Raw genomic sequence first — 143,220 nt, forward strand, 5'->3', positions numbered from 1 at the left:
CTTAAAAGTCACACTCTCAGAGCTGAGCATGGTGGCCACTCAGGAGGCTAAGGAAGGAGGATCAAAAGTTTAAGACAAGCCTGGGCACTTTATCAAGACCCCATCTCAAAATAAAAAACAAAAATAGGGATGTAGCTCAGGGGTAGAGCCCTTGCCTAGAATGCACAAGAACCTGGGTTCAATCCTCAGTACCACAAAGAAAAAAAGTCACTCTCAGCCTCCCACTCTACAAGATTGAAATATTTCTTGCTGCAAACCCACAATTAAGAAGTCAGAAGACAGGCTGGATGTGGTAGCACACGTCTGTAATCCCAGCAGCTCAGGAGGCAGAGGCAGCAGGATCACTAGTTGAAAGCCAGCCTCAGCAATTTAGCCAGGCACTAAGCAACTCAGGGAGACTCTGTCTCAAATAAACTACAAAACAGGGCTGGGTATGCGGTCAGTGGTTGAGTGCCCCTGAGTTCAATCCCCCATGAAAGAAAGAAAGAAAGAAAGAAAGAAAGAAAGAAAGAAAGAAAGAAAGAAAGACAGGAAGGAAAGAAGGAAGGAGGGAAGGAAGGAAGGAAGGAAGGAAGGAAGGAAGGAAGGAAGGAAGGAACAAACGAACGAACGAATGAATATGTTCATCTACAACAACAAAACAAAAAAAAAGAGGAAGAAGTTAGAAGATGCGCTGGGCTGTGGCTCAGTGGTGGAGTGCTTACCTAACATGTGTGATGCATTGAGTTCAAACTTCAGCACCACATATAAATAAATAAATAAATAAAGGTAGCAGGCTCGGTGGCACACACCTGTAATTACAGTGGCTCGGGAGGCTGAGGCAGGAGGATCATGTGTTCAGAGCCAGCCTCAGCAAAAGCGAGGTGCTAAACTACTCAGTGAGACCCTGTCTCTAAATACAAAATGGGGCTGGGGGTATGGCTCAGTGGTCAAGTGCTCCTGAGTTCAGTTCCTGGAGAAAGAAAGAAAAAAGAAAAGAAAAACGAGGAGAGAGAGAGAGAGAGAGAGAGAGAGAGAGAGAGAGAGAGAGAGAGAGAGAGAGAAAGGAAGAAAGAAAGGTGCTCTGTTTATTTACAACTAAAAAAAGTCAGAAGACTTCTCATCTTGGGCCAATTTCTGGGTCTCATCTGATCCTTTTGGGGGATGTGTCAGTAGCGTCTCCAGCACTGGCCAACACTTCTGCTACCTCATTTGGTCATGCACAGGGGGATAAACTTTTAGATAAGTAACAAATCCTCAGGACATAAGTAAGAAGAACCCAAGTCCCACTTTTTTCCTTAGTTCTGAATCTTGCTGGCTGATATCTGAGGAAGCGCACAGGGGTCCCTGAAGCCGTGATGGAAGCTGGGTGAGAAAGGGTCACAGGACTCTTATAAGTAGGTGGCCTCCAGGCCCCTGAGGAAGCCAGACATGAGTCTTACCAGGCCCTGGCCCAGTGAGGAAGCTGCTGGAGGCACCTGCTCATCCAAAGAAACCCTGAAGTCTGTGGTCAGCTAGGGACATTCAAACCCCCAAGAACGAGGGCAGGTGTCGTCTTTCCCACTAGGGAAATTACCATCTCCATCCTCTCCCATGACTGTGGCTGCACCTCCAGGGATGCTCCTGCCACCAGGAAGACGGGGAGCAGCACAGCCACAGTGCAGCCACACCCAGCTTCCACTGAGGTGGGGTAAGAAGTGAGGCCATCCCAAGTCTTGATTCCCGTGGAGCCACCTGACATGGTGTGGGCATTCTCTTCTACACAAGACGCTTCACAGAAGCTAGGTGGCCTACCCTTCAGAAGCAACCCTTGAAATTCCTTCCTTTCATGGGTGCAGGATTGGGGAAGCTGAGCCTGAGCCCCAGGCTGTGCCATCTTTCTCTACCTTCTCTCATCTCCACTTTCCTTCTACAAAGTACCAGTGCTCCTGCATCTCATGTCTCATAAGCTTGGGGAACAAGGAAAGATGTGAAAGTCACCCCACAATTGATTATAAAAACTCTAGTCACACTTACATGTGTCAGGCTGGTGAGGTGGCTCAGTAGTAAAGCACTTGCCTAGCCTGCATGAAGCCCTGGGTTCAATCCCCAGAACTACATAAAAAAATAAATAAAACAGGGCTGGGGCTCAGTGGTAGCACACTTGCCAGGCATGTGTGAGGTATTGGGTTCGATTCTCAGAACAGCGTGTAAATAAACAAAATAAATATCTATCAACAACTAAAAATAAATAAATAAATAAACCAAACAAAAAGATTTTAAAAATATGACTCACATGTAACAAAATCCTTTCTGCTTTGAGATTAAAAGAACAGAAGGGATGATCCGACAGTGGGGCCCCAGGTGAAAACATACCTCCATAAGTTCCCTTCAAACCAGGTGAAATGGCCTCGTTGCTGAGGTTTTTAAACCCAGCGGCCCAGGAATCACCCCGGCCCTAGTCAGATCTCCAGTCCCGGGAACCTGGGTTTTGTGCTTCCTGGTGATTTCCCACTTGCATTTCCTGGCTGACTACCACTGAGAGGTTTCTGGATCAACCCCAACAAAGCAGGTCCCTGGCTGGCACACCACCTGACTTGTGGGTAGGGGACCTGAAACAGAGTGGGTGGGTGCTGTTATCTCTGGCCAACCCTGTGTCTTCATGTGTCTACTGTCTCAGGGACCGTGAAGGGATGGAAGCAGACACACCTTCCCTCCTAGAAAGGGTCATCTATTAAGTGTTTCATGCCCGAATCCCGGGTCACCTTCACCCTCACCCACCCCAGCAGTCTCCTGGGGTCACCTTGCTTCAGGCCCTCCAAAGAGTTCACAGCACTTTGACTCGCTTCTCAGTGTGGGAGCCCCGCCCCCCATCACTGTGGTGTGTCCACCACCGGAGGCCGGTCTAGAGGAGCCCAGCCTACAGTGAGTCCAGAGCAGGCTGGGGCGTAGACCTGTTGAGCTCGGGGTTGGGGAGAGTGGGGTGTCTTCCAGAACGTCTCCATCAGGAATGAGTCTCTTGGCCTGGGCCTGGATCGCCTGGGTCAGCGCCCCACCCTCAGTCCTGCCCTGGCCCCAGTTCCCTGAGCCCCTCCCTCTCCCACACGGCCCGCTGGGCTCAAGTTCCCCTTCGGGTCCCCCACTCTGGCCTCCCTCCCACACTTGTGCAGCGTCCCGGTCCTCCCTCCCCAGAGCGCTGGTCCTCTGGCACCCGGCGCCGCCTCCCTGCGCACCCGCGGCTCCACCTGCGACGGCCGGTGGGGGCGGGGCCGCCGGGATGACGCGGCATGCGGACGGCGCGGACCCGCCCCGCGCTTGGCGGTGCCCGGCGGCGGTGATGGAAACCCGACGCTCCCGCGGGCTTCGATGATGGGCGGCCATCGCCCGGGCTGGCGGCGGCGGCGGCGGCTGCAGCGCGACGGCCCCCGGAGCGCGCGGGACTGGCGGCGCGGCGGGAGCCCTGGGAGCTGTCCCTGGAGGAGGTGCTGAAGGTGTATAAGCAGCCCATCAAAGAGGAGCAGGCGTGGGCCGTGTGCTTCCAGGCCTGCCGCGGCCTGCCAGGCGCGCCCGGCGGCCAGCGCCGCATCCACGACACTGGGGACATCCTGCTGCACCAGGACGGCTTGGTCGGCGCACGGCAGGAGCCGGGTGAGCGCAGCGGGCGTCCGGGTTGTGGCCCGCGGCTGCCGGAGGCGGCCGGGACGCGCCGGCGGCTCACTGGGTGGTTCCCTGGTGAAAGGGACCGCGACCTCCTTGGCGCCCACTGCGCCGTCCTGCTGCTGGATCCGACTCCTCCTTCCTGACTGGCTGCTGGACCTGGAGGCCCCCTGCCCTCTGGATCTGGAACCTCCGCTGGGCCAGGCACTGCCCTCCTGGCCTTTCCAGACCTGGGGACCCCTCATCGTCCCCTTCTCGTCCTCCCGTCTCTCATGGCATCAAGGCCAGCTGCTCTGTGGCGGGGCACGCTTTCCTTGGCTGAGAAGGGGCTTTGGCCAGATTGCTAGTACCTGGGGTGAAGTCGGGAAGCAGGCATTATGCCATTCTTGTTCCCTGCTCTCCCCTGGGCCACTCCTCCTGGCTTTGGGTTCTGCAGCCCTCAGTATATGGCTCATGCAAGGCTTTGTGGGTACAAAGAGTCCTTGCTGCTCTCTAGTGACACGGAGAGGACACAGAATGTCCCCAGGCTAGCTCTTTCATGGAGGTTGGGGGAGGGGCTTGCCTCCTGGGAATCTGTGCGGAATACACACCAGTTTCCTGGGTTTAATTGAGAGGGAGCAAGGAGAGTGTAAAATCTGCTTTTTTTTTTTATCCAAAAGAACCAACAACTTAGCCCCTGAAATATGTTTGAGGTCTGTTGAAAGTGGTGCGTTTAGCTGGTTATGTACTTTCCCCTTTAAGTTGTTTTCCTCTCTGGAGAATGGAAGGTTTGTATATGGCGCATAGGATGATATTACCCCAAAGCTGAAACCCTTTTGTGAGCACAAAGGCAGGCTGTGTGCACTGGTTGGAGCCTGACCTCCCTCCAGTCCTCAGCTATGGCCTTGCACTTGCTCTGGAGCAGGCTTCTGTGGAAGACGGGGCAGGAGCAGGGCAAAGCCCAGCAGAGGCAGCAGACAGTGACTGCCTTTTACAGTGGGGAGGGGCCTGCTGTGTCCCCCCCAGGAGCCTGCAGCTTTCTCCCTCAGCTTCCTCTTCCTTCCAACCCCTGCCTGTGACACTTGCAAGTTGAATTTTGCACAAAAAGCATTGATACATTGATTTGATGGGTGGAAATAGTAAGCACCGACATCATGGTATTATTCCCACTTTACTCTCAGGTCAGCTGAGGCCCAGGCCTCAGAAAGTCCAAAATCACTCAGAAAGGGGCAGAATTTGAACTCTGCACTCATGCTCTGAACCACTGTGCTGCCATGTCTTTCAAAGACTGGGCAGAGGGGCAGGTGCACAGTGACCTGCTCTCACCTGGAGTCTGCATACTCACAGAGCTTTTCTCCTGAGGCTCTGTCCTCCTTATAAGATGCTCCCTGGGCCTACCCCAGCCCTGGAGATAAGTGATACCCTAGGGTCTGGCTCCCAGCTCTGCAGAGCAGGACAGGACTGCAGGGAGTGTATAGTCTAGCCTCTGATTTTTAAGGATGGGAAAACCCAAGCAGAGTGGGAGTGGTGAGTTGTTGCCCACAACCATAGCAGCTATCCCTGGGGTTTCCTGGTGTCTCCCTGAACTGTGGGCAAGCCAAGCTGGGCTTCCTATTGGTTCTGTCCCAAATATCAGAGGGCCATGCTTGGGATGTGGGTCATCTGTTTCTCTCTCTCCCCCAGGATTCTATGTGCTGCTGATTCCCAGTCATTGCCCATGTGGCAGTCATCACAGATCTAGTGGCACTTCCTGACTGAGGAGTCAAAGCTCAGTACAGGCCTGTGCATTGAAGAGCCTTATCTCTGTTTGAACAGGGTCTCTGGTCTGGTTTCTGTTCATAAACATTCCTCACAATGGTGATGGCTTATGACTTCTGTCTGCCTTTATTTTATTTTTGGTACTGGGGATTGAATCCATGGACACTTAGCCACTGATCCACATCCTCAGCCCTTTTTTGTATTCTATTTTGAGGCAGAATCTCACTGAGTTGTATAGGGCCTTGCTAAGTTGCTGAAGCTGGCTTTGAACTCGCAATTCTGCTGCCTCAGCCTCCTGAGCCACTGGGATTACAGGCATGTGCCACTGCGCCTGGCTGCCTCTCTCTTTTTTTTTTTTTAAGTGGAAGAATGGGAAATGTGTTAGCATGTGGAGTTATTTTTAAGAGGCCATTATTAAAACCTCAAGATCGGGAAAGGATTATTTTTTAAAATGGACTCAGGAAACTCCATCAGGTGAAGCTCTGTGGAGCCGTTCCGTACACAGCACAGCCAGTGGTCAGGTGGCCTGCAGCGCTCTCAGTGGATCCACCTCCTGCCGTCCCAGGGTGGCTTGCCCCACGGGAAGGTGCTCTGCAAAGTGGGACTTGGGCATCGGCCCCTGGAGCATCCAGCTTCGGGCCCAGCTTTCTTCCAGGAAGATGCCCAGGAGACAGTGGAGGCTGGTGCTAGGTGCCCCTGGGGTGAGGGGAGCCATGGCTGCCTCCTCTCCCTTTACTTCCTGCCTTGCACTCACACTCACTTACACAAATATATTTTTATTCGTTTTTATTGGCCCACTTTTCTTTTTGGTGATGGGGTTCAAATCCAGGGTCTCTTGCATGGTAAGTCCAAACTCCACCCTGGAGCTCCATCCCCAGCTCTTGCCTTTTGATGCTCCACCTTTTCAGTCAGGCCCCACTCTTTATACTTGGGGTGGACTGTGGGTCTGAGCCTGGCTATCCCCAGGGTTCTCTGGAGCAGTTGCTAGTTCTTCGTTCTTGAGTGGATACAAGGCCTTCCCTTTTTATGTTGTAGCCCCAGGTTCCTAACACAAAGGCCATTAAAAGGCATTTGTCCAGGCCTGCCAGCGGCTCAGGAGGCTGAGGCAGGAGAATCATGGGTTCAAAGCCATCCTCAGCAAAAACGAGGTGCTGCTAAGCAACTCAGTGAGACCCTGTCTCTAAATAAAATACAAAATAGGGCTGAGATGTGGCTCAGTGGCCAAGTGTCCCTGAATTCAATTCCCAGTACCCCGTAAAATAAAAAATAAATTTATAAAAAGGCACCTGCCCAGAACTGGACCACAGTGTCCACAGGGCTGACTTGTCTTTCACTCTCTCCCCCAGCAGTGCTCAAGAGCAGGCTCTGGCCTCAGGGGGTCCGCTGCACCTGGGCCCACAAGTCACAGCCAGGGGTGCTGCTGCTGCATGTTTGAGCTGGCCTCTGTGCCAGCCACAGACACTTCGCTGTGTGTCTCCTGGCCCAGCGTGCTCCTGCCAGGTGCTGAAATGGGACCCTTTGCTATTGAGGAGTGTGGTTGGACTTTGGGATCAGGAAGCGCACAGCTGGCTCTCTCTGCTGCTGGAGGTCCCTGAGTTCCACCAGTGGCCAGAAGAGTCTGTTGAGGTCATCTTCTTTTCACCATCCCCCCTGCCCAGATGTGTGCAGATGAGCTTTGAGTGGTCTTGCCTTGGCTGGTGTCCTTAGTTATGCTGGGGAGAAGCTGGAGCTGGTCAGAAAGGTCAGATTCTGCTTCCAGAGAGAATTCCCCTTCCCAAGTCTCCTGGCTGTCAGAACATTCCTGGTGGTTCTTATAGCTGGGTCCTTGCCAGCCCTGGCCATGGCTGGAGGTACCTGTCACAGCTATGCCACCTGCCTGGCTATTGCAGGTGCTCTTGCAGCTGTGCTCTTTGCCCTTGAGGGCCACTTAGTCCAGTCATGGTGAAGGGTGACAGAGGCCACCCAGGAGGGTGGGAGCTTTCCTTCCTCACCATGATGGGAGCAAACCTTGAGAGGTGCTTGTAGGATAGGTGCTGAGGTGTTGGGGTCACTCCTCCTGGGAGAGCTATGTTGTTAAGAGCCTCTTCCGCAGCCGAGAAACCCAAAGTCACAGGAAAACAGCCACCTGAGTTGACAGTTGTGGGTGTGATGATGGCCTGTGCCTTAGAGGTGTGTGACTGACCATCTTGGGGGTGCCAGTGGAGGCCTGTGCTGCTGCGCTGCACATTTCTTGATGGTCAGCGCCTGTCCCTGAGCTTTGCTTTCTGGAAGAGGGCTGCCAGACAGTCACTGTGAGGTGTGTGTGGGGGTGAGCAAGGTGTATTTGCAGACAGATTTCTGTAATCCATCTTCTGAGCAAGCCTCACCTTGCAGGACGATCACCTTCTGTGTGTGTGACCTCTCTGACGCTGCCCATGCCAGGCTGGCCCTCCCATAAATCCTGGACACGGGCGGCCCAGGTGCCTGTCCTAGCTGGTACCACCCAACCTGTGCTGTGACTTTGGAAAGGGCTCCACATGTCCAGGAGCCTGGGGGGCCCCATGTCACGTGTGAGGTTAAGCTTGCTGTCGCCTTCCAGCCGCATCCTCCACATGCTCACCAGCTGCCTGCCTGGCATCCACGGGGGGTTTCTCTGCCCCACATGGGACAGAGCTGACTCTAGTGCAGCACCAGGAATTTTGGGGCACTGGATGGTCCGGCCCTGGCATGAGGCCTGGTTAAACCCTGTGGACAGGCTGCCAGGGTTTAACTCTGACCCTTCAGAGCGATGCAAAAGCCCGGTTAAGAGGGAGGAGAGGGGCCTGGAAGTGGTGTCTGCTCGCCGGGCAGACAAGCACAAGGGGCCCGGGCAGCGGGAGGAAGCTCCCAGCCACTGTTTCGGCTTCTGTCCTCTCCCAGGGAATCCCACTTTCCCCCTGTGCATCTGCCTTGGTTCGTCTCCAGGGACTGAGGGGTGAGCAGAAAGGAGAGTGTGGGCATCTGTGGCTTCAGGACAGATCTCCACGACCTTCCGGCTCGAGGTGACACAAACCCATTTTCTTCTGTCTTAAGAGGGTATAGATACAGAATAGCCTTTTCCTTAGGTTAGCTGTTGGCTGTCCTGCCTACGTCTGCCACCTGTGTCCCCTGGCCATGCCACGCAGAAGTCAGGGGGCCTGCAGGTGTGTACGCTCCCAATTCCACCCTCACATCTGGGTGTCATGTCGCTCTCCATTTTTTCTTCTTTTATTGTTTTCCTATTTTTAAAAATTATTTTTTGGGACAGGGTATTGCTGAATGGCCTAGGTGTGCCTGGGACTTGTGATCTTCTTGCCTCAGCCTCCTGAGTGGCTGGGACTAAGGTGTGTGCTATGGCGCCTGGCTCATTCTTGATTCATTTCCAGGAAATTGTTGTATACACATCAATCTACTTCCCCTAAATACTTCAGCTTGTGTGCTGTTACCAGAGCTTAGCGTTTGTTTGTAATTCTTTCTTTTGATGTGAAATTTACATATGATGGAACATGAACCCTGGCACACCTTCCTCGATAAGTCTCTGCACCCCACCCTCTGCTGTCAGGCCCCACTACGCCTGTTGAACAGTCAGAACCACCCCAGTGGTCAGAACCACCCTGTGCTGGTCCCTCCCACGGATTCCACTTCAGTAGATCTTTGCAGGGGCCCAGGAATGTTCCAAGTGGTTCTAGAATCCACATTCCATCCGAGGTTCTCGAATCCCCTGACTTGGGTCTCCTCTCAGATCCTTGCCCAGTGGACTGAGGGGAGACCCTGGGGAGCATGTGGAGAATCGTGCTGATCTCAGCCCAAGGATTGGCAGAAGTGACCCAGAAGGAGGGACACACCTGTATCCCTTTGACCCAAAGAGCTCTATGTTTGCTGAACAAACAGAGCTTGCGACTTCTGAACCTGCCTGTGGGCATCCTCCAGCTCCTGAAGGCTGATGCTCCACAGAGGGCCCAACTGGGTCTTGCAGTTAGAGTCTTGACTGTGGAACAATCTTTTGTGGAGAGCCTGAAATCACCGACACTGGGTGTGTTTCACTCACCCTGACCATGGGGGGTGGTGTCTCCCTGTGAGAGGGGACCGAGGTGGTGGAGACCCTGGGCTTCTGGGAGCACACAGGGTGTTTGGGTCCAAAGTCTGCTGGCTCTGGGCTCCACCCCACCTCTGAGACAGGGCAGCACTGCACGTTGAGTGGCACCCTTTTGCATGATTTGATTTCTTGACTCTGTAGTGCGTCCACAAGACCCAAATTCAGAACTTGCAGAGAGAGTAGCATCCCAGAGCCCTGTGTTATGGTCCCCACCTACTGGCCTCTTAGCCACAGTGTAAAGTTTCATGCACACCAGCACACGGGTTCTGCTCTGAAACCTAGAGCTGCCCTCTGCCCTCCCACTCCACTCCAGGATGCCCTGTTCCTGTGTGTGTGCGCGTGTGTGTGTGTGTGTATGTATTTCCAGTGTCTTGTGGTAAGAAGGTGCTACAGTGAGTGGCAGTTGGCATCATGCCGTGTGGCAAGGCTTCGGGAAGCAGACCTGCTACCTTGGAAGGCCGGGACCGTGGTTTTGAGAGACTTTGGTGGTGGCCTTCCTGGGTTGCGGCCAGTTCTCCTGTCTACCAGGCTCACATACGCTGTGTTTCTGCAGCCTGCTGTGGCCACACGACACTCTGGGCAGGCTGTCCTGACTCCAGGCCCTGCCACAGCGCAGTAGGTGCTCTGCAAACCCTTCCACCTCGGGAAGCTTCTCTGCCTCTGTTGCTGCACCTCTCTGAGGTGACACTGTTAGACGTAGGTGTCACCTCTGTCCTGCAGGTGAGAAAGTGAGGTCCGAGGGAGGACACCCAGAGCCTGAGGGCCACAGATTGGCCAGGATCTGACATCTCCAGTCCTCCCAGGGCAGACGGGGCTGAGGTGCAGGTACCTCCTCTCACCTGCCACGCAGGGCTGTGCGCTTCCTCTGGAGGCTGCTGGGGGCAGCTGCGAAGGTCCTCTGGGCACCTCTCCTCCAGGTGCAGTCTGTCCTTCCACCACAGGAACAGTGTTCAGAGGAGTGCCGAGCGCTTCAGTTCTCCTCACTTGCCATTCCACGCAAGAGAATCTGGAGTGGGTTTCCTTTCCCTGGCGAGGGTGTCCTTCCCGCAGGAGGAGGTGGCTGAGTGGTCCCGCCCCCTGCAGGGATCAGAGAGTGGTGGTGGGAGCCTGTGTCTGGCTCCATCTCCCCTCTGGAGGTCTCACCATAGACACGTGATCTCCTGGGTCCCGCTGCCTCCCTCTGCTTCTGTCTACTCCAGTGAGAGCAGCTCCGGGCAGTCGTACCTGGACTGTTGGGTGGGTGGGTCAGGAGTGTGCTTGGCTTCGCGGGGACCCAGCTCTGCAGTTTATTAGCTGGGTGGACTCTGGCAGATCTCTGAGTCTGCTGAGCCCCAGTTTCCTCACCACAGAGGGGGATTCCTGGCACCACCCCCTCCAACTTGCTGGAGTTTTGTGACCACCTCGTGGAGGCCCCAGCTCGGCCTCCCCGAGAGATCTCCTTCACCCCCATCTCAGCAGGCCGAGCCTGCTCATCAAACCCTGGAGAGTTCCTAAGTCCTTGCAACTGCAAACAATTAAGATTCACAGACACTTTAATGTTGGCATGATTTTTTTGTTGTTGTTGTTTTTGCTAATATATGAACTATTTGAGCCAGCAACACAAGCATTGAAAGCATTTCCACAGAGAGCTGGCTGCAGAGCTAGACTGTGTGTGCCATCAGTGTGCAGAGAGCTGGGAAGGGCTGGCCACCCTTCTCGGTCAGCCCCTCCTGCCCTTCCCAACCAGCAGCATGACCCAGGCACTGGCCTCCAGGAAACACCTTGGTCCTGGGTCTGATGCTTCTACCTCCCCACTACTTGGACCAGCTGTGGCTGCCAGCTTCCCTGACTGCCCAGCAGGCAGGACGCTGGCCCAGGACAAGAGCCTGTGGCCTGCTGCACACTGCTGGCCTCTCCTGACCTCACCGATGCTGGCCTGGACTGTTCCCATTACTGCAGTGGGTGGCAGTCTCCTTTATCTTGGGCCATCCTCCTGGCTCTTGATGGCATTTTGAAAGTGTTTGCGGCATTAGCAGGTTCGTGCGGAGACCGTCCTGAGGTCTGTCTTCCCACGTCTCGCCTCTTTCTAGTAGGAGTGAAGGCGGTGAAGCTCCCATGCCCACTCGAGTGCCCCTGCACGTCGTATGTGTGGGTAGGTTTCTGCATCTCATTCCGTGGCATCCTTGGAACCTGGGGGGCTGGGGGCTTGGTCAGCAACTGGTGGTCCAGATTCTGGGGTTCCCTGCCTTGCTCTGGCACTATCTCCCCGCCACTAGCTGTGATACCTTGGAGCACAGGAGGTCATCTCTGAGCCTCTATCTCTTCATCTGTGAATGGGTGCCTGAGCTGCTCACTTCCTGGGTTGGATTCGGCATTCATGGATGAGCACCTGCAAAATGCCACTCACTACCTGCCGCCACTCAGCATCACACTGAGCCTGTACGTGGGCCTCAGATCCAGGAGTCGCAGTCCGAGGTGGACATTCCCAGCTAGGCAAAGCCTGTCAGCTCCTCTGAGCCCAAGTCTCTTCCGACAGTGTAACTTGGAGGCAGGCCACCTCAGTTCCCAACGTCACAGCTTCTCACTTCAGACCGCGGCTTCTTGCCTGCAGCCACCACCTACCTGAGCTGCTCCCTCCTTTCCCTCTGTCTCCAAGCAGGCCTGGACCCCAGACCCTGGACCCACTCACCAGCACTGCTGACCACTCTTCTGAGCAGGCACTGGGGAGCACTGGGGTCTGCCTTCTCTAGTGCAGAATGGGACAGTCACTCTTGGCACCTAGGTGTCCTTCCCAGAGCTGGCTCCTGAAGGGCCTTGCAAGTGACCTGGTGGCTCAGCTGGCAATGAACTTTCTGGGGTTCCTTGGGAGAGTGGGGGATTACTGTATTTTCCTACAGGGAAATGGGCGGGGGGTGGGGCATCCCACCTTCCCGTGGGCTCAGCTGGCCATTTCAGTCTGTGGGCTCCTGGGGTCATGGTGAGCTGAGGCAGGGGCAGCAGCCTGTCCTTGGGTCCTGGGGTGGCTGGGGGAACCTGACTCGCTATCTTTTCTTGCAGAGCCCATGACCACGATGGTGTCCCCAGCCAGCTCAGAAGCTCAGGTACTGAAAACAGTTTTAAAGACGACTTGATCCTGTGAGAGTGAACCTGCGTTGCATAATGGACACTCTCACCGTATTAAGTCCTGTAGCTGTTCGTCGAGGCAGGACAGCGCAGCACCCAGAGGGCCTCACTGGGCCTGGGAGGAAGCTGTGCACAGAGGACAGGCAGTGAGGGCCCAGCAGGGTGTCAAGGGCTCTGGGGCAGGAGCAAGGGAGGAGTTGCTACTGACCCAGAGGGAAGTAGGTGATGACCTCTGCCTGGTTGGCCTCACAGGCACAATGCTGGGGGCTGGGTGTGAGTTTCAGGAGCAAACAGGAAAACCAGCCAAGGACACAAGCCAAGGAATTCCCACTCAGCCCACATCTCCAACCCCTTCCTCCTCCTCCCACCTGCCCTGGGATCACGTCCTGGATTTGGTTCTTCTCTGTGTCTTTAAACCACTGCTCTAATATAACACCTGTTTTACAGTGAACACAGTGGCACACTCAGGGGAGGTGGGCACAGACCAGAAGAGCATATACCATCTGTTGTTGAGAACCCAGAAACTAGCAGTGTGTCTCACCTCCCATAGTCCCTCACCTTGGAATACTGCCATTCAAGTAGCACATCGCCGAGTTTATTTACCAGCTCTGTACTTGTCCTACATAGAGATTCCTCAAACAATTGTGTGTTTCCAAGACTCCTCTGCATTGCCCTGTGGTGGTTAGTCATCCATTTTCATGGCTGCATAATATTTTGGATAGTTTCTTTTTCCCAAGTGCAGTGCTCCTGGGTGGCAGCTGGCCCCTGCTGTGCAGAGTTCCCAAGTAGTCTATTACTTGAAAACTTTCCAAAGTTTTTTTTTTTTTTAAAGAGAGAGTGAGAGAGGAGAGAGAGAGAGAGAGAGAGAGAGAGAGAGAGAGAGAGAGAGAATTTTTTTTAATATTTATTTTTTAGTTCTCGGCGGACACAACATCTTTGTTGGTATGTGGTGCTGAGGATCGAACACGGGCCGCATGCATGCCAGACAAGCGCGCTACCGCTTGAGCCACATCCCCAGCCCACTTTCCAAAGTTTTAAAAAGATTTATAAAGAGGAGCTAGGGCCATAGCTCAGTGGTGGAGCGCTTGCCTAGCATGTGTGAGGCACTGGGTTTGATCCTCAGCACCACATTAAAATAAAGGTATTGGGTCCATCTACAACTAAAAATTTATAAATATTCACAACAACGGTGTATGGGAACAGTCCAGTCAGGACTGTTGTTCTCAGAGGCCCCAGGTGCACTTCAGAGTGAGTAGCCTCAGCAGGGGAGCTGCCTGCACCTCGTCTCGACTGGGGCTACTCAGGCTGCACGAGGTGCCCACAGGACCCCTGCAGCTTCTGACCACCCCCAGGCTGCTGAGCCTGTCCAGTGCTGGAATGCCGGCAGGGCTAGAGGTTCTGAGCCTGGCCAACTGCCTAGACTTTTCCTTATGGGGAACGAGCATTCTTGACTTCCAGAGAGTTCCGATGACTGGAGGCACAGAAGACCTTTCACTGACGCAGCTGTCAGATAAGACTTGACTGCAGTTGGCACTTTCCCCAGAGTGGCACTAGCTCAGGCCAGGAGGAAGAGGGGGCTCTCCTCCTGTGCCCTCAGTCTGTCCTCCTGTCCATGGGGTGGGCGGTCTGCATGAGAAAGACCGTCAGAGCCAGCCTGGAGCTCGAGGCAGACGGAGTAGGAGTGAGATGCCCTTCACACCTCCTCGCTCATTCTTGGCCCATACCCAAAGGCCAAAAGGTTCACCAGGAATTCGAGGGGACTGTAACTCCTGCCTGCCCCATCACCGTGGCACCCAGGAGGGGCCCTGAGGCCCTGCTGGAGCCCCCCTGACCCCAGGTTTCGCCTGCCTGGGCCGGGTTCAGGCTGGCACCTGTCAGGTGTGACCCTCTGCTAGAGTTTTGTGGCTGTGGCTGTTGCTCTAGAGTCTAGGGTGTGGCTCGGAGCTGTGTCCCTGATGTTCGTCTGCAGAAGGCACAGACATGCTGAGGTGGCCTCCAGGGGGCCACCCTTTGCCCCACTGCCACCATGGACTCCTGCTGGCCCTCTGCCTGGCACTGGGTTGGCCACCTGTTCTTGCTTGGCATGGTGCAGGCCCTGGCTCTCCAGGCTCCCAGAGGTGGGCACACAGGAAGCTAGAGGCCCTGAAGCAGGTGACCCAGAAGGTTCCCGGAGAAGGCAGTGGCCTCCTTGTGAGGGACAAGGCTGAGGACTCTACACAGCAGACCCAGGCCTGGCCAAGCAAAGGCCCAGCTCTTTGCAAGCTGTGCCCAGGCAACCTGACCTCTCTGTGCCTCTCTCCCCAAACTGCAAGATGAGAGATGGTGTCGGTGGGTTGTCCACAGCCAAGCAGAAGAGTGACACCAGGCTCAGCCCAGGTTCCGACTAGGAGAGTGTCTTTGCGTAAATGCATCCTTTTGATCCATGTCATAAAAGAAAAGCATGAAAGTCCGTTAGCACTAAGAGCAATGCCCAGCAGATCACAGGGAGGTCGTATGCTGGGGTTGAGCCCAGACCTGCGCAGGCTAGGGAGTTCGAGCCACCGAACTGTACCCCGCCCTTTTCATTTCATTGTGAGACAGGGGTCTAACTAAGTTGCCCAGGCTGGCCTTGAACTTGTGAGCCTCCTGCCTCAGCCTCCTAGCTGCTGGGATTCAAACATGTGCACCGAGCCTGGCTAAACATTGGTCTTCTGTGGATGCGTCAGGCTGGCAAGGGGTGATGGCCATGCCTAGTCGGGGATCAGAAGTCTCCTCCTTCACTCTTCTCAAGGAGGCAGATGCTGGCCTCAATTATGGGACTCTTGCCATCTTCTGAACATGGAACTGGGATGATTTGCCAGTCCTCCCCACCCACCCCAAATCACTGGTGGGCCAGATATCTGCAAAGTCAGTACCTCTGAAGATCCTGTGCAGGTCACCAGGAGATGTCACAGAGAAGATCATCTTTGGAGAAAGGTCTGAGGAGTCACCAGAGGGAAGGGGGAGCTAGACTTGGGACCATGGGTTTCTTCACTTACCTGATGGAAGAGTTTCAGCAGGAGTCAGACAGGGACTCCCTGGGGAAGTGATGCGTCCAGGGGAGAAGGTGGGCCACCTTGAGGCTGAGGCTGGGGTGGCCCTGCTGTCCACTGCATTCTTCAGAGCTGTGGCCTGTCACAGTGCTGGGAGCACACCCAGCCCTCCAAGGGAGCCTGTGGGCCAGGGCGAGGGGAGGAGAGAGGGTAAGCCAGGGATGAAAGTCAGAGCCAGGCCGGGAGACACGAGAGTTCACTCGTCAGAGCTGACAGATAACGGCCATCTCGATGGGGGAGGGCAAACGGGCTGGGGTCCTGGGACTTTCAGGGGGAAGGCTTGGGAACCAGAGCCGGGTGGGCCTGATGAGGGTTGGCATGAGGGTTGGTGTGAGGAGTGGTGAGCCTTTCTCAGGAAGGTCCTGGGGCAGGAAAGCAAAACTGTTCTCTTAAAATGGCGGCCGTCACTGAGGATGGCCTTCCAGATGCTGAGCAAGGACCTTGTGCACGGCAGGGCAGTCCCCGTGCAGAGGTGTCAGGACCGGCTCCCCCTCCACAGACCTCTGGTCCCAAGGCCCCTAAAGGCAGACTGTGGAAACAGGGTTCCCTGCCGAGAGGCGCTGAGCCCAGAGGCCTCCACCAAGAGACCTCACGGATTTTAAAAATGAGCTTAAAAAACAAACAAACAAACAAACAACAAACACTTCCTGTGGGCAGGGGTGTAGCCGAGGTGGAGTGCTGGCCTAGCATGCTGGAGGCCTGGGTTCAGACCCAGTGCCACAAACCAAACCAAACCAACAGGTGAAGAACTCGGAGAGCCTCAAGCTTATCCAAAGCAGGCAGAACAGCCCGGGGTGCCTGGTTCACTGGGCGCCACGGCACTGGGTCCCACCCACCCTGCCTGGTGATCCCCTCGTCTCACCCACCACCCACTCCAGTGTGATGACTTTTTAGGTCAGACTTCACCATGTCTGGCTTGGGGTCAGCCAGCTTTCGGCCTCTGAGACTCAAGTACCTGGAAAGGTTCATCTTGGCTCACAGTGTCCAAGTTTCTGTCCATGGCAGTTGGCCCTGTGGCTTTGGGCCGGTGTGGCTCAGGACTTCATGGCGGGAGCACAGGGCAGAGGAGGGAAGGGCTGGGCTGCACTCTCCCTCCGAGGGCACACTCCAGCAGAAGACCTTGCAGTGGAACCTCTGGAAGGTCCACCCCTCTCAGTGGCACCCCAGTGAGGATGCCTGTAGGGAGCCCCTGACCCTCTGCATCTGATCAGGCTCAGCTCCCCGAGGCTCCTGGAAGGGACGGTGTGTCCTGAAGGCTCTCTGCCGATCCTTTCCCTTGGATCAGCACATGGGACTGCGTGTTGGTTCCTCTTTGCTGTGTGGTAGCATTCCCTGTGAGTGTCCCGAGTGCGGTCTCACTCTCAGCTGGAGAACGTTCCAGTGGCCGCGCTCGGGACCCATCAGTTCAGCACCTGGAGAGAGCTGCTGAGGCACTGGTCCCACGTCTGTTGGATTGCGAGGGGCCAAGCTGTTCTGCAAAGTGGTGTGCCGCGGGCAGTCCCTTCAGTCACGCACCTCACCGTGTTGTACCTGGTGTATCCCCTCAGTGGGCCGTTAGCTCCTCCCTCCTGGCCTCTTACTGGGCCTGGCCACTCCCCGCCTGTGAAGGGGCTGGCAGCCTGCCCAGCTCTGGGGCGCCCTGCACTGTTCCCTGCCGCCTGCCGCCTGCGCCAACCCCTCTTTGTCCTGCAGATGGTGCAGTCGCTGGGCTTTGCCATCTACCGCGCACTGGACTGGGGCCTGGACGAGAGCGAGGAGCGCGAGCTCAGCCCACAGCTGGAGCGGCTCATCAACCTCATGGCCAACAGCGACTGTGAGGACAGCGGCTGTGGGGCAGCGGACAAGGGCTACGGGGGTCCAGAGGAGGAGGAGGAGGTTGCAGACGGTGGCCCCCGGGCCCTGCGCACCTTCTCCCAGGCCATGCAGCTGTGCGCGGTGCGGCTGACTGACCCTCGGGGCGCGCAGGCCCACTACCAGGCTGTGTGCCGCGCACTCTTTGTGGAGACGCTGGAGCTCCAGGCCTTCCTAGCCAGGGTGCGGGAGGCCAAGAAGGTGAGCTTGGGAACACAGTGCTGAAGGTGGGGCCTGCGGATGGCCAGACCCGAAGGGGATCTGGGGGGTGACTAGTGGGTACCTTGCCCCTCGGTGGGAGTGCCCCAGCTGCTCTGGGCTGTGTGCTGAAGCCTCATACATTTTGGCCAGGTTTTTGGAGAAGGGAACCAAGGCCTAGGGAGGCAGCAACTGGCTCCTAGCCTCTGCCCGAGCCTCCTTCCTGCTGCCTTAAGCCAGCTGTCATGATTCTGTGAGGGAGTCCTGCTTGCTGCCCCCACTTGCTCCCCAGGTCCCAGTTTCTTCTGAAGACAATGCCAATGGCAGTCCCTTCCCACCTCTCAGAACCACACAGATCCTTCAAGTGGGGTGGGTGGGCAGTTCCGTGGGGGTACCTGTGGGTATGTGCTGTGCCTGGCCTTGCTCTCCAGGTACCTCTCTAAGTTTGGGCCCATTTTGCAGGTGGGCAGATGTAGGCTCTGGGAGGCTGGATCCTTGCCAGGAGCTGCAGAGCCAGTATAGGGCAGGGCTGGTCTCCCTGGGCTCCCAAGCCACAGTTCTCCTCTGGGGCTGTCCTGATCCCCCTGGACCTCAGGGATGGTGTGCAGTCTGCTCTCCCAGCTCCCAGCTCCCAGCCCCTCCTGGAGGAGTTGGTGCTGTTCAAAGGGAGCTGATGGGTTTGTTTGGCAGTGTCCTAAGTGCAGGGACCCTGGGCCCATCAGCTTTCCACAGAGGAGAGAGGGGTACCTGGAGAGGTCAGAGAGATTGGCTGCACTCCTTTGCTTAGGTGTTGGAAGGTAGTTTGGGAGTTAACTGGTATGGTCCCTGACTCCACCCTCACCTTTTTGGGTGCTCTTTCCTTCTAATACAGAGGGGTTCTTGGCAGCTTCACTGACCCTTGGGTCCTAAGAAAAGGCTGGAGCTGCCAGCCTCCCCTGCAGCTCTCACATGCCGAGATGGGGAGGTTACCAGCCCATGGCCTGTTCCTGTGGTCATCCCACCTTCTCTCCAGCTCTTCCTTGACATCCTAGGGGTGTTCTCCCGACTCCACAGACAGTTGGTGGTCCTGATGCTTTCCTCCTTCCTTGAACTTAGCCTGTGTCTTGTTGCTCAGTTTCTCACCCAGACAGCAAGGCTCCTGTTTCAGCAGGAACACACAACTCTGGACGTCAAGCCATTGGCCTGAAGTTCAGGGAACTGGTGGTAGGGGGCACAGAGACAGGTCCCTCGGTGGGGTGCAGCTGTGCTAGTCTAGGTGGGCATTTTGGAGAGAAGCAGCCTGCTCAGGATGGGAGAGCCACCCTCCTGCCCTGTGCCACTGGGCTGGCAAGGTCCCACCTGGGGACTGCTGTTAGAATGGCATGCCTTGTGCTTCTCTGAGCTGGCAGTAATTCTTATAGTGTCTCAGAGCCATTTGGCAAGTATTTTGGGGTGCAGCCAGGGTAACCGGTTCTGTCTTGGTCAAGAGTGGCTGTGGACTGAAGGGCAGATGCTTCTTCAGGACAGGGGAGTCAGAGCAGTCAGGCTGCCACTGAGATGCAGGGCAACCGAGGCAGCTAGTCCAGCAGCCTTCCCTAAATTCTCAGCCCAGAACAGTCACCTGACAGTCCCTAATGCCAGGATGTTTCCTGGCCCTCACCATGATGTTGGCATTTTTCCTGGTTTGGGAATGATCCCCCCCCCGTACCTGCTGGCAACCACACTGGCCTGCACCCACCACCATCTGCTCAAACAGTTTGAGGACCTAGCCTGTGCCATGTTACGGCAGGTCCAGCTGCAGGTTCTGAGGTGCTGGGTTCCATGTGGCCTCCCGTGGGGATCGTGGTGGAGGAGCAGCTGTGAATGTCTCAGGAGAATGTGTGGGCCATAGCCGGCCAAGGTGCCCCTGAGGAGGTGTTGTGTGCACTGAGATCCGGGCTCCCACCCCTGCCACACCTCCCTGGGGTATGTGGATGAGATGGGAGGAGGTGCCACATGGGTACTAGATTCTCACCAGCCTCTACCCAGAAGGAGCCACCTAGAGCTGACGGACAGGTACCTGTCTGGTTCCGAGGTGGAGAGCGTGGTTCTCCCAGACATCTTCCCGAGCCCCACAGCCTGGGTCAGGGCTCCACAGGTCCCCTTTCAGCTGGTTAGCAGTAGCCGTGTGGTGAGGAAGCCCATGTCCCATGTCTGCCACCTTCCACCTTCTCTGGACTAACCAGATGTGTGGTCTCAGATGCTGCAGAAGCTGGGGGAGGATGAGCCTCAGGTGGAGAAGCCGCTGGCGGAGCTGGACAACCTGGGACACACAGACTGGGTAAGACAGGAGAGTCACCCCAGGGCTGTGCCGGGAGGCTGCACAGGCTGAGGGCCCTGTCTGTCTCTGGGGCAGGCCCGGCTGTGGGTCCAGCTCATGCGGGAGCTGCGCCATGGGGTAAAGCTCAAGAAGGTGCAGAAGCAAGAGTTCAACCCCCTGCCCACCGAGTTCCAGCTCACCCCCTTCGAGATGCTGATGCAGGACATCTGCACCAGGAACTACCAGCTGCGCAAGGTCATGGTGAGCGCCGAGCTCCTGCCCGCCTCTGCTGGGGGCCCTGGCTCCTTAGGCTGAACACTGAGCCCCTTACAGCACACAGATCATGAGTAAGGCAGGTGTGGCCCTCGGGCCCCATAGCTCAATGTTGTGTTGGGGACACAGTTTGACCAAGAAGATGGGGAATACGGAGATCGCCCTGGAGGCCTGGAACTGAGGCTGCAGGGCTATTCCACCTAAGGAGCACCCAGCAGCCCTGGCGTGGGCTGATGCCACTCTTGGAACTTTATGATTATCATTAATTTTACTGCTGAGCCACATCCCCAGCACCATTTATTTATTTATTTATTCATTCATTCATTCATTTATTTATTTTGAGAGTCCCACTAAGTTGCTTAGGGCCTCACTAAGTTGCAGGGCGGGCTTTGAACTTGTGATCCTCCTGCTTCAGCCTCCCTAGCTGCTGGAATTACAGGCGTGTACCACAGCTCCCAGCTACTCTTAGAATTTTAAATGAACAGGTTCATTCATTCCCGTGACAACCCTTTGAGGTGGGTACTAGCAAGCTCCTTTCTAGAAGAATCCAAGGTAGACAGAGATCAAATGGCTGGGCTTAGAGGTGTGAGTACTGGAGGTGGTAGCTGACTACCTGCCATGTACCTGTCCTAGAGACAGTTTGGTCGCAGGGAGCCGATGCCATCAGAGGCAGGTCAGAAATGAAGGCCAGGCTGTGTCAGGGGCTGAGTGAGCCCTCCCAGTCACCAGCAGACAACCCCTACAAACTCAGGTCAGCCCCGGTCTGAGCTGGGGCTTCTTTGCGGCAGGTCGATGAGGACATCCCTCCACCAGTGAAGAAGGATGCATATGAGCTTATCCTGGACTTTATCCTCTCCCGGCCTCCGCTGAAGCAAGTGCCCATGCTGTGCCTCCTACAGGGCGTTCCAGCCCTGGTGCTGTCCTGTGTCTCACTTGCAAGGGGTGCCTGAGCATACCTCTGCCGAACCATGGGGTGGGCTCTGCTCCCTGTCTCCTGGCTGGAAGGTTGGGCATGGGCCCCGGACCTCCATCCTTCTAGAAGGATGGTGCTGGTCACCTCCCCCAATGCCTGTGGCAGGCAGAGCTCTTTTGGGTAGTACTCCTTCCTGGAGAGCCAAGAGTTAGCGCCCTGTGTCCTGTGAACCTTGAGTATCTCCCCACTCCTGAGCGTCCCCTGTCACTGTCTAAGTCCCTCCTACCTCATGCTTCATCCTCTTTGCAGGTCTCAGAGAGAAGGCTGCGCCCCTTGCCACAGAAGCAGAGGACCCTGCATAAGAAGATCCTGGAAGAAATCAAGCAGGAGCGGAGGCTGCGCCCTGTGGGGGACCAGCGCTTGGGCACCCGTGGTGAGCAAGAGGAGGGGTGATGGGAGAAGAGACCCCAGGTGGCCCTGGATGAAGTCCCCCACTTCCCCTGGTGACTCCACAAATCAGGAGTCGGTGTCGGCTCCACGAGATCCTAGGTAGAGGACGTCCCAGTTTGTAGTCTGGCCTTGTGAAGTTCAAGGTGCCCTGACTTTACTCTGGGTTTTGACCTGACTTTGTACTTTTTGCTATGATAAATTTCAACAATTAGGCAGAAAACAAAATAAAACCGAAGTTTTGGGGTCTGGGAAAATCAGGCATTTATTCAGATGTCTGAGACCTGATCTTCCCGGTCAGAGTGGAGACCATCTGCAGTCCTTGTACTCTGTCTCTGAGGGGCTAGCCTGCACTGCGCCTCGGGTTGGGTGTCCAATTTGTTAGTGACTGACGAGCCCTCAGGCTTCCATTCTGTAAAGTAGGGAACTAAGCCAAACCCTGTCTACCAGGCTGGCCACACGGGTCCTGTGCGCCTCCTCCCCACTCACGTCCCACCTGCCTGGCCTCCTGCCTCCCAGGGTTCGGCTCTCTGCCCTGTATCCTCAGTGTCTGTTCTGGCGATGTCAAGTCCACTTCCTGCATCAACCTGTCCGTTCCCGATGCTGGGAGCAGTGTGCAGCACTCGCGACCCCGAGTCCTGCTCAAGGCACCCACCTTGGCTGAGATGGAGGAGATGACCACATCTGAGGACAGAGCCCACAGAGGCTCCTGAGGACCAGAGGGGGCCACAGTGCTCAGCTGGGTGGGGCATCCACTGCCAGGGCTACTGGCCAGTGGTGGCAGGGGGGCTTAGGGCCCTTATCCCATCTTGGCAGCTCAGAAGTAGCTTTGGGATGCTGAGACAGTGGCCTGGGACCAATTCTTCCCACAGCAAAAAAAAGCTGAGAATAGATGTGACCCATCATCTGGGGCCAGAAGGCTAATCAGTCCCTGGTTGATAAGAAAAGCTGTCACTCTGGCTGCCCTCTGACCACAGCCCTCCCCTTCCCAAGAGGACAGGAGATGACTCCTGTGGTGGTCCTCTTGGTGGGCTCAGCTTTCTCCTGTACAACTCTCCGGGACTTTCTAAAGACCTCAGGGGAGGGTTGGGTTTTTAAGGCACTTGCTATGAACTTTCTAGTAGATGGGAAGCCCAGCAGTGGGCAGAGGGCAGCCTAGGGTGTCTGTGGACCTCGTACCACCCCTGGGTCCGGTGCCTCAGTCGGGGATGGGCAGGGCACTGAGAGCATCGTGGCCAGGGCAGGGCTATCTGACGTGTCTGCAGGAAGAAGAGTCGCCCTGTGGGGAGGTGGCACTGAAACGGGACTGCTCTTTTTCGGAGCATGACCTGGCTCAGCTCTGGAATGAAATGGCCTCTGGCCTGCAGCCAGCTACACAGCCCCCAGGAGGGACGGAGCCACCCCAGCTCTGAGCAGGCAGCGTGCACACCTGGAAACCCAGCACTCGAGACCAGGGCAAGTGCTGCTCCCACCTCCTGCCTGACCTTCCCCTCAGATCTGCCCAGGGCAGCTCAGGCCCAGGCCGTCCTGAGCAGGCAGCTCCTGAGGGTACAGGAGCTGCTACTTGCAATAAGACCTTCAGTCTCCCACTGACACCCCCTTTCTCACTTGAGGACATTTTCATTTACTATAAAACATTTCCTCAAGAACTTGATTCTCCAGCCTCACTGTATCTCAAGGCAGCTGACACACAGCAGGGAAGCTGCCTGGCCAGACACCAGCCAGCTCACAGTCCTCTCTGTGGACAGAAGAGTCCCTCGTAGGCATGTGGGTCGTTCCACAGGTTCCTTTCCCGCTGGAGTACACAGAGCATCAGCTGGTGCTTGCGGCCAGGCAGGGTTAGTTCTTCTGAGAGCTGTCAGGTAGTGGGTTGTCAGCCCCCAGGGATGGCCGGCCTCTTGGTGGCCTGCATGGTCCCCTGAGCAGCCCTGCAGCCTTCTGGCCACTCTCGGGACAACCCATTGGTCCTGATGATTCCCTTTCCGGGTCGGAGGCTGGGCCAGGCCTTTCTACACCATGTGCTGCCCAGGTCTCTCTCTGGGCCAGCTGTCCCTTTTCCCCTGCCCTGGAGCCTCCAGCATACATGTGGGCAGGGGACCCTCCTGGTGTGTGCCTGCCAGTGCTCAGACTGCCTGCCGCTCCGCGGGGGCTTAATGCTGGCTTGTCATGGGGCTCAGTAGAAGGACCCTTCAGGGCATGGACCCTGGTACAGGTCCCCACACGGGGGACATGCTTTCTACTTGACTCAACTTGATCATCCTAGCCCACAGAGGCACACACCACCCCCTTCACCCACAGCCCTCCAACCAGCACTCCGCCAGGTGACCCTCACAGGCCTGTGTTCTTTCAGGTTCCTGTCCTGTGAGTGTCCAATCCCAGCCGGATCCCAGCTCCCCCCAGCTCAGCAGCCTGAGCTCAGCAGACAGACTTGAGGCTTCTGCACCAGACGCCAGGCACCTGTGGATGGTGAGTGATGGTCCTGTGGGGACCTCTTGAGTGAATCTTTATGATGTCTGAACACCAGCTGTTGCTAGGGAGACCCAGGCTCCATTCCTGGGGTCTGGCTGGGTCTGGCCTTGTCCCCGAAGCCTCGGGTTGTGCTGCTGGTGCTGTCTGGGACACTGGTCTTTGCTGCCCCCTGCTGGAGCACATTGGCACTGTGACCCCAAGAATAGAGTGTGTGAGTTGAGGCAGCTGTGAGCCCTAAAGGCTGCATCCTGGGCCTTCTGTGTAGCATACATGCTGAGAGATGAGACCCTAACCTGGCCAAGATTTCCCTGGTTCTCAGTCTATCAGCAGAGACCAAGTCTTATGCAGGGTGGTGCAGAGATTCTGCCTACCCCTGTCCTGAGGCCCCCGCCCCAGACCTGTCAACATATGATTCTATCAAGCGAGGTGACAGGAATGAACGGAGCTTCAGAGGCACTCAGGCAGGTGGAGGGGTGCTGGGTGTGGTTGGCAGCAAGACACCCCTCTGAGAATGGGTGTGGAAATGCTTTGAAAAGTGTTCTGTGTGAAAGGAAGGCAGTGCTGTTGATTTTAACTGGACGGTGACCCTTGTCCCTTTAGGGTTAGTTACTGTTCCTGCATTAACATTCCTTCTCAAGCTGCACAGGCCCGTAACCCCAGCCATGGGAGGCTGAGGCAGGAGGATTGCAAGTCAAAGCCAGTCTTAGCAACTTAGTGAGACCCTGTCTCAAAATAAAAAGTAAAAAGGGCTGGGGATGTGATTCCCTCAACTAGGGAGGCTAAGAGTGTGGGGTTCAATTCCTGGCACAAAAATTTTTTAAAATAAACAAACAAATAAATCAATAAACGGGTAGGCATGACTTAGCATGTGCAAGGCCCTGGGTTCGATCTCTAGTACCCTACTCCCCAAACAGTTATCCCCATTTGGCTTTTTAAAAATTAACATTTAGGGGCTGGGGTTGTGGCTCAGTGGTAGAGTACTTGTCTAGCACACATAAGGCACTGGGTTTGATCCTCAGTACCACAGAAAAATGAAATAAAGATTGTTTGTCTACCTACAACTAAAAAATGAATATTTAAAAAAAAATATGGGCTGGGTTGTGGCTCAGCGGTAGAGAGCTTGTCTAGCACATGTGAGGCCCTGGGTTCAATACTCAGCACCACATAAAAACAAATAAACAAAATAAAGGTATAAAAAATTAACATTTATTGTCAAGTGTGAGGGCTACACCTGTAATCCCAGGTGAGGCAGGAGGACCACAGTTCAAGGCCAGCCCAGATGAAGTGCATATACCTGTAATCCCATCAACTCAGAAGGCTGAGACAAGAGGGTCACAAATTCAAGGCCAGCCTCAGCAATTTAGTGAGGCTATAAGCATCTTAGCAAGACCTTGTCTCAAAGTAAAACATAAAAAGAGCTGGGGATGTGACTCAGTGGTTAAGCATATCTGGTTTCAATGCCATATACATATATATATATATATATATATATATATATATAAAGGCACAGTAGTGCATACCTGTAATCCCAGCAACTAGGGAGGCTAAGACAGGAGGATCGTGAGCTCAAAGCCATCCTCAGCAATGGTGAGGCACTAAGCAACTCAGTGAGACCCTGTCTCTAAATAAAATACAAAATAGGGCTGGGGATGTGGCTCAGTGGTCCAGTGCCCCTGAATTCAATCCCTGGTATCCCAACCAAAAGTAAAAATAAAAATTAAAAAAAGGGCTAGGATATAGTTCAGTGGTACAGCATTCCTGGGTTCAATCCCTAGTACGCCCCCACTCCAAAAAAAAAGAAAAAAATCAATATTTGTTATTCCTTAAAGCTTTTGAATGTCAGGGCCCTGGCTGTGTCTTCCAAGCTTGCAGTTGGGTTATCAGCAGGGGCTGCAGTGTCATTTGAAGGCTGTCTGGGGGCTGCAGGAGCTGCTGCCCAGACAGCTTCTCTCACGCTAGGGGTATGCCACTCAGAGCCTTGGGGACCACTGAACATCCTCACCACATGGTGGCTGCGTCCCCCAAGCAAGTGGACCAGGAGAGGGCCAGGTGAAAGCTGCAGTGTATTTGACAATCAGGTCTCAGCCATGCTTCCACTATTCATTGCACATGAGTCATCAAATCCAGCGTGTTCCCAAGGGGAGAAGAATTGAGAACCACTTCTGGGTCCAGGAATCAGAGACATGTTTTAAAATTCAGCTTTAACATTCTGGAAGTGCTTCTGAAAAGTTTGACTATCAAAATCAGAGGTGGTGGCTGCCAGGCTTGCTCTGGCACACACGGTGCCTCCCCTGCCTGCAGGCCATGGTTGACCTGACAGCAGAACTCCTGGCCATGGCAATGGGCACAGAGCCTGGACCCAAAGCCAGAGGCTCTAGGCCAAGTGGAGAAGAAAGCAGGGTCCAGATCCTCTCCCCTGCCACGAAGCCCCATACGGACGGCCTGCTGAAGACCCAGACAGGATGCCCTCCCAGCTCTGTCTCTGGCACTCACAGGCTGGGCCCTGGGAACACAGTTGGCCTTTGGAGCTCTGTGTGCCCAGCACCGGGCTATGGGCTTTATATATGTTCCCTCAAAGGAGCTGAAATCCACCCCATGGACAGAGGAGTGAAGCTCAGTGAGGTCCACAATGAGTTCCGTGCTGAGCACTGGGAGGTAGCACCAGGCTGACTCCGTGCCATGCTGGATGGACAGGGCACCTATTGCATGGTCAGTGGAGAGGAAAGGGAGCTCAGTTTGAAGACTTCCAAGGGGAGGAAGATTTGAAATGTACTCTGGCAGTCTTTTGGGGGGAGGGGGTACCTGGGGTTGAATTCAGGGGCACTGGACCACTGAGTCACATCCTCAGCCCTATTTTGTATTTTATTTAGAGATAGGGCTGATTTGCTTAGCGCCTCTCTCTGCCTGAGGCTGGCTTTGAACTTGCAATCCTCCTGCCTCAGCCTCCCAAGTCTCTGGGATGATAGGCGTGCACCACAGCCTGTCCTCTGGTGGTGTGGATCAGCCCAGGGTGTGTGTTTTCAGGCAGCTGGGGAGCTGGGGAGCACGGGCAGCCAAGGGTGGGGACCGGGAGCTGGAGAGCCAGCAGGGGAGTCTTGCTGCAGCAAAGCCTCCTCAGAGAAGGCGGGAGCTGTCTGACTTCAGAAAGCCACAGAGTGCTTGGCCCCAGGAAGGGATGCAGCTGGTGGGGCCCTGCTCTTGGGCTGCGTGAGCAGGACCCTCTGTGCAGGAGGTCCACCACCCCGTGGAGAGCCTGGCCCTGACTGTGGAGGAGGTGGTGGGTGTGCGTCGCGTGCTGGTGAAGGCCAAGATGGAGAAGTTCGCCCAGGACCAGGAGCTCTTCAGCAGCCTGAAGAGGGGGAAGGTAGGATCTCTCCTGATGGGAGGTCAGGGGCAGGCCAGTGTGGACAGGACCTTGGTGGGCCGTGAACACAGCTGAGCCCCAGCGTGCCTTCTTCCCTCACAGATCTGCTGCTGCTGCAGAGCCAAGTTCCCACTCTTCTCCTGGCCGCCCACCTGTCTCTTCTGCAAGAGGTGAGCCTTCAGTGCACCTGGCTACCAATTAACAAGGAGGAAGAGGAGTGGGCCTTCGGTGGGCAACCCACGTGATGGTGGGATATTCTGTCACCTGCCGTGGCTGTTGAGTCCTTGGGATTGGTCAGTGCCACTGAGGAGGTATTTTTCCTTTGCATCTGTTAGGGGTGGATTTGTGGGACTCAGCCTCCCCCCATGGATTCCCACAGTGGGCTTCCTGGGCAGAGCAGGCAGGGGCTTCAGTGGAAATAGGGACTTGTCTCTTGGGCATCGATTTCCTTCATGTGTTGTGGGAAGCTGCCTGGGCTCTTAGCCAGACACACAGGGGCCCTCTGGGCAGGAGTCTGCCCTTGACCTGCTTGTGGTGGCTCTGTTGGCAGGTGGGTTAGCCCTGGACCCTCCTGTTGGCCTAGGAACTCTGTGGGCTTTTCTTCTCAGTAGCAACGCCAGCCTTCCTGTAGACCTGCACGTATGTGCTGAAGCAGCATCTCCTTGGCTTCTTGAGGCCGGGAGGACACATGTGAGGGTCTCTCCTCCTCCCTCCGTGCTCCTCCCTGTGACTAAAGACCAGAAGATGGTAGTCTTGGGGAAAAGTAGGCTGAGGAATGGAATTTTGAGTTCTATTTAAATTAAACATAAATAGCCAAGGGGCTCTGACCTTCAACCCAGATGGGGTCACAGGCACCTTGCAGCTGGAACAAGATGGCGGAATGGGAAATGGTGGTTTCCAGGGTACTGTCAACACACAGGAAGCATCTAGGTGTGGGGTCTGAGCCAGGATCTCCTCAGGGCAGGAGGCAAGGCTTAGTGTGGAGGGAGGACTGGCAGCGGAGTCCTCAGGGCACAGCCGCATAGAAAGCCCCCAGAGAAGTCTCCTTGAGCCGCTGGAGGAGAGGTGCGAGGAGATGGCTAGGGACAAATCCATCCTAAGGCAGGCCCTGGCAGGCAGCCCCTGGGCCCATCTGCTCACCACTGGCTCTGTAAATAAAGCTAGTCGGAGCACACCCACAGCCATGCACTTACACATTTCTCATTTAGCCACATCTGAGATGTTCACTGTCTTGCCCTTTACAGAAGTGTCCGCTTACCTGTGTCCTAAAGATTCAGTGGAACAACCAGGCAGGGTGGCACATACTGTGATCCTAGTGAATGAAAATGGCTGGAGATGTTTCTCCATGGTAGAGCCCTGCTAGGCTCAATTCCCAGTACCACGTGGCAGGGGCACCTGCAGACTTAAAGGAAAGTGATAGGTACTCAGGGCCAAGTGTCATGTCGGTGTCCACTAGCTACCGCTGGAGTGCCATGATTTTGGAGCATGGGGTGGAAAGGCAGGCGGGTCTTGCCACACAGGTGTAGAGTAAGTCACTGGAGTCGGCATTTCTCCAGGCCTGACAGGTCATTATGGAAAGACCTGAAAGGACCAAACTGCTTCCAAGTTTCTTCATTGTTTCCCAGAACACAGCTGAAGAATGGGAATCGCCGAGTGCGGTGGTGCACACCTCTGATCCCAGCAACTGAGGCTGAGGCAGAAGGATCGCAAGTACCAGGACCATAAAGTAAATAAATAAATAAAAAGGAACAAAACATACGCCAGAAAAAAAAATGACTTGGTATCCAATCAGAGATTGCTAGGCAAACAAAAAATAAAAAAAAACAAAAAAAACAAAATTAATGATAACTGGGCTGGGGCTGTGGCTCAGCGGTAGCGTACTTGCCTGGCATGTGTGAGACACTGGGTTCGATTCTCAGTACCACATATAAAAAAGAAATAAAATGAAGATCTGTCAACAATTAAAATTTTTTTTAAATTAATGATAATGTATTGTTGAGTTTTTGGTACTAGGGATTGCACCCAGGGGCCCTTTACCTCTAAACCGCATCCCCAGCCCTTTTTATTTTTTTATTTTGAGACAGAGTCTTGCTAAGTTTCTTAGAGACTCACTAAGCTGATGAGGCTGGCCTCAAACTTGTGATGCTCCTACCTCAGCCTCCCGAGTTGCTGGAATTATAGGTGTACATCACTGTGTTTGGCTGTTATTATTTTTTAAATATTTTTTTAGTTGTTGATGGACCTTTATTTATTTATATATATATCAAACCCAGTGCCTCACACATGCTAGGCATGTGCTCTACCACTGAGCTACAATCCCAGCCCCTGTTATTATTTTTTAATATGGTGCTAGAGATGGAACCCAAGGGCTTGCACATGCTAGGCAAATGCTCCGATACTGAGCCAAGTCTGCAGCCCCAACCCAGGGGTTTGTTGATGGAAAAATCAATGTAGGACATTCATTCCAGAGGACATAGCCCATTGTTCTAAAAAATGAGTCTGGATGATTTCTCTCACTATGGAGAAGAGATGTTGGTGTATCTTTATAGAATAGCTTACACAGTACCTCACTTCCATTTGTAAATAATTTTGTTATTTGTGTATAAGAGTTTGGAGGATGAAGGCTGTATTGCTAACAGAGATCACCTCTGTGGGTGGGTAAATTGTAACACTGATGTTTGAATCTTCTATAAGAAAACCTTTCCATATAACATTGGGCATTGGACTACAAGCATGTTCAATGATGCTGGAAACTGAGCATCTCAGCAAGAGGCCTGTGCTTAGATGGTGCTTCTCAGTGAGGCAGGTCTGGCACACCCCAGTATGGATGCATGAAGACTACAGCCAGATGCACCAGGAGCAAACTGAGGGGCTGAGGGGCACTGGGTGGGAGACCAGGAGGAGGAGAAAAAGAGCCAGGAGTGAACCGTGAAAGCCCAGAGCCACCTGGCATCAGGCAGATTGCACGGATAGTTGCAGGGTCTGGGGTGGGACCCAGGGGCCTGGAGGCAGTTGTGCCTTCCTGGGTCTCTTCACTGCCTCTTCTGTTCTCTTCCAGAGCCGTCTGCACTTCCTGTAGCATGAAGGTGAGGATCTCCTAGGATCTGCAGGGTCTCTCCCAGCTGGGATGGGCATGGACCAGCGCTCCAGCCCCACAGGCACCTCACCATCACTTCCTCCAGGCAGACCCTGCCCTACACTTTCCAGGCCTGCTCGGCTTTTTAGGAAGCAGTGAGCACTCCATGTGAGGAGGTCGCCCCTCTTGAAGCCTCCTTCCTGGGAGTGCCTTCCCCCAGATCTGTCGTTGCATTTGTGGCCCGGTGACATGCAGCATGCATTCAGGTGAACAGACAGTGTCGCTCAGAATCGTGTCCATTGGCCTCAGCTTGGAAACAAGCCCACTGAGGAGGGCCTCTGCCCACCTGTTTTCACACCCTCCTCAAGTTTCACCCTCGACAGTACCAACTTCCTCCTCCCCGGTGTTGAACACCGATTGTGTCTAGGGCTCACATTGCACCCTTCCTGGTATAAAGGGGTACAGTTCCCACTCCTAAGAAGTCCTCTCTCATGGAGCAGAAGACACTGTTGGGGTATGACAGGAAGGAGGTCCTGTTGGGTATCGAGCCAAAGTGCCTGTGGGGCCTGCCACGCCTCCCTCTGTTGCAGATGAAGATGCCTTCTAAGAAGTGTGCACACATCCCTGTCTACACACTGGGTTTTGAGAGTCCTCAGAGGGCACCCACTGCCATAACCGTGAGGGCGCCAAGGAGAGACGTCTTCCAGTGTGTTCCCTGGCCTGGGTGCTGGTGTCTGTGGTGGTCAGGCTTCTGCAGGGACTTGGGAGCAGGAGCAGGGGTTGGCCTCACTTGTGTGAGGACGCCCCCTGGAGGTGTAGTTCAGATGGCTTTGGAGGGGTGGGGAGGCATAGTGGTGAGATGGAAACTGAGCTGGGGTGGTCAGGACCCAGAACTCCAGTTCCTGTCCAGAGCCCTTCTGGGATGCTTTTTGCTAGGCATTTTGCTTCCCCAGGACTCTGTGGGTTTGTGGTGGTGAAGGGGAGGGGCAGGCAGCAGGAGAGCCTAGGGGACTGCAGGGCCCCTAGGATGTGTGAGCCCTGCTGGCTCCCCAGCCTGACAGTCCTCTCTGGGTCCCCACCCGCCCCAGATCCCTGCAGGGGCCTCAGTGGCGAAGTGTGGAGGAGGACTTCCCCCACATCTACGCCCACGGCTGCACCCTGAAGGATGTCTGCAGTGACTGCACCAGCTTCGTGCGCTCCAGCTGCAAAAGTGTGGATGTTCTCAACGCCACGCCGCGTCGCAGCCGCCAGACTCAGTCCCTCTACGTCCCCAGCAACAGGACTCTTGACTTCCAGTGATGGCCCAAGGTGGCCAGGCCTCCGGGAAGGGACCTGGCTCCAGCCTGCTCCAGGCTGAGGCTCTGCTCCCAGTGCTGGGCCCGGCTGCCCGCCATGCTCCTGAACTGTGCATGGACATATACATACCAGATGCCTTTATATAATAAACACACAGCCTATATATTTATACACATGGTTTCCTGGCCCCATCGTTCATTTGGGGCCAGGCTCCCTCCAAGACCCTGGCCAGGGTGTTTCCTTTCAGGACTCCTTGGAGGAGCAGGGAGGGGAAGGGATAGATTTTCTCACTGAGAATGGAGGGCAGAAGGCTCTAGGTAGTAGAGCTCCGGGCCTCTGTTCCAGTTCTTGTCTCCACCTCAAGAGTGAGAACTGGCAGTTTTCCCTCCCCAGGAAGATGTCCAGGCTGGGATACGGCACCTGGGTTCCCAGGTGGAGCAGAGCACCCTGCCTGTCTCTGCTCTCCCCAGGGGGTGTGTTAGCCAGCTTTCCACAACTGTGACAAATATCTGAGACAAACAACTTAAAAGCAGGAACAATTTATTCTGGGTCCTGGTTTCAATCAATGGTGGCTCGGCCCCATCACTCTGGGCCTGTGGTGAAGCAGCAGCATGGTGCGCAGCATGTGGCAAAGCAGAGCTGCTTACCTCGTGGTGGCCAGGGAGCAGAGTGAGAGAAGACAAGTCCCAACAGGTCCCCCAGTGAAGCCCCACTTCCTGAAGTTCCTACCATCTATTAATAGCAGCATCGGCCTGGAACCAAAGCTTCAACACCTTGCCTCTGGGGGGCGCCTGAGATCCAGACTCCCCACCCACCTCCACCCCAGGTCTCCAGAGGCAGGTGCCCTTCACACCATGCAAAATGCATTCAGTTGGTCTCCAAGAATCCCCTGGTCTCGACAGTCTGAGCATTCCTCACAAGTCCAAGATGCTGCAGGTATGGCACACATGCCTATGATCCCTGCTATTTGGGAGGCTAAGACTGGACGATTGCACGTTCAAGGCCAACCTAGGCAACTAAGCGAGGCCATGTCTCAAAATAAAATAGCTTAGAGACAGAACACTTGCTAGTGCTTAGGATCCCATGGGTTCAATCCTAGCAACACAGGTACACATCCAAAATTCTTCTGAGACTCGGGCCAACTTTTACTGTGAGCACCTATTTAAAAAAACAACAGACCTGGTTACATATGTCCAGTATACCAATGGTACAGGGTGAACATTCCATTCTGAAGAGGAGGAGTAGGAGAAAACCACAGAAGGATCAGACCAAAGAAAGACCAAAACCCAGCAAGGCAAACACTGAGTACTGTAGCTCCATGTCTGGCACCTGGGGCATGTTGTCAGGGTGGGTGAGGCCCTAAAGGGTTTGGGCTTTGCCATCGGTAGTCCAGAGGGCCACTCTCTTGGGTTGGCTCTGCTTGCTGCCTGCAGTTTTCATTGGTAGATGAGCCATGCTCCTGGCATCTCTTAACTTCTCTCGCAGCTTCACACACTACCCTTCTGGGGCTTCATGCTCAGGTCCCAACCCTGCCACACACTGTCCGGCCCCATCACTCTGGGCCTGTGGTGAAGCAGCAGCATAGTGTGCAGCATGTGGTAGAGCAGAGCTGCTTACCTCCTGGTGGCCAGGGAGCCATGACCCCAAAACTCTTGTATTCTGCATTCCTGCAAAACCAGCATCACAAAGATGATGCCAAGATCTGCCACCAGCTCAAACAGTAGCAGGGTCCACCTGGACCGTATGGCCCTGTGTAAGCCGTGCACGCTCTCCTATGAGTTTATTCTTTTACACCCTTGAGCCTGAGATAGGTGGGGTCTGGCCGTTTCCTGAGGTGCTCTCAAATATCTTTCCTGTTGTTCAGATGCAAATGCAATGTCCTTATTTGTTTGTTTTGGTGCTGGGAATTAATTTAGGACCCTCCTACATACTACCACTGAAATACAAGCCCAACCATTTCTTATTTTTAAATTTTGAGACAGAGTCTCACTGAGTTGCTGAGCTGGTCTTGAACTTGCAAACTTTCTGCCTTAGCCTCCTCCCAGGTAGCTGGGATTACAATTGTGCTTCTTTAACTTTTTTTCCCCTAGTACTTGGAATTGAACCCAGAGGTGCTCTACCACTGAGCTACATCGCTAGTCCTTTTTTTGTTTGTTTTGTGTTTTGAGACAGGGTATTGCTAATTTGCCCAGGCTGGCTTTGAACCTATAATATTCCTGGCTCAGCCTCTCAGGTTGCTGGGATTATAGGTGTGCACCACTGTGCCCAGCCTGGAATTTATTTATGTTAATGAATGAATTTTTGTGATACATGGGATTTAACCCAGGAGAGCTCTACCACTAAGCTACATCTCCAGCCTCCTTTTTAATTTTATCTTTTTGGGGATTTTTTTCAGGGTAGGGGTACTGGGGATTGAACACATGTGTGCTTTACCACTGAGCCATGTCACCAAACCTTTTCATTTATTTATTTTTTTAAATTTTGAGACAGGATCTTAACGAAATTGTTGAGGGCCTCACTAAGTCTCCTGAGTCATGGGAATTACAGGTGTGTATCACCGTTCCTAGCTTATTCTATCTTGAAACAGGGTCTTGCTAAGTTGCCCAGACTCTCCTCCAACTTGCAATCCTCCTGCCTCAGCCATCCAAGTCAATTGGATCAGATGTCTATGCCACCGTGACTGGTTTGGCTTTGTTTTAATTTAAGTCTTCAGCAATCACAACTTCGGTGGCCCAAATTACACTTGGTTCTTTTCTGGCCAAACTGCAAGTTTTTCAAATCTTTCTGCTATGTTTTTTTTGCACACAATTCTCATGACAACCCTGGCTAAAATCAGCCAACAATGCCCATGCTGTAGCTTGAATGCTGTGCTTCCTTGAAATTTCCCCCACCAAAAAAAATAAAAATAAAAAAATAACACTGGTCCATCACCTTTAAATGCAGCCTCACACAGTTTCAGGGCATGGACAAAATGTATACAAGTTCTTTGCCAGAGTGTCATCCGTGTGGCCTCTGGTCCAATTCCCAACAGTCCTTGTTCACCTGAAACCTCATCAGTGTAACAGGGAAGGAAGGTTCCACTCCTTGTCACGCTCCACAAAAGCTCAGGAGACAGACTGCTGAAAGGAAACAGCCTCGAAGCCAGCTTTGTCTCAAATCTCCATCTCTGGGGGCGTATGAGAGCAGTTTTTAGAGGGGAGAATAAGGGCACAGTGGTTCAAAAGGCAGAAAATCCCTTTTCTAAGAGCATGCTCACCTCTGTTGCCTCCTTATCACATTAAAGGGAACCTTGACCTCCTGCGGTCAGTGTCTGCATTTTATTTTTGGATTGACAATTACCTTTTGAGCTGAGGTGAGGAAAGACTTAGCAGAGGGCTTTCTTTAGAATTTACAATACCATGAGAAAGAGATGGGGTAGTGTAGGGATGAGGTTGACAGAGGAGGAGTCTTTAATGTCTACATTCCTATCAGCATTCTAGCTAATGTGCTCCAACCATAATTGCCCATTATTCTCAGATTATGGCACTCTAAGCTTTTCCTAGAATGCTTCTCTTAATTTTTAAGTTCCTCCTGGAAACCAGCTCCAGAGGCTCTGACCCCACTGTCCCACACCAACTCTGTGTGCTAGTCAGCTTTCCACCACTGTGATAGACTGCCTGAGACAAACAACTTAGAGCATGAAGTATTTACTTTGGTCCACAGCTGTCTCTGCTGTTCATACCTCTTGTTACTTTTGGATCTGCAATGTCCCCCGAAGTCTTGAAGCTTGGTCCCTAGGTGGTGGCACTTTATCCAAAATGGCTTGGCCCCGACACTTTGGATCTGTGGTGAGGCAGCACATCATAGTGGCGAGCACACGGCAGAGCAGAGCTTCTCACCTCATGGTGGCTAAGAAGCAGAGAGGGAAAGAAGGAGCTAAGGTCCCAGTACCCTCAAGGACATGCCCCCAGTGGGCCACTTCTTCTGAACAATCCCACCTCCTAAAGTCTCCACCTCTTCTCAATAGTGCCACCACCTAGGGACCAAGCTTCGAGACTTTGGGGGACATTCAGATCCAAAAGTGACAAGAGGTGTGGGCACCAGAGACAGCTGGGAAGGCTCTGAGGATTGGGATTATCCTGGGAGGCACTCAGGCACCCTGGGTCTCCATCTGGGAGGCCAGAGGCCAAGCCTGTTCTCTGACTCTGCCCCAGTCATTCTTCCCTCCAGGCCCTACCACACCTGGTTCCATCCTGACCACTCACTCCTCGGTGGCCCCAAGGGCCCAGTAACACTGGGTGGTCCTAGTACAGGGAGAAGCAGCTCTGTAAACAGGTGCACATGGCCACTCTTGGCCTCACAGCCTGGGATATGTACAAAGACTGAGTTGTGGCAGTTAGTATATTTTCTCAAGGTGGGAACTTGGCTCTGAAGGACTACCTGTCTTTCAGGACAGAGAAAGTCCTCCCTGGCTCCACTATAAGGGTGCCCATCACAGAATGAGGTTCCAGGGCCCACTTCTGTCCATAAAACCTGGTCATCTTAGAGTTGCACGCAGAAGAGCTGCTGAGGTCACTGGCTGCACCTGCTGGTCCAGAGGACCCTTTGGTCTCATTTCTCAGCCTGTTGCCCTCATTCTCCAAGGAGATGATGTGCCTGGGGCTCATGGGAGCTGGTGGCTCCAGGCAGGCTCTGTGCTGAGCACCTTCCTCCTCACACACACCCTGAGGTGGTATGGTCTTCACTTCACCTTTCAGATGAGGAAAGTGAAGTATCTGGATGCTCACTCAGGAATATGCTAAGACCTTAGCCGAATCCTGTTGACTCCAAGTTGTAACATCTGCCCAGGGTTGGAGGAGACCCAGAAGGAATATGACTGGTAATAGATGGGCTTGTGGGAAAAAATATTCCTATCATTTGGGTTCATGAAGTTCAAACACATAAAATTAGAGCAGCCAATAAAAATCACCAACTCCCACTACTTTGAGCCCCCTCACAGACTGCGTATACTCACATTTTTTAAAATTTATTTTTTTAGTTGTAGTTGGACACAATACCTTTATTTTATTGTTTCATGTGGTGCTGAGAACCGCTGAGCATTGGATAGCTCCTTGTCCCCATATTTTTATTCCTGTTTAAAATTAAGAAAACATGCAGACAGGGTTAGGAATTTTCCTGTCAGAACTGGTAATAAAAAGATTATGTTTAAAATTAATAAAAGTTACAAAGCTCATGTTTGTGCAGCACTCTCAAGGGTAGATGTTCCTGGGAGCTAAATACTATTGCCATTACTTCCTGATTCTACAGATGCAGAAATTGCACCGGGCAACACATCTGTTCACATTGCCAACCATGGGTAGACCCAGGTTCTGATCCATACAAGCAATGAAATCCCTTGTACAAATAGTGGGAACATATCTTGGGCTGAGCTCAGGGGAGCTGCCTATAGCACCCACACAAAGCTCTTCCTGAGACTACTCAGGCAGTGAGTTGCAAGGCAAAGTCAAGGAGAGCAACCAGTACTTCGGTCTTCAAAGCCAGCCTTAGCAATGGCGAGGAATTAAGCAACTCAGTGAGACCCTGTCCCTAAATAAAATACAAAATAGGGCTAGGGATGTGGCTCAGTGGTCAAGTGCCCTGAGGCCCTGAGTTCAATCTCCAGCACCAAAAAAAAAAAAAAAAAAGGATTTGAAGGAACATAACTGACAGCTTCTATAACTCTATAACTCCTATTCCAGACTCCTTCAGACTGGTCTCTAGAAGTCTTCAGTCATTGCCCAACACTTCGCTTGTCCCTCCACACAGAGTAACTCAAGATCTCCCTTCGCGCTTTGTGGGGTGGAAGGGTGTCTGGGAATCGAACTCTGGGAAGCTTCTCGGTTTAGATGTGCTCACTCCTATTCAGTAGAGAACTATCTCTTTGCAGCGTAGAGGCTGGCTGACAGGGGGCGCGGAGCCCACGACACACAGGTAGACCCCATGAGACACGCGGTTGCCAGCAGACCGTCCCCTTGACCACCCACATGCCACAGTCGCCCGCCTGCGCGCACTCCTTCCTCCCCTACCCGCCTACCAGGGCCTCCAGCCCTCTGGGTCTGGGTCTAGGCCAAGGCTGCGGGTCTCTCTGAGCCTATGCGCCCCAGGCCCCATGACAACAGGTCATCTGTACCCAGCACACTCGAAAACCCAAAGCACTGTACGCAAGGGCTCCCAACTCTCACCTGGAAGCGCCTGCACCTTCTTTGGTGCTAATGGTGACAGGGAAGAAGTTGCGGAGAGCCGCAGCGCGTAGGCGCCATGCGCCAGCGTGCCCTCAGTGCGCAGGCTCACTGGCCGTTCTTTTCTGCTCTTCCTTCTCTTTCTCTCTAGACGTCAGGCTGTCGGGTCCTGTGTCGCACCGGGCCCTCCAGAGGCTGAGGGGGGAACAGCTCGGCCAGGAGCCCCTCGCCCCGGCGCCCTGCAGTTTGTCCTCCATGATGATGATGACGCAGAAGAAGGACCAAAACGGGGTGGGGGGGGCCTCAGGGAAGGATGGTGTCCAAGTCAACAACCGGTTTGAGCTGGTGAGGAGCCGGTCAACCTGTGGGAACTGGCGGCGGGGGGCGGGGGGGGCGGAGCGTGACGTCATGGGAGGGCGGGGTGGGTGTAAAGTGGGGTCTGTACTGTGGTGAACTGGTGGGCGGGGTCTTGATGTCATGGGTGGGGCCGGGCTACGGGCAGCTCTGCAGTGGAGAGGGCGGGCCATGACGTAAGGGGCGGGGCTAGGGAGGGACCGGGGCGAGCGGGGACGGTGTCGAGGGCAGGTAGGGTCGCAGAGGAGAAGGTGGGGCTGTGCCGATATGGGGCGGGTCTAAGGGCCAAGTAGGCGGGGCGAGCAGTTAAGGGCCCAGGTGACGATACTGAGCTGCATTGGGCAGGGCGGGGGCTTCGCTAAGAGGGTGTGGCTCTGACCTCCAGGGGTGGGACTAAAGGGGAAAGCTGGGGTGGGTTGACGAAATTGAGCTACAGCGGGGAGGGTGTACGGTGGGAGGGGTTGTGGCGGGCAGGACCGGCTAAGGGGGTCGCAGTGAAGGGGATGAGTGATGGGACTGCGCTTCTGCAGGGAGGGCGGCTGCTGCTGTGGGGACGGTGGTGTGTGATGTTAGAAGTGAGGCTGGGGTGAGCAGGGGCGGCGTCAGAAAGGAGGGGGTCCCCTCATTGCAGAGGGGAGGGTGGGGCAGCGGCGTCCAGGGACAGAGTGCCAGGGCAGAGTGTGGCTGTTGACTGCGCTGCAGTGAAGGGGTGGGGCAGGGCTTCCTGATTCGGGTCATCCTAGATTTCATAGTCTAGCATCTCCAAAACCTTTCGGTTTATTCATAACACCTCTGCCTAACCGGGGATGTTGTATCTTGCTCCTTCCTGCCTCCCTCACCTAGGTGTCCCCTACAGGGAGGTAAAGGAAAGTGAAATGCCCGCTGGTGCCACAATGTTTTCCCCTTAGCACGGGCCTCATCTGTAGTTTCTCGTTTGTATGGGTTATCTGATAGTGGCTTCTCTGAGCTGGCAGGTAGCATGACTGTTTTGCTCACCTTGTTATCAGTCTCAGTTGCCCCTGAGTTTTTATTGAGTTGGCAAGTTAAAAGGCTATAATGTTAAAAGACATTGTGGAGTATGGAAATTGTCCTTAGATAGTTTGGGGATTTGCTTTAAAAGTTATTGACCTTGCCACTTAAGAGCTGGTCTAACCCCATAGTCTGGTGGAGGTGGGACTGAAGTCCCTTCTTTGAATTCTCTGTCTGTACCCGATCTCTTCTGTTTCTTAGCCTGAAAGTAACTCTCCCCAGCTTTCTATTTCTTTCTATCTTTTTTATTATGGAAAATTTCAAACACAGAGATATGGTAGTACAGGTACTTCATGTGTCCATCCCCGGGTTCCCTAATTATGGACACTTGGCAACTACTATCTGCCTTGGACTTTCACTCCCTTCTCTCCAGGGATGACTTAAAAACATCCCAGACAGCACACCACTTGCCCTTAAACTTGCCAGTCCTGTTTCTGACAACTCTCAGGATGCACCGCTTTTCATCCTGTCCCATTATTACCAGCTCGGGATCAGTTGTGAAGTCTGCCACTTCACAAACCTTTGGTCCTTATTCAAATGCCCTCCAGATTGTGTTTAAGAATAACTCCGAGGCGGAGGGCATTTACATGTTCTGGGTACCACTCATTTCTTCCTCACAGTCTGGGAAGGGGGGTGATGTTGACAGCAGCGGTGACATCTTCAATTTATACTGGCCTGTGGCTCAGTGCTGGATCCCTTGCCTCAGGCATTGGAGGCAAGGGCTCCATCCCTAGCACTGCAAAAGAAGAAAACAGAAAAAAAAAACCCACATACACATAATTAAATTTAGGCTTTTTTATTTGAACCTTGTGCTCTCTAAACCACACAATGATATTGTCCCTGCTGGTGAAAGTTGGTGGGTGAATAGAGAAATAGAGGTGTTCAGGGTTATGAAAAAAAAAGAAGAGATGATTGTATGTCTGAATGGGAAAAAAATGATGCTTATGTGAATCCCTCCTTGAAATCACTCTGGTCCAAGAGATTGGCTTGGGGCTTTGTGATTGTGTAAGCCTTCTGCTTGTTGTGTGGGGTGTTTTGTTGTGTTGTTGTTGTTGTTTAGTTTTGACTTTTGTACTGGGGATTGAATCAGGGGCATTTTATTACTGAAGCAGGGTCTTGCTAAATTGCTGCACGTCTCACTGAATTGCTGAGGCTGGCTTCAAACTGATGGTCCTCCTGTCTCAGCCTCTCCAGTTGCTGGGAGCTTGCATTGTGGTGCTGGGGATTGAGCCCAGGGCCTCATGCATGCTAAGTATCCTCTTCCACCAAACTGCACCCCTGGCCCCTGCTTTCTAAGGGTATTAGTATCACTGGCTTAGGTCTCCTTCCCAGTCTCTGGATTTGTGCATGAACTCTATATCTGTATCCATGTGTCCAAATGCACCTGACCTTACAGACTAGGGCTTACCTGCTCCTCAGGCTTCCCTGTCTCTGTTGAAAACCACATGCCAAGATCAGCCACCTGGAAGATGTCCCTGGTCTCTTGACATTTGTGCAAACCATTGAAAAGTCCTGTGTGGCTCTAAGTGCACAGGGTTGTGACCCATTCTTCCCAGTCTCCACCTCTGCTTGTCCAGGCTGCCTAGACAGCTCTCCTCACTCGCTTTTCTAGCCTGCTCTGCTCAGCCACACTGCCCTTCCTTTGCTGCCCTCTATGCCTACAGTTCCCCACGTTCAAGTACCAACACATGGCTGGATCTTTCCTCCCTCAGAGGCAGAGTCTCTTCCCCGTCACACCACCATACAGTCTGATTATGGTCACAGTTGCCCTACAGTCCCATTCCCTCTATTCTGGCCCTTTTCCATCTCCTGGCAGTTACCTGCGAACATACTGTATACATTACTTGTTTGTTCTTTGTGTTTTGCATGGGTTTCTTCCTGGGGCTGAAGTGTCTGCTTCCTGAAAGGACTTTGTTGCTAGCTGTGTGTCCCCACCTCCCAGCAGGCATGCACAGAGCTCCTCCTGGAAGACTGAAGGCATGTCTTCCTCAGTGTGCAGGCTCCTGGGCTGTAGAGTCAGTGACTTCCATTCCAATGTGGGATCCACCTCTTCTGGATGTAGGAGCATTGATGAGATACCTGATGAAAGCTTTGGGGATGCTTTCCTTGGCCTTGTGGGACTGTGGTGAAGACATGCTGGGCCCTCAGTGGGCACTCAGCAAGCACGGAAATGATGTGATGTTGAAATGGAGGAAGCAAGAGAGCTTTTCTAGAAGAAAAGCCTCCCGGGTAAATGGACGCAGACACCTATAGGCCTGGTCCCCACCTGCCGCCTAGAGTGTGGACCTTGGTGTCATTCATGGCTCATGGGTGTTCCTTTGGCTTTGGTTAGAAATCACCTTTACTGTCTCAGTCAGGGGGTCCTAAAGACAGCTTACTGAAGTTAAGTCAGATGAAGTGCAGTCAGATGCACCCCAGGGGATTGTAGTGAGTCTTGACAGAGGCATGCACAGCATGAGTACCACACCACATTCTGAGAGCTTGCCACCCTGCAGCCTGTGCCCCCTTTCCCTGCGTGTGTGTGAGTCCTGCCTGTGTCTGCATTTCCCACCAGCAGAGTCTTCCAGAATGTGCTCTTTCCTTCTGTCCTCGCTTGCTTAGCCTGTGCTTTTGAGTTTCATGCAGGCTGTGGGTTTTCGCGGTCAGCTCCTTCTTGCTGAGTAGCAGTGTATTGCAGGGTGTTCATCCGTGGTGTTTCAGGGGACTGACTCAGTTCTGGTTGGGGGCTGCTCTGCCTGGAGCTGCTGAGCTCTAAGGACAGGTGTTTTGTGGGTCTGGGTTTCATTTTGGCTGATGGGGCATCTACAGGGAGAACTGCTGCATCGGGAGTGGATGCGTATACCTGGACCAACAGGTGCTGAGCGCTCCTCCAGCATTTTATTCCACCTGCCTATGGGCTGTGCGAGGCTGAAGGTGCTCCAGCCTCCAGGGAATTGGTGTTGGCAGCCTATGCCCCCAGCCCCCAGCCCTCAGCAGGGACAGTGCTCCTCACTGGCTTTTGATTTACATTTCAATAAAGATGTTGTTGGGTGTCTTTCCATGTGCCTATTGTCCATTTGTTTGTCTTCTTTTTATTAATATTTTTAGTTGTAGATGGACACAATATTTTATTTTTATGTGGTGCTGAGGATCAAACCCAGGGCCTCGCATGTGCTAGGTGATCGCTCTACCGCTGAGTTACAACCCCAGCCCCTGTTTGTCTTCTTTTGTGAACCGTCTCTTCACATTTTGCTACCTGTGGTGGATTCCCAGGCTGCTCTGTGAGCATGGAGCACTGACACCTGGGCAGACATGTGGCTGCTCATCTCGCTGCTGCCTATGGATTTCCAAAGAGGTTCTATTCAGTCAATTCAAGTGTTCTATGGGTTTTTGCCCTTATAACTCATAGGTGGAAATAATAGGAGTGTTTTCACATGCACAGGCCCTGGTTTGATCCCCAGCACCATGCATATGTCCTGTACACACAGCATTTGTTAGTGTTCTGTATGAGGAAGCAGAGGTGTGCATGACATGGAGCTGCTTCATGACTGCACAGCTGGAATGTGAATGCATTGGCCTGACCTCATAGCTGACCTAAGTGCTGTGGTGGGCTGGCTTGCTTACAGGGGGCACGTAACCTGATGCAGTTGGCCCTCCACACCTGCAGCTCCCACCAGCCACAGGTCGAAATATGTCTCAAACTCACAGCTGTGCTGCTTGTGTGTAGATGTGTTTATTGTCATCGCTCCCTGAACAGCACAGTGTGCAGGCTACTGAGACAGGATTTGAGTTAGGTTAGGTTTGTGGTGATGCAGAGGAGAGGCAGAACACACAGGTGTGCACAGGCTCTGTGCAAACACGACACATTCCATAGAGGGGACTGGAAACATTCCCCCACCCCCCTGTGCACGCACATATGCTAAGGGGTGACAGTGCAGTGCAGCCATTGAGAAACGATGTTCTGCAGCAGGACGTCTTAGTATTTGGGACCAGTGGCTACTTTGACATGCTGGTGGAAACCAGATACCTAAAAATCATGAGTTTACTTGATTGCATTGAAAAATTTTCCCTCAGTCCCTTTCAAAGAATTATGTGTGTATGTCTGTCTTGTTTTCGTGTACAGTATAGTTGCTGTTCCCTGATGGTAATTGAAATACGTTTAAATTGTGCTTTAAATAACAAAAAAAATTTAAAAATAAATTTCAGTGTTCAGGCTGATGCTGTTAGGCTGGAATAAAGACTTGAAATGCTGTGGTGGTTTTAAACTTGCCAACACTGTGTCATCTTTATTTTTGATAGTCATTTGATTTTTTTTTCCTTTGGTACTGGGAATTGAACCCAAGGGTGCTTAACTACTAAGCCACATCCCCAGCCCTTTTAAATTTTTTTTCTTTTTTTTTAAATAATTTTTTTAGTTATAGGTGGGCACAATATATTTATTTTATTATTTTATTTTTATATGGTGCTGAGGATTGAACCCAGTGTCTCACGCATGTTAGGTGAATGCTCCACCACTGAGCCACAACTGCAGCCCCAATTTTTTTTCTTTTGAGACAAGTTCTCACTAGGATGCTTACAGCTTTGATAAGTTGCTGAGGCTGACTTTGAACCTGCGATCAGCCTCAGCTACTAGGATTATAGGCATGTACCACCACACCTGTGATAGTCATTTTATTTTTTTTAAATTATTTGTCCTGAACTTCTCAGAAGATGATATACAGTCAGTCAAAAAAATATATGAAAAAGTGTTCATCAACACTAGCAATTAGAGAAATACAAATCAAAACTACTCTATGATTTCATCTCACTCCAGTGAGAATGGCATCTATTATGAATACAAACAACAAGTGTTGGTGAGGATGTGGGGAAAAGGGAACACTCATACACTGCTGGTGGGACTGCAAATTGGTGCAGCCAATAAGGAAAGCAAGTATGGAGATTTCTTAGAAAATTGGGAATGGAACCACCATTTGACCCAGCTATCCCTCTCCTCGTTCTATACCCAGAAGACTTAAAAACAGCATAATACAGGAATGCGGCCACTCAATGTTTATAGCAGCACAATTCACAATAGCTAAACTGTGGAAACCACCTAGATGCCCTTCAACAGATGAATGGATTAAAAATGTGGCATATATACACAATGGAATGTTACTCAGCAATAAAAGAGAATAAAATCATGACATTGGAGGTAAATGGATAGAGTTAGAGAAGATAATGCTGAGTGAAGTTAGCCAATCCCCAAAAGCAAATGTTGAATGTTTTCTCTGATATAAAGAGGCTGATTCATAGGTAGGGAAGGAGAGCGTGAGAGGAATAGACAAACTCTAGATAGGGCAGTGGGGTGGGAAGGGAAGGGAGGGGAGGGGGCATAGGGTTAGAAATGATGGTGGAATGTTATGGACATTATTATCCAAAGTACACGTATGAAGACATGAATTGGTATGAATACACTTTTTATATAACCAGAGATACGAAAAATTGTGCTCTGTATGTGTAATAAGAATTGTAATGCATTTCGCTGTCATATATAAATAAATTTTTAAAAAATTTATTCTAATTAGTTACACATGACAGTAGACTGCATTTTGACAGGGGCTGGGGCTGTGGCTCAGTGGTAGAGTGCTTACCTAGCATGCATGAGGCACTGGTTTTCATCAGCACCACAAAATAAAATGAAATATTGTGTCCTTCTAAAAACTAAAAAGTAATTTTTTTTAAAAAAAAGAATGTATTTTGATACATCATACATAAATGGAGTATAACTTCTTGTTTTCTGGTTGTAGATGATGTAGAGTTTCACCGTTCATGTAGTCATATGTGCACATAGGGTTATAATGTCCGATTCATTTTACTGTTCTTCCTACCTCCATCCCCCCTCCCTTCCTTTTACTCCCCTCTATCTAATCCAGAGCGCTTCTAGTCTTCCTAGCCACCCCACTCCCACTTGCTATGAATTAGCATTCACATATCAGAGAAAATATTCCGCTTTGGTTTTTCGAGATTGGCTTATTTTGCTTAGCATCATATTCTCCAGCTCTGTCCAGTTATCAGCAATGCCATAATTTTATTCTTTTTTAAAGCTGATTAATATTTCATTGTGTGTATATATATATGTATATATATATATATATACACACACACACACATGTATGTGTATATATATATATATATATATATATATATATACACACACACAATGAAATTTAAATGTATATATTTTTATATAGATATATAAATATATATATATATATACACTCATATACACATATGCGTGTGTGTGTATATATATATATATATATATATATATATATACACATATACATATATATATATATACATACATACACCAATCACATTTTCTTTGTCCTTTCATCTGTTGAAGGGCACCAAGGTTGGTTCCATAGTTTAGCTATTGTGAATTGAATTGCTATCACCATTGATGTGGCTGTATCATTATAGAACTTAGTCCTTTGGTATAAACTGAGGAGAGGGATAACTATGTAAAATGGTGGTATCACTACAGATTTTCTGAGGAATCTCCATGCTGTTTTCCAGAGTGGTAACAACAATTAGTCATTTGATGTTGATTGCATCAAGAACAAAACTCCCTGCTGGGCAAAGTGGTCATGCCTGTAACCCCAGTAACTCTAGAGCCTGGGACAGGAGAATTGCCTCATCAGACTTGAGGACAAAATTATTTTAACATGAACAAGAACAATATTAGAAAATTATAATCCTTATTATACGCCCCCTTTTTTTTTAGTTTGAAGTATTGGAATTGAACTCAGGGGTGATGTACCACTAAACTATACCCCCAGCCCTCTATTTTTCACTTTGTCACTGAGGTTGCTCAGGCTGGCCTCAAATTTGCCTTCCTCCTGACTCAGCCTCCCAAATAGAGTCTCTGGGGTGACAGGCATGGCAAGTCGTCTTCACGTCTGGCTCAGCTCTACTTCGCCACGAACACTGTGACCCCTGTGCAGAAATGCCCTCAGCTTTTTTCTCCAGATAAATGTTGAGGATCTTGAGGACGACCCGGTGGTGAACGGAGAGAAGTCTGGTTGTGTGTTAACAGATGCTGCAGTGTCAGGGAACAAAGGAAGGATTCAGCGTGGAAACCCAGAGACCAAGCGGGAAGGAAATGTGGCCAAGGCTGCACCCCCGGAGCAGGTATGGGGACCCCATGGTAACAAGGAGGCTGGCATGTCAGGGAAGGGCTGTGGCATCCTGCCACGTGCCACCTGTTTTGGCTTTTTCTTGGAGGTATAATTTTCTGAATTTGCTTTGGCTGATTCCGTGGGAACCCTGATGAAGTTTGTGCTAAAGTCCTTGAGATCAGTGGCAGCCCCAGGGGTACTGCATGCAGGTCCCTGCCCTGCCTGCTGCCCACTGTGCTCCAGGCAGCTCTGTGCCTTCTGGGAGCAACCACTTCTGGTGAAGCGTCCCTGAGGAGCTTCTCGCTGCCCAGAGGAGCTGGCCCAGTCAGGGGCAGGTGGGCGCCCCAGGCAGCCTGGACCAGCTCTGCAGCAGGGCAGGGTGGGAAAGAGAGGCCACACTGACAGCAGAGGGTATGGGCAGGGTCCTGCTGCAGAAGGATGTGAGGGGCCGCAGGTGCTCCAAGTGGTGCTGGCTTGCTGCTTTGGTTCTCAGTTTTTAAGATTTTGCTTCTCTCCCCATTGATTAAAACATCTTATTTTTATTAGTCTAATGCAAGTGGAAAACTCCAGAAGAAGAAAAGGAAGCAGAAAAATAAGAAAAACATTACAGGAGAAGCCTCGGTATGCGACCAGACTTGACTGGCCCCTGCCCAATCCCTCCGTGCCCCTTGGGCCGTGTCCCTCTCGGTGGTGCTGGGAGAAGACCATTTTATTTGATGTCTTCATTTTTTCCTGTCAGGAGTATAACTATCTAAGAGGTCAAGGACAAAGAAGAGTCACCTACAGTTTTGCTTGTGATTTGCCCCTTTGTTCCTTGGTTGTCATGGCCTACTCCTAGTCTCCGTGTCCCAGCTGCCCTCTGCAGGGAGAGTCCCTTCCCAGCCCTGCTCCCTGTTGCTGTTCACCCAGCCTTCATCCTGCCAGTGCATGAGGGGTGCTGGGTGTGGAAGCCCACAGACCAGATCCCCCTCAGTCAGCACATTTCCGTTCTTGCCTTGACCCTCCTTGTCTCATTGTTTGTCCTGAAGAGAAGTGGTAGCTTTGTTGCTGTTCAGTTGGAGTCACAGGTCCCAGTTCCATTCACCTGAGGATGTGAGCTCACCTGTGAGACATGAAGTGTGGCTCTCTGGCCCAATGGTTCCCAGGGCCTTCTGGATTAGTGATGGTTCTGAGCTTCCTCCTATAATACATCTCTAGATCATCTTTTAGAAAGTACATACCAAATAACTTTTCAAAGTAACTCCTTGTTATTGGTTGTCACAGCACTTGGAGTGAAGCCAGTGTGGCGATTAACAGTTCCTTATGGGCTTTTAGGAAAGTGGGTTGGAGGATATTGACCGCATCTTTGAGAGGATTGAGGATGGCAGTGGGCTCAGCCGCCTGAGTCCCCCACCACTGAGCTCCAGGAAGCATGTCCTGTATGTGGAGCACAGGTATGGCCTTGGCCTCTGATTTTGACGGGGAGGAGTGATTTAGAAAGAGGACAGTTTGCTGTCTTTATTTATTTAGAAGTGTTAAGAGTTCATTATTAAACATTTAGGAAGTAGAAAAAAGGAGAAAGAAGTAAGGAAAAGACATCTGTGTTTCAAAAGGACTTTTTTTTTGGTACTGAGGATTGAATCCAGGGGTGCTTTACCATTGAGCCATATCCCCAGCCCTTTTTATTTTTCTGAGGCAGGATCTCACCAAGTTGCTTAGGGCCTCACTAAATTGCCTAGGCGGTCCTCAAATTTTCGATCTTCCTGGATGCTAGGATTATACCCGAGCATCACTGCACCTGGCTCCTTTTTATTTTTGATTTTGAGACTGGGTATTGTTAGCTTGTTTAGGGCTTGCTAAGTAGCTGAGACCAGCCTCTAACAAGGAGTCCTCCTGCCTTGGCCTCTGAGTAGACACGGGTGTGGCACCATCATGCCCAGCTCAGGACTTCCAAACAGCTTGCCTTTGTATGTCTCATGAGGCGTTTTGAGCTGTACCAGTGTAGTGTCACCCTTGGACGATCACCCATCTCTTGGTCTGGTGGATGCTTAATGAAACCTGATCTTTGCCAGCTTTGGCAAGCAATCTTCCTGTATCGTTGAGGCCCTCCACTCTGCGTCAGGGTGCATGCTCCCTGTACGAAGCCTGGCAGATGAACACTGGACCCGCAGGGGAGACCTACCCCAGGTTCTCTCCTAGCAGTGACCCACTGCATCCCTTGGGTGCCCCATGGGGCCAGTAGTGGTCAGGTCCTATTGCAGGTGGCAGATTTAAAGAAAGCAGGCCTAGAAATCACCTTTCAAGCCCCAAGTCATTGTTCTTTGGCTGGACTCTTACTTAGCTTTCTGCAATTTCGAGTCATTGTAGGAAAGCCTGACTTAATATTTCTTCCTCACATTTCCCACATTCTAGACACTTGAATCCAGACACAGAACTGAAACGGTATTTTGGTGCTCAAGCGGTCCTGGGGGATCAAAGGTAAGGCCTACAGTAGCTGCATTCTCAAGCTGTTTTTACCTGCTTTCATTTCTTATGGGTGGGGGAGCCATTGGAAACCCTGGGGGAGAGGACTGAAAGCCACACTGGACAGATGGAGCCTTCCAGGGCCTGAGCGGGTCGCTGAGACGCCAGGAGGCCAGGCTGTTTCACACCTTCTCAACTGTGCACTCCATATTTTAAAAAGGTCCTACAAGCTGTTAAACTTTGAATCCTGAAATTTTAGCCAGATCCATTTTGTTTCTCTACCAGCAGGAAAAATGACAAAAAGTTGGGGTTCTGAGATCAGTTTTATGTCACCTAACTCGTTCCTGGCTAGTCAGCTTCTGCAGTGTCAGCTGATGGTGAGCAGGCAGTGGAGTGTCCCTTGGCTTTTCCAGGGGAAGTCAGGGCCCATCCTGGGACTTTCTGTAGGAGGTGGGAGTTCCACTCTCCATCTCCGTACCGAAACATCCGGAAGCTTGTGTCTTTTTAAGTATGTGTTTTCTGATTATAGAGCTGAATGCTTTTTGTTAAAGCTCTGAAGCAGTGTAGAGGACACCTGTGGCCATGTCCCCAGGCCTTTCTGCACGCCTCTCGAGGAAGCTGTGCTGGCTTTGGCATGTCGAAGTCCCAGGTGTCTTCTGTGCCTGATGCACAGGGTTCTTTGTTAGGCCAAGGATAGGCGTGTCCACACCTTGGCTGCAGGCCCCCTGCATCCATGCAGCCCTCCGAGAAGTGGCCCACTGTGGGTTTCCTTGAGTACCTGCGCCTTGCCCAGCTGCCCTCCCAGGAACGGTGCCGCCGAGGCCCACCTGCACTCAGTCGTCCTCAGCTACATCCGCGACCACACAGTGCCTTGAAACTGCGTGAGGTGTGCATGTGGTGCCCTTGTCTGACTGGTGTCTGTTGGGTCATGAGTGGGCCAAGGATTGTTTTCAGACTTCGTTTGTTCCCACTTTCCTCGTGTTTAACAGTTTTTGCCTTGTATTTTTGTTTTTAAGTGTTTGAGGACTCATGGGTTTCTGACTTCTGTGTGTTTTGGGTTATTTGTGAAAAGCACTTACATGAGCCACTACCTGCGCTGCTCAGGCCGAGTTCTGCCGCTCATCCCAGCTCTGTCTGCCTGCCCCTGTGTTACATTTTTGCATCATCTTATTTTTGTAAATTATAGTTATTATCAGTCATTAGTTAATAATTACATTTGTTTTTTAGTTTTTGTGGTGCTAGGGAGTGAACCCACAGCCACACACCTCCGAGCCACACACCTCTGAGCTGCCCCCTGCACATATTTCAATTTTATGTATCTATTTTTGAGGTGAGGCCCTCCGTGCTTCCCAGGCTGGTCGCACACTCATGAGTCTGCATGGGCCTCCCCCTCAGCCTCCCAGGCAGCCAGGACCACAGGTCTGTAACCAGGTCAGCTCACTACCTTTATAGTAGCACACTTTTTTGTTGTTTGTTTCTTCAGAAATTTAAGTCCTACTGAAGTATGTCCAGTGAAAAGCTGTGGTTCCCTCCTTCTTGGTCCCCCACCCTTGTCCTGTTGTTCAGAGACCAAACCTTAGCTCCTTTCTGTTCCTCCTTCCTGGTGACCATTCAGGGTTTCCATATAGCTGTACACTGATCTTTGGGGGGAATCTGACTTCCTCCTGAGACAGATGGGGTCTGCTCCCTTCCCCCTGTCTGTGCTGTCTCCACACCCCCTGTGTTGCGACCCTTAAGGTGCTCCTCCTGACCCTCCCTCCAGCACCCGTCAGGGCTGCCCCCTCCCCTAGACTTCTGGCTGGCAGCTCACCTCAGACAGACCTGGCTGTGCCCAGGATGCTGTAGACTTCCAGGCACCTGTGGTTTCCTTTCCACTGCTTGCTGCGTGTGCAGAGTTGTGCCATGTTGTGCCTCTCAGCCTCTGGCCATGCTTTTCTTTTTGTGTATTTGTTCTTCTCACACAGTTTTCATGTCTCTTTTTGAGAAAAGAAAGATGCTGTTTTGTCCTGTTCTGGGTAGTCCAGCTCCTTATTCCTTGTTTTGTTTTAGTGAAATAGGGCACTGTTGAAAAGCCTAGAGATTGGTCTACACACATCCACATCCCATCACTCAGCTCAGGGTGCAGCCCTTCCAGGCCTGGCTAAGATGCCACCTGGCGAGGGAGCCAGACCCCCTAACAGCAGCTAAGAACTCTTGCCCAAAGGGGGCCTGGTACCCTCAACTTGTCGCTCACACAAGAGTCGCAGGGAGCTGGGTGCCTGAGGACCCTCAACACTCTGCTCTCGGTCTTCTTCCTTGCAGAAATATGCCAATTTCCTCCTCAGTTCTCCTCATTGTTTCCATGTTTTCCTTTTCAAAGATTGGAGTCATATTGCTGGGGTGTGGGTCACAGGTCCACTTCCCTAATTTGCCTCTGGCCATGGCCAGGCATTCCTCCTGTGCAGCGTGTCCCACAGGAAGCAGCTCATTTGCTCAGGGAATTTCAGTGGCCCTGAGCTCCTGCTCTGCACCATGTTCTAGGGTTTCACTTTTGTTTCCTTTTTGTCCCTCTTGCCTTCATGCTGGACTGTTGGCCTCCCTGTTCCCCTGGACCTGATGGTAGCTGCTTGCACAGGTCGCAGCTGGGGTCCCCTCTTCACGCAGCAGTGCTTTGCTCTCCCTCCCTGTGTGCCCCCTGCCCACCGCTCTGCCTCCAGGGAGAGCTGGAGGGATTGGGTGGCCAGCCTGGCCCCTGGCCCGTGGAGGTAAAGCTGTGCCTGTCTCCTCCTCCCCAGGCCGCGACAGAGGCAGCGTGTATACCCCAAGTGCACGTGGCTGACGACTCCCAAGTGCACCTGGCCACGGTACAGCAAGCCAGGTGAGTCTGTCACTCCTGCAGCAGGGGGCTGGCACGCTGGCCTCAGTGCCTTCTGGGTGGGCCTTGCAGCACCATGTGCAGCTGTGTGTGAGGTATGGTGTTCCTGAGGGTGCAGCAGCTTGTATGTCCCCAGCTGGCCTGGCCTGTGCAGAAGCTCTCAACTTCCTTGCCGTCTGCCTAGTCCTCTGGGTGCCATGCTACAGGAAGCAGCTGAACAGAGGCTTGCATTTTTAAGTGTTTTTTTTTGTGTGTGTGCTGGCACTGAGCCCGAGCCCTCCAAGCCACACATGCCAGGCTGGGCTCTGCTGCTGAGCTGCATCCTCAGCCCTTGAGTTTGTTTTCACATTATGATAATTTGGGGGCTGGGGTTGTAGCTCAGTGGTAGAGCACTTGCCTAGCATGTATGAGGCCTTGGGTTCGATTCCTAACACCACATAAAACTAAATAAGCAATATAAATGTATTGTGTCCATCTACAACTAAAAATATTTTAAAAAATCAATAATGTAAGATAGTTTTATGTTTAAAGAAAACAGCCATGCAGAAGGTGCAGGGTAGGAAGTGAATGCCCTCTCTGGGCATCGGCTGCATAGCATAGAGAAGCATCCAGACAGCCCTCTGCAGGTTGATGGGGCACATGCTGTAGAAGAGGTCATGGGTGTGTGGAGGACATGTGTGGAGGGTGGTAACCAACGCACCTCACCTGCTGTGCCTGTGGGGTTGGGGATTCTAGAAGAATCCCCTTGGACTCCCAGTGAGGGTCGCCTGGGAGTTCAAGACCTGTGCTTGTAGGATCAACCCTGATGCCTCTCATGTATCTTCTGTTCCCACCAGGCCTCTTGCCCTTCTAGCAAAGGAACCCGAACATGGTAGAGATAGGGGCTCATTGTCTCAATCTGCAGGACTTGGACCTTGGGCCGGGCTCTCAGGAGGGAGTAGCTCAAGGGAAGCCCATGAGAACCACTGGCCATTTAGCGGTTGTCTTAGCAGACTTGAGTTTTTCAGGTTAACCAGAGGAAATGGTCCCTCCACACAGTCACACAAAAGGAGCAGAACCGTATTTGGTCAGGGGTTACACGTGGCCAAGGCCTCTGACCTGGCCCTGTGCCCACTGCACGCCTCCTGCCCCAGCCCCTCACAGCCACCCTGGCTGCTGGTCCCAACCAGATGTGATCAGGCACCCAGATGGACCTCCATACTCCCATCCCTGAGGTTTGTTGTCCTGGGCCACTTCGGCTCCATCCTTTCCCAGAGCTCATCTGAATTCTATAGAGAAGTGAGTCTTTGTGGAAAGCAGACGGAGGCCAGCTCCTTGGACAGCCCAAGCAAGTAGTGGGAAGCAGGCCCAGGTGTTCTGAGAGAGTCCCCAGATGTCAGCCTCTGGCCCAGAGGCAGCCCAGCCCCAGGCCTGGGTGACCTGTGAGACCCCTCAGATCGAGTGGGTTGGTATCACAGAGTCCTTTCTGAGAACAGCACAAGGGAGACTGTTGGGGCTACTGTGCTCTGTAGAGGCGCCATGTCCTGGCCTCCAGCACACCCTCTCTGTGCACTCTCACCTGCCAGGTCTGTCTATGCGGCCGTTGGAATCGAAAAAAGGCCTTTCTTTCTTTGCGTTTGAACACAGTGAGGAGTACCAGCAGGCACAGCACAAGTTCCTGGTGGCCGTGGAGTCCATGGAGCCAAACAACATTGTGGTGCGTGGGCCCCGCAGCTGCCAGTGGGTGGAGGGCGAGTGCCCGGGCAGCTGCTCCCCTGGCAGTGGGGCCCCCGGAACCAAGGAGCACTGTGGAGACTTGGCACTCAGGAGACTTGGCACTCAGGTGCTGTCCTGCTGGGAGCTGCGTGTAGTGGCACTATGGTCCTTCCCAGGTGCTTCCTCTGTCTTGGGCCTCACTGGGGAGGCAGGGGGAGCATGTAGATCCTGCTGGCCCCATGTCCCCCACGTAGGGGGGGGTGGGAACCTGCTTGCTTTCAGTCCTCTGTCCTGAGATCTTGGAGCCAATACAGCCCCACTGGGCAGGCAGTGTCTCCAGTTCCCACCTGGAGCCAGGTCCAGGCCTTGGCTGGGTAATAGCAGTGCACACCTGGAGTCCAAAGGGAATTTCGTCTGTCACCTGGTGATCATGTCTCCTGGTGTGCACAGGTCTGGTGGACTGCAGGGGTGTCCTGTGGGTCCCTGCCTGTGACCTTCCTCCAGAGCTGCCCTTCTTTTCTGGTAGGTTCTGCTCCAGACAAGCCCCTACCATGTGGTCTCATTCCTGCAGCTCAGTGATGCCTGCCGCTTTCAAGAGGATCAGGAGATGGCATGAGACCTCATAGGTAAGACCCAGTAGGCAGTGCAGCCTGCCTGTTCTCGCCACTAGAGCAGATGCAGGTGGCAGGACGGTGTCATGTAGCACTTTGTGGAAGGTGTGTCATGCCTGGTTTAGTGTGTCCCGGAACTGGGCAGCCATCACTGCAGTCCATTCCAGGAAAACAGCCTGCCATCTTCTATCTTCCCTCAGGCCCCAGAACCCCTGACTTCTGGTCAGACTCTCCATGGCCCTACCTGTGTGGGGAGCCATTCAGTGGAAGCACTGTGCGTGGACTCTGCCCATGGTTGTGTGCCCCATGTGTGGTGTGACCCAGGTTTGCGTGTGCTCTTGGATGGGTAGTACTCCCCCTTTGGACAGATGTGGTTGGCGAATCCGTCATCAGTTGGTGGTTCTGGTTGATCTTCCGTGTCTGCGCGCACGCTGGTGTGGGTTTCTGGGCTGTGTTTGTATCACCTGAGGACTGGGCATGAACAGGACATGTGGCAGTTGCACCCCATGGTGTCGAGGGCGTTTTTCATTCAGGCTCACAAGTTCTGTGGCTGCAATTAATGCCGTGGCACCAGGGAAACCTAGGAGGTCCCATTGCAGGGTCCCAATTCTGTGACCCCTTCTTTCCAGTGCTTCGCTTGTTTGGGGTCTTGGGAGTTGCAGGCACCTACTGTGGCTGACTCCTGCCTCTGTATTGCTGCCCACAGAGCGAGCGCTGTACAGCATGGAGTGTGCCTTCCACCCCCTGTTCAGTCTCACCAGTGGGACACACCAGCTGGACTACCGCAGACCCGAGAACAGGTGAGCTGCCTCTCCTGAGGGCAGCCCTCCCTGTGGGCCTGGGATACTTCTGCAGGCCTCACAGGCCTGTGTCTTGATTCTTAAATCAGTGATGCTTAAGTCAGATTCAGCCTGACAGAGCAGATCTGGGTCTATGCTCTGCTTTATGACATTTCTGTGCTGACCACCTCTGGCATCAGCCCCGAGGCAAGCCTGTATGACCGCAGCAGTCTCCCTGCTGTCCTGTGTGAATTCTTTCTGCTCTGGGCAGCACTGCTTGGCTGTGGCATGGCCCCCACCTTATGGCCACCATGCCCTGTCTCAGTGCAGCAACTTGGCTGCACCGGGCACTCTGTCTAGACTTTCTCCACTGGTTTCTTTTTCTAGTAAACTCTCAGTTCTAAAAATAAGTCCACAGGATGACTAAAGTCACACAGCTTTATGTACCCAACAGTAGCGCCATTGAAATTTGAGGGTAAATTAAAATCATAATTATAACCGTTTTTAGCTCATTTCCCTTGAATAACAAGTAGCAAACCAAAAGCAAGATAATGATTTCAAAAAGCTTGGTTTTCAGGAAGCTGAGGCTGTAGCTCAGTGGCAGAGCTCTTGCCTAGCACATGAGAAGCACTGGTTTGATCTTCAGCAGCACCACATAAAAATAAATAAAATAAAAAATATTCTGTCCATCTACAACAACAACAAAATTGTTTTAAACCCTTTTTTTTAAATATTTATTTTTTAGGTGTAGATGGACACAACACAGGGCCTTTTTTTTTATGTGGTGCTGAGGATCGAACCCGGGTCCCGCCTGTGCTAGGTGAGCGCTCTACAGCTGAGCCACAATCTCAGCCCCAACAACAAAAATTTTTAAAAAACTTTCAGTACATTGGTGTGTGTTCAGCTCTTCAGGCACACACAAAGCTTCTCCCCAGACACAAAATGCATTCGCAGACTCGTATGAGGACCTGGACACTGGCATGGAGCCAGGTGGCCCTCAGAGGCTGCTCTGCTGTTTGCTGCCACTTGAACTCACATGGACCTTTTTGGATGTAGGAGCTTCTACCTTGCCCTCTACAAGCAGATGAGCTTCCTGGAGAAGCGTGGCTGCCCGTGCACCGCACTGGAGTTCTGCAAGCTCATCCTGAGGTGAGTGTCCACCAGGGATCCCACTCCTGCCAGTCCTCACCAGCAGGGGCTTCTGGGCTGCAGAGACCCTGGGCCCTGACATTTTCCTTGCTCTCTTTGTTCTTCCCTCACTGTGTTGCCTGTGAAGCCTTGAGCCAGGCGAGGACTCGCTGTGCATGCTGCTGCTTGTCGACCACCTGGCCTTGCGGGCCCGGAACTATGAGTACTTGATCCGACTCTTCCAGGAGTGGGAGGTAGGTGTGCGCTTGCAGTGTGACTAGTAGCCATAGTGAGGCCATGAAGCAGAGCCAGGGTGGGTTCCAGGGACATCCTGCCCTTTAGTCTCCCTCATCTCTGCTGTTGAGCAGAATCAGGTCTTCCCAGAGGGAAGCAGCCTTGCATCAGAACCCCAAGATGAGCACACAACTGCACCAAGTGTGCGTGTAGAGATGGTGCTTAGTAATGGACAGTCAGGCAGACCACAGAGCTGGGCATGCTAGGCACAGAAAGGGACAGCCACTCAGTGAGGGAGGTTGTGATGCAGGGCTGACAGGGACCCTAGGTCCCGAGTGTGGGGACGACAGTCTGGGTAGTCACGATTGGTTACATGTTCCAGGTCAGAGTTGCACATAAATGCTACCTGCCATCCTGGGGCCCCAGACCCAGGAGAGTGGGATTTGTCTTGGGCTTCACTGAGTGCTAGAGAGCATGCACTATCTTGCTACAGGTGGGGTGTGCACACAAGTCGAAGCAGCAGTGTAGGTGTGTTGGGTCAGGCTCCACGTGTGAAGATCAGTCTCACCTCTCGCTTTAGTGTAGCCGCTGCAAACTGAGTGGGACAAACAGCTGAACAGAGCTTGTCCAGAGGGGGCTCAGGCCTAGGAGGGGCGGAGGGGGAGGCACCTCTACTTGTTCTACTTTTCTGCTTGAACCTTTCACAGTACATATTTTTCGTGAATAAAGAAAAACATTTTTCATAAAAAATAAGTAATGGAAAACAGGTAAATCATTTAAAATCACATAACTCTTTATACAGTTGGCCAAGAAGTCTCACTTCCAGGGATCTAGTTTACATAGATTCCAGGAGCTCAGGAGAATGGCTATAAAAAACCCACGGGGTCCCCAGAACCAGCCACAGAGGAATGTTTGTGGTGGTTTATAAGATTACAGAACTCTGTGGAGATGAGCATTCCCTGTTAATGGAAAAGCATGGAGTAGATCATGTCTGTTACATCGCACATAGAGAAAGGCAGGGAAATGTTTGAAGAGGGTAGTGGCCCTCTAGGTGGGGGCAGTCATAGCTTGGCTGCCTTCACTCTGGACCCTGCTGTGTGGGGAGAGGGAGTCGCTCCTGTCCCCCACAGTGCTGAGCCTGAGGGGCTCAACAGAGCTCTTTTCCCACTGACGTTGCCCTTCTGCACATTGAAGACCCCCAGGTGGAGCAAGTCCTCCATCCAGGTGTGGGGGTGGCCCGCTTTGTCAGCTCACTGTGGTGCACCTGGTCCTGACAGAGGGCAGGCCCCTCACCTGGCCTCTCGCTCCCTTGTAGGCTCATCGGAACCTGTCGCAGCTCCCAAATTTTGCCTTCTCGGTTGCATTGGCATACTTCCTGTTGAGTCAGCAGACAGACCTCCCCCAGCATGAGCTCAGCTCTGCCAGAGAGAAGGCCTCCCTCTTGATCCAGCAGGCACACACCATGTTCCCTGGAGGTAGGTACCACGCTGGCCTGTGCAGTGGTTCTTCCTGAGGGTGGAGACCTGGTCCCAGCCCTGCCTTGTGCTTGAAGAAAGATGTGTTCTCCAGCCGGCCTAAAAACTGCTGATGTTGCAGTTAGCTGATTATCCACCTCAGCGGGCCAACTGCATGCCAGCCAGGTGGGAGGGGGCCTTGGGTGAGGGACAAACTGTGTGTCCACTAACTTTGCTGTTAGTTACAGGGCAGGAGAGAGATACAGGGTATGCACATTGGTGTTTAGTGTTAGGGAGAGAAACAGCAGCAGAGGGTTGAGCGGGGCCTGGACCTGATCCAGAGGCAGTGTGTGGTATGGCCCTGCATTTCCAGGGTGCCCCCCCACACACTAGGCCTCTATCTGAACCCAGGGCAGGCCCAGGGGGCTGCTGCCTACTCAGGCGACGGGTGGCGAACCTTCTCCACAAGCACGCAGGAAGTGACCCTCTAGAGGAGGCCGTCCTTGCGCTTGAGGGTATGAGTGTTTGTGACAGAGGTGTGCACACACTCGGTGACTGCCCCTCTGAGGGGAAGTCCCAGAGTCAGCACTGCTTTGTTGGCTCTGACGAAGCCATGGAGAGGCCCCAGCACTGGGTGGACGCGAGCACAAGCAGACCCACCTGCAGTGTCCAGAGCTCCCTGTCAGGAGCAGAGCCAGCTCACCAACTCAGGGCTCAGCCCATCATCCCAGCAGCCACCTCTGTCCCCCTCGGGTTCGATGCAACTGGGAGCCCTCGATAGGCCAGCCGAGGTGGGGGGACACAGGGCCACAGGGCCCACGTTGAATAACAGAGCTGCCATGGCTATCCCTCAGGAGAGACCCTACTGCGGCTTGTCCCTGGGAGGCAGTTGGTAGGCCGGCTTTCCCAGCAGCTGCCTCTGGCATGGTCTCCGCATGTGGGCAGTGTAGGGAAGCCCTGCCTACTCAGCCGGAGAGTACTGCATGGGGACAGTACTAGAGCTGGAGAGGCCCTGACCCAGAGGACTGGACACCCAGAGCCCGTGACCATGTGTTGGCCACTGTCCTTACCATGGGGCCCTGTGGGGTCACCTCCTCCAGGGCACTGGCCGACCCCACTCCCACCAGTCTGTCCTAGGGTCTGTTGCTCATGCTTGAAGGGTGATGGCAAGTCTCCCTGAGATGTGGAAGGGCACTTGGAGTACAAGGGTCTGCCTCCAGGGTGCATAGGTACCTGCTCATCCTTTGTGGACCCCCATCCTCAGCCACTCCCCCTGCAGCAGCTCAGAACGCTGGTCAGACTCAAGGACCCCGTGGCCTTGCAGCCTCTGTGACGTCACGAGTCCAGTCGTGTCTGTGATCAGGGCCCACAGGGCCCCAGGTCCTTGTCCTGGCCACTGAGCACCTGAGCCTCTGCTTCCTCCTGCAGTCCTCATGCCCTTGCTCGAGTACTGCAGTGTGCGGACCGATGCCACCATCTCCAATCACCGCTTCTTTGGACCAGATGCTGAGATAAGGTAGAGCCTTGGTGCCCTGCTGGGATAACTCCTGGTGGGCATCCTCGTCGCCTCCTGGGGGCCCTCGCTTATCCTCAGGGCAGTGGAGGGGTGGCAGGTACGCTCTGCACCGCAGGGTCAGGGTGTGTGTGTGGCTCTGTCTCCTGGAAACCTGCTTCAGCCTGGTGGCAATCTCGGAGACAGGAAACCCCTGGGGATGTTGGTTACTGTCCCCTAAGGAAGGCCTGGAGTCTGTGTCCACATATGGGTCACCTTACGTCTGAAGAGAAACACTGGTGGGTCAAGTAAATGGCCTCTGGCCTAAGACATGAGGTTCACTAGATGCCTTTTGACAGGAGTGGGCAGCAGGGCTTAAGGTCAGACAGCATGACCCACAGGCACTGGCTGTGGGCAGAGGGGCTCTCGTTGCTGGTATGTTCCACGTTCTGCATTGGCACATATCACCTTTTTCATGTTTCTCATAAAAAATACAGAGGAGACATCCAGGTGTAGTAGCACAGCCTATGAGCCCAGCAACTCTGGAGGCTGAGGAGGGGGATCCAGCCTCAACAACTCAGCGAGACCCTGTCTCAAAGTAAAAAGTAAAGGGGGCTGGAGTTGTGGTTCAGTGGTGGAGCACTTGCCTTTAACTTGTGAGGCACTGGGTTTGATCCTCAGTTCCACATAAAAATAATAATAAAATAAAGATATTGTGTCCATTTAGAACTAAAAATATATAAGATATGAAAAATAAAAAGGCTGGGGATGTGGCTTAGTGATAGAGTACCCCTGGGCTCAATCCCCAGTACCAGAAATAAAAAGAAAACATAAATGAAAGAAAAACATGTTATGGGGGTCCACCCCAGAATCCCCGTCCCCTAGCCAGCCTTCGTCCTCTGCACTTGCTCTCTGCAGACACACATGTACACTGAGCAACTCAGTCAGCTGAGGAGCACAGACAGCACCAATTCGAAGTCGCAGACCTGTATGCCCTCCCTTCAGGAGGTGAACTGTCCATCAGTAGCTGAGAGACAGCCTCTTTTTGCTAAAGAAGGTCCTGCTAGGGGATCTGCTCACAGGCTTTGCTCCCACAGTCAGGTCCCACCCTGACCCAGGCTTTGCTCCCAAAGCTAGCGCCCATCCTACAAGCTGACCTTGCTCCCACAGCCAGCTCCCTATCCCTGACCTTGGCCTTACTCCTACAGCCAGCCCACTGCCCTGACACTGGCCTTGCTCTACCCAGCTCCCCATCCCTGACCCTGGCCGTGCTCCACCCAACTCCCCATCTCTGACCATGGCCTTGCTCCCACAGCCAGTCCCCCATCCCTGACCCTGGCCTTATTCCCACAGCCAACACCCCATCCCTGACCCTGGCCTTGCTCCACACAGCTCCCCATCCCTGACCTTGGCCTTGCTCCACCTAGCTTGCAATCCCTGACCCAGGCCTTGTTCCCACAGCCAGCTCCCCATCCCTGACCCAGGCCTTGCTCCACACAGCTCTCCATCCCTAACCCGGGCCTTGCTCCCACAGCCAGTCCCCCATCCCTGACCCAGGCCTGGCTCCACCCAGCTCCCCATCCCTGACCCTGGCCTTGCTCCACCCAGCTCCCCATCCCTGATCCTGGCCTTATTCCCACAGCCAGCCCACCATCCCTGACCCAAGCCTTTCTCCCACAGCAAGCTCCCCATCCCTGACCCAGGCCTTGCTCCACAGCCAGCCCCCCATGCCTGACCCAGGCCTTGCTCCACAGCCAGCCCCCCATCACTGACCCAGGCTTGCTCCCACAGCCAGCTCCGCATCCCTGACCCTGGCCTTGCTCCACCCAGTTCCCCATCCCTGACCCAGGTCTTGATCCACCCAGCTCCCCATCCCTGACCTTGGCCTTGCTCCACCCAGCTCCTCATCCCTGACCCAGGCCTTGTTCCCACAGCCAGGCCCCTGCCCTGACCCTGGCCATATTCCCACAGCCAGCTCCCAATCCCTACCCTGGCCTTGCTCCACCCAGCCCCCCATGTCTGACCCAGGCCTTGTACCCCAGCCAGTCCCCAATCACTGACCCAGGCCTTGCTCCACCCAGCTCCCATCCCTGACCCACGTATTGCTCCCACAGCCACTCCCCTGCCCTGACCATGGCCTTGCACCCACAGCCAGTACCCTATCCCTGACCCAGGACTTGCTCTACCCAGCTCCCCATCTCTGACACAGGCATTGCTCCCACACACAGCTCCCCATCCCTGACCTTGGCCTTGCTCAACCCAGCTCCCCATCCCTGACCCTGGCCTTGCTCCCAAAACCAGTCACCCATCCCTGACCCTGGCCTTGCTCCCACAGCCAGTCCCCCATCCCTGACCCAGGCCTTGCTCCACCCAGCTCCCCATCCATGACCCTGCCCTTGCTCCACCCAGCTCCCATCACTGACCCAGGTCTTGCTCCCACAGCCAGTCCCCTACCATGACCATGGCCTACTTCCCACACCCAGCTCCCATCCCTGACCTTGGCCTTGCTCCACCCAGCCCCCCATCCCTGACCCTGGCCTTGCTCCCACAGCCAGCTCCCCATTCCTGACCTTGGCCTTGCTCCACCCAGCTCCCCATCCCTGACCCTGGCCTTGCTCCACCCAGCTCCCCATCCCTGACCCAGGTCTTGCTCCCAGAGACAGCCCCCCATCCCTGACCCAGGCCTTGCTCCACCCAGCTCCCCATCCCTGACACAGGCTTGATCCCAAAGCCAGCCCCCCATCTCTGACCTTGGCCTTGCTCCACCCAGCTCCCCATCCCTGACCCAGGCATTGATCCCACAGCCAGCCCCCAATCCCTGACCCAAGCCTTGCTCCACCCAGCTCCCCATCGCTGACCCAGGCTTGCTCCCACAGCCAGCTCCCCATCCCTGACCCTGGCCTTGCTCCACCCAGCTCCCCATCCCTGACCTTGGCCTTGCTCCACCCAGCTCCCATCCCTGACCCAGGCCTTGATCCCACAGCCAGCCCCCAATCCCTGACCCAAGCCTTGTTCCCACAGCCAGTCCCCCATCCCTGACCCAGACCTTGTTCCACCCAGCTCTCCATCCCTGACCCTGGCCTTGCTCCACCCAGCTCCCCATCCCTGACCCAGGTCTTGCTCCCAGAGCCAGCCCCCCATCCCTGACCCAGGCCTTGCTCCACCCAGCTCCCCATCCCTGACCCAGGCATTGATCCCACAGCCAGCCCCCAATCCCTGACCCAAGCCTTGCTCCACCCAGCTCCCCATCGCTGACCCAGGCTTGCTCCCACAGCAAGCTCCCCATCCCTGACCTTGGCCTTGCTCCACCCAGCTCCCATCCCTGACCCAGGCCTTGATCCCACAGCCAGCCCCCAATCCCTGACCCAAGCCTTGTTCCCACAGCCAGTCCCCCATCCCTGACCCAGACCTTGCTCCACCCAGCTCTCCATCCCTGACCCTGGCCTTGCTCCCACAGCCAGTCCCCCATCCCTGACCCAGGACTTGCTCCACCCCGCTCCCCATCCCTGACCCAGGCCTTGCTCCCACACCCAGCTCCCCATCCCTGACCTTGGCCTTGCTCCACCCAGCTCCCCATCCCTGACCCTGGCCTTGCTCCCACAGCCAGTCCCCAATCCCTGACCCTGGCCTTGCTCCCACAGCCTGTTCCCCATCCCTGACCCAGGCCTTACTCCACCCAGCTCCCCATCCCTGACCCAGGTCTTGCTCCCAGAGACAGCCCCCCATCCCTGACCCAGGCCTTACTCCACCCAGCTCCCCATCCCTGACCTTGGCCTTGCTCCACCCAGCTCCCATCCCTGACCCAGGTCTTGCTCCCACAGCCAGTTCCCTGCCATGACCATGGCCTAGTTCCCACACCCCACTCCCCATCCCTGACCTTGGCCTTGCTCCACCTAGCCCCCCATCCCTGAACTTGGCCTTGCCCCCACAGCCAGCTCCCCATCCGTGACCTTGGCCTTGCTCCACCCAGCTCCCTATCCCTGACCCTGGCCTTGCTCCCAAAGCCAGTCCCCCATCCCTGACCCAGGCCTTGCTCCCCCAGCCCCCATTCCTGACCCTGGCCTTGCTCCACCCAGCTCCTCATCCCTGACCTAGGTCTTGCTCCCAGAGCCAGCCCCCCATCCCTGACCCAGGCCTTGCTCTACCGAGCTCCCCATCCCTAACACAGGCTTGCTCCCAAAGCCAGCCCCCCATCTCTGACCGTGGCCTTGCTCCACCCAGCTCCCCATCCCTGCCCCAGGTCTTGCTCCCACAGCCAGTCCCCTTCCCTGACCATGGCCTTGTTCCCACACCCAGCTCCCCATCCCTGACCCTGGCCTTGCTCCCACAGCCAGCCCCCCATCCCTGACCCAGGCCTTGCTCCCACAGCCAGCCCCCTGCCCTGACCCAGCTGGTGAGTCTGTACCTCGGGAGGTCGCACTTCCTCTGGAAAAAGCCTGCCACCATGAGCTGGCTGGAGGAAAATGTCTGTGTGTTTCTTCAGGCAGTGGACTCTGGGGACCCCGCTGTGGAGGCTTGTGTGAACAGGTGAGATGCTGGGTATTCGTGCAGGTCAGCCCCTCCTGCCCTCTCTGGGCACCCTCTGATGTTAGATGCTGTGGGCCAGAGTGGTTTCATGTCTGCTGCCGCTGGCATAGTCCTGCTCTCCTGTGGGTGAGCTAGTAGACCCCAAGGCTGCTACCACTGTCCAGGTGGGATTTTAGGTGTGGCATGGGTCTGCCCATATTCTGTCCTGCCTACTGCTATGCGCCTGGTTCTCACATCTGCTATAGCAGGTGCCAGGCTCACACCTGCTGGCAGAGATAGCAGCAAGCAGCATCCCTGGCCCACTCCCACCCATGGTCTGGCCTTTGGCCCTGTTAGCATTGTGGTCTGGGACTGCTGTGGCCAGGCTGGCTGGTACAGTGAGGACTCTGTGATCTGTGCTGGCCAGTAGTCTCCCCTAACTGCCCAGAGGTAGCCCTTTGCTGTGGAAGTAAAATTGAAGAAATGATGGGAGAGTGGGGGCCCTGGCACCCTAGCCCTCACAGCCAGTATTCACTGTGCACTCATCTGTTCTCCACACTAGAGGGGATGTTTCAATGGGCAGGAGCACGTTCTGCTCCCTGTGCAACTTCTCCGCCCCACTGTGTCCAGCAGGGGCAGGCCCTATGCTGCAGCTGTAGTGACACTCGGGTTCTTCAGAGACTCACTCAGCACACCATGGACTGACTGCCTGGCCGTCTCGGGGTGAAGCTGGACATCCTTGGGAGATGGAGACCTGCCAGGGAGGAAGGGCTTAGCAGTTTTCAGGGTGGGCACTGGTTAATCTGATGCTGTTTGCCCTGGCCTCAGGCCTCAGATGCTCTACCAGCATGCACCCAGAAACATCCATCGCCATGTGATCCTCTCGGAGATCAGGGAGGCTGTTGCTGCGCTTCCCCAGGTAAGGAGGAGGGCGTGATGGTGGGCTGTGTGACTGTTCCCCTCCTGCTCCTGGTAGCCCACAGGCAGGAGGGCGGGTGAGGCCAAAGGGGGCATGAGTACCTTCCCTCAGCCTACTGGGGTGCTGGTCAATCCAGGAGCTGCTACACCCATGGTCTTGGCCCCATGTGCCTTGCTGGTGGCCAGGCCTGCATGCAACACTGCTGAGAGCAGGCTGCTGCTGTGGGGAAACCTCAAGGGCACCACAGGTGCGTAGGAAGAGGCAGGTCAGGGCGGCCAGGACAGGGGGTACCTTGGGGCCCTCGACACCACTAATTTACCTAAGCTGCTCTGCTGATCCTCAGGATAGCACTTCCAACCTCTTCTGGCCAGGAAGGCTTGTTCTGATGAGTAGTGACAGCGTGGTGCTGGCGGGAGAGGGTAGAGAGGCCGGACAGGGCTGTGCCGGCTTTGTGTGACACGTGGTTCAGCCCATGCTGTGTGGCTTGGGCACCACAGTGAGTTTGATCATGGCATGCGTGGGCACTTCCTGTGTGCTTGACCTTTCCCACCATGCCCCTGCCCAGGGTCAGAAAGCCAAGCCCATTCCCCTTCTCTGTTGAGTGACCTGCCCCAGAAGGCTCTAGCATCACCGTTTCTCCCCTTTCTAAAGGATGTGACCACATAGTCTGTGATAGGGTTTGACCCTCTGCCTCCCCTGGACAACATCTACTCCTACGTCAGACCAGAGAGGTAATGCCCTCACCCCCACTGTGCTTGTGCAGACCCAGGTCAGTGCCTCGGGGCTCCCCGGGGCTCGATGCCCACCGAAGGCAGCCCAGAAGGCCAGGGGTCAGGCACAGGGAAGAGGGAGCAGCAGTGACACTCAGGACACAGCTGCCTTTGCACATATCCACCCAACTCTGAGCGTTTCTTTCCAGATTTTGTAGCAGATACTACAAACGCAGTGAGAAGCAGAATAAGAAGCCACTCTGCCTGTGGTCAGCTGCCGTGGTAGGAACAGATGAGAATTGTAGAACCTAGAGATAAGGGTAAGGTCCAAAGTGTACTGAGAGATACCCAGAGCAGCAGGAAGGGAGCAAGAAGGCCCATGAGGCTGGGCAAGGAGAGTGGGTTGGTGGGACAGAAAGTGACAAAGAAACACATCAGAGCCCGCCTACAGGCTGCCCCTGGAGTGTGGGCAGCTTTCAGAGCCAACAAGAGCCCTTTCACCTTTACTTCTGGTGTTAGAGCCACACCTATAATCTCAGATACTCAGGGCTGAGACCAGGAGGATCACAAGTTCAAGGCCAACAGCTTAGCAAGACCCTTTCTCAAAATCAAAAGGTCCAGGGTTTAGCTCAGTGGCAGAGCACTTGCCTAGTATGTGTGACCTGGGTTCCATCCTGGCAGGGGAAAAATGTGCTGAGGAGCTGCTTGTCTGGGGTAAGCCCCAGAGCTGCTGGCGGCCCTCCCTTTTAAGGCAGGCTGCCTTCCAGCCCCACCTTTCCCCACCAACTTTGTAGAAGTTATAATGAGACTGTGTGTTCACAGTGAAGCCCATTGTGTCAAGCTCCCCAGTAGCTCAGGAGGAGGTCGTTGGTCAGCGGTAGAGAGGCACCTTGCTCTGCTCTCTGCCCACATGGACTTTCTCCTCCTCAGAGCATGGGTGTGGCCCTGGCATCCAGCAGACAGTGGCCATGGCATCCCCTGCCTGTGGCTCTGTTCTCTGCTGTCCTGGTGCTGAAGGAGGTGTGCACCTGCAGCCCTTTACTGTTTTGTGGTGCTGGAGATTGAACCTGGGTGCTCTACCCCTGAGCTACAGCCCCAGCACTTTTTTAAATGTTGGGGCCATCTTGCTGATTTGCCCAGGTTGGCTTTGAACTCATGATCCGCCTACCTCAGCTTCCCAAGTCGCTGGCACAGGCATGGCCACCATGCCCAGTGAGACTGCAGTTCTTCTTGGAAACAAGGCCTGTGCCATGGCAGAGGACAGCCTGGGTGTGGTCATTTCACAGACTAGGCTCCTTGAAGAGCCACCTCCGGGCCCCTTCCTTTCCTTCCCAGTTGTCCTTGGGTGTCCATGGCCCCACCCCAAGCCGGACCCTGACCTGCCTTGGGAGGAGTCAAGTGGAGTCTAGCTTTGTTTTATGACTTCTCTTGACTTCCTGTTTCAGGTTAAGTCCTGTCAGCCATGGAAACACAGTTGCCCTCTTCTTCCGGTCACTGTTGCCAAATTACACTGTGGAGGTAGGTTGGGCATGTCTCAGCTTCTGTGCTGAGTGGTTCAAGCCAGTCGTCTGCATGCAGATGTCCAGCGTCAGCACCATGCTGGGCAGTGCAGGAGCGGGGCCGACAGCTCCTGGGAGCTGCAGGGCTGCTCGGCCCCCTAACTCGCACTGGCCTGGGTAGACATGTGCCTTTGGTTTTTCAGAGCTTCATGTCCTCGACAGGCACCTGAGGAGGGTCCAGGTCCCGTGCTGGGGTGTAGGCCACCCCGGGCTTGATGACGCATCTCCCTGCTTGGGCCCCAGGTCCCCAGTCCCAGCACAGAGAGGCCCTGCTCAGACATGTCTCACTGCTGCAGGGGGAGAGGCCAGAGGAAGGAGTGCCTGGGGGTCTGAACCATAACCAAGGCTTGAACCGGTTGATGCTGGCCATGCGAGACATGATGGCCAACTTCCACTTCAACGACCTGGAGGCGCCGCGGGAGGACAACCCCGAGGGGGAGGGGGACTGGGACTGAGCCACTTAGGCTGCTGCACCCAGCGCTGTGCAATTATGTTCCTGATTCTGTTATGGTCTGGATTGACCAGTCCCCTGAAGTAGAAGTGCTGAATGTACCGTCTGCCGTGTCTTCTGTTCCCTGCAAACATGGATGGGTTTCTTCCCTGCTGCGGGGGCTCCTCCTCCAACACTCAACTCCACCTCAGCACTCAGGAGTCCAGAGCCAGCCCTGGCCCATGTGCAGCCCACACCAGAATCTGGAACACAGGGCTCCAGGGGGATCCCTGGTGGTGTGGGATCTCCAGGCTTGTATTGAGAAGAGATGTCTACATGGCTGGCCTTCAGGCCACAGCCCAGTTCTTTTCGAGCAGTTGGGGATAATGTGTGTGTGGGGTCCCTCAGCTGGACACTGCAGCCTCTCCAAACTTGCGAGTTTTGAACTTTCTGAGCACACATTCTACCTTGGAGCTACAGCCCCAGCCCGGTACTGTATTAGGAAACTGGAGGGCTGAGACGCAGCTGAGGGGTAGAGCACTGGGCTGGCATGTACAAGGCTCCAGACCCTATCCCCAGCACAGGAGGGAAGGAAGGCAGGAGGGAGGGGAGGAGACAGGGAGAGAAGGAAGGAAGCTTGGAAGCTTCAGGAGCAGTGTCCGGAGGTGAAGGAGAAGCCCAAAAAGCAAGTTTAGGAAGAAAGTTGTTGAGGGCAGATTGGTGGGTATAGGACAGGTTAATGGACATTTGTTCTGGGGATAACTGGGAGCTCCAATAAGACCCCCAGGTTGGCTCACAGCTGGCCACACAGCCAGGGCACACCAGAGCCTCAGAGCCATTGTGCCTAACCACTGGAGGGACAGATCATGTGACCCAAGCCAGGCATGTTGGCCACACCTGTAATCCTGTAATCCCAGCAACTCTGGAGGCTGAGGTCAGGGCTAGGGATGTAGCTCAGGGATAGCATGCTTTTCAGTCCCTAGTAACCAACAGAGGAATATCCTGTCTAGTTCTGGAAGGGTCAGGAAATTGAGGGGTTGTGTGCTGTGCCAGTTCTCTCCTGGGCCCCCTTCACAGTGCTGATCTTCTGACCCAAGAGGGGCCAGGAAGAGGCGCAGTCCCAAATTTCAATGTTGGCCTAACAGGGTTTGGTAGGGGATTGCACCCATCTCCAGGTTGGGCAGCACCCGAGCTTCCACAGTTGGGGTGGTCTGTGGGGGCAATCTACTGAGAAAGGGTTTGTTCTCTGAAAATGGCAGGCAAGCAGTGTACCCTTCCTCTTCCTGCCTTCAATCCAAATATGTGATATCTGGAGCCACAGCAGTGATCCTGCATCCAGGAGCCAGGGAACTCTGAAATGGATGGTCAGCACTCTAGCATTAAAGCAGAGAGAAGGGCCCTGGGCTCGAGAGACCGGCTCAGCTGCAGGCCTGCTTCCTGAGGCCCTGAGCCCACAGCACCTCACGGTGCACTTGGGCTTAAGCAGTGCTATAGCTGAGCACTCTTCTAGAGTTGCTCACATCTCTGAACAGCCACGAAGGCCTAGCTGCCAAGCAGGCCTGGCTCCTCTTTGGACCACTTGGTCTCAGCAGGAGGACCTGTGTGATGGGCAGGATGGCTGACCAGCTCTGGCCTTTCTCACCAAGCTAGACAAGGTGGGCACCCAGGAGCAAACCTCCCTGTCACCTTCCAGACAGGGACTTCAGAGGAGGCTGACATTGCCAAGATGTGGCCAACGCCCTTCTTGAGAAGCTGTGCTTGGGCATGAGGGTCAGGTAGTGGACCCACTTTCCCCGTGTGGGGCAGGCCTGCTGTGCACTGCCCTCCTGTGGGCACTGGGATACTCCGTGAGGGCCAAGTATGTCCATCTGGGGCAAGACTGGGAGCTGCACTGGGCGCCAGGACATCCAGGTCAGGGTACACTCAGCCTTAGCACCATCTGGCTTCATCAGGGCACAGACAGCCCAAGGCCGCTCTCTCCATGTTCCCTGCTGTCACAAGCCAAAAGGTGACTGTCTCCAGATCAGCTGTACTGGGCTCCTTCCCACGAAGCCTGCAGCAGGAGTGTCCAGTGAGGTCCAAGACAGGGAGTGCTGAGGCAGGGTTGTCTGGTTTCTTAAGCCCGCCAGCTGGGTCTTGTGAGAGGAAGGATGTGGTCACCTCTGCCAAAGGCTACCCCAGTCTCATGCCTTTGAAGTCTTAGGCTTGGCAGAGGAGGGATGGGGAGAAACACATCCCTCTCAAAGGCCTTGTTCATGGAAGTGGAAATCCACATCCCTGTTAAGGGGCCCTGAAGCAGGGGGCGGGGTGGGCTGCCTGCTGCTGCCCCGAGGTACACAGTGGTCTGCAGCTGCTGCTGCCTGGGCTGCATGTGGCTTTGGGCCAGTGCTGCAGCACAGCCCTCATGCTGGGACCCGCTCCCCTGGGCCATTCTCCATGAGGGGCAGAGGTCATGGAGGCAAAGAGCTGAGCTCAGGGTGTGGCAGTATGTGGGCCCCGTCCTCCATGCGGGCTCTCCGTGAAGGCTTGTGGGACTGGTGAGCTGCCAGAAAGAAGCAGTCCACCAACATGGAAAATGGCCAGATCCACTAAGGATGGACACTTTGTGGCACCAACATTGCCCCTTGTTCCCCAGGGGATGTGCGCCAAGCCTCCAACACCACCTTGGTCCGCCCTGTAGCTGGAAGCTGTTCAAATGCAAGCATGATCTGCTCACATAATGGACACCACACTAAGTGGGAGGATTTTAATTACCTGCAATAAAAAGGATGAATCTCAGAGTGATTCAAAATACCAACCAGAAGGTTCCATTTATATGACATTCCAAGAAAGGCAAAATTCACCTGTGGTGTTGAGGTCAGGACAGTGGCTTGCAAGAGCAGGCAGGAAGGGACCTGAGGCTACTCTGGCGTGGGCTACTCTTCAATCTGTGGGTCTGGGTGCTGCTTCCTGGCTGTCCTCAGGCTGGGGAAGCCATCATTCTGATGTTTGTCATCTGTGGGTTCCATCTGTGTTGTACTTAGTGCTCCACAGTGAACACGAGGAGTTGGTGAGTTGCAGGGTAGGGATGTAAGGAGTGTCCAACCAGTGTTAGTGGGCGCTATCCTGTGCTTTCACACACCAGTGTACGGGCATGGTGTGGCCCGAGGTGTCTGGCAGTGGGATAGATGAAGGAGTGAGAGAATGGATTCTCACACGTACTGCAGAAACCAATGCTTTCAAAACACCTCAGGGTTGCTAGGTGCAGTGGTCACACCTATCATCTCAGTGAGTCCATGAGGCTGAGGCCAAGGCAGGAGGATCACAGCTTCAAGGCCAGCCAAGACCCTGCTTTAAAATAAAATTAAAAGGGCTGGGGGTATGGTCCAGTGGTAGAGGGCCTCTGGGTTCATTTCCTCTGCCAATAAGTAAACACACAATAAATTTTTTTAAAAAAGGTGTAGGGATATAGTTCAGTGTCAGAGCACTCCTGGATTCAATCCCTAGTACCACAAAATAGAGTCTAAATAATTTTTTTAATGGGCTGGGGATATGGCTTATTGGTAGAGGGCTTACCTAGCATGTGCGAGACCCTGGGTACAGTCTCCAGTAATGCAAGACACAAACACATCTTGCCCGAGAAAGTGCAGGGGCACTAGCAGATACCCAAATGGGAGCTGGACTGCCTTCCCCACCCAGGCAAGGGCTGTAAATGGTTCTCAAGGTGCCATCACTGGCTGTGGCCCACTAAGGCCAGAGACAAGAGTGCCCTGATGTGGACCCCAGCTCCAGGTCCTGTAGGCCCACAGCAGAAATGGGGGTGCCACCAGGGAGGGGTAGGCAGCTGCAGCTGGTGCCCCAGTGAGTGAGCAAGTCTGCATGGTGACAGGCTGCTGGTAGACCTCAGCCGGATGCATCTGGCTAGCCGCCAGGAAAACAGCCCCCCCACAGCCCCAGCAGTGCTACAGTTGGGGGCTGTGGCCGCTCTGGCATGGCAAGGTGCTCCTGTGGTGTATGTCTAGCGCTGAGCCTCTGCTGAGGCTGTGGCTCCTGCCTTGCCAACTGTTTCTTGAGATTTTAATCATTTTAGAAGTTCTCAGGATGGCAGGTGTGGCTCTGGTAGACCACTAGCCTTGGGCTCCACTCTCAGCAAAAATTCAAAAAGAAAGATGGGGCTGGGGTGGTGGCTCAGTGGTAGAGTGGCTGCATAGCATGTGTGAGACCCTGGGTTCCACCCTCAGCACCACATAAAAATAAATACATAAAATAAAAGTATAAAAAATTTAAAAATGCCCCAGAGGCGACGCGCCTCCTGCCTGGCAGGGTGGGCTGGCAGCTGCTCCCACCATGAAGCAGAGCCCAGTAGCACCGGGGAACACAGGGAAGCCGCGATGAGGCTGCAGGAGAATCAGAAGTTTCTCAGAAGGGGGCGCAGTGGCAGGTCCTCAGAGGCAGGACTGATGAAGCAGGGGCAGGAGCACGGGTTAGGTCAGCATGGCTTTGACCCCGCGCTGTGCCCAGGGGTCCTTGGGCTCTGGCGCCTGCTGGGTGCCGCTGACACCCCTGGCGGCCGGTCCCGGGGTGCTCACGCAGCTCAGTCGCACCTCCATCATGTGCCACCCTCTGGAGGAGGGGCTCCGTGGACAACTTTAAAGAAAGGCTCCATTCTTCCTGGGACCTCAGCCTACCCCTGGCCCAGGGAGGCAGGAGGCCAGGAAGAGTTATCAGAGGTAGGTGACCTAGAGGCTCCAGGAGCAGATGAGGTCCCCACCACAGCAGCCTCCAGAGAAGAGGTTGGCAGTGCAGTGGATGACCAGCTTCATTGGCACTGTGAACTGAGATTCCGATTCCCTGAGCAGAAGGTCCACACCACAGAACTCAGGGTCCCAGCCAGGAAGTCTCTGGACTCTACTGGGGCCATGCCGAGGCCAAACTTTGTCCAGCCAGGGAGAGGGTGAGTGCAAGTGTGAGAGCGGGATGGAACAGGACAGGTGTGAATGACGCCCGATGCACCATGAGCTGAGCTGGTGCCTGGAGCCTGACACAGCTGGAGTCTGGGACCCTCCATCCACCCCTCTTGCTCTGAAGACAGGACTATGCCTGTACAGAGGAGGCTCCTGGGCTTTCTCAACTCCACCCCTACGGCCACCCCTCAGCTCAGGCTGGCCACCAACCAGATGGGCCCCCAGTGCCTGCTGGTGTCCATTCCTGACGGGCTCTTCCTTGGCCTGGGGCTGGTGAGCTTGGTGGAGAACATGCTGGTGGTGGTGGCCATCGCCAAGAACCACAACCTGCACTCTCCCATGTACTGCTTCATCTGCTGCCTGGCCCTGTCTGACCTGCTGGTGAGCACCAGCAATGTGCTGGAGACTGCCATCTTCCTGCTGCTGGAGGTGGGTGCCCTGGCAACGCCAGCCGCTGTGGTGCAGCAGCTGGACAATGTCATGGACGTGCTCACCTGTGGCTCCATGGTGTCCAGCCTCTGCTTTCTGGGTGCCATTGCTGTGGACCCCTACATCTCCATCTTCTACGCACTACGTTATCACAGCATTGTGACACTGCCCCGAGCACGAGGGGCCATCGTGGCAATCTGGGAGGCCAGCATCCTCTCCAGCATCCTCTTCATCACCTACTACAACCACGCAGCTGTCCTGCTTTGTCTCGTCACCTTCTTTCTGGCTATGCTGGCACTCATGGCAGCTCTCTACATCCACATGCTTGCCCGGGAGTGCCAGCATGCCCAGGGCATTGCCCAGCTCCACAAGATGCAGCAACCAGTGCACCAGGGCTTCTGCCTGAAGGGCGCTGTGACCCTCACTACCCTCCTGGGTGTTTTCTTCCTGTGCTGGGGTCCTTTTTCCTGCACCTCACCCTCATCATTCTCTGCCCCCAGCACCCTGCCTACAGCTGTGTCCTCAAGAACTTCAACCTGTTCCTGGCCCTCATTATATGCAACTCCATTGTGGACCCTCTCATCTATGCCTTCCGCAGCTGGGAGCTCCACCTGACACTCAAGGAGGTGCTGCTGTGCTTCTGGTGAGCAGGGAGAGTGGCTGCTGGAATCAAGGCCAGGATGCTGGGCAGAGTAAGACAAAGGTATCCAGTGGCCCGAGACTGTGTGGCCTTGGTTAGGCCCTACCCTTCTTGGTCCCATTTGCCAAAGGACAGACTAGATGATCTCTAAAGGTGTGGAAGCACAGATCCGGGGACAGAGAGAGGGGTAAGTGTGACCTCCAGAAACCAACCCTCAAAAGAAGTTGTGGGAAATGGAGGAAGTTAGGGAGGGGAGGGGCTTGGTTACTGGGCAGCAGGGGCAGATCCTAGGATCCTAAAGAGACATTCTCTCTTAAGGAGTTCTGCTTCTGCCTGTGACTAGGCCATGCCCACCATCACTTGGTTTTTACTGCCAGCTCTTGGGGCTTGTGCCCTCAGCAGCTGGGACAGGAAGATCAATAGGAGCCATGGAAAAGGGACCCTGCTCCTGTTCAGGGCCTCAGGAGAAAGGACCTTGTGTCCAGAAAGATCCAGCCACAGCTGTGTGGCAGGCTGCTTTCAGAAGTGAGCTAGGGGACTGGATTTGCAGAATGGGCCTATTTCACAGGGGTGTCCACCAGAGTGGGGCTGAGAATCCATTCCAGTTTGCAGGCTCAGTGGAAACCTGAGAGTTGGGAATCCAGCACCACACTCACCCCAGGCATGGGGATCCAGCAAAGGCACGCTCTGGCTGTAGAAGAGGCTGCCCGTCTGAATCAGTGGCCAGTGCCTGGGAGTGCAGGGCCAGGAAACAGTTGGTAATAATGCTGTGCCCAGGTGCAGCCTCACCACCATCTCCTCTGAGAATGGGGTGAGGTTGTCTGGGGACTCAGGATGTCCAAAACCGAGTCCAAGGCAGTGGGCATCTTGGGGTGAACTATTCTGCTTGGTTTTAGAGAGTTGTGGACCCTTGTGTCCCTCTTCTGAAGCAACCTGGGCTTCTCACTAAGCCCACCTAATTTTCCTGCACAGACACTGGACATCAGCAGACCTCCTCCTTGGGGTAGGCTTGGTGGGAGCTATCATGTCCTGTTAACCTTCTCCCAGACAGGTCTAGTAAGCAGCCCCCACCTTGCTGTCAGCTGCAGCCCAGACTGCTGGTTCCAGGCAAGGCCAGTCTCTGCTGGGAGACAGAACAGTGAGTCAGCCTTCAGCCTGGCACCAGAGCCCTCTGGGGACAGAGGGGGAGCTGGCTTGGTCTGATGCCATCTGGCAGAGAGGGACTCCAGGCCTATGGATGGTTCCAAGCTTCTTCCCTTGCACAGACAAGGAGGCACAGCCAAATACTCACCAGAACTCCTTGAATGGGGACAGCTGGAAACCAACCACGGAAAGCCACATCACGGACAAACTGTGGGGGAGGGGCATCTCTTGAGAACAAAAGACCCATTTCTATGCTTGCCAAACCAGGGAGCTTCTCCCGAGAGAGGAGAGAGACGCAACTACAACACACAGCACTCCTGCACAGAATGGAGGGCACAGGCGCCTGCAGCTTGTTCTCAGCTGCTGGCTTTGAAGTGAATGATGCTTGAGGGTCTACACACTGTGGTGCTGCCTGAGACGCTTCTTAAGGGATTTCTGTCATCAAAATTCCATGAGGACCTCATTATAAGGTGTCATTGGAATATCTAACCCTAGATGAATATTAAACAATGCAGTATGTATGAATAGAATGATGCAGGGCAGATACATCCTCTCCTTCCTCTTCTGACAGTCTCCTTAAGTAGGTGGTTCCAGATGGCTCCAGGTCCCCTCCTTACCCTCACTTATACCAAGAGTTCAAGGATACAGGTGACATCAGGAAATGAGTCAGAAACTGCTGTCCTCTGTCTTTTGCCCTGGTAGGTCCAGTGCCTGGCTTATTTACTTTTAGGACAATTCCTGAGGCGGATATTCATGGAGCAAGGGCTGCCTGCCAGGCGCTGGGAATGACCAGGAGTGCAACGCCTCCTCATGGCAACCCTCGGGGAGGAAGGGCAGGTGGCACCTTCCATTGCCAGGTCAGGGACTCTCTGAGCTGCATACATAACCTGCTGCCCTTCTGTTCCCATAGTCTCCTAACTCGGATGTTTCTGGGTCCTGTCTGAAGCTCGCTTTCTTGCAGGTGGCCTGCTTAGTGGGTTCCTGCCTCGCCCACCCCTACGAACCTGGCAGAGACCAGAATACCTTGTCTGCCACAAGATAGGGATCCAGGAAGATGGGGGTTTGTTCCTAAGCAGATGAGAAGAAAGACCCTACTCACAAAGCCTCAGGGTGGGGCTGCAGCAGTGGTGGAACCCAACAGGGCAGCTGCCTCAGGGAGGGATGTCCAAGGGCCCAGGGGAGCTCTATTGTCCTCCCTGGAGTCCCCACTCGCCCAACCGGACCCTCTGGGAGGCAGTCCCTCCATTCGGAGGCGCCAGGCCCGGCCTAGTCCCGGCGGCGGGAGTAGGCGCCGCATTGCGCGGGCGGAGCCGGAATGTGCGGTGCTGATGCTGCAGAGCCGGTGCCGCATTGTGCGGCGGCGCCCTGGGATTGGCTGCGCCCGCTGATGTCAGGCCTGCGGGGGCGGGGCCCGCTCTATAAGAGCTGGTGGCGGTGGGCCGCCGACACTCTGCAGCCCGCCCGCCCGACTGTCCGTTTGCGCTCGCCACCGCCCGGCCAGACGCAGCCAGCATGAGGGAGCAACCAGATGGGGGCCAAGGTGAGGCCACGCGTCCGCCAGGCGTGGTGCACCGCGGGCTGCACCCCGCGCCGCTCCCAGTCCGGGACAATGGGATGAGCGCGGTACCCCGCAGGGCGGCAGGGGCGTCGAAATACTCGTCCTGTGATTCCCACCCGCGCCTTTCCTCTGCCCCTGCCCAGGTGACCTCGGACTGTTGGCGGGCAGCCCACGTCAGCTGCTAAACCTCAGCTCCATCTATACCTTCTCCCTCCCCAGCGCGGCCTCAGCAGGTCTACTGTGGGACTGTCTGGGCGTGGCCCTCTTTGGGGCCGCACCTTAGCCTTGAGTGAGATGGATAGGGTGAGCAGCTTTGGGTGGGGCTCTCCCCCAAAGCTATGATGATTCCCTCTGCCCAAACCTCCACTGAAAGAACGGGATGTCCTCCAAGGGACAGAGCCGCCCTCCTGTACCCAGCCCTGTTCTGAAAACCCTAGCTTCCTAGCCCCACCCTATTCCTTTGTTGGAAGAATTGGGCCTGGACTAGGGTGACCTTGGTCCAGAACTGGACTCTTCCCTCAACCCTGCTCTTTGTGGACAAAGGCGGGATACCTCCCTGGACCTGGCCCACCCAGGGTCTATACTCCTGTAGCTTGGACACTGGAACAAAGGGTAGCTGCAGGTGAGGGGGCTGCAGCCTCCCTCTGCATTTCTCCTTGTTAGTTCATCTCACAGATGTCAAGGCTGAGGCAGGGAAAGGTTTGGTGTGTGCCTCTGCAGGGAACTTCAGGTGTCCTCATCCCCACCCGGCCTGTGAGATAGCCATTCCTGTCCCCAAGTCCTGGAAGGCTGTCCCCTGCCCAAGGTCACACAGCAGGTTTAAGGCAGCTGGCTGACCCCTTAGCTCTGTCCCTTGCAGAGCTGGGGCTTGGGCTTGGTGGGTGGAAGGGTCTACCCTTAGAACAACAGTGTGGAGGGAGGTGGCTTTGTCAGGACCTAAGCCAGGGACCCAGCTCAAGGTCGCTGTGGAGCTAGTTCCCAAGAGGGCCTTGGGGGAGATAGTTCCTGGAGGGGAAGGGGTCGGACAAGAACTTCCCCTGGAGGCTGTTGCCATGGTAACCAGGCAGGAACAGAAAGCTAATTACCATGGGCTGGGACAGCCATGTGGCTGACATGTAAATTGCAAGTTTGGCTCTAGGGTGGAGATGCCTCTGAAGGGGGTGGGGCAGCACGGGGAGATCCTCTAATCACCAGAAGAGACATCTGTGTCCCTCTAGGAGGGATACTGGGGGAGGCGAGGCTTGAGGGCTAGGGTTCTCAGATCTAATCAGGACTCCTCCTCGTGCAGTCAGTGACAGCTGCCCTGACTTGATGGGAGGAGCTGAGCACTCCTTACTGTGGTCACAGGGACCTGGTGACCCTGCTGCTATTGCTAGGCCTGGCCCAGCACTTCTATCCCACAGGCACACATTAGACAAAAGCTCAGTCAAGTCTACACCCACTTCCTTATGCAGCCTACAGAGTGCTGGACAGTGTCTTCAGACACTGGACTATGGAATATTAGGTTTGCTTCCTATTTTTATTCCTTTTGAGATGTTTTTACTAATTTATGTTTGTCTAAAAACAATTTCCCCTTCTGGGCATGGTGGTGCATGCCTGTGATCCCAGCAGCAGCTGAGAAGACTGAGGCAGGAGGATCACAAGTTCAAAGCCAGCCTCAGCAATTTAGTGAGGTCCTAAGCAATTTAGCAAGATCCTGTCTCAGAATTTAAAAAATTTAAAAAGAGCTGGGGTTGTGGCTCAGTGATTAAGCGCCCCTGGGTTCAATCCCTGGTACCAAAACAAAAACAATGAGAAAAAATATTTCTGGCTGGGTGTGGTAGCGCAGCCTCTAACCTCAACTATTCCATAATTCCCAGTTGCGGCAGAAGGATCCCACCTTTGAGACCAGTTTGAGCAATTAAGTGAGACTCTGTCTCAATAAAATAAAAAGGGCTGGGGATGTAGGTCAGAGGTAGAGCACTTGCCTGGTGTATGGAAGGCCCTGGGTTCAATCCTCAGTAGTTAAAAGGGGGTGGGGGTAAGCAAACAGAGGCAAATTTTCAGAGGAGGGGGTATACTACTTTGTTTTTCCTTTCTCCCCTTTGTGGTGATCAGTGATTGGTGTGAAGCAACTTAGCACTTCTCTCCTGCAGCCCCCCAACCCTGCTCTCAGGGGTCCTAAGCTGGAGGTCCCTGGGCAGGGCCCTGTGTGAAGGATTCATCTGCTCAGCATCTACCCCAGACCACAGGAAATTTCTTGTCTATTGTTGCTGGTCCCTGGTACAGCGGGAGATAGCTCCCTGCCATGGGCCGCGGTGGGGATCAGGAGCTTTGCCCACTAGCTGCAGGTGGGCCAGGGGCTGCTTTCCTCCTCCCGGGTCCCTGGGTGGGCCACGCTCAACACAAAGGGCCGCGGACTCCAGGAGGTGCCTGGCTGGGGTGGGTGAGCGGAGGAGGGAAGGGTCAGTGGCAGCAGAGCCTTAGTAATTTGTGGGAATCAGCACCGTAGTTGTGGCTTTGTTTCTGTCATCTTGAAGGCTGTGGCGAGATGGGCATCACCCGCCCCGGAGGATGAGAACACCACAGCTCCGGGAAGCTGAGTCACTTGTCTGGGATCACGCCATGGGCTGGGCCAGGCAGGGATTTTAAATCCAGGTCTTGCAGAAGTGGCGTGGTCACGGCATAGTGTGCGGGGACTCACCCTACCCCCGCCCCCCACCCCGCAACCACCAGCAGACGAGACAGGGCTCCCCCTGGTTCCCTAGGCTGGGTCCAGGCCCCAACCCCACTCTCCTCCCGTCTATGGCCGGGCAGCCCTGGACCCAGCCTGGAGTCCTCTTTGTCTGCGCCCCACAGAACGCCTGAGGCCTGGGCGACGCCCCTCCATCCGCTACTGGGCGGGGCATCAGGGCGGGGCCTGCCCTGTAAGCCAATGGGAGGGGGCTTTCCCCCTTGCCCTCTGGGCTCCCTTTCCCTGGTTCGGCCTGCAGCTTACAACCTGGGGTCGCAAAGCGAGGCTGGGCCCAGAACCCAGGATCCATGCTGCATCTGGCAGTTTCTTTTCTGTGATGATGCTACTTAATTTTCAAAGTTATATTGCTCTGATTATTAAACATGTTACATAATGTACTTTACCCATAAAACTTTATTTTAGATTTTTAATCTGAGTGGTAAACTCAGGGGAGCTGTACCACTGAGCTGCATCCCAGCAGTTTTTTCTTTGATTTTTTTACTTTGAGTCATGTCAATTTTATGAATTGCGAGTCTGACCTCAGAGTTGCTCTCATCCTGCCTCAGCATCCCAAGTCCCTAGGATTACAGGTATATGCCACTGTGCCCAGCAATTTTTTATTAACAACAACAAAAAAATGCAATGGTTAATATATTCTTCCTGTGATAAGTTGAAACCCTGCAGAGTCCGGTGGCTTAGATCTGTAGTCCCAGCTGCTGGTAAAGGCTGGGGAATAAAGAAGATCACTTTAACCCAGGAGTTCAAGGCCAGCCTGGGCAACATGTTGAGGCTCTGCCAAAAAGAAAAAAGCACTGCAGATGAGGAAACATTTTTCCCTTCTTGGTCCTACTCTCCAAGCCCAGACACAATTTTCTGTTCTTCCATTCCATTTTATTTAAGTTACCTGCACATATGGTTTTAAATAGCACTGAAGACCTTGTGACCAATGAAGCCCACATCCATGGAAGGCTTTCTTGTCAAGGCTGAGCCAGTCGCTTGTGGGTATCGTTGTCTGTCTAGGTTGAGGCTTCTCACTGGACATGTGGCTACCACTGACTGAGTTGCGTGCACTGTCACACACACACACACACACACACTGTTGAGCTCCTCTCACAGTGGCCCTGTAGCCAGAGGCTGGGGCCCTCCAGACTAATGGATCAAGGGCCCTGGCTCTGGACTGTCAGCAACCAAACATTTCTTTAAGACAGCCTCCAGGGTCAGAGAAGAACACCTCTAAATGCCTCCAACCCATCTGTGTTTTTATTTTTATAATTAAAAATCAACACACACTTATTGCTAAGAGAACAATAAAACTTAGTAAAGGCAAAAGTACACAAGAGAGAAAGAAATCCAGTCTCCTCCTTGCTGAGAAGTGACCCCTGAAAACAGTCTCTTGGGATAAGCTTCCAGGAAACATTTTTCCTGATTTTTATTAGTAAATGCTTTCTTCATACTCTTTGGACTTTTTAAAATTTTATTTTTAACGAATCTTACTTTAAAAGCCAATGTGTTCACGTGACAATTCCAACAGTACCAAAGAAGAATAGTCTGTGAAAAGCAGTCTCTCTCCCAGCCCAGGACCCCAGGCACCACTCTCTGTGTCTCTCTCAGAGACATCCAAATATAGATAAGCACATGCAAACTGTTCTCTTCCACCAGCACATGACTCCTATGTAGAGGCCCTTTGTTCCCAAGGCTTCACACCAGTAACTCATCTGGAAGTCACTGCAGCCCCCAGGAGCAGAGCGGAGGCGATGGGAGGGGCCTCACAATCCTACATTCTTGGAGTCTTACACATGTGACTTAGGAGGCAGATGCTGTGCCCCAAGGAAGTGTCTTCTTCTGATGCTCCCTCATCCAGGGTGTGTGCCAGCATGTGGGCTAACAGTTCTGCATGGTACTAACCATCTGCCATGAACTGTTAATTTTCTTTGCATAGATTAGCTCACTGTATTCCTATAGATTTGTTATCAAGCTCACTGTACAGACTGCACCAGGGCACAGAGAATCCTGGTGACCTGCCTGAGGTCACACAGCTGGGAAGAAGTGGGGCCAAGCTGTGAGTCCTCAATCACGGTGCTACTGCACATGCCCTGTGCTACCTACCCTGCTCCGCTGCAGGTGTGGGACCAGAGTTTGAGAAGCATTGTGTGTTCCTGCCCAAGGTGGGTGCAGCAGGTGGTAGGGCATGAGCCTTAGCATTGTCAGGTTCCATGTGGATGGCAAGGTGAGGGTGGCCTGAGGGAAGTTATTCCCACATGGGACCCCAGTAGCCCAGCTGCAGACTCAGTTGGGAGTGCTTGCTCACACTGGCTCCCAGGGTCCCTGTGGGTCTGCTTGGCTAAGACAGTGTTTTGGTCAGTTTTTGCTGCTGTGAGTAAAAAACCTGAAAAGAACAATTAGAAGAGGAAAAGTTTATTTGAGGCTCACCGTTTCAGAGGTCTCAGTGCATAGAAGGCTGGCTCCATTCCTCAGGGCTCAAGTGAGGTTGAACATTATGGTGGAAGAGTATGGCAGAGGGAAACAGCTCACATGATGATCAGAAACCAGAGAGAGATTCCACAGCCAGATGCAAAATATATATCCCAAAGGCATGCCCCCAGGGACCCAACCTCCTCCAGCTAACCCTAGGGGCCTTTGGTTAATCCTATCAGGGGATCAAGTCTCTAATTGGGTTAAGGCTATAACCCAGTTATTTTTCCTTTTTTTTTTTTTAAAAAAAAAAAGAGAGACTGAGAGAGGAGAGAGAGAGAGAGAGAGAGAGAGAGAGAGAGAGAGAGAATTTTTAATATTTATTTTTTAGTTCTCGGCAGACACAACATCTTTGTTGGTATGTGGTGCTGAGGATCGAACCCGGGCCGCACAAATGCCAGGCGAGTGTGCTACCGCTTGAGCCACATCCCCAGCCAGTTATTTTTCCTTTAAGCCTTCTTGCATTGTCTCACATGTGAGCTTTTAGGGGACACCTCACAATCAAACCATGACAGGCAGGGCTGAGCCCCAGCACTGAACACTGCTTACTCTGATGCCAAGGGCCACACGTAGTGGCTAAAGGATGTGACAGATCTGGGCCTGCTTTCCCTTGTCTAGAAAGAAGGAATAATATAGCCCAGGAAGTGTTATCTCCTTGCCCATGAGTGCAAAGCTGGGTCTGGGAACCTGGTTTATGTGGGCTGAGCCCTGGTCTACCCCTGGGCCCCCTGGGCAGCCTGGTCATGCAGGCAGTGGGTTGTCTGACAGGTGAGAGCACAAGGTTTTCCTACTCATAGGCTGTGAGTTATAAGGCCCCAGGAGGATGGGTCCTAGCCTTGGATGTGGCTGCTCGCTGACTCTTCTGTGCCTCCCTTGCAGTTCTGGGAAGTCATCAGTGATGAGCATGGCATCGACCCCAGTGGCAACTATGTGGGGGACTCGGACCTGCAACTGGAACGCATCAGCATCTACTATAATGAGGCCTCCTGTTAGCACCTGCCTTTGGGAACCGGGTGCCTGGGTGAGCAGAGTCCTAACACCTCTGTCACCACTGGTTAGCCCAGAGGCTAGCAGGTGTCCTGGAGATGGGGAATTCATACTCACAGAATGAAAATGACAAGTCAGTTGACAGCCAGCACAAAGTGAGGTGCAGACCTCTGATGGCAAAGAGGGCAGGTGTACAGTCCAGAGGAGCGGGCTGGGGGAGGGCCCAGAGCCCACTCACTGGAGGGCTTGGTTGGGGGCTGTTTGGTAACCAGTGCAGAGTGATTTCCATAGCAAACTGGTGAAATATCAGCCTGCCCACAGGGATGCACAACTTGACTGCCATCTAAGGTATCAACCATTTTATACATGGCAGGATTTAGAAGGAAGTGAGGAGCCCTTGAGACCCACATTACTGAGCAGCCCCCCTCTCCCCTCAGCTCACAAGTATGTGCCTCGGGCCATTCTGGTGGATCTAGAGCCTGGAACCATGGACAGTGTCCAGTCTGGGGCCTTTGGGCACCTCTTCAAGCCTGATAACTTCATCTTTGGTAAGTTTCTCCTGCTACATATGCACTTAGGGCCCAGCAGCCTGGGCAGGTGAACCCACATTGCAGAGGGGGTGAGTCAGAAACCAGCAACAGCACGGCCATCCAGGAGCTGTTCAAGTGCATCTCGGAGCAGTTCACAGCCATGTTCCGGCGCAAGGCCTTCCTGCACTGGTACACGGGCGAGGGCATGGACGAGATGGAGTTCACCGAGGCAGAGAGCAACATGAACCACCTGGTATCCGAGTACCAGCAGTAACAGGACGCCACGGCCGAGGAGGAGGGCGAGATGTTTGCACCCTGGTCTCCAGAACCTGCTGCAGTACAGCTCTCTCATTGTGAACACTCAGCCTCAGGAGCTACTCAGAGCAGCAAAGACTGGACTCAGCACACACTGGGGCTTGGACTTGAGGTGGGCATAGTAAACATCTAAAGAGGTGGACTCAGCCCTGGCACTGGGTAAAGGGTTGGTCTGTGCCAATTCTAATCTGAGAGCTAGAATACCCACCCAGCAGCCAACCTGGAATCAACCATGGAGTTAACTCTTCAGACACACAGGTATCTTCTCTAACCTGAATTCCAGAGGATGGCCTGGATAGCCCTGGGGCTCAGGCAGAGCTTGATTCTAGATATAGCTCCTACACAGAGTTCCCCTAGTTCCTTGGTTAGAGGATCCTGGGAGAAGGTCCCCTAAGGCCCCAGTGCTGTATGTCTGCCAGCTGCAGGGCCAGCTTGGAGGGTAACAGGCAGGAGATGCCACCCTGTGCATCATGGCCTGAGGACTGCAGAGTCATAGGGTAGGAGTTGGAGACAGGACCTCTGCCAACTGTGCATAGCAGGTGAAATGTGGGGTCCAAGGAACTTGCTCTAACTCAAGTCCCATGATGTTTGAAGCACTTTTTATGATCAATAATGGAATCCTGTATGGGGTAGATGGATGAAAAACATGTGCCATGTGTAGAGCAGAAAATATTTTAGAGGCAAGAAAAATAGCTTCCTTTCCCTTCTGACACTGGGCATGGCCCTGGAGCACATGAGCCTAGCTGAAATGAGTCAGGCAGAGGGAGACATCACCACACCATCACTCAGGTGGGGAATCTACTGCATCAGGTCCTGGAAAGAGAGAGGACAGTGGCCCCTGGAGAAGGGAAGGTGCAGAGAGGGCTGGGGTGAGGGTGGGTGATGAGGGCCACATGCAAAGAAGGCCTTGTCCTGTGGATCTGCAGCTCACAGGGCACCTGTGGCCCACAGCCAGGCTGTGCTTCACAGTGACTGGGGCAGAGCATCTGGTGGGCTCCCCACACCAAGGATGGACAGCTGGGTGTGCACAGCCTGAGACCCATCATGGCGCCTGGCACCCCATGTCAGGGTGCTATCCTCTGCCTCACTAGAGCTAGGTTTCAGAGTAATTATGAAAATACAGCTAGAATCACAAGCTGTTTGTCTAATGGACAGAGATGCTCATATTCTTAGTAATGTTGGTGATTAAAACCATCACATGAGAAAGACAACATAGAAAACATGAAACCTTATTGAAGTCCTTCAAAACATATTTCAATGTAAAATCCCTAAATCTAATTTATATAACCAAGTGCAAATTTCATAACCAGAAAACCAGGCTTCAGCCATGAAATACAGAGACTCTGCAAGTCATAGGTGTCATGTTTAGAGCAAGGTATCCCAGTGCCCTCCAAGGCTCAGGAAGAGCTGAGTGAGGCCCTCAGAACAAGTCCTGAGCTTTCAAGGAGGCTAAGGAGACAGAAACTAAAACACAGGGAAAATAAACCTTTGGGGAAATGCCCTCTGAATGCCTAAAAAATATTATTTTTGTTCAGTAATGTGAAAATAATTGTAAAATGCATGATTATTACTTAGGTATGTGTAAGGCCATCAGAGATATACAATCATTGAAAATGATTGTATTTATAATTTGCATAAAGATAAATTAATAATAATTTGAGAAACTATTGCCATGTATACAAATTTCACATACACCAAATGCACAGAAAGCAATTTTTCCTCATAAAAAATTTGTTTATACATCTATGAATATGTCAAAAGCCACATGATTTTGTAAAATTATAATGCTTAAATAAAATGTTAAAAGACTTAAAACTTGGAAGTATTACTGATAGAAACAAAATATCATTAGTTGTTATAAAACATAATACTTTAACTTTACAAATTACTATTTTTGCACAGCCTGGGATCCATCATGGTGCCTGGCACCCCATGTCAGGGTACTGGCCTCTGCCTCACTAGGACTAGGTTTCACTGTAAGTACGAAAATACAGCTGGAATCACCACCAGTATCTGATGGAGAGAGATGCTGACATTCTTAGTGATGTTGAAAATCAAATAACATCACATGAGAAATACAATAACATGTTTACCTACTTTATATACAGAGATAAGAAAAATTGTGGTATATATGTGTAATAAGAATTGTAATGCAAAAAAACAAAGTACATGTATAAAAACATAAATTGGTGTGACATACTTTATATACAAATATATGAAAAATTGTGCTCTATATGTGTAATAAGAATAGTAATGCATTTCACTGTCATGTATTTTAAAAAACTAAAATCAATTAAAAAGACAACTACTTATAACACATCATATCTTATTCAAGTCCCTCAAAATATATTCCACTGTGAAATCCCTAAATCTAATTTACATGACCAGTGCAATTTTAATTACCAGGAAACCAGGCTTTAGCTATCAAATACAGACTTTTCATTTTAGGGAGTCATATTTATGTAACATGATCCCAGCATCTACCAGGGCTCAGGAAAAAGCTAAATAAATCCCCAGAGCAAGTCCTTAGGTTTTACTGTGACAAAGCAGACAGAAACTAAACCACTGTGGAAAGTAAACCTGAGAGAAAATGCCATTTGAATGCTGATAAAACATCTATATTGTTCACTTAAACACACACATAAAAATGTACAATGTACTATTATTACATACATATTTTTAAGGACATCAGAGACATACAGGAAAGGAAATCATTGCATTCTTAAATTTTATTTTAAAAGGAAAAAAAGTGTCTAGGTAAAAACAAAAGTCTTATGTGGTAAAATTGTAATACATCTAAGTAAGCAATAAGAGGATCTAATTAAGTAATAAATAAATGTAAATAAAGGGTAAATTTTTAAAAGTTTGTATGCAACTAAATTGGTTATATATAAATAATGCAAGCAGATAAAACTATTCAGGGTTTTCCCCTAAAGTCAAATATTAACATACTATATATAAACCAAAGTTTAATCTCTATGTTAAAATGACAAGGATTTCCTAAAATGTTAATTTATTCCTAATATTGTGTCTGTTAAGTTTTATTCTCTAGAGCAACTAGTCTTAAGGAAACTACAGTTTATACAACTCTGGTTAAACAATAACTCTTATTATAGAGTATTGTACTATATTATAAAGTGTAGATTTTTCTTTAAAAATATAAAAACATCAATGTAATTGTGATATTCTTCATTACATATTAAATGTGTTCATATTTTTCAGATATACAAGTCTTTAAAGTAAAAAGGTTTAAAAGAGCATTTCATAAAGCTTCTACTTTCCATACTAAACTTGTCTGTAATGGTAATTTGAGATTTATAAAGATAAGCAAATTTCATTGGGAATTTAATTATACACTGAGATAAAAATTTAAATGTATTTTTAAAAGATAACAAGAATCTGATCTGTCTAAAGTTTAATGTTATAAAACATTATGCCCCTTCTTCCCACAAAGCAAAATTTAAAAGTTCTCTTGGCCTTTCCTTGTTTCATTTTTTAGATGTGATGTCATATTGTGTTAGTAATATTCATATAGACTCAAGAAACAATATATAAACTTTATAAAATGATATCAAATAAAGAGATAAAAATCAGCTTCAGAACTAAAACACTTTACCTAAGATTTGTGAAGAGTCTCACCTGAGTGAAGTCTCTGCTTTCCATCTTACCACATGATAAAATGGCTCCAAATAGGCCAGACTTTAGCTCTTTTAATGTTATATTTGAAAGGCTGATTTTATTGTAAAGATTATTATAATCTCAAACTGGGGATATAATGTATAACTCAGCCAAGGTTCAAAATTATGTACAAACTAAATATGTTTTTATTCTTATTAATTTAACTTTTTATTTTTCTTATAAACTCTATAACTGTTGCCTGCTTTTAGAGGCACTGCTTCACATACACACAACCTAAGTTTATTGGAGACATTAAATCATCTTGTATAGACAGATAGTAATTAAAAGGGATAAAAATAATTGTGGAATTATAAACATTAAAGTTAAAACCAAGTACTCTTACTGTAAGACTAATAAGAGTGACTTGCTAGATATTTAAGGACAAGGCTTAAAGTTAAATCAAAGGGTTCAAAAACCCGATATTTGGCTCTTACTTCTAATATCACCCACATCCTACACAGGCGATGAAGTCAGGGTCACTCCACGTGAATTGGGTTGGCAACTAAAAGACCACACAAACACAGAAATGCATTTTGAGCAGGCCAGGGATGACTCTGAGACCTCAATTCCCATGCAGCAAGGCAAGTGGAGAAAGGGAGGCCAGAGGCAAGAGAGCGAGCACACCCTGAACCCTTGTCTTTATTTAGGGGAAAGACATTTAATAGAAAAGTCCAGCCACATAAGGAAAGGCATTATGTTAGATAAAAAATGGGAGTATAACCCGGTTCCATTGGGTGACACTCAATTTCAGAGCTGCACTTTCTAGCCCAGCAAAGGTGAGGTCCACCTGCCTCATACTGTATGCTAGGCCAGTTTCACACCCTCATTACTCAAGGATAAGAGGACATGCTCAGCTCCTCCTCAGGACAGCCACTGACATATCTCCCTTTTTGCTTTGGAAGACTAAATAAATGATGAGCTGTTATCTTAAGTTTCTGGATTCTTGTTCGAAGGCACAACATCCTATTGTCACAATATAAAAGAGAATTAATAGCAAAGATAACAGTTCAATAATATACCATGCAGAACTTTTCAATAGGTTTCCAGGATTAATGCCATTTAATTCTTGAAATATTTGATCAGCTAAAGATGTAGGGTAAAAAGATCAATTTTATTTATTTATATTTTTATATATCTTGAAATAAGATGATGTAACTCCAAAAGATCCAGGCTATTATTATTGTCCTGTTAAATACCTAATAGATGGTCTTTAATCTTTTCCTAGTTCCACTGGAGAACATATTCATACCAAGCATGACATTTGAGCCTTTCCTTGAACTTTAAAGTGGAGAGCTCATTGCCAATATTTATGACACTAACTTCTAAAGCATTTAGCTTAGTTTCAATGTTTTTCTCAATATTTATCTGATTATAGAGGGCCCTGATGTCACATTTCTCATGACTGAAACACTCCGGGTCACTCCAGGTGAACTGGGCTACAGGGAAATATTCACACAAGAGACAGTGATACCTTTTTTGAGGGGTCCTGTGATGGCTTCTCTGACCTTAGAAGTCCATGGAGAGAGAGAAAGAGAGAACATGCTTAATCCATTTGTTGAGAAGAAGCCATTCAAATGAGGCAAGAGGTCAGGTTTCAAGGTGTTGAATCTAGCTTTGTGATGTCAGCTGTCAGCTGGTTGACTGACATCTAGGAAGGCCACACCCAAAGACAGAGCAAGAGAAGGGGACACACAAAGGGAGTTTCCATGGAACATTCTATCCCAAACAGGGCAAAAGAGTAGGATTATACAAGAGTAGGTGAGTGTAACTCAACCCCATGTGTGACACACCTACACCTGAAGACATGACTTCTGCTTCCTGAACTGGGACAATGCCCAAGTCACAATGAAATGTAGTGATTGATCAGAGCCTCTTGCTTCAGGACTGGAAGATGGGGGTCATTCAGACCAGCTCCCCACACTCTGAAAGTGTTTTGAGCCAAATTATTAAGAAAATGTGCATGCTCAGTGTTCTGAGATATGGCCACTGAGGCTGTGACCAGAGAAGCAATGAATGAAACCAAAGCAGCCACCTAAATTATTATGAGACCAAGAGCTTGCTTAGGTCTGGTAAACTGGGCAGGCATTTGTAACATTGTAGCACCAGCATCAGCATACCATGGTTCTGAGATGTTAGCTGGAAATAGAACAAAAGAGGGCTGGTGAATTTCCAGTGTTTCTTTCCCTCTATTATATCTGGTGACACAATTAACAAAATTGCACTTTTTTACAAGCTACAAGATATTTATCAGTTTTTCTCTTAACTCTCACATTTCCAGTATTTAAAACTTAAAGAGATTGAACATAGGTCTGCTTGTACACCTTGTATACAGTAAAATACAAAAATTCTGAGGCAGCAATCAAACACCAAACATCTTTCTGGATGCCACCCTTGCTGGAGGTCAAGATATTATTTAAAAAGCCTCTAGGGATTATGGCACCCTTGTGTAATTGTCTTTCCTCAATTCTTAAGGACCAGTCTAAAATGCATCCACTATTTCTAGGCACTATATTGTACTGGCAAAGTGTTTGAACAATCCACCTACTTAGGAAAGATGTCAAATTCTATTGCAGAACAATTAGAACAGTGAGGTATTGGCAGATGTTCTTCAGATATGACTGGTCTGTTATGAGAAAGTCCTATTTTAATAACTGTTCTAACATATGGCTTTGAGTTTCTAGGACCCCCAAATTCTCTCTTTTCCTCAAAAGGTACCCATAGACAGCATGTTTATTGTGGGACCAACATATAGGTAGCTGACCACTATAGCCAGAACAATTAAATTCAGTCACATGGCTGGGAGGATTATGGGTGTCTGTAAAACCTCCTATTATTTATGAGTCATTGGTAAATACTGGGATAAATCTTTCAGTTCACACCACTCAGTGAACTAAAGACGGATCTAGAAAATATGTTCAATATTTCTTTCTGTACCACTCTATTTACCTGCAGCTCAAGAGAGCTAGCATGGTTACAAACAGCACAGCTGGAGACTTTGTTCTTCCTTGTTGCTGAGCCATCTCTTCAGCCTGTAGCATTAGGTTCTTCAGCTGTTTCCATGATGGTAGCTTTACTGTTGGGTCTCTCTAGGCCTTCTTCATCCCCCTCTTCCTTCAGGTAAATGGGGTGGTACAGGAAGCTTCTTTTTCTTGCTGGGAGCCAAGGCTGACATCTCTGGATTGATCTTCAGCCCTTTGAATCTTGGCTTTAGGTTCTCTATGTCTAATGGCATATTCATGTACCCAGGTAGGATAAACTTTCTGGGAAAATACAAGCATAACCTCTATCACCCATTATCACTGGATCTGGTCCTTTCCATTGACTTGTTTGTAAATATTTCCACAAACTTGGCCCAAGGGATCTGTTGCAATGGAAGATCTCTCACTCAGCTACAGTGTGACCTTCAGAGTAACAATTTAGAACAGTTAAAACAAACAAAGCATGATTAAGGTTATTTTGGGGGGGGCCTTATTCCCCCCTTTCTCTTTTTGTAATTGTAGCTTAATAGATAAATGATCTCATTCTATAATGGCTTGACCTTGAGGGTTATAAGGAATAACTGCTTTATATTCAATACAAAAATGATGGCAGAATTGCTGGAAAGAAGAACTAGTATAAGATGAAGCATTGTCAGTTTTAATCTGCAAAGGAAATCCTGATGGTGCAAAAGCAGCTAGGCAATGAACTATTTTCTTGTACATGATCTGTAGTAAAAATAAATCTAGAATAAATATCACAATAATATGAACATAACACTATTTGCTTTATTGAGGGATGTGAGTTACATACATTTGCCATAACTGATTTGGTCATAAACCACAGAGATTAACCCCAGTTGGTAAAGATGAAAATATGGTAAAGATAAAATATGTATAACACATTGTGGGCACTTAATGAACAATTTCATGAGATTTCTCTCTATTAATATTAATTTTTATGTAAAGTAGAAGCATTTTGATGATGCAAAGAATGTGAGGCTTACACAAAATCATATAAAGACATTTAGTAACAAACTGCAGTATGTTTATCGATCTTATTATTATCTGATGCTAAAGGACCTGGAAGGTTTGAATAAGCTAATATATAGCCTACGAAACACAGATGGTGATGCATTTGAATTGTCTTTTGTAAAGTATGAAAAAAATTAATAACTCTTGTTATGGTGTACCTAATAGTCGATGTATCGATATTTTTTGTAACTCCAACTGCGTATAAACTATCAGAATAGATATTGATTGGCTCATTTGAAAAAGGAACTAAAGCACAAATGAGAGCTTGAAGTTCTTCTTGTTGTGCAGAAGTATATGATGTCTGCATTATCTCTGTATAAGCACAGCTAAAGAAACCTGCTTTACCTGATCTTGACCTATCAGTAAATACTGTTAGTGCTCAACTATTTGTTAAGCATATACAATTTTCGGGAAAATAAAGGTAGTTACCAAGCAACTTGAATAATTTTGTCATGAGGGTAGTGATTTTCTATTTGACCAGGGAAATTTGCAAAATCTATTTGCCAAATATTAGAGGCTAGGAAAAGCCAATCATTCTGTGGAGTAGAAAAAGGTACAACAATAACATTAGGTTCTGACTTGACCATTTGTAAAACTCATGTTCTCCCTTTAATAACCAACTGAGCAATAAAATCATGAAATGGGGTCAATAATTTTTGAGGAGAATGAGCTAGGTGGAACCATTTAATAATTCCCAGTGATTGTCATATCGCTCCTGTAGAAGTATGAGCAGTGGGAAATGTTAACAGATACATAGGCTTCTTTGGGCTAATTCTAGTAAGCTGAGAAGTTTTAATACCAAATTCAACCTTTTTATGGCCATCTTTGCATCTGTTGTAAGTTGACAAGGAGAAATTGGAGAAGGATCCCCCTGTAAAATCTGAAACAAAGAACTCAAATCTTCACAGATTAGTTTTAAACTTTTAAACTCAGCCAATTAATATCACCTAGTAACTTTGGGAAATCATTAAGATATGTAAACCATCAACTCTTATTTGTAAGTTTTGAGGACAGATCATGCATCCTTCAATTTCATTACCTAAACATTCAAAAGAAGAGGTCATTTGTACCTTCTCAGGTGCTATGCATAAGCCCATTGCAGTAAGTGAAGTTTCTATTTTTAAGAATGCATCTGTCCTAGCATGAGCCAAAAGAATATCATCCATATAATGGATAATATACACACCAGGGAATTCTTTCCTTACAGGAGCAACAGCCTGAGCTACAAAGTTCTGACAAAGGATTGGACTACTACACATACTTCGAGGCAAAATTTTCCAGCAAAATCTCTTAACTGGTTGTTTGAAATTTACAGCTGGAAAACTAAAAGCAACTTTCTTACAATTATCTAGATGTAATGGTGTAGTGAAAAACAATCTTTTAAATCTTTTACAACTAAATAATAATCAAAAGGAATGACTGTAGAAGAAGGAAGTTTTTAGGCTGTTAGGCTACCAATGGCTTGATAATACAATTAATTGCCCTAAGATCTTATAATAGCCTCCATTTTCCAGATTTTTTTTCTTATACACAAAAATTAGAGTATTCCAGGGATGAAAAGTAGGCTCTATATGGCCAACTTGAAGTTGTTCTTGGACTACAATATTCGCTATTTGAAATTTCTCCCATGTTAAGGGCCACTGACAAACCCAAATTGGCTCTTTTGTAAGCCAGTTAATTTTTTCTGCTGTTTTTTTATGGGGCCAAGGAGAAAACCAGTGCTCCTATCAAAATTTTTGATTGAGTGAATTAAATTGTCTTCACTGAGGAGACTGAGTCATAGACAAATAACCTTCTTGCTGATTCCCTTCAAATCCTCTAGGAGAAATAAATCCTTGATCAAGTATATGGAATTTGAAGTTATTAATAATACATCCATGCTGCTTAGAATATCTTGTCCCCCCAAATGTACTAGCAATGTATCCAGGACATAGGATTTAAAGAGTCCTTAATTATCATCTTTATCTTCTCATCGAAAGTATTGAGCACTCTGAGCAGGTTGTGAAATTTGACCAATCCCTTCTATACTGACAGGTGCAATATTTAAATGCAATTTTCAGGACCTGTACCTGCTGGAGATAATTGATTTATCTGCTCCTATATCTATGCCTTTGAAATTTTTATGGTTGTTTTTAAAATCCAATAGAGGGTACTCTTATCTAATCAGTTGAGGTCAGTAGGCCCAGTAGGGGAACTCAGGATTTGGAATTCTGTTTGGACAGTCCCTAGATTTCCCTTTATAGAGCAGCAAGGCAAAAATAAAATCTGTTCAATTATATTTTTTGGAGAAAGCTGAATAATGCAATTTGATTGAAATGTAAGTTTAATCTCCCCATCAAAATTTGCTTCAACAACACCTGGTAATACCGCATTACCTTTCTGAATCAAATTGCTGCATCCTAGTAATAAACATATCATATCTGGCATGGTAGCCTATAAATCTCTGTACAAATTAGTTTAGGACCTATCTCAGGAGTTAAAATTAGCTCCATGGCTGGTCAGAGCTCCAAGGTCTTGGCCTTTGGACCAGAAACTTCTTGAGGGATTGTATGTTTGGGCCAGTTGGGCTAGTGCATAAAGAAATTGGGCCAGGCATGATGACATAGGACTAGGAGCCATTGGCTCCTCCTTTTGAGTATACTTCAATGCCCTTACTGTTAGGCAGGGCCAGCCTTGCCTCATGTTTCCCAGTGGTGCCTTAAATGGAGGCTGGCCATTTATGACATTCTGGACGTGGCCTCCCTATGCCATGTGGTTGCCCCTCCAATGGTGCTACTGAAAATCATGTGAACCTCCCTGATTTCATGGCAATCCATAGTCCCTAGCCCTGTATCCAGCTTTTCCACAATTAAAACACTGCCTCTGAGAATTGTGTCTCTTGGATGGAGGTTGTAGAGCCTGTTTTAATGTCCCTGCAATTGTGAGATCTTGTAAATGCATGGGACTTACATAGGAACAGAGGTGAATAAATTCAGAAATATCCCTTTCTTAGGATGTGGCTATATTATCTCTTGAGAAATATAATTGACATTTTCAATGGTTAGTTGTTTGACCAGCACCTCAGAACAATTAGAGTCACCTACTATGCAGCTAGCAACCTAATACAGATGAGCCATAAAATCCAAGAATTTTACCTCTTGTTCCTGTTGTATTTGACTGAAATCTAAGATTTTCTCTCCTGTAGTAGGTAGTTCCCTCCATGCCCTTCTAACATAGGCACTAATTTTATTATAAACTTCCAAATCATAGTTTAATTGCTTTCCCAAATCAGTAAACTGTGCTGGCCCCATTAGCATCTCGATCAGTCACAGGAAGACTACTGGGAACACTGGACTGTGAGAGACACTGGGAGGGGAAGATGTGAAGACCTTCTGAGAGTGGAGGCAATCCCCTGAACCAAGAAGTATTCACACAGCTCATGTGGTGGCACCATGCAGTACATGTCATTGCACAGAAAGGGCCAACAACAGGCAAGACTGTGCAGACTGCACTGAGAGAGGGGACTCCTGACAAATAATACCTGATAAGGAGACGTGAGTGATGTCCAAGGGGAGGAGGCTTCTCTAAAACAACTATGAATGTTAGTCTCATGAGGATCTGCCTGGGAAGGGAGCTCAGGACTGGGGGCCAAGGTTATTTCCTCCCTCTGCTTGTGCTCCTGTCCTGACCCTGAGCACCCCCTGCTGGTCTTGGTTGTCCTGCAGGAAGATTTGTGCCTGGGCTCACATTGAGGTACCCTCACTGTGTCTCTGGCACAGTAATATGTGGCTGTATCCTGGGTGGTCAGGGAACTCAGCTGCAGGGAGAACTGGTTCTTGGATGTGTCTCTGGAGATGGACACTCGGCTCTTGAGGGATGGGCTGTAGGCAGTGCTACCATAATAACATATTAGACTTATCCACTCCAGCCCCTTCCCTACAGGCTGATGAATCCAATCCCAGCAGTAACCACTGATTGTGATGGAGAATCCAGAGATGGCACAGGTGAGGGACAGGGTCTGCAAGGGCTTCACCAGTCCAGGTCCTGACTCCTGCAGCTGCACCTGGCATAGGACACCTGGGGACAAGTACAGTCACACCCTTTCAGTCACCTGGAGTCACAATGTCCACATAGACCCAGGTCTGACACTGAGGACACTCACCTTGGGGAGCTGTGACCAGGCATAGGAAAAGACCCAGCAGCCTCATCTTCTAGAACACACCTGCCTTCCCAGAGACCTCAGCCCTGTCTGAGCAGAAAGCTGGGAGCTCCCACAGCCCAGAGGGCATTTGAACCCAGAGCAGGAGGAGGAATTTGCATGTGGGTGAGGCTCTTCTTATATATGGAGAGCTGAAGGCAAGTTGCCCAGGTCCTCTGTGCTCCTGAGATATGTCCCTCTCTGGAACCCAAATGGAGCTTTACCTGTGAGAGGAGAGCAGGTGGTTTCAGGGGTGCTGGAAGGCTATCAGAGGAGGAGCCTGTAGGGCATGATGTAACATGTGGGGCATGTACATCATAAAGGAGGAAACCTAACTTGATGTAGGGCATGCAACATGTGGGGCATCTTGCATCAGAAAAGAGAAAACCTAACTTGCTACCCGCTTCCTGGTCCTGGGGCCACATGTGGCTAAGATAGCACCTGGCAATCAGCCAGAAGGCATTGCCTGGGTGGTGACCAAAAATCAGACCACCTCTAGGATAGGCTCAGAACCCTTCTGCCCTCGTGGACAGCTCCTACCTGTAGGATGAGTGTACATGTGAATTTCCCCCACCCTGCTGATCTTTATCCTGATTGGCTCCTGTACATTATATTAGCTGTGTATGTTTTCTCAATAAGCTGAGATCCTGCTTTGACTGGTCTCCCTGAGGCATCTGATTGTCCTCCTGCCCGGGAGGACTGAGCACCAGCGGTCAGTTGATACTTTCCTTTCTTGGTTCATCCTGGTCAGGAAGTGCTCTTCCCAATATCTCCTACAGGTCAGGAGGGAATGGGGCGGGGGCTAAAAACCTGACAGGAGCCCATCTTCCTGAGCCCAACACCTTCTCCCAGGATTCTTCTCTCTTCCTGATGCCCAGTCTCACTCCTGGAATCCACTCTGGCTCTGGGTGTTGAGTCTTCATGTTTGAGCCCAGCACAGCCCCTGCTTTCTCTTCCACTGCTCTCTGAACATAGATATCATTTTTCTATCCTGAGAGTACACAATACTGACACTTTGGTGGTTTTTACATGAGGTATAGCCTTCCTTATCTTCTATACTCCCTGTTATCCAGGACACACAAGCAAAGACAACAACAGTAAAATTGGATACAATATTGGGGCTGGAGTTCTGGATCAGTGGCAGAGCACTTGCCTGGCATGTGTGAGGTACTAATTTTGATCCTCAGCACCACATATAAATAAATTAAAAATTTAAGTATATCAACAACTAAATATTTTTTATAAAAGATTGGATATAATATGTGCTCTGACTTTTGTCACATATGTGATGGTGAGCATTTGTGAAGAGAGAGAGAAATTCTGTCTAAATGGCTCAGTCCCCAAACTGTGCATCTAATATGAGAGTGTTCTCTAAGTTCAGCTCCCACTTTATGTGCAGGGATTTTGTTGGATTCCAACTCATCACCTTACCCTATAAGCTTATAGTGTCCTGGCAGGGTTCCAATATCTCTCTTTGATGGGAAGAACAAGGTTAACAGATCCCAATACAAAACATATACAACCTTAAACAAACTGGCTGCTATTAAGATGTATATTTTTGTCACAATATACAGTATGTTTCTACAATATAAACAGTATGTTTGCAAAAGGATTTACAATTTCTGATGGTGGACAAAGAATGAGATGTTGAAGGGGTAGAAGGTGAGATTATAGAGTTATTAGTTCTTAGGAAGTAAGAAAGAGGAATCAAAAGATGATGGTTAGTAGCAGGAGAAGAGAGAAAGTGATTTTGGGGAGATCAGAAATGGGAGACAATAAGTACATAAGCCAAACACTTAATATTAAGAAAAATAAAATTAAAAAGTGAAAATGATAAAAGATGTAAAATGTAAAAATGAGATAAAAGAATATACAACACAACTGTAATGTATGATTCAAACATCCCTGTCCTCAAAATTCTAATTCATGCAAAGTACTTGGTTTCACAAATATTTTGGATAGCATCTTCTCCCCTCTGCTGCACCTGCTCTCCAGGGAGGCATCAAGCTGAGGTCCTCAGAGGCTCCCTGCAGTGGGAAGGCTGTGCCTCCCTGTGAGGGCCTCCTTCAGCTCAGGAGCATGCAGTTGGCACAAAGCCCTCAGGTCCACATGCTGTTGCCATCTGTGGTGGGCACAGGGAGAAATTCAATCTCTGTCCTCACTTTCAGTTGTCATAAGCTGAGTCCACATAGGGCCCTGTCTAGCTCACTCTTGTGACAAGCCTGGGAGATGGACCAGCCAGTGTCCATATGGACTTCATGATGTTTTCAGGGTGAGGATTAATTTATTCTAGTTCAGTATGTATGTGGTATCTATCAATCTATCTACCATTATATTTCATCTATCTATATATACTCTATCAATAATCAATTATCTATCTTTCTTACCCCCTTGCTAATCTGTCATCTGTGAACTAGGCCTCCCTTCCTCCTCTTGTGATTTGCAGAATTAGGGGAAGCAACTGTCTTGGGATCATCTTGGAAGCACAGTCACCTGAAAACAATGCTGCTGCTCTGCAACCCTCACCATGTCAATGTGGTCCCAGAATAGATAATAAAACTGACATCATGGGCATGGCCACCTGGTTTCTCATATGGCTGGTAGAGAGCCTTTCTTGCAAACTGCACCCCCAGTGTGACCCCAGCACCATTCTGTCATTTATAACCATCTGCCTCTCTTTGCCTCCTGCCTTCTGCCATGAGGTGGTACAGCCTCAGGAAGGCCTGGTCAGGAGCAGCACCTTGATATTTGCATTTCCAGAACCTGCTGCAATGTAGCTCTCTCATTGTAAACCATCAGCCATGGGAGCTGCTCAGAGCAGTAGAGACTGGACTCAGCACACACTGGTGCAGGGGTCTGAGGTGGTTGTAGTAAAGATCTAAAGATGTGAATGCAGTCCTGGGACTGGGCAAAGTGTTGGTCTGTGCCAGCTCAGATCTGGGAGCTGAAATAGTCACCCAACAGCCAATCTGACAGCACCTGTGGGGCTAACTCTGCAGGCATATAGGGTGTAAAAGTGTGGAGGTGGTCTTCCCCCACCTGCATTCCAGAGGATGTCCTGGGTAGCCCTGGAGCTCAGACAGAGCTTTATTCCAGGTATGGCCCCTGTAAGAGTCCCCCTATGCCATGGCCAGTGGAGCCTTGGAGGAAAGCCCCCTAAGGCCACAGCACATAGATCTGCCATCTGAAGGGCCAGCTTTGAGGGCAGCAGGCAGGAGATGCCACCCTGTGCCACATAGCCAGAGGCCAGCAGAGACATCAGGTGGGACAGACTAAGGCTTAGGGACAAGCCTCTGCCAAATGTGCATAGGAGTTAGTATATATAGTCCAAGAGGTTTGTTCTTAACACCAGTTCCATGGCTCTTGAAGCACTTTGTATGATCATCACATTTTTCATTAAAGAAGATGTGGAAATATGATATAAATAGAGGAAGAATGTCATTTAACTAACAAGAATGGCATCCTGACCCTCCTGGAACTAGGCCTGGCCCTGGAGTACATGGATCTGGCTGAAATAAGACAGGCAGAGGAAGACCATCACAACACCATCAATCATATGGGGAAACTACTGCATCTGGAAAAAGAGGACTATGGCCATTGGAGATGGGAAGGTGTAGAGAGAGCAAGGGTTAGGATGAGTGGTAAGGACCCCATGCAGAGGGGCCTTGTCCTGGTGCTCCACAGCTCACAGTGCACTTTGGCCCACAGTCAGGGTGTTCTTTAATCTTGCAGACTGGAGCAGAGCAGCTGGGTGGGTTCCCCTCTCCAACGAGGGACAGGTGATGGACAGCTGGGTGTGCACAGCCTGGGATCCATCATGGCACCTGGCACCCATGTGTCAGGGTGCTGTTCTCTCCCTCAAAAGAACTCCACAAGAACTCATATTTTTGTAGGTATAAAAATAATTTTTGAATCACTAGCTATGTTTCTGATGGAGAGAGATGCTGACATTCTTAATAATGTTGGTGATCAAAAACCATCACATGAAAAAGAAAACAAAATACAACAGCTCATTCCTTATTCAGGCCCTTCAAAATGTATTTAACTGTCAAATCCCTAAATCTAATTTATGCAACCAAGTCCAAATATTATACTCATAAAAGTAGACACAAGGCAGGTGCAGTAGTGCACACCTACAATCCCCATGGCTCGGGAGGCTAATGCAGAAGGAACCAAATTCAAAGCCAGCCTCAGCCATAGTGAGGCACTAAGCAACTCAGTGAAATCCTATTTCTAAATAAAATATAAAATGTGGCTGGAGATGTGGGTCATTGTTCAAGAGTCCCTGAATTTAATCCCCAGTACCTCCCACCAATAAAGCTGGTTTAACCAATCAAATACAGACTGTGTGCAAGTAAGGGTGTCATGTTTAGGAAAAGAGATCCCAGCATCCTCCTTGACTCAGGAAGGAGCTGAGTGAGCCCTCTAGAGCAAATCCTGATGTTTCAGTTAGCCAAAGTAGACAGAAATGAAACCATTGAGAAAATAAGCAATTGAAAAAATTCTGTTAATCTGATACAATATCATTTTTCTTTACCAATGAAAAAAGTATTATACAAACTATGATTATTATTTAGGTATATGTAAGAACATCAGAGAAGAAGAAGAAAAATCATTGTATTTGTATTTGGTATAAATAAAAATAGATAATAATTTGAGAAGATAATGACAGGTAGAGAAATTTCATATAGAAAATACAGGCAGGAAACAAAAGACTCTTCAATAAATTTTGTTCATACATCTATGAATATGCCAAAATAAGCAACACAATTACATAATTAAAATTCTCAAATAAAATATTAAAATATGGAAATATTGTTTATTGAAAGAGAAATGGCTTGTATTGATATAAAATATAAAACTCTAACTTAGCAACTTATAAGGTTTATATGCAAAATCGGTGTTATAACACTCAATCAACGTCTTTTGGCAAATACAAAAACAAAACAAAACAAACAAAAAAAAAAACAAAAAAAAATTTAATTTTCTGGAATGAACCAGGAGTAACTTAAGATGATCTGGGATATAACAATTTTCCATGACCATTTTCACCCAGATTGCTGCTGAACTCTCAGGACAGGATGGGCATTGACGTGAGCAGGAACACAGCCCAGGTTGTCCCTGTCTCTAATCCTGCAATCTAGCCACAGTGGCTGGAAACCTGGACAGGATCCAAGCTGACTCTGCCAGGAGCCAGGTGTCCTGGAGTTTCTCAGGCTCAGGGTCTTCTCCCAGCAAGATGGGGTTAGAGCAGCACTAGGCAAACTGTGCCTTCAGGGTCCTGAGGCCAGTGGCAGAGCTGACCTGTTATTCCCACAGTCTACTCAGAGCTGTCCACTCTCCCTCCTGGGTCTTTGCCAAGGGTGCCCCTTTCTCTCACCCCTGTCCACAGGCCATGTACAGCTTGGATCCCTGGGTGTGGAGTGTGGATGTCACAGAGCCTTATCATGACAGGTAGGCGCTCACATACACCAAAGTTACTCTGAATATGCATATTTCTGTGCATTGACCAGGTTTAGGACTTTCTGTCACTGCTTCTCTGTTCAGTCCATAGATATTTGGTTCAGATAATTCCTTGCTATGGGTGGTGTTGAGTGATGACTGGAGGTTTGGCAGGTACAATGGTTTCTAACAACTGGTTGCCTTGCAAAACCCTTTCTTAACATAAGTGAAAATAAAATTGAATCCAGACATTGTCAAGGGTCCACAGGGGTGGAAGTTTCTGGCCCACTATGTGGGCTTTGCTGTCAAGTGTGTTCTGTGACCTGATCCATGACAGGAAGCACACTGAGCAGATTGGGAATGAAAAGGTGTCATGGGGAGAGAAAGGGGATCCAGCTGAGAATGCAGAGGGTAAGATATGGCATCAAGTGTTTATAAAGTTAACCTGGGTGTGGTGGAGCTCACCTCTAACCCCAGGTACTCAGAATGCTGAGGTAGGATAATTTGTTCAAGGTAAGCCTGGGCTTCTTAGGGAGAACCTGACTTAAATAAGACTCAAATTGGGTTATAATGGAACTCGGGGTTATGACTCCATTGTATCAATCCCTGGTACTGAAAAAATAAATTTAGAAAGTTCACATTAAATACACTGAGCAGTAAATATTATTAAAAATTAATTTTCATCAGAAAATAATGTTGAGTAGCCTATGCTGAGCAATGGAATTATAGACAAGCCTGATCTAGAGGAGGAAAAGCATCTGAGATTCTGAGACAGGAATGAACTAGAGAATTTCCATACAAGATTGTGTCTTGGCAGGTCCTGGCTGAGGAGGAGCCTCAAGGACTGAGGTAAACTCTTCTCTCCTCCCTCTGAACCTGCTCCTTAGCTTGCTGAGCACCCCCTGATGGCCCTGGGCACCCTGCAGTGAAGTTTATGTATAGATTCACACTGAGGTCCCCTCACTGTGGCTCTGGCACAGTAATAGATGACTGTGTCCTGGGAAGTCAGGGAGTTCAGCTGCAGGAAAAACTAATTCTTGAACATGTCTCTGGACTTTCACTCAGCTTTTGAAATATGGGCTCTAGTTAGTACCACCATTATTTTATATATACTCTATTCATTCAGCACCTTTACTGGGGGCTGAAGGATCAATCCAGTGCGAGCCATAACCACTAGTTGTGATGGACAATCCAGACACAGGACAGGTGACATATAGGGTCTGTAAGGGCTTCAACAGGCCAGATTCTGACATCTGCAGCTGAACCTGCATAGGACACCTGGGGACAAGGACAGTCACATGCTATCAGTCACCTGCAATCACAACCTCTGCATCAACCCAGGTCAGACACTGGAGACACTCACCTTGGGAAGGTGTGACCAGCTAAAGAAGAGTCTAAGCAGCCTCATCTTTTAGAACACACTCCTGCCTTCCCAGAGACCTCAGCCCTGTGTGAGCAGAGAGCTGTGATCTCCCACAGCTCAGAGGGCATTTTGAACCCAGAGCAGGAGAAGGACTTTGCCTGTGGATGAGGCTTTTCTTACATCTGGAGAGGCTGAGGTCAGGCTGCCCAGGTCCTCTGTGCTCCTGAGGTGTGTCCCTCCTTGGAAACCAAGTAAAGCTTTACCTGTGAGAGGAAATTAGTTGGGTTCAGGGGTGCTGGAAGGCTTTCAGAGGAGAAACCAACATTCCTGAGCTCTTCCTCTCAACAGGAGAGGACAGGATGGAAGTGCTGGGCCAGGTGAGAGTACTGGGAGCAGAGGCAGCTCTCAGCTGCAGCCTGAGGCTGAGAGCCCCTGAGTGCCCCAGAGCAGCAGAGCCAGGCTGACAGCAGACAGGATGGCATGCAGGGCAGGCTGGGTGAGGGAGGAGGCCCAGTCCCCCTCCCTGTGCAGCATCCCTGCAGTGAGACCTGCCTTGCCCACAGCCCAGCATTTGGAGAAAACAGTGGACACTGTCTATAGTGAGGTGGGTCACTGAGAGGGCAGGTGTAGTTGCTGACTTCCTGATGAGGTTCAGGAATTATTCTCCTGCTTGAGTGAGCACAGCACCCTAATAAGACATGTGGGCTCCTCTCCTTATTCCCTGTGGTGTTGACCATGAACTTCCTGCAAACACTGAGCCTGCAGCACCCACCTCTTGGTATTGGGGTGGCTCAGATAAGACCTGCTGGTCTCCAGGTTTTCACCAAAAAGCCAGGTGTGCCATTATATGTACTTTCCAAGTCCTAGCAAATCATCTGATTTAGAAAGCTATTCTTCAAGTTAGACCATCACAGCAATGCACCTAGACCCTTGGCATGACACTCTTTTCTCCTCCCCTCATCCAGGTGTAAACCAGTGGGTTCTAGCACCCAGTGTTTTACTTGGCCCTACCTGAGATTTCATGTCCATCTACTACATTAACATCATGCTCACTTATGGCTCTCTTTCATTAAGCTATGATCAAAATATCGTAGATCCAATATTTTGGTCTCGCAGGCTCCTTGACTTCCTCTCCCATAACGTGGGTTGCTTTGGAACTGTCCTGAGTGGCCTCATGCTCAGTTCAGGTGATTTCTCCTCCTACTCATGGATGATTGACATTGGTGACCTGTTGACACTAGAGCCTTGGCCAAGATTTCTGAGTCACAATTGAAAAAAAAAATTCTGTTTCTCACATTCTTTCTGTGTAAGGCACATCCCAGTGTTCTTTCACATCTGAAGTCCAGGGATTCATAAAACATAATTCTTGGGGACAATTTGAAATAATAAAATCACAATGCAGAGACATTGCAGGGAACATGGTCCTCCATTGCTGGTCACAAAAATATTTGTTCACAGCATGAAACAGAAACAAGAGGATGGGTAGAGGGAACCTCCTGGGAATGGATGTCTGGGGGGAATTGCCTTCCCAGGCAGTTAATGTCCATGGATAACAGCAAACATACTATAGGTTTGATTGCAAATTTGACCTGGCTACCAGGGCTGTGGAGGAAAGTTGGCCAGAAATTATATTGGTGACTACCTGTAAATTGCTTAGCTGCTGCCTGAGTATATATACAAGGTAACTGTGCAATAAAATCAGAACTGCTTCTTTCTTGGTCTCCAAAGGTCTTGATTAGTGACTCTGCAGCCATAATCTCCTCTACCCTGTACCGTGGACTTCCTTCCTGGGTGAGGAGAGCCCACGGACCCAGGAGACTAGGAGTCAAGCTACTATGGGACCAGTTTCCACTCCTCAGTACTGATCCACAGACCTAATATCATCAGAGAATAGTGATGCACACACACCAATGTTATAGCAGCATAGCTCCAGGAGCCAGGTGTAGCACCAGCCAGGTGCTGTCCACACAAGAGTGGACAGAGAAAAATGTGACCTGCATGCCCAATGGAGTTCCCACAGCAACAAGAAAGAGAGAAATAATGTCACTTCTTGGAAAATGGACTGAATTGGGAACATGATGCTTGGAGAAAAAAGTAAGACTCACCAAGTGAGGTAATGAAAGATGTTGTCACATGCAACAGTTACACTCAGGGCAACCCACCAATCCAATACCAGGGGCTCTTCTGGAACCTCACAGAAAGTAGGAACAGAAGGAGGAAATACTCCTCAGACCACCCCTCCTTGTCCTCAGGAACAGCATCCTGGGCTGAAGAGAAGAGTCCAGAACAAGAGTCTGAGTCCTCAGAGGAGAAGCATCACAGGGAGTTGGCAACAGGGAGAGGCAGGTTTCTGTGGTGGGTGGGAGGTGATAATGTGGGCCAAGACCACCTCCCCACTGCAGTAGGGACAGACAAGGGCCTCCCTAGGGGCCCTTCATGTGAGCCCAAAGCCAGACTGGAGAGAAGCTCAGAGCAAGTCCCCTAAGGCAATCCCAGCCTGGAATAAAATTTATCAGGTTACAGAGCTTCAGGTGCAGAAAGAAGTAGGGGAGCTGGATGTCATTTAAGGAGCCAGGAACCAGATGTGAGGGGATCAAAGCACAGGGTGGTTCCAAGGAATGTTTTCATAAGACAGAAACCAAATGCTATTGAGGGCCCCATACAACAGAAATCTCCAAATACAGAGTGGACAAGGTTCAAGATGATATATATAGAACACTTAGAAAAAAGCAGGTCTGGGGCTGGGGATGTGGATCAAGCGATAGCGCGCTCGCCTGGCATGTGTGCAGCCCAGGTTCGATTCTCAGCACCACATACAGACAAAGATGTTGTGCCCACCGATAACTAGAAAACAAATATTAAAGATTTTTCTCTCTCTGTCTCTCTCTTTTAATAAAAAGCAAAAAAAAAAAAAAAGAAAAAAGGAGGTTAAAGTAATTTTCTGAAATTATAATAAATTATAATAAAACACATGAAATCCAACAAAATGCCTGTCTGCTAACATAAAATCCAAGCCAAGCCCAACAAGACAGGACACTGAGATCAGAAAAGAGGACAAGAGGGACATGAAGCAGTCTCAGCAAGTTGTGTGAAACACAACATACACTATGAATGCTTATTCTGGTTTCAATATGTATTCCACTGTTATATCACAAATCTAATGTATATAACTTTGTCCAAACATTCTACTCAGAAAAGCAGGCTTAAGCTATAGAACTCAAACTGTCTGAAAGTGAAGGGCACCATATTTAGGGAATGGTATCTCAGCATCCACCAGGGCTCAGGAAGAAGCTGAGCAAGATTCCCAGAGTAAGTTCTGAGTTCTGAATGAGGCAAAGGAGACATAAACTCAACCACTAAGGAAAAAAAATTAATGAAAAAATTCTATGTTTATCAAATGCAAAATCACTTCTCTTCACCAATGAAAACAATATTGTACAAGGTATGATTGTTAGTTAGGTATACATGAAAACATCAGGGATATACAGCAAAAGAAAATCATTGTATTTGTATTTGCTATGAAAAAAATAAATTATAATTTGAGAAGATGATGATAATGCTCAATATAAAATATTACAAATAATTAAAAATATAAAAGTTTTGTTGATTGAAAAAGAAATGGGTTCCACTGATATAAAATATAAAACTCTAAGTTACTTAGAAACTTATCTATTTTGTATACAAAAAAAGTGTTATGACTCTCAATCAAAATTTTTTTGGGAAAAAAATCAATTAAAAATAAAATCTTTGGGAAAAAGCACAATAATTTAAATTTATGAAGTGAAGCAGGAGTTGCCTGGGAGTATTGTGGAACTAAATATTGGTGATGCTCATCCTCACCCAGACTGGAACTGGACTCTCAATAGGGTGGGCACCTATGTGTCCCTCTCTGTGATCCTGAAATCCAGCCACAGTGGCTGGAAACCAAGGCACTGTCCTAGGTGCCTCTGCCCAGCAGCCAGATGGCCGGGGGCTTCTCAGACTCAAGATCACCTCATAGCAAGATGGAGTCAGGGTGGCTCTGGGCACAGTGTGTCTTCAGGGTTCTGAAGCCAGTGGCCCCACTGGCCTCACTTCTGGGTATGGAGCTGAGAAAGCTCCTGAGCATGTCTTCCTCTGGTGCTGGTTACTCTTGACCATCCAGGTGGAGCTTTCCCTGCTTACCCCTGACACTGTGGGGGCTCGCTCTCTCCCCTATCCCTAGGACAGCTGAGTCCTGCTGCACCAGTCCAGCACTCCCTCAGCATCACTGTGGGGAATTCAAAGTGTCTCTCAAATTCTCTGTGTCTGTGGAAGGCCCCAGCCTGGATATCACTGTGGAGAAGTCCCTCATGGTTCTGCAGGAGGGCTCAAACACAGTGCTGAGAGCAGAAAAGTACCCGGGAGCCCCCTTACCCTGGTTATCTCCTCTTCTTCCTCTGGCTGCTAAAGGCTCTTCTCTCTGGAGGGATCAGGCTCCATAAACTCTGTCTGTGACATGGGCCAGGCTGCCCTGTGCTGAACTATGGAGCTCTCCTGTGTCTCTGCAACCTGATGACAGCAGAAATTCTGATAACTGGTTGGTTTCAGAGACAGTACTTGGAATCAGGCCCTCCCTTAGGAACCCTTGATGATGGGCCTGAGCTGCGACCTTTGTGTGTCCTAGTATGAGCTGGGTCCGGACCCCACTGTCCATTTTGCCTCACTCTGAATCCAGAGTAGAAAGTCTACTCTGTGACTGATTGTGTGTCTCAGAAAGTGCTGTCAACAACTCTGCAGAGGGCTCTGGATATTGTGTGTTCCACTGTGAGGTCACTCACAGGAGCAGGTGTGGCCACACCCTGTGCTTATGCATGGTGAATCTCTGCTCCCTTACAGTGATGACTTTTGAGTGTAGAATTGAGAGCAGATGAACAGGATTATAAATCTAGAAAAGATCCATGGGGAGACTCTGAATTGAGGGGAAGCCCCAGTGGGAATCCATTTGAACCTCCCTCTTCAAGAGTTCAAGTTGGAGCCTGTGATATAGGGCTCTAAGTGGCCCTGGTGTTCCTGGCACCCTGAAAAACAAGGAAACAAACATTTTTGTCAAAGATATCATAGAAATATACAAACTGAATTAAAAAGGTATTAATTGCCTAGGACCCAGGGGGATAGAGAAAAAAAGCCTCAATACACAACAAGAAACCAGTCCTCAACCACTCTCTGCCCCTGCTCCTGTCCTGACCCTGAGATTCTTATTGCTGAGCGCCCCCTGCTGGTCTTGGTCACAATGTGGGAGGTTTGTTTCTGGGCTTATACTAAGGACCCCTCACTGTGTCTCTGGCACAGTAATAGGTGTCCTTGTCCTTGGCTCGCAGACTACTCATTTGCAGGTACTGCAGGTTCTTGCATTTGTCTCTGGAGATGGTGAATTGGCACTTCACTGAGTCTGGGTAGTAGGGGCTAACACCATTTTAGTTAAATTGTCAAAACATTACAGGCCCTTCCCTGGAGCCTGGCAGATCCAGTTCATCCAGTAGCTGCTCAAGGTGAATCTAGAGGCTGCACAGGAGAGTTGCAGTCCCCCCCCCAAGGGCTGCACGAGGGCTCCCCCAGACTCCAACAGCTATATATCCACTTGTCACCTGCAAACACAGAAGCATCCTGGTCAGGACACTTTCACTCATACACTCATTCTCTCACTTCTGTCCACTCACACACTCAGGGTATCTGGTTCTCAATTATTTACCTTTTAAGACAGCCACCAGGAAAACCCAGCTGAGCACACTCTCCATGCTAATTGTCCTTGCAGTGACCAGTCAGGAGTGGGCCATGGAGCAAGCACAGGGACTGCATACATGGTCTCAAGCCCAGGGCTGTGTCAATGGGTAAGGAACCTGCCACTCACACACCTAGAGCAGACAGTGCCAGGCTGCCCCTGTGTCTCCATGGTGATTTGGCCATGATCAGGACCTGTACCTGAGGGTGAGACAGGAAAGGAGAGGCTCTGGCCATGGGCTTCTATTGAGTGAAGTAGGCTACAGCCCTGAGAGAATTCAGACCTCTCCATTTCTCCCATTTTCCATGCCCAGCATCTTTTTTGTCCTGTCCAGGGAATATGGTGAAAGAAATATATGGAAGTGGATACGTGGTCAAGAACAGGAAAGACTTGAAAATTGGAGCAGTGTTCTTGTATCATCTGGGGCCTGAGACCAATTATAGCTAGCTAAATATCTATCTATATTTCTATGTATCTATTATCTATCATCTATCTTTCTCTGTGAATCATCAATCATCTATTATGAATATATTATTTATCATCATTTTCTTATATTTATATCAGCTTTGATAAATTATTTTGTCACTTATTTATATTTGTATATCATCTTTTATCATTTCCTTGTTATCTGTCAATGAAATACCTTATCTATCTACCATGTATCTCTCTATTTGTCTGCCCTCTGTCTGTGCATATCTATCTATCTATCTATCTATCATCTGTGACCTGTTCCTCCCTTCCTGCTCCTGGGCAGTGCAGGACCTGCGGAAACAGCATCTCACTGTCTGGAACATGTGTCTTGTGATCCTCCTGGGCACACAGCTACTGCCCATGCTGCTGCTGCCCTGTCTTTCTCAGCATGTCCACATCATCCACAGATAGAGAGAACAACTGACACCCTGGGCCAGGCTCCCCAATGGCCTGCCCCTGAGACCTTCCACCATGTCCCCACTGCACTACTGAGGTCATATCCCAGCACATGTTCCTGTGTGGTGCAGAACATGTGAGAACCATGAGGAGGAAGTGCGTCTGAACTTAAGGGTTTGCTGTAGATCCCCACTCTCCAGCTTATCCAAATGAGGGCCAACCAGAGGTCTCTCAGATGGCGGGGGGGATGCCCAGACTGCCCACCTCTAGTCAACATCACACTGCAAGCTTTAGCAATAGCAATTTACAGGACAGGGAAGCAAAGGCCCTTCAAAGTGGGAAGGAACTTCAGTTTTAGATGACCCAATTTTATATACATAAAAAGCTAAAGAGGTCCCTGCCCCTCTCTGCATATGGCTGCTGTTGCCCTGGGCTGCTGTGAGCTCCTTAGCTGGCCTCGCCTCCTCAGCAGTGGCGGCTTCCCCGTTGTAGCCGCGATTCTCAAGGAAAGGGAACCAGGCGCAAGTCCTGGGGGGAACCGGAATAAGAGATCACCAGGGAGGCCCGGATCCCCGGCAACCCAGCGCTCCCTTCAGAAGCTCTACCCTCTGCCCTGGGCCCGCTGTTGTTCAGGCTGGTCTTCAACTCCTGGGCTCAAGCAGTCCTCTTGCCTCAGCCTTCCTGAGTAGCTGGGAACAGAGCACTGTGGGAGATAATTATGAAAAATGAAGCACTGCTGGAAATAGTCCTCATGCGGAACACCATCAGGTACTAGTGATCCCAGCAAACCCCACTGCACAAAGGACAGCGTATCCCGTGGTGGTGAAAGTGGAAAATGCTTTACCAAAGACCAAGTAGTGGGAGTTCTCAGCATTAACAAATGTAAAAATTACTATGAAGTACTTGGAGTTACAAAAGATGCTGGTGATGAAGATTTGTAAAAAGCTTATAGAAAGCTTGCTTTGAAGTTTCATCCAGACAAAACTATGCATCTGGAGCAACAGATGCTTTTAAGAAGATTGGAAATGCTTCTGCTTTTTTAAACAATCCAGAAAAAGGAAAACAGTGTATCTCACAGGCAGTGAAGAACAAGCATGTAATCACCAAGACAATGGCAGATTTAATTTCCATAGAGGCTGTGAAGCTGATATAACTCCAGAAGACTTGTTCAATATATTTTTTGTTCAATATATATTTCCTTCAGGTAGTGTACACTCATTTTCAAATGGCCGAGCTGGTTATAGCCATCAACATCAGCATCCACATAGTGGACATGAAAGAGAAGAAAAAGAGGAATCGGAGGTTTTTCTGTGTTTATCCAGCTGATGCCCATTACCCTACTGATTCTTGTGTTATTATTAGCCAACTGATGGTCTCCAATCTTCCTTATTCCTTATATCCCAGATCTGGATCAGAGAAAACCATTAAAATGCAAACAGAAAATTTGGGCCTTGTTTACTATGTCAACAAACATTTTAAAAATGAATATAAAGGAATGTTATTACCAACGGTAAAAAAAAAGTGTAGAAGAAAATTATGTGACTAATATTTGAAATAATTTCTGGAAAGAAAGCAAAAAACAGATATGCAGTATGCAGCAAAAGTATACCGTGATGATCGACTCCGAAGGAAGGCAGATGCCTTGAGCATGGACACCTGTAAAGAAGTGGAGTGGCTGACTAGCCTTTATAAAGGAGGATGAACTGGAATTTGTATTTATACCTTTCAGCATGCTCTTTATCTCTTTTGTAAATTTAATTTCATCATGAAAGCTGAAAAAAAAGATTTGATATTAAAAACTGAACTGAATAGTTGGTTCTTGAAATCTTGGGCTGTTTATGACCTATTGGTTCCTTTAAATAGTAAGAACTGAGAACTGAAATTAAGATTTATGTTTCTGCAATTATTTTCATTTTAAAAGCTTATATGATTCCTCAATAAAAATGCTTTGAGAAAGGATTTTCATACCTGTAGCAATTCAGTTTTAGTGATTCTCTCTCTTTTCCCTCATGTAAATATTTATGGAATGATCATTTTGTGTACATACAGATTACTGCCTTTTACTTAAATTCTTTTAGTGTTTAGTTCCATAAGACACTTCCTTAAAAAAAAAAAAAAAAAAAAAAAACCAAAAAAACCTAAAGAGTCCACCTTGAATGTTACAACTGACAAACTGGTAAAGTCACAAAATACAAAGTTGCCATGCAAAATGTGACATTTTATACATCAAAAGTAACCATGTTGTGGGCTGGGGATGGGGCTCAAGAAGTAGTGAACTCGCCTGGCATGCATGGGGCATTGGGTTCGATCCTCAGCACCACATAAAAATAAAATAAAGATGTTGTGTCTACCGAAAACTAAAAAATAAATATTTAAAAATTATCTCTCCTCTCTCTCTCTCTCTCACTCACTCTCGCTCTCACTCTCTCTTTAAAAAAAAAGTAATCATGTTGAAAAATTCAAGAAATAGTCCTATTCAAAATTGCTACATAATTATCTAGAATTAAATAATCCAAAAAAATGAAATATATCCATTAGGTAAACTCTAAATTCGTTTAAAGCAATTGAAGATAAAATACAGAAAAAGTGGAAAGATATCCCAATTCATGGAATTGGAGTAAAAATACTGGTGATTGTACACACCCCATGAAACCACCTGAGGATTCAATGCATCCTTTGCCAAAGTTCCTGTGACATTCTTTACAGAAAGAGAAAGCATAAACTTAAAACTCACAGAGAGCCAAAGAGAAACTGAACATGCAAAGCCACCTTCACCCAAAATAGCACTGCCTGGTCTCATCTCTACCTGCACATCAACATGTACCACAGGTGACAGCAGCCTAGAGAGCTGGCCCTGCACTGAACCCACACACAGATGCAAGGAGATTTTGATGACAGGGTGCAGCCACACACATGTAGTCCACTGGGTCTAGCAAAAAGGTCAGGAATCCTTATTGGAAGGATGGTTCTTTACTGAATAGCTCTGGGAAAACTGGACAACCACAGGCAGGAGATTAGAATTAGACCCCCACTCTCACCAGGTAAAATCTCAGCTCCAAATCAATGCAAGACTTACACACAGGTCCTGAGATGTCAAAGCCATGGAAGAAAACTTAGGAGACACTGAAAGGTGCTCACACAGGAGGAGAAATAAGATAAGAACCTAAAAACAAAGGCCATAGAGTAAAAGTGGACAGATCAAGCAGCAGGATTCTCCACAGCAAAGGAAGCTACTGACTGAGGAGAAAATCTACACACTAGCAGAAAATTTATTTGGAAAGCTGTTGCTCCAACAAGGGTCAGAAATGCAGAATGAGTGGGAAAAGCCAACAGTTCAGTAGCCAAAGATAACACAGAGCAAATACCCCACAGTTTACTGCACTTGGGTAAATTACCTATGTTCACATCTATCAAAGATCACATAGAAATAACACAAATAACTTATCAAATGCTCAACATCACAAATCACCAGGAAAACGCAAACAAAACCACAGGGAGATTTCAATCCTCCCTGATGAGATGGCTCCTTGAAAAGGAGGAAGATAACAAATGCTCACAGTGGAAGGGGTCAGGGTACTACTGGGAATGTAGACTGTGTCATGGAGAACACTGTGAAGCTTCATCAGAAATAAAATCAGGTCTCACCCATGATGTAGCCACCCAGGTACTGAGTGTTTTTCCATAAGAAATGTAATCTGTACATCAAATAATTATTGGAAAACCATTGATTATTGAAACACATTTCACAATCAACAAAGGAGTCATTCAGGGGTAGATGGATGAAGAACATCCACTATGCACAGACCAGGAAATATTTTATAGCCAAAAGAATGACATCCTGTCCTTCCTGGCCCTGGGCATGGCCCTGGAGCACATGGTCCTAGCTGAAATGAGTCAGGCAGAGGGAGACCATCACCACACCATCACTCATGTGGGTAGCCTACTGCAGCAGGTCCTGGAAAGAGAGAGGACAGTGGCCTCTGAAGATGGGAAGGTGCAGGGAGGGTGGGGGTGAGGGTGGGTGGTGAGGGCCACGTGCAGAGAGGGCCTTGTCCTGGGGCTCTGCAGCTCACAGGGCACTTGTGGCCCACAGCCAGGCTGTGCTTCACAGTGAGTGGGACAGAGCAGCTGGTGGGCTCCCCAGACTCAGGAGGGACAGGTGATGGACAGCTGGGCGTGCCCAGCCTGGGACCCATCATGGCACCTGGCACCCTTTGTGTCAGGGTGCTGTCTCCTCTGCCTCACAAGACTTTACAAGGTTTTAATGTAATCATGAAAATAAAGCTGGAATGGCCAGCTGTGTGTCTGAGGGAAAGAAATGGTGACATTCACAGTGATGTTGATGATCAAACACCCTCATGTGTGAACAACATTATACAACACATCATTATTTATTCAGATCCTTCAAAATGTATTACACTCTCAAGTCCTAAATCTAATTTGTATAAGTACATCCATGTATTATACTCAGAGAAACAGGCTTAAGCCATCAAATACAGGCTGTCTTCAAGTTAGGGGCATTGTGTTTAGGGAAAGTGATCACAGCATCCACCTGGGTGAGGAAAGAACTGTGTGAGAATGCAGAGCAAGTCCTGAGGTTTCAGTGAAGGAAAGAAGACAGAAATCAAACCATTGGGGGAAATAAATCATTCAGAAATGCCCTCTGAATGCAATTGGGTTCTTTTTAGTCATTAAAACACCAACATTTGTACAATGTACAATAAGAACCTCAGAGACATATAACAAAGGAAAACTGTTGTGTTTTCTTTCTTTTTTTTTTTTGGTCAGTTAATATTTAATTTTAATAATACCTGTTATGTTTGAAGAGTAGCAATGCACGAAGAAAAGAATCCTCTGTGAATGTTTACACCCAGTGTGAACACATGCTTTAAATATGCAGTGGGGAAGGAGAGAATTCACAGTTAACAAAGCTAAAAAAACTCTTGTTATAAATTACACAAAGCATATAAAAATATTTCTCTGAATGCATAGATTAAGACTTTAAACTCACCTACCAGCAACTGTGCAGTCTAATCCCACTGCCAGAGTCACTGACCACAGAGGATTCTATGGAGAGAGAGGTCAAGGTAGGGCAGAGCCCTTGCTCCCTCTGCTTCTGAGCCTGGAGAACAACTCTGTAGGCCACCTCCTAACCAAGGGCCTCCACTGCTTCTGAGAATCTCTAATTAATCTAGGTGGCTAAAAGAGTTTTAACCCCAGTAATTTAGACATGAATTAATACTGAACCATTTCTTGAAGGATAGAACCATAGTTAATTGTATCAGTAAGTTGTAACTTTTCAAAGTGAAGGAAGAGGTTAGTACATCTAGATAATGTAGTTTCTGATTGGTTGAAACACAAGGGAGGTTTCTTTAAAGCACTTAAGAGAAAGTAGGTAATAAAGTAACCTTCACTATGCTATGCACACTCCACAAGGATAAGTCACCAGCAGTAAGGGGGGAGGGGATACAAGGAAGTCATTAAACAGAGTGACTCCAAGAAGTTGGCCTTGAGGAATATCTCAGCCTCATTTCAGTACTTAAGCAGCAGCAGGAGGCCATTATCTTAGTACAACATTCTCTTCCATTGACATCTTCTGCACCTTCTTACTCAATTATAGTGTTCTAATAAAATTAAGTTAACACAATCAGGAAGTTAAGTTTCTTTGGAAACTATAGGCACTATGGGGAGAAAGCTTCTTAAGACAGCAGGGATGCTCTCCAACAGCTGGCTTCAACCCCTGCTCTCCTGTCTACCTGGGCAGCTCTGATTTCTAAAGCTAAGCTGTTTGTTTCAACGAGACAGTAGCTTTTCTTTTACCTTAATGATGCTGAAGAAAATGAAAAGAATCCTCAAATGCATTCTTGAACAAAATTCTTATGCCATGCTCAATAGTTTAATCAGGTAAGTTTTGTTTTTAAGTCTGGTAGACTCACAACTGATTTTGTTGAGTGGATTGGTGGTGGCAGTAGGGGGAATCCCTAAGATCAAACGATTTGTTTTAAAAAGCAACAGATTTCAGAGTTGTGTAAAAATCCTAATAATTTCAAAATAACCTTTATCTTTGTTACAAAAATAAAGATGCTAACTCCTTTAGTTCAATTTCCCACAATAACCTGTAAAATAGCAACAGATTCAGGCTCAAAAACTGCTTTTCATTTCTAGTGGAAAATGAGAATGTAGAACACGGACTGGCAATGCTTGTGCTCTTCTCAAACAGTGCAATTAAATACATTGATGACAGGAATCGCCTCAGTAAAAATGCAGTGGCTTTTTTAGAAAGCCTCAGAGAGCCCTCTAGTGACCGTGAAGGGGAGGTAAAGCAGAGATGATAGTGGAGACAGAAGCAGTTGTGAGTGTTCGCAAAGGAAAAGTGGGGGAGGGGAAGCTTTTGGTTAACAGCCTATTTACAATTAGGTAACTGTATACTTAAATACTTTTCACCTGAGTAACATTTATAAATATGTTCTAAGAAACCTCACAGCACAAGTCACACCAAAATCCCTTTGTCCAGTACCCGTGCTTTCCCCAGTCTTCCTCTCTAGTCAGTTTGCAATTTCAGGAGAGTCATGAGCATGCAACACTAAGAAAGGCACGCCCGGCCCTTCAGGTGCACTGTCAACAGGAGTGGCCGGAAATAGGTTCTGTGCTCTCTCAGCTTCTGCTTAGACAACTCTCTTACATTCTGCACATAAAACACACTGGATATAGAACCTCCGGCTTCTGCCTCTCCAGACCACTTCTCAGCTGTTCAGAGCTTCAAGCAATAGGTTTATTGTGCACCAAGAGGCTTGGAAGAGTGGCACCGCTGCTGGGGGACAGGGGCTTCTTGCCTTGGCAGAACAACGATGTTAGTGTACACTACGCAGTGGCACCAGGGGACCTCGTGGGCATCCGAGGCTTTTGGATCAATGGCTTGTCCTTGCCCCAGAGGTGACATACATTGTCACAATACTCAGCGATAAAAGTCCCTGCTGCATTAGTACGTCAGTTTTGAAGCTCTCCTGTTGTAGCAAGGCCTTTCAGTCAGTGTGGACGCAGCATTTCTGAACAGAAAATTGTTTTCACTTTTCATCAGAACCAGTTCCAGCTCCTGGAAATCTTGGAGTCGAGCGACATCTTTGTCCTTTCTTAGCAGCGTATTTGGTAAATTTCTGATCTTCTCCACTTGATCTGGATTAACACCCAGCTCACAGCAACTCACTCTGAGCAGTTCTTGGTATGTAAGCTCTTGTCGGTCCAGTTCAATTTCAATGAAATCATTTTCTCTAAGAGATGGGTTCTGAATCCTTACCTTGAGTACAAGCTCTTGCATATTAAATGAAAATGTTCCAGTAAAAAAAAAAAATGGCTGGAATGCTGGCTCCGGTCCTGTATAAGTCCCATTTTGAGGCTCCAGAGTCACTGGTGGCTTAGATGGGACAGAAGAGAAAAGGGAGCGGGTCTGACTCACTGGTGGCTGACAAACAGGACCAGGTTTTGTGCTTTCTGGTGTTCTGAGTATGGCAGGGGGGGCAGTCACATCACCGTTCTGAACAAGTGCCAAAGAAGGGTGGTCCCGGGGAAAGGCTCCTAGCAGGGTGGGTTCCCCAGGGGGCAGCAATGGAGGTGAGCCATCTGTAGGGGGGGATACTGGGGGTGTGGAGGAGCCCCCATTCTGCAACTGGGCTGAATCCTCTGCTCTGGGAGTATAGATAAAAGGGAAGGCTGGGTTGGCCAAATAATTGGGAACAAAGGGCAGTTCTGACTCCTTCTTCAGCTGAGGAAGGGTGTCGTCATCATTATCATCTTCTTCCACTCCCATGATCTTCCTGATTTCTCTCCTTGATGTTAACTGCACTGGCATTTCCCCTTTTGTGGTAAGAATCTCTTTGTCAGCACCTGACTGTAACAGGTATAAGACCATCTGACCATGGTTGCGTTTACATGCCCAGTGTAAACAAGTCCAGCCGTTGACCTCATTTTGGGAATTCACATCAACCCCGCTCTCCACCAGTTTCTGCACCTCCCGAATGTCCCCCAAGGCCGCGGCCTCCCGCAGCCTTTCCTGCTGCTCCTTCTGCTCTAGGAGGGCGTTCATCTTCCACTCGGCCGCAGGCCCCCCCGCCGCCCCGCCCTGGCCTCTCAGCGCCGTCGCCGCCTACGCGGCCTGCTCCCGGCCATGGGGAGGGAGCGCTGGGCTCGGCTGCCCTGCCCAGGCCCGTGCTCCCTCCCGCCCGCTGCCTGCGGCTCCCCAGGTGCTCCTGGCCAGCAGGCACCTGTGTTTTCTTTTAGTATGACCAAACATATATAATAAATTGAAAAGATGATGACAGGCAGAGAAATTTAAGATATACAAGGTACACAGGTAAAATTGCTCTGCTATAAAATTGTGTATATGCATTTAAAACTACATCAAAACGGACTACACAATTTTCATTTTTATAATGCACAAAAAATTAAAGAAATTTTAAAAAATGAGATTGTTAACGATAGATGTAGAATTGACAAGCATTGTTACAAATTTTAGTAGTATAAATTTTAGCCACTAGCAAACTTTATATTTAAAATCAGTGCCATAGCTGTCAACCAGCCCATATTTTTCAAATATTCCCAATAATTTAATATTCTGGAATGAACCCGGAGTAGCTTAGGATGATCTGGGATATCAAAATTGCCACTGTTCATCTTCACCCAGACTGGAGCTGGACTTTCAGGACAGGGTAGACACTGGTGTGAGTAGTAACAGAGCCCAGGGTGTCCCTCTCTGTGACCCTGCATCCAGCCACAGTGGCTGGAAACCCAGGCAGGCTCCAAGCTGCCTCTCCCCAGCACGTGTCCTGGAGCTTCTTGGACTTGAGGTCACCTCACACCAAGATGGGAACAGAATGGTCCTGAGCAGAGCATGTCTTCAGGGACCTGGAGCTAGTTTCAGAGCCACCTTACAGCTCCCACAGTCTCCTACATAACTGACCATGCTCCCTCCTGGGTCTTTGCCAAGGGAGCCCCTTTCTCTTCAAGACCTTTCTCAGGTCACCCCTGTCCACAGGCCATACAGAACTTGGAGCCCTGGGTTTTGGAATTGGGTGTCACAGAGCGTCATCACTAGGATAGACAGCTCACATACATGAAAGTTTATTCTGAATATGCATATTTCTCTGCATTTTAACTGGGTTTAGGCCTTTCTATCACTGCTTCTCAGTTTCGTACATAGCCATTTGGTTCAAATAATGCCTTGTTGTGGGTAGTATTGTGTGATGGCTGGAGGTTTGGCAGCTACAATGGTACCTAACAACTAATTGCCTTGGAAAATTTCTTTTTTAACAGAAGAGAAAACAAAACTGACTCCAGACATTGCCAAAGGTCCCAGGTGTGAAAGGTTCTGGCAGTATGTGGGCTCTACTGTAACATGTGTTCTATGACCTGACCCATAACAGGAAGCACACTGAGCAGATTGAGAATGGGAAGGTGTCATGAGGAGAGAACAGGGGATCCATCTGAGCATGGAGGGGATAAGACATGGCATCAAATGTTTATAAAGTTAACCTGGATGTGGTAGAGCTCACCTTTAATCCCAGGTACTCAGGATGATGAGGTAGGAAGATAACTAATTCAAGACCAGCCTGGGCCTCTTAGAGAGAACCTGTCTTAAAATAAAACTGAGGCAGGGCTAGGATGGAGCTCAGGGTAGGGCCCCCTGATATGAAACCCTGGTACTGAAAAGATAAGTTTATAAAGTTTACGTTGCAGACACTGGGCAGAAAATATCATTAAAAAATTAATGTTCGGGGGGGGCTGGGGTTGTGGCTCAGCTGTAGAGTGCTCACCTAGCACACGTGAAGCCCTGGGTTCGATCCTCAGCACCACATAAAAATAAATAAATTAATTAAATAAAGGTTAAAAAATTAATGTTCATCAAGAAATATTGTTCAGTAGCCTGTGCTGAGCAAGAGAATTTCATACAAGCCTGATTTAGAGAAGGACAAACTTCTGAGATTCTGAGACAAGAAAGATGTAAATAATCTCTATTCATGGTAGTGTTAGGGGGTGTGCTGGCTGGGAAGAAACCTCAGGACATGAGGGGAACTTCACTTTCTTCCCTCTGACCCTGCTCTGGAACTGACCCTGTGTGCTGAGCGCCCCCTGCTGGCCATGGGTGCCCTGCAGGAGGTTAGTGTCTGGGCTCACACTGAGGTCCCCTCACTGTGTCTCTGGCACAGTAATAGGTGGCTGTGTCCTCAGTGGTGAGGGAGCTCAACTGCAGGGAGAACTGGTTCTTGGACGTGTCTCTGGAGATGGACACTCGGCTTTTGAGGGATGGACTGTAGTTAGTACCACCACCACTAGTTATGTACCCTATGTAGTCCAGCCCCTTCCCTGGGGGTTGACGCATCCAGCTCCACCAGTAATCACTGGTTGTGATGGAGTAACCAGAGATAGCACAGGTGAGGGACAGGGTCTGCGAGGGATTCACCAGGCCAGGTCCTGACTCCTGCAGCTGCACCTGGCACAGGACACCTGGGGACAAAGACAGTCATACCCTGTCAGTCACCTGCAGCTACAACCTCCCCATGGATACAGATCTGACACTGGGGACACTCACCTTGGGGAGCTGTGACCAGGCACAGGACAAGACCCAGCAGCCTCATCTTCTAGACCACACCTGCCTTCCAGAGAACTAAGCCCTGTCTGAGCAGAGAGCTGGGAGCTCCCACAGCACAGAGGGCATTTGAACCCAGGGCAGGAGGAGGGATTTGCATGTGGGTGAGGCTCTTCTGATATCTGGAGAGGCTGAGTTCAGGCTTCCCAGGTCCTCTGTGCTCCTGAGATGTATCCCTGTCTTGAACCCAGGTGGACCTTTACCTGTGAGAGGAGAGCAGGTGGTTTCAGGGGTTCTGGAAGGCTGTCAGAGGGGGAGCCTACCCTCCTGAGCCCAGGCTGCCTCTTTCAAGCCCTTCCTCCCTGCACCTGGGAGGGTCTCAGAGTGGCAGGAACATGCCCAGCATGTAAGAGGCCCCAGGTTCACCTCTCAGCCCTGAAGGAGAAGCCCTCAGTGATGACTGAACAGAGCCCAGGGCTGAGGATGGGGTTCCCCACATCCAGGAGAAGAGCCCCCCTTTGTTCTCAGGACTAGTTCTTCTCTTTAATCTCTGTGAGATTTGGGGGCTACAGACTGAGCAGGAGAGGAGTGAGCAGGGTCTCATCCTGCTGTGTGCCCAATGCCCTCCCCCACCCTCTGTCCTGCTTGTCCTCCTGACTGTCCAGCCAATTCCTGTGGACAGCAGTGGGTGGGAATCTGCTCTGAGCTCTTCCCCTCATCTGTCCTGCCCTCTGGTCTCCACCCGGAGAGGACAGCAGGGAGGTGCTGGGCCAGGTGTGAGTCCTGGGAGAAAAGGAAGCTCTCAGCTGCAGCCTGAGGCTGAGAACCACTGAGTTTACTCAAGCAGCATAGCTTGACATCAGACAGGGCTGGCATGCAGGGAAGTATGGGGTGAGGGAGGGAGCCCCAGGTCCAGTTCCTTGTGCAGTGTCACTGCAGTGAGACCTGTCTTGCCCACAGCCCAAGACCTTGCTCATCTCCATGATTTTACCACCTAAATTCATGAGTGCCATCTGGTGAAGTTTCTATGTCCTAGAAAATCTTCTAACTTAAAAAGCTATTCTTCCAGGCGTACTAAAGGGGAGACATCTTCAGATGATCTTAGCCCTGACCTGGGGAATCTGGACTCTTCTTTAGGATTCTCATTCCCACTTCACCTGTGTCAAGTGTGAGACGGTAGACTCCATCCTGCCAGGGCTTCATATGGCCCTGCTTGAGGTAACATTTCCATCCAGTCTCACTTAGGCTGAGCTCTGCATTTCTGTTATGATCAAGGTGCATGGATTCAATATCTTGTCTCTCAATTCTCCTCCATGAGTTCTGCAGCCAGGACTCACGTTGCTTTGGAACTTTTCTGAGTGGCCTCCTTTTCAGCTCAGATGATTCTACTCTAGTTTGTGAACATTGAGAGTGCTGACTAATTAAGACAGGATCCATTGCCAAGATCACTGTGAGTTATAGCTGAAGAAAAACTTCCTGTAACTCATTTGCTTTCTGTCAGCTTTTTTCATCCTTCTTGCCCCTGGGAAATTCTTTATGATGAATGCAAATAACCAAATCCAAATTCACAGACATTGCAGAGAATGTGGCCCTCCAATGTGGTCAGAAGAAATTTTATTCTTAACAGAAGACAGTAAAACAGGATACAGTGAAGGATCTTCCTGGGATTGGGTGTGGGTGGGAAATGCTTTCTCAGGCAGCTCATGTTATGGAAAACTGCAAAACTACAACAGTTTCAAATGTGAGTTTGACCTGGATCCTAGGGACGAGCAAGTCTGACTTGGCCTCCAAAGCTGAAACACTCTTGCTTTAGAAGTCTGGAGCAAGGCTAGCCTCGTGTTCTTATGTTCCTATGATGCTGCTTCAAATCCTCAGGTGTGCCTCTTTCTCTGTGTGCACAGCAAATAAGGAGAAGGAATCACACAATATTTAAAATTCTTTAGACTTATTGATATAGTTATCAAGGCTGAGAATTTAATGTTGAAATTCATGAAAATGTTGAACCTCACAAGTACATGGGCCCAGAGTAGGAAAACAGAATATTACTTACGGATAATAACATTTAACATTTAAGAACTGCAATCAGACAGAGAAATTGGAATTTGTATAATTAGACAAAATATCTTAATACAAACACTCCTCTGGACAGTTCTTTACCTTATCCTGGGGCAGAGCTACCCTTGATAGCCCTGAGCTCCCCCTCCTTGTCCTGAGCTCCCTGAGTCCCCTGAGTCTCCTGCTGATTCTGAGATCCCCTGCTGGTCCTCAGCTTCCTCTGCTGGTCCTCAGATCCTTGCTGGTCCTCAGCTCCCCCTGCTGGTCCTCAGCTCCACCTGGTGGTCCTTAGATCCCCATGGTGGTCTTGAGCTTCCCCTATAGGCAGGTTAGTGACTGGGCGCACACTGAGTTCCCTCACTGGGTGTCTCCCACTGGAATGCACAACCATATCCTCAGGTATTAAGCTGTTGAGTTCTAACGATACCTGGCTCTTGGAAATGTCCCTGGTGATATTGACTCTCAGGAGTATTGATTTCAACCCCTGCAGGTGCAATTGGGAAAGACATCTGGGGAAAAGAACCAGCATATGCGCAGGTACATCAGGGAGTCCTCAGGAACAGCAAGGGGCTCAGGAACAGGTGTGTAATAGTATCTGCTTCCACCACTATATGTTCTTCTAGCATACTCCAGGACCTTCCCAGGATCTTGGCAGATCCAACTCAGACCATAGATGGGAAGTAAGAATCCAGTGATATCACAGGTGAGGGACAGGGTGTGCAAGAGCTTCACCAGGCCAGGTCTCAACTCCTGGGCTGCACTTGGGACATGACACCTGGGTACAAGAAACATCACCTCTTGTTAATCACAATAGCACCTGCATAACCACAACCTTCTCAGGAAATCCTTGTACATTCTCAAAGAGAGGTGTCACCAGGCAGAGGAGCAGCACCAGAACCTCCAGGCTGCAATGAAGAATTAATGAGAAGGAGAGGGGAGCTGCTCAGCCAAGGCTGGGCTTTCAGCTTGAGATTGGGAGCTGCTTTGCATGAGGAAGTCCTAGGGTACAAGTAGGGAGCAGACGGCAGTGCCACCATCTTTCCCAGGAAGAGTGTTTGCCTTGTGCTTCTCAGAGGCACCGGGAGACAAGCTGGGGAGTTCTTTCATGCTTCCTGCTGGTCCTCCTCCTGCCAGCCATCCAGAAATGGGGAGGCCAAGTGTGAAGGGATTGCTAGCATCACACCAATAAGGGATGTTTCCTGCAGGAGTGCACAGCCATGCAGAGGTGAGTTGCAGCCACACAGAAAGGTTCTGGATGAGTGGTGTGGTGTGCTTGTGGGGCTCTTGCAGGTGCAAGGGCAGCATGGTCAAGGGTCAGCTCCCATCCTTGTTCCCCCAGGATCAGTGAGGTCACTGTATTCTGCACTACTCCTGTTTAAACACCTCGTGATGAAGCTGCTCATACCCCTGGGATGCCTGAGATTCTCAAGTTCTCAGAGGATGTCTGAGGCCTGCCTGTATCTGTGCCTGCACAGCTGCACCACCATGAGGACTCTGGGCCTGAAGGTCAGCCTCCTACATTTCTCTCTTCCAGTCTGTCCTCTTCTTATAGAGCCCATAGCAAATCAGGAGATACTTAATGTCCTCATTTGTTTAGTCAGGGGTAGAGTTGGAAAATCATATATTTTAAAGACATTCTAAGAGTGACCAGAACAAGAGGGCAACACAGAAGAGGATTTTGTTCCCATGCAGAGACCAAATGCCTCTGGTTGCTACTGTGACATCACCAGCAGGAAGAGAGTCTGATGTCATCTTCTGTGGGGCAGGAATTAACCTTGATTCCTTAGGCTTCAGAACCACCTGTGGATAGTGAAGGGATCTTGGCACAGAGCAGAGGCTGTGGAGGATCCGTCTGGACAGAGGGCACCACAGGAGGAGAGCTAAGTGGGAACCCTCAGTACCCCATGCTGTGCCCTGGGGAGTAACACTTAAAAGAGGAGGACGGGGTCCCAGCCTTGAGCAGCTGCAGAACCACCTGTGGGAGAGGTCTGGAGAGCAGGGAGGTGGGAAGGACGTTCAGCTAGCTCAAGTGTGTTCAGGGTCCAGGGGACTCACCAGAGGGCAGCCTCCAGGGAGCACTGAGAGTGCAGGGGCATTTCATAGGGGAAAAGGCACTAGGAATGGAGTGAATGTGAGAAGATATTCACCATAAGTCCAGCCTTTTTATAAACCAGATAGATCCTAATGTAACAAGATATCAGGGGTGTAGTAAAAGTCAAAAATCTTTAGAAGAAATGCCAATCACATTGCACACCTAAGAGTTAACATTGGAGAAAAGCCTTTCACATGCAGTGAATGTGTGTTGGGGTTTAAGTGTGCAGAGTTTAGCTCCCTCAGCCTGACACTTTGCAAGAAGCTGTGGCTGTGATTTAGGTCAGCTGAAGGCATGCCTCGCTAGGAGAAGGAAAGGTCCTTTTCCCCTTATCACAAGACACAAGCTTCTGCATGGTTTGGCCTAGAGGAAGAAGCTTCCTGCATACTGGACCTGGGAACAGTACATTCGGGGATTAGATAATGTCTACAAAGAACTTTGGGAGGGTACTTATCAAAAAGAACAGGAACAATCTGAATTTAGCTCTGTGTACCCGCTGAGGCATGATATTTGGGCTATGTAGATGAAATGTTACTGAAGAATTGCTTGCTTTGTTAGAAGAAGAATATAAAAGGAACTTGCAAATAAACCTCAGCATGCAGTTGCAATTGCTGCCTTGGCTCTGCATCCCCTGTGTCGCGGTGATTTCGCGACCCTTACCCAGGGACCCGAACGCACTAGACGTTCACAATTGGCGCCTGAACAGGGTACCCTGCATGATTGTCAGGAAGGGTGAGTTATTTTTCTTTATATTACAGGGTGATGGGACAATCTTCATCTTCTCCTTTTCTATGTATTCTTAGGCATTCACTTGCCGTCTATGGTATTATTATTTCTCATTCTGATATAGAGATGTGTCTTAAGGTGGTCAGGGAATGGAATCCCTGGTTCCCGGAAGAAAGATCTATAGATATGGATAAGTGGAAACGGGTCCATTATAATGTTGAAAAGGCCATGAGGCAAAGGGAAAAAATTCCAATTCGGTTTTGGTCTATCTGGTTTATTTTATATACAATGTTTAAAGCTATGGAGGAAGAAAGATTAATTGGCAATTTACAAAAGGAACTAGCTCCTTCTATTCTAGATCTCCCTCTGGATATTAGTGAAAAGGAGGAGGTAGTAAAAGATACGCAACAATTAACTCATAATTCTTCACAAAATTCTGCTGATTTAATTGATAATGTGACAGAAAAGAAAACGAAAGTAAAAACGACGATTGATGATTGTTCCGTCTTGGAACAATTCAAACTCCTTATGGAGGAGGTTCTGGGATGTCTCAATAAATTAGAAGCTAAAGCGGACTCTAGGCCTTTATTGGGAACCAAGCCCTCTGCCCCTCCGGCTATCAATCCTTTTTTGGCAGCTTCTTTAAAAGCTGTCCAGGAAACGGACTCAGAGCCTTCTGATGATGAGGACGAAACTCCTTTCTTTGCTTTTCCTATAATCAGGCCTGATCCAGTTAATGGACTGGCACATCCACCTCGGTGTGAGGGGATTGAGATTGATCATATTGACAGATTAAAAAAGGCAGTGACAATGTACAGACCTCAATCTCATTATGTAAAAAAATTGCTTAATGCTTTTGCTATTCATTACAATAATTTTGCCCGAAAAATGGGCGCTAGAATCCATGTTGTTTGCATCACCATGGTAACCATGGGGTGCCTGGCCAGAAGAGCGGCTTCCTGGTCCCACCTCCCACACTTTTGCGGGCTTCCAATTGGTTCTTCCACAGTCACTTAGGACTTCTAGTCCCACCTTCCAGCCACTAACCTGTACTACTGTGTTTCAGATTTCTACCGGAGCTGCTCAGAGTCTGTATTTTTAAAAATGCCTACCTGTAAATGCTAACAAAAGATATCTTTTTCAGACAAAATTTAATTCCACAGGTTTCTATGTTACAGTCCTAAATTTAAGCTAATTCTAAGTTAAATAACCTGACTTTTTCCCTATAGTTGTGTTACTGAATAATGTTCTATTGATGAGAGATATCAAATATGCTTCTTTATTTTACTTTTAATTTTGAAGGTTATGAGGATGCATTTGCTCGCCACAGGAACAAGCCGGCAAAGTTCCTGTGATGACCAAAAAAATCCTTATTCTCATTGCTAACTATAAGAATAAAAATGTATACTCAAGGATCTTATTTCAGTTATATCAAGTGACGTCACATAAAAGAGTGCACTCCTAGTTAAAAATAAATTAAAATGGATCCAAATATTTTAAGACCACGTGGTTACATAAAATTAATACAATTATAAGTTATGTTCTTATTCTTAATATATGTATATCTTTTTATAGATATTTAGATAACCTATATTTGTTAATCTATAAATTAATTAGCACATGCCTAATTGATTAGTTAATATATATTTGCCTAATTGTTTTTCTTCAACAGAAAACCCATAATTTATGTTTTATATTTACATTTATCAGATACTCTGCCTTTTCAGTTACAGATATTTGAGATAAATGTGTTTACTATAAATTTGCTTTTAAGTAAAAATACAATCAAATAGTTTCTAATTCTCAAAGTGTAAATAAAGAAGGTCTATGTATGTTGGCTCTATAGTTTTAAGTAAGTGATAAAGAAGATCTATGTCCGTTGGCTATATATGTACATTTTTAAACAAATAATCTTAAAAAAATTAAGGATTATACAAATATGGTTAAATAACAACTGTTATTTTACAATATTCTATTATGTTATTGCTTTAAGAGCTAAACTTAATTAATATAAAAACATCAATAGTAATTATGGTACTATTACTCTTCTTTGTATATTAAATGTGTTCATATTTTCCAAATATATAAGTCATTAAGATAAAAGATTTAAAAAGCCTTTATCAAGCTGGTGTTCTCCAAAAGGTTACATGGTAATTTTAAACTTATAAAAATAACATATTGGAGATTTATTTATATCCTTTAATGTTCTTTATATATCAATAAGATATGTAAAGTTTTATGTTACTTTTTACACTGAGGTACAATTTAAATGTATTTTTTAAGTTAATGAGAGCCCTATCTACATAAAGGTTAATATTATAAAACACAAATTAAAAAATTAAAAAGGAGGAAAATGACAGATTTAAATATGCACTTGTTTAGACATTTACAAAATCAACCTAAAGCATTGTTACATCAAGCCTTATTCATTTTAAATTTCCTTAATCTTCCACAAGGAGAAATATTGACAAGAGCAGAACGACATTTTGAGCAAAAAACCTTAGAAACAGTTCATGAACCAATCTGGATAAAAATTGCGACAGATGCTGAATGGCAGCCAGGGATTTTACTTTGTAGAGGAAAGGGCTATGCTTATGTTTCAACAGAAAATGGACACCGGCAGTGGCTCCCAGGGCGGTGGATCCAGACCCGTCACAATCAGAACGGCACCAAGGGGGGCACCCTATCCACTACCCCAGCCAAGGAATCAAGATCCTGAGCTTGATGTTCCGGTGGCAACAATAAATCCCACCGAAAGAGAGATGGAATGAAACTATTTGGAACGACAAATTGATTGCCTGGGGTGATGGCAGAATTGCTGACCCATGCTTGGTTTCAGTGCAGTACCCTCATCATTTACAAACACATTTATGGAAGATTGCTGCTGCAACTAAACCTGTAATCTTGTCTAATGGCTCTTTCTCTGGGACTAGTCAATCTGCTGCTTCTTATAATTTTACTGTATTTAAAGAATATAATATAACCACATGTATGCCCATGCCATATCTGTTCTTAATTGGAAATGTTACTTTTGATGAGGAAATTTTATGCTTTAATTGTAAATTGTATACCTGTATTAATACATCTGTTTCTATTCCTTCTGGTTATTCCATTGTGCTGTTACAACAGCGCTCTCACATTTGGCTTCCTGTGAACTTACAAAGACCATGGTCCCAAGATCTTGTAAATACTTTGGTTCTGGAATTTTTTAGACAATTGTTAAAACGTACTAAACAGTTTGTGGGACTTGTAGTTGCTGTAATTCTAAGTCTTATAACAGTGGCTACAGTTGCTACAGTTTCAGGGATAGCTTTACATACTTCTTTACAAACAAAACATTTTGTTGAATGGCATTTTGTTGAGGAACAGCTCGATTAATGATTGATTCTTTACAAAAGGATATATTTGAAATTTTTGGAAAAGGGTTTCAACATGATGATGCTACACAAATTGCTAAATTGTTTTTAAAACAGTTAGAGGGATTAAATCCCAAAGAAATTGCTCAAAGTCTTACCCATACGGCTGAAAGAGTGGGAATAATGTTATGCTTAGTTATTATCCTTTTTGTAATAACATACTGCATGTGCATAAGACCATCTCAAAACTCTATATTAACTTTGTAAAAGCTGTTTTAGAAAAACAAAAGAAAAAAGAAGGAATTGTTGGGGTTTAAGTGTGCAGAGTTTAGCTCCCTCAGCCTGACACTTTGCAAGAAGCTGTGGCTGTGATTTAGGTCAGCTGAAGGCATGCCTCGCTAGGAGAAGGAAAGGTCCTTTTCCCCTTATCACAAGACACAAGCTTCTGCATGGTTTGGCCTAGAGGAAGAAGCTTCCTGCATACTGGACCTGGGAACAGTACATTCGGGGATTAGATAATGTCTACAAAGAACTTTGGGAGGGTACTTATCAAAAAGAACAGGAACAATCTGAATTTAGCTCTGTGTACCCGCTGAGGCATGATATTTGGGCTATGTAGATGAAATGTTACTGAAGAATTGCTTGCTTTGTTAGAAGAAGAATATAAAAGGAACTTGCAAATAAACCTCAGCATGCAGTTGCAATTGCTGCCTTGGCTCTGCATCCCCTGTGTCGCGGTGATTTCGCGACCCTTACCCAGGGACCCGAACGCACTAGACGTTCACAAATGTGGAGATGGTTTTAGGCAAATTCCACACCTGCTCAGCATCACAGGCTCCATGGTAGAGAAAGTATTTTTTTGTGTGTGCAATGATTATGGTCAGGTCTATAGCCACAAGTCCAGTCTGATTTTTCATGTGTTCTCACCCTAATCAGAGTGGTGAGTCAGCCTGCCCACACTACAATCTCCAGGTATTTGACTGAAGAGTAACCAAACCCATTTTAATAGCCATGGTAAACTCAGTGCTAGAACTCTTCAGAAAAATCCTGGCAAGCTGCAAACTGAAGAGCAGAGCACAGTAAGTGAGCCACACCTGTCAGGTGGGCCTGGGATGCCTCGACAGATAAAGGAGCAGTTCACTGTGATTCTTTCCTCAGCACAACAGAGGCCAACAAGAGAGTATCTGCACAAGCACAGAACCTATCACTGGATGAAATCCAGCAATTTCTAAGATCAAAGTAACATGAAAGTTTCGCAGGAGGAACACAACAGTGAAGTGAATCCTGCTTTAGTGGGAGACTGTGAAGGCTTTCCCCTGAGACTGAACTAGGGCAAGAAAGCCCCCCTCAACTTTCCTGTTCCACTAAAGTCTGGGACCCTGACAAAGCGATAAGCCAGTAAGAATGTTGAAAATCATCCAAGTCAGAAAAGATGAAACTAACCATGTATGTTGGCTAATGATGTGAACACATGGATAAGAGTCTTAAAAAATAAACCAACCAACAACATTATAAAGTGCAAAAAAAATCAAGATCAGTCAATGAGGACGGTGACAATCAGAAGGTTCTGTACAGCCCAGAAGAAATGTATATGCATGGAGAGAGAGCCTAGAGACTGGGTGAACACCTCTGCTCTGCTCCTCAGAGAGGGATTAGTACCCAGAATATATAAAGAACTCAAAAGCCTCAACCTTCAAAAACAAATAATTCAATAGCTTATGGGCAAATAACAGACACTTTTCAAAAGCACAAATACAACACACTAAAAATATTTTTTAAAAATTTGCATTTCTAGCAATCAGAGAAATGCCAATGAGAATGACAATAAGATTACTTCTCACTTCAATCAGAATGGTAGTTATCAAAATACAAATAAAAATATGTGCTGTAGAAAACATGGGGAAAGGTACACTCTCACATTGGTGGAACTGCAGATGAGAGGTACCCTGAGGGAAGCAGGGTGAAGATCTCTCAAAATAGCATGGATGAAGCCACATTGTGACCCAGCTCTCCTGTTACTTGATATTTATCCAAAAGACCTAAAGTCAGCAAACTACTATGACCCAGCCACTTCTGGGTTTACATAGTACAATTCCCAAGAGCAAGGTTATGCAACCAGCCCACATGCCCATCAATAATGGATGCATAAAGGAAATGTGTGTCATATACCAATAATGCAGCTCTTCTCAGTCATTAGAAAGCATGAAATTATGATGAAAGAGTGGAGATGGAGAACATTAGGGCAAGAAAGTCATGGTACAGTGTTTTCTCTCATATTTGGAAGCTAGAACAAATAAGGAAAATAAAGGCAGGTGGAATCCCAAGAAAATACAAGAGATCAGTGGAGAGGATGAAGGTGACTAAGGGCGAGTAAGGATGGACAGGAAATAGGAGGAACCAGGAGTTATATATATATATATATATATATATATATATATATATATATATATATATAGAGAGAGAGAGAGAGAGAGAGAGAGAGAGAGAGGGGGGGGGTGTAAACATATACATAGTGTTTATTTAAACAAACGTATAAAACATGGAAGAAAAATCAATAAAGTAATTGGGGAATTTGAGGAGAAGGAAAGAGGAGTCACTAGGGCAGAAAAATAGCTTTTATATTTAATGAATTATATAATCATATCAAAATGAATCCCAATGTTATTGTTTGAATGTGAAGTGTCCCCAAAAAACTCATGTGTGAGACAATACAAGAAGGTTTGGAGGAGAAATTATTGGGTTATAGCTTTAACCTAATTAGTGAATTAATCCCTAATGGGATTAACTGGGTGGTAACTCAAGAAAGGTGGTGTGTGGCTGGAGACAGTTGTTCACTGAGGTGTGGTTTGGGGTATATATTTGTATCTGGCAAGTGGAGACCTCTCTCTGCTTCTGATCCCCATGTGAGCTGCTTCTTTTTGCCACACTCTTCTGCATGATTTTCTGCCTCAGCTTGAGTCCCAAGGAATGGAGTCAGCCTTGTATAGATCAAGGCCTCTGAAACAGAGAGCCCTCAAATAAACTTTTATTTACCTAAAATTGTTTTGGTCATATCCTTTAATGGCAAGGTCAAAAAAGCTGGCTGAAATACCAAATGAGTACAATACCGATGCACTATTTTAAAAGAGGAAATACATAACAAAAACAGAATAATTATCTTAAGAGATATCCAGAATTAGTATAGGCAAACCCACAAATCTCCCCTGGGAAGCTGATACATGGAGAGGCCCCCAGATGCAGGAAATCAACCTCCAACCCTCATCTGCACCTGCTCCTGTCCTGGTAGTGATCTCCTGTGTGCTTAGTGCCCCCTGCTGGCCCTGGGTACTCTGCAGGGAGGTTTGTGTCTTGGCTCACACTGAAGTCCCCTCAATGTGTCTCTAGCACAGTAATAGATGGCTGTGCCCTTGGCTCTCAGCTGGCTAATTTAGAGGTAGAACCTGTTCTGAGAGTTGTCTTGAGATGATGAATTGGTCCTTTACCAGGTGCATAGTTGATGACCCCTCTACTATTGCTAATGTATAAGATCTATTCCAGCCCCTTCCCTGGAGCCTGGTTGACCCAACTCATCCAGTAGCTACTGAAGGTGAACCCAGAGGCTGCACAAGAGAGTCACAGGGGCCTCTCAGGCTGCACCAGGCCTCCCCTGACCCCATCAGCTGTATGTCACACTGGGGAATCAACATGCTCCACTTGTTCTTTGGTCTCTCTGACAGAAAGACCAGACAGTCTAAGCTCTTGTGGCCTGTGGAGTGGCCCTCATCCATAGCACTGTAGACCTAGCAGTTGGCCACCTGGCCATTATCACAGGTGGTGGCCATGATGGTCTTTCCATGTTGGAGGCAGTGACAAAAACACAGCCCCTGGTAGTGCAGACAGTGCAGGCTGCCCCTGTGACCCCATGTGATTTGGCCATGGTGGGAAATGTGTACCTGAGAGTGAGAAGGAGCAGGAGAGGCCCTGGCATGGGCTTGTGGTGAGTGACAAAGGCTGCAGCCCTGGGAGAATTCAGTCCTCTCAATGGTTCCCATTCTTTAAGCCCAGAATTTCCTCCTCTAGTCCAGCAAATGTGCTGATGAAGACTGACTACAATGCCAAGTGGCCACAGTTAGGAAGGCTTTTAAATTGTGTCAGTGTTCCTGTACAATTAAGGACATGAGACCAATTGTTGCTCTCTGTGTCTATTTATCATCTATCTTTTAATCTCTCTCTGTTTCATTATCTATCATCTATTATGTATATATTATCCATAATCATCTTATATTTCTGCCACGTATGATCTATTACATAGTTATCTATGTCTATAAACTATCTTATATAATTGTTATCTATGTATAAAGTTATTTATCTGCAATCTATGTGTCTACCTGGTGTCTCTCTGTGTCTCTATCTACCTTTCAATATCATCCTCATCATCTGTGATTCATACCTCAGTTTTTTGTCCTTGAACTGTAGGATTTGGGGAAATAGTCTCTCTGTGTAGAACAACTATTTTGAGATCCTCCCAAAAACACAGTCACCTGCCAATGAACACCTGAACATTGTTACAGATGGTTCCTATGATGTTTTTACTTAGACTTGGTTTCAATAACAGTAAAGTAGATGCTCTCTTTCACCCTGCAATTATTTGGAGCAAAGTAAATGAAAGAGGTAGAATTAGACCAGAATATCTGCAATTGTTAGAATAAACTGTTGACTCCATAGATAAACACATTTGCCCAAAACTAAATTTCTAAACAGGTTTACAAATATAAAAGAAATAAAACCAAGAATCAATAAGTGTATATCAACATAGAAAGCCTCTCTGCACAGCACTGAAACCAATTAAGGAATGAAGACAGAACCTACAGAATGTGAAAATACAATTGCCAGTTTGTCCCCCAACATAGGATTAGCATCCAGAAACACAGAAAGACCAGAAAAAAACTTAACACCCCAAAATAAATAACTCAATTACTAAATGGGCAACAAATGTAAGAATACTGATTCTGAGGTCACCTGCAGATGAGGCTAGTGAGATTGCAGGTAGATATGGAAATCCTCCTGGACCCTGGCCTGGAGACCACCTCCACTACACCACAGCAAAGAACTTGTACCATTTTGTGCATGATGTGGCACTTGGTGGGAGCTGGGCTCACTCAGGCTGGAGCAGACTGTGGGATGGACTACCTCAAGGGCACGGGGAGGCCCTAGCATGTGACCTCCTGATTGATGTCAGGCCATGTGCAGGACAGGGAGGGGCAGAGAGGGGAAGTGCAGGCAGAGCTGGTGCTTGCACTTTGTCCAGGAGAGCAGCACACTTGTGGTGCTGCCCAGGAGCTGTGGCCAAGAGGGTGAGGCCAGCAGCTCCACTGAGAGCAGCCAGGGCTTTGCACCCAGAGGATGGAGGAGGTTTCAGGACCCCAGGGATCAACAAGGCCCAGCTTCCCCAGCTCAGAGGCAGAGATGAAGATATGAAGGACCCTCCAGGGCAGGGCCTGTGGGAGAGAGTTCTGGGCTCCTGACCCAGGACTGCCCAGGGCATGGTTTCAGCCAGCAAGGGGCTCAGAGTTTCCCAGCCCTGGTTCATGGGAGGCCAGGACCTGCTTTCTGTTGAGGCCAACCTTGTCCTAAGACAGGAACAATTATACACATTATAGAAGAAATTTTAGGAGGACTCTTCCACAGCCATAGAGTGTAGCACTACTGCTCCTGCATCCATTAGTCAAGGGTCACAGCTGAGAGCCTGGGGCCACTTCCAAGTATCCAGGATGACCCAGAAAGAGGCAAACCCTTTGTAATATGAAAAAATAATAAGAGTCCCTGCTGTCTCTGGCCTGGAGGACCTGTTACCTTTCTATCTTTCTGACATATTGATTTGGAAGGAACCATGTGTGTTCTACATCTGTCCTTCCACTTGAGTGTGGAAGCAGGTATGTCCTGTTCACTTCCCTGGCAGTTGTACAAATAGCAACAGCAAATTGGTTCAGGAGGATTGATTAGGAGGGAGACTATAGCAACAGGGCCAAAGGAAGATTGATTAGTAAATGGGCAACATTTACTAATCAATCTGATTCTAATGGCCCTCTGGTCTGCAGTCTCCTAGACTGTCCTGATTGCCCTAGTGAGTGCTTCCACAGCAGAGAGCTTTTGGCTGGGTTGGGAATGGTGGTGGATATTTCCTGGGCCATAGCTCAGCACTGCAGTAATGAAGGTACTTCAGAGTCACCCATTCATCAGCTACTGCCACAGATGTCATTACACTTGCTCTCCTGGGAAGACAAGTCGCTGGATGTCCCTCAGGTCTCTCCTCTGCCCCTCTTAGCATGGTTTGAACAATTCAGGTATTGGGCCACCTGGAATCTTAGGCAGGATCTGGGCAGTCAGGCTCCTGTTCTGAGGTACGATGTCTGGCAAATCAATTCCAAGCTGAAAGAGCAGTAGTGGAGATATGACAAATTTTCACCTCAATTTTTTTGACAGAGCTATAGTAATAAAACCAGTATGGTGCTGGGGCCAAAGCAGAAATTAAGATCAATGAAATAAAGTAAAAGATACAGAGACAAAACACATAAGTGCAGTCATCTGGCACTTGACAGAGTTTCCAAAATTTTGGAGAAATGACAGCCTTTTTTAACAGATGGTATTGGGAAAACTGAATATCAATATGTAAAAGAATGTAATAGGTCACTGTCTCTTACTTTACAAAAATTCAACTCAGAATCAGAAATCTGAGAATTAGACCAGAAACTTTGCAAGTGCTAGAAACAAATATTGCATCAACCCTCCTATGTACTGGCACAGGCACTGATTTCCTTAACCAGGTTACTAAAGTGCAAGAGACAAAACCAAGAATCAACAAGTAGGACAGTATCAAATTAAAAGCTTCTGTACAGCAATGGAAGCAGGCAAGAATGTGAGGACAGAGCCTTCAAATGGCAGATCTTTGCCACCTACTCCCCAAGTAGGGCATTAATATCCAGAATATATAAAGAACCCAACACACTTAACCATATAATGAAGGAAACTTCCACCCGTGGGGACATTTGGCAATGTCTGGAGTCATTTTATTTCTCCAATGTTAAGAAAGTGATAGTCCAATTTAAAGACCATTGTGGCTGCTAAACCTCCAGCTATCAGCCTAGCTCCTGCAGCAAGGAAATAACTGACCCAAATGTTCGTAAACCAAACTGAGGAATGCTGACAGGAGGCCCTAAACCTTATTAAATTCCACATAAATGTGTATGTTCAGAGTGATCGTTGGTGTATATGAAATGTCTATTCCTAAAAATGATGAGGCTGTGTGACATTCATATCCCACACCCAGAGCTCCAAAGGGCAGAGGAAATTAATAAAGAACAAGAGACCCTGAGTGTGTGAGTGAACATAGTGAGAGAAAGAGTGGATAGTTAACAGTGTCCTGACCAGGCTGCCTGTATATTTCTAGGTGTCCAATGTTATGTGCACCTGGTGGAGTCTGGGGGAGGCCTGGTGCAGCCTGAGGTTTCCCTGCAACTCTCCTGTGCAGCTTCTGGATTCACCTTCAGTGACTACTGGATGAACTGCTCTGCCATTTTCCAGGGAAAGGGCTGGAGTGTGTTGGAGATATTAATAAGAATGGTGGTACAATAAACTATGCCAACTCTGTGAAGGGCCAATTCACTGTCTCCAGAGACAACACTGAGAATATGATGTGCCTGAAAATGAGGAGTCTGAGTGCTGAGGACATGGTCACCTATTGCTGTGCCAGATAGGGGAGCAATCCATTGTATCATCCTTGGCTCTGACAGGGCACATCAGAAGTTGAAGATCACACCTGTAACAGGTCATTAGGCTTTGGGTACATATTTGTATCTGGAAACTGGAGACTTCTCTTTCTCTCTGCTTCCTGATTACCATGCAATCTGCTTCTGTCTGCAACACTCTTCATCATGATGTTCTGCCTCACCTCCAGCCCAAGGAATAGAGCCAGCCTTATATGGATTAAGACCTCTGAAACCATGAGCCCTCAAATAATCTTTTTCTCCTTTAAAATCATTCTGGTCAGAACCCTTAGTCACAACAGCAAAATGTTGATTAAAGCAGGGACCAACAAATCGAACCCCTACTTTTCAGATGAAGAGCCTGATTCATGTTGGAAAGAGATGGTTTCCAAGTATCATAGTTGCAATTTAAGACATCCACGTTCCCATGCTGTTTTCCTATACATTCACTCAAATGCACTGACACACTCATACACATACACAAAACTGGTTTTTACTAGTTTTCTCTAATGACAAGAACTTGAGAATGTGGCCATTTTGGACTGTAATCAATTCCACTAATTTGGAAGTTACGGCTGGCAGAAAATAATGCACAGCATTTCAGACAGCAGTTGAAGTTGAGTCTGGGCAATATCTAGGTGTCTTGACCCCTGGTCTCATGTTCAGTTCACACCTCTCTTTCTCTGTGAAAAACTGTCCCAGTCAGACACAGGATGCTTTTATAATCAAAATGTCACTATCACGATTTAAAGTGCTGGCTAAGCCCTCTACTGGGGCTGAGGCTGGGTGGGATGTGGAGGGCTGTGGGCTCAGCTTCATCTCTGGTACTGTGCATCTCAATGAGTCCAGGAGAAAACCAGAGTCCAGGTGGACAGCACTGAAGGCCACTTGTGAGGCATAGGGCCACTCCCATTGCTTCCATGTGGAATCCCATCAAGCTTGAATAGATGGGTGCCATGTAAACGTGGAGGCTGACTCAAGAACAACCTATGGCAAGGACACTATCAGACAGAGGGAGAGGGAGGAGCAGCAGCCACAGCAGGAAGACTTGAGTCTCCCACCTCCAGAGGCACTTCAGAGAGTGTCTGGTCCCAAGAGAGGCCACTATCATCTACAGAATCCAGGTGCTTTCCACAGAATCCCCATAAAACTGAGGCCAGCTCCTGATGGCCCCTAAGTCTCCAGACTGCAGAGGCAACCTTTTCTTTCAATGTTTAGGACAAGCTGCCTTGAAAGTTTGCCTTAAGTCAGGAAACTCAGAGGGCTTCTCAGGTCTCCAAGGACTCTTAATACGCTCAGAATTCTTCTAATCATTCTTGGCTCTGAGTTTCTTCTTCTGAAAGATTTATTTGATATGATCTTGAATTTCACAATGAAAATTGGCAATCAGATAAAAATGAATAGAGATAATCAATCGCACATCAGCTTCAACAACTTCCAATTCACAGTGTAATATTTCAATAAATATCCCCACTTTTTACCAAAAAAAGCCCCAGACAAGCCCTGTGCACTGGTGCACACCTGTAAAGACAGCTGCTCAGGAGGCTGAGGTGGAGGACAGCAATTTCCTAGCCAGCCTCAGCAACATAGTGAGGTCTTATCTCAGAATAAAATATTAATAAGTTCTGGGAGTGTAGCTCTGTGAGAGAGGATCTTTGAGTTCAATCCAAAGTCATATACACACACTTTCACATACTCTCACACACACACACACACTCATACCCATCTCACAATCCCACAACCCTGACACTCATGTGCAAAACCACAAACACACAAACACATACTGAAACACTTGCACATATTCTCACAAATACACATACTCACACTCTCACACACTTGTACACAAACATTCATATACACACATTCACACACCCTAACACTTTTACACTCTCTCACACTCACAAGCACACACTCACATGGACATGAACAAATATACACTCACAAACACTAACACACAAATGCAAAAACTCATGCACTCACACACACCCACTAGTGCACTCACACACACACACACACACACACCTTATGCACTCAAATGCACACACCCACTCACAATGCACTAAAACACTCACACATGCTCACACACTCATGCACAATCACATATACACACCATACACTAATAAATACATACACACTCACACATGTACACTCACACTAACACACCATTGACACACACACATTCACCTACATTCACTCACATGCACTGACACACTCATACACATACACATGCACTCACACACTCAAATACTCACATACACACCAGCACACTCACACTCACATGCACACAAATGCACTAACACACATTTACACACACCATTCTAAAGGTGCCCCATGGTCTCCATTTCATGGTGCACATATCCTGGTGTAGTAGGGGAAGGCTGTGTGACTTACTTGTGGGCAAGGTATGTGACTTACTTGTAACTGACACAACACAGCAAACATGACAGAATGTATCTGTTAAATAATGTGAGACTGTCATAGCCATCTTTCTGGTAGACTAAAGCCCTAGGCTGCAAAAAACAAGCTGTCATGATGTAGGTATCCCAACATGGCATGGAATCCAGAGCTTGCAGCCTCCAGCTGACTACCAGCAAACAAAGTACAGTGCGGGAGCTGGCCAAAAACCAAATTCTCACTCCATGGCATAAAAATGGAAGTGCACACTTCTTTAGGTAGCCTGGGATGAGCCCCAGCCCTGGGGACACCCTTGTCACAGCCTCAGACAGAAACAGCTGAAACATGTACAGACAGTAGTAGATGGTGCAGTTCTCAGCCTCCAGGTTGACTGTGCATTACTTAATGCAGACCATAGATGGGTGCTGTTCTCAGTCTCCAGGTTGGCTGTGTGTTAATAATGCAGACCATAGATGGGTGCTGTTTTCAGCCTCCAGGTTGGCTGTGTGTTACTAATGCAGACCATAGATGGGTGCTCTTCTCAGCCTCCAGGTTGGCTGTGTGTAACATAATACAGACCATAGATGGGTGATGTTTTCAGCCTCCAGGTTGGCTGTGTGTTACATAATACAGACCATAGATGGATGCTGTCTTCAGTCTCCAGGTTGGCTGTGTGTTACCTAATGCAGACAATAGATGGGTTCTGTCCTCAGCCTCCAGGTTGGCTCTGTGTTACCTAATGCAGACCATAGATGGGTGCTGTTCTCAGCCTCCAGCTTGGCTGTGAGTTACATAATGCAGACCATAGATGGGTGTTGTCCTCAGCCTCCAGGTTGGCTGTGTGTTACCTAATGCAGACCATAGATGGGTGCTGTTTTCAGCCTCCAGGTTGGCTGTGTGTTACTAATGCAGACCATAGGTGGGTGCTGTTCTTAGTCTCCAAGTTGGCTGTATGTTACATAATACAAACTGTAAATGGATGCTCTTCTCAGCCTCCAAGTTGGCTGTTTGTTACACAGCACTGGTTGACTAATATAGTACAAGTGATTGTTTATTTTAGGTGTCAACTTGATCAGATAAAGGAAACTAGATGGTTACCAAATCTTTGTTTTGGGGTATGTCTATGATGCTGCTTGCAGAGGATATTGGTGCGTTCATTTTCATCAGTCTGGGTAAGGATATCTTCCCTTAATGTGGGAGAGCACCTTCAATTAGCTGGTAGATATAAAGATAAACTGATAGGATAGAAAGGTAGTGGGATAATGAATCACCTTCTTTCCTGGAACTGGGTCCCTCTTCTCCATTCCTGGACATCAGCTCTTCAGCCCTTGCACCAACCCCACCCCAGGGTTCCTGGGCCTCCAGAGTTGGATTAAGTGCTTCCCCAGTGGCTTTCCTGGTTCTCAGCCTGTGGTAGTGAAGTGAGATTTGCCCTGCTTCTCTGAGTATCCACCTGGCAGATGGCCCATTGTGGGACTTTTCAGCCCCATCATCAAACAAGCCAATTCTCTTAATAAATCCCTTTCATCTCTCTACCCGTTCTTTTCAATGGGATACTCACACCACAGTGGCCTTCTTCCCTAATGTCAGCAAGAGTATCCTAGAAAGATGGCTAGATAGTCTTCTATTATTTAATATATAGTATTGGTTCTGTCCTGAATCCTGACTAATAAATATAATATGTATCAATAAAGAGTTAAAAACATTACCGTTATCACCTGTGGAGAGTGGTGACAGTGAATGGTAGAGCAGTGCCTGAGACTGGGTTCTCTTATGACTTCATGGCTGTGGCATACTTGGTGCCTAGGAAAGTTTCTGTGCAAAGGTGCAGGATGCTGGTTGCTATGATAATTCTCTCCATAAGGAGGCTCTGTGCTAGAGTCTTACCAGCCTCAACCTTGATCTCAGGCACACAGCTCCTGAGAATAAAGAAACCCTTTTGCTAGACAACCTCAGAGTTTCACTGGCTCTGCTGCTCCTGAACCTTCTCCCCTAACAGTAACTTTAAACAATAGGCTTTCCTGAGAGCTATACAAGCCTCCCAACATTGCACATTGCAATTGTAGTATGTAACTGAGGAATAAGCTGCACAATGTTGCAAACTCTATAAATTTGATGAATTCAAAGAATAATGATTGCATAGACTTTAATCTGATTAATGAGACAGATATAATAAAGACTGCTGGTATAATTCTTTGCACCTGCTTCTACATCAGAGAGCTGCTGTTATCTTTAAAATCTCTATATGTGAGTCTTTATTCTTCTAATCTCCCATTGTCCCTCACAGGAACCTGCTAGTTTGGCCACATCAGTCTTGGCATTAGCCTGGCATGGTGGCACATATCTATAATGCCAGCAGCTCGTGAGGCTGAGACAGGAGGATTACAAGTAAAAAACCAGCCTGAGCCCAAGCAAAAGCATGGTTCTAAGCAACTCAGTGAAACCCTGTCTCTAAATAAAATACAAAATAGGGCTAGGGATATGGCTCAGTGATCCAGTGTCCCCGAGTTCAATCCCCAGTAAAACAAAACAAAACAAAACAAAAACATTACCATGGTACAATTACCACATCTAAAAATAATATAATTCTTTCATGTCATCAAATACCAAATAGTTCTCCAAATTTCCATGCTTATAATTTTCTTTTACAGATCATTAGTGCCAGTTAAGAATGCAAGTCCACACAAAGTCTTCACTTTTAATATCTCCATATCCCTCTCAATTTTTTGATTAACTCTTTCTCCTTTTTTTAACATTTGTTTACTGAATAATTGGTCATGTATTTTATATGTGAGTTGGAAGGCTCTCTACCTTCCAATTCTATAATCCCACTGCTTCTCAGTGGGATTGTTTGACTTGGCCTGCAAGCCCCTGTGTGTCTGTTAACTTGCTAGATCATGAGGACTGATCAGATGCTGATCTTTTGGAAAGGTGGGGATTACTTCCTAGATGTCTGTGCAGCACTGACAGCAACACATGGGGAGACTCCTGATATCTGGATGCCCATTTTCTGATACTAACATGAATCTCTGGGTTTGGGTGTTGTCAGCATCACTGACTAGAATGAAGTTTCCTGTTGAGCTTTCACTCAGGGAGCAACATTGATGATAACCTAGTTCCATTATTTTATCACAGTTGCACAAGGGTGAGCAATGTCATTGCCTATGACCCTGTCCATCTCCTCTTCCATGGTCTGCTCTGTGGACACCATCCCTGAGCCTTAGCATCCCATGCCACTGTCTCAGGGTTGTGCTTGTGTCAGGCTTCTGTAGTGGTTCAGACATTGGGGGGGATTCTGAAGCTGCAGAGCAGTAAAGCCCACAGTGCCAGCTTCAATCTGGGTGTCTCTTCCTTTCCTACTGTGGTGCTGGGGTCACTAGCCTGTTGCAGCCTGCCTGAGGTTTGCCTGAAAACCCTTGCTCCTTAGTGGATCTTTCTTTATGTTGACGACTTTCTCTCCTGTGACTCATTTTCCTGCCTGCACTATTTATACTCAACTCCTCAAATCTTAATAGGGCAATTTGTCCTCTACACACTCCTACCCATTAAAGTTGTTTCCAGAGGCCTCATCTTCCAATGAGCCACCTCCATAATGCTCTGCTCAAATATCCAGGCTCAGCTCAAAAAATGATAGTCTATCATATTCCCACTAAGTTGAAGGTCACTGTGAAAGAGGGCTTTTGTATTCTCTTCTTACAGATGAGAAAACTAATGCAGGAAACATGGGGAGAAGTGAGATCAACTGAGGTTTCCAAGAGAGGTGGACACCTAGGTGTAAAAGAGGGAGGCCAGGCTGTGACCAAATGGGAAGGGAGGCTGGGTCTGTTCTGCCCTGCAAGGCCGAGTCCACCCACAGACAATCAAACCTCCACTGACACTTAATTATGAAAAGGACACAATTGATTTGTGTTTTGGGTTGGAGAAAAACTGGAGGTAAAACACTCTGAGGAGACTTGGAGGTAAGAAGCCAGGTGAATGCTCTTCTAGGATTTGCCCCTTTGCATTTGGCTGGTGCTACACATCCAGCTGTGGGAAAGTCAGTCAGCATCAGAACATCCTTTTCACTCTCCTGGGGAGGCTGCAAATATGGGTTTTCACACTTCCATGAGTTCTTAGATGGGCCAGCACCAGGCTGCCTTCCAGGGAATGCTCTTGGCTTGTGTCATGTCCTTGTGGTACAGCCAGGAGAAGGCAGCCTGGCTGAGGAAGGAGCAAGCTGGACTCACAAAATGGAGGCCCAGCCCACTCCCAAGTCATCTTCTCTGGCCTCTGCCTGGCAGGGTGTTTGGAAGCAGACTCACATGCTATCAATAGGCAGTGTGCCCGCCAGGCAAGGGATCCTGAGGATGGAACAAAGCTGGCAAGTAGGCCTGGGCTCACCTCCTGCATCTAGCGTGCTGCACAGTCACCACACAATCTTCATGGTGAGGGGAGTAAGTGATACCAGGGACTTAGACACCTCAAACATCATCGCCATTTTGTTGAGGTGCAAAGCAAAGGTCTATAATGACTCGTCCTTGGCTGTGAACATGAGGGTGGCAAAGCTGGGAAGCTAGCTCAGGCCTCCTGAGACCTGGCATTTGTTCTGCAAGAATGCAGTGCAGAGTGCTCCTGTCTTCCTCATTGGATGTGAGAAGAGTCAGACCAGGGTTCCCAGCACAGCTGGCATTCACGCCCCCGAGAGGCTTTGCTCCCTGCTTGTGGCCCAACTCCTCAAGCCACTAGCCATTTTGTCACTCTGCTGCAGACATTCCTGGTAGAGAGATCCTTACTTCACACACAACACACACATTACCGGGCTGTCTTCTTCAGAAAATGTCTTCATCCATTAAACAAAATGCTGTTGCCACTGTCACACTGTAACACCTGACGGAAGATGCCAGAGTTATGAGTGAATCTCAGGTGAGTCACAGAATGTGCAAACAGGAGCCTGCACTTCCCACAGCAGGGAGAGCCTGGTGGGTGCTCAGGCACCTGGCCATGGTCAGTGTTAACCAGGCACCTGCTTCAAATCCCACCACAGTTGCAGCTGTGACCTTTGAAGGATTACTGAAGCTCTCTGCCCTTCAGTTTCTGTATCTTATTCAATGGAATGGTTTTCTTAATTGCCCATTTTAAGTAAGATCATCCATGCAAGACCCAGTGGACAGAGTCTGACATACTCTGAGCACTCAAACCAAGAGAGTTCTTTTTGAAATTAAAAAAAAAAAAACAAAAGAAAAAAACAAAAGTTCAGCCTCTCTCTAATAAGGGTGAGAATAAGACCAAGCTTCCATAAAACACTTTGGAGGAGGAGAAAAGATGTCATGATATTATGGTGTAGATGTGTGGTGTCTCCAAAGCTAATGTGTGGGACAATGCATGAAAGTTTGGAGGTAAAATTCTTGGGTTATAGGCGCCTAACCTGCTTTAGTCCACTAGAATACTGGGTGGTGACTATAGCTGGTAAGATGTGACTGAAGGAGGGGTCCCTGGGGCATGACTTGGGGTTTATATTTCATCCTTCCTGAGCTAAGCAGTCTCTCTCTGCTTCCTGGTGCCATGTTCTGAGCTGCTCTCCTTCACTGTGCTCTTCTGCCATGATGTTCTGCCTCACCTCAGCCCCAGGGCAGTATCATTGGCTATCGATGGACTGAGACCTCTGAAACTATGAGCCCCAAGTAAACTTTTCCTCCTCTAAAATTGTTCTTGTCAAGTCTTTTAGGTACAGTGCCAAAAAATCTAACTCAAACATATGGCAAGAGTTAATATGTTTTAATTTAAAGTGGAAAATTATGCAGGGAGAAAAGACTTATCTTCCAGAGGTTAGTCCCAAAGCTCACATTTTTCAAGTACTTTATCTCCAAAACTTACCTAGAATGTGAAGGATATCTGCATCTGGATTCAGCAGCTTACCCATCATTACCATGGTGACATTCTGGATTCAGCAGCCTCATCCATGTTTACCACAGTGA

The 143,220-nt window shown here is 49.3% G+C and overlaps 2 protein-coding genes and 5 pseudogenes across 2 annotated transcripts; 5 read left to right on the top strand and 2 right to left on the bottom strand.

Moving 5' to 3' along the window:
• The first annotated feature begins 1,337 nt into the window (after positions 1 to 1,337).
• Positions 1,338 to 31,786, top strand: LOC144251652 (protein spire homolog 2-like; annotated as a pseudogene).
• A 6,273-nt stretch (positions 31,787 to 38,059) lies between these two features.
• Positions 38,060 to 67,340, top strand: LOC144251653 (ribosome quality control complex subunit TCF25-like; annotated as a pseudogene).
• Positions 67,341 to 72,390: 5,050 nt separating this feature from the next.
• Positions 72,391 to 73,334, top strand: LOC144251657 (melanocyte-stimulating hormone receptor-like). Its single transcript, XM_077794462.1, is given in 2 exon segments — positions 72,391 to 73,147; positions 73,150 to 73,334. Coding segments are annotated over 2 exon segments (942 nt in total).
• A 2,664-nt stretch (positions 73,335 to 75,998) lies between these two features.
• LOC144251649 (tubulin beta-4 chain-like) lies at positions 75,999 to 83,004 on the top strand. The gene is made up of 4 exons (XM_077794459.1): positions 75,999 to 76,010; positions 82,093 to 82,201; positions 82,638 to 82,752; positions 82,815 to 83,004. Exons 1-4 carry the CDS (start codon positions 75,999 to 76,001, stop codon positions 83,002 to 83,004), a joined length of 426 nt encoding a protein of 141 aa, XP_077650585.1.
• A 16,987-nt stretch (positions 83,005 to 99,991) lies between these two features.
• On the top strand, positions 99,992 to 110,024 carry LOC144251654 (dnaJ homolog subfamily B member 14-like; annotated as a pseudogene).
• Positions 110,025 to 114,976: 4,952 nt separating this feature from the next.
• Positions 114,977 to 116,402, bottom strand: LOC144251656 (ankyrin repeat domain-containing protein 40 pseudogene; annotated as a pseudogene).
• Positions 116,403 to 118,472: 2,070 nt separating this feature from the next.
• LOC144251655 (immunoglobulin heavy variable 4-30-4 pseudogene) lies at positions 118,473 to 118,950 on the bottom strand (annotated as a pseudogene).
• Positions 118,951 to 143,220: the final 24,270 nt, after the last annotated feature.

Source organism: Urocitellus parryii, unplaced genomic scaffold (assembly GCF_045843805.1).
Source record: "Urocitellus parryii isolate mUroPar1 unplaced genomic scaffold, mUroPar1.hap1 Scaffold_145, whole genome shotgun sequence".
NCBI lineage: Eukaryota > Metazoa > Chordata > Mammalia > Rodentia > Sciuridae > Urocitellus > Urocitellus parryii.

Coding starts and splice junctions, on each gene's coding strand:
- LOC144251649 (XM_077794459.1), top strand. Junction 82,202..82,637: donor CTACTATAATGAGGCCTCCT/GTTAGCACCTGC, acceptor CTCTCCCCTCAG/CTCACAAGTATGTGCCTCGG. Junction 82,753..82,814: donor GATAACTTCATCTTTGGTAA/GTTTCTCCTGCT, acceptor CCCACATTGCAG/AGGGGGTGAGTCAGAAACCA.